Genomic DNA, 144,179 nt, shown 5'->3' with positions numbered 1-144,179 from the left:
TGCTGAAGAAAGAACGCTGCTCAGTCAGGCTGTGGATGAGTCTGGTAGGGACGCTGTCATCCCTGGAGCAATTTGTCTCGCTAGGAAGGCTACACCTCCGTCCTCTTCAATTCCATCTAGCTTTTCACTGGAAAAAGGACAAGACGCTAGAGGCGGTCTCGATCCCGATTTCCGAAAAGATAAAGTCTTGTCTGACTTGGTGGAAGGACAATATCAGCCTACGAGAGGGTCTTCCCCTGGCAGTTCAGATACCCAACCACGTTCTCTTCTCGGACGCATCGAACTTGGGCTGGGGCGCGACGCTGGACGGTCGGGAATGCTCAGGTCTGTGGAACTCGAGTCAGAGGAGCATGCATTTCAACAGCAAGGAGCTTTTGGCGGTTCATCTGGCCTTGATAAGCTTCGAGAATCTCCTTCGAGGCAAGGTGGTGGAGGTAAACTCGGACAACACCACGGCCTTGGCGTACATTTCCAAACAGGGAGGTACTCACTCACTGACTTTGTACGAGATCGCAAGGGACCTGCTCATCTGATCAAAAGATCGAGGCATCTCCCTAGTAAAGAGGTTCATCCAGGGCGACTTGAACGTCCTAGCAGATTGTCTCAGTCGGAAAGGTCAAGTAATTCCAATCGAATGGACCCTCCACAAGGATGTGTGCAAGAGACTTTGGGCGACTTGGGGTCAACCCACCATAGATCTCTTTGCAACCTCGCTGACCAAGAGGCTTCCAATCTATTGCTCTCCAGTCCCGGACCCAGCAGCAATACATATAGATGCCTTCCTCCTAGATTGGTCACATCTAGATCTTTGCGCATTCCCACTATTGAAGATTGTCAACAAGGTACTGCAGAAATTCGCCTCTCACGAAGGGACAAGGTTGACGTTAGTTGCTCCGCTCTGGCCCGCGAGAGAATGGTTCACCGAGGTACTTCGATGGCTAGTAGACGTTCCCAGAAGTCTTCCTCTAAGAGTAGACCTTCTACGTCAACCACACGTAAAGAAGGTACACCAAAGCCTCCACGCTCTTCGTCTGACTGCCTTCAGACTATCGAAAGACTCTCGAGAGCTAGAGGCTTTTCGAAGGAGGCAGCCAGTGCGATTGCTAGAGCAAGGAGAGCGTCTACCATTAGAGTCTACCAATCGAAGTGGGAAGTCTTCTGAGACTGGTGCAAGTCAGTTTCCGTATCCTCGACCAGTACCTCTGTAGCCCAAATAGCTGATTTTCTCTTATACCTGAGAAAAGTACGATCCCTTTCAGCTCCTACTATCAAGGGCTACAGAAGCATGTTGGCCTCGGTCTTCCGGCATAGAGGCTTAGATCTTTCCAACAATAAAGATCTGCAAGACCTCCTTAAGTCTTTCGAGACCTCTAAGGAGCGTCGTTTGGCTACTCCTGGGTGGAATTTAGACTTGGTCCTAAGATTCCTCATGTCAGACAGGTTTGAGCCTTTGCAGTCAGCCTCTCTGAAAGATCTCACTCTTAAGACTCTTTTCCTGGTATGCTTAGCCTCGGCTAAAAGAGTCAGTGAGCTTCATGCCTTCAGCAAGAACATCGGGTTTTCGTCAGAAAAAGCTACTTGTTCTCTGCAACTTTGTTTCCTAGCCAAAAATGAGCTACCTTCTCGTCCTTGGCCTAAATCTTTCGATATTCCTAGATTATCGGAGATCGTAGGCAATGAACTAGAAAGAGTCTTATGCCCTGTTAGAGCTCTTAAGTTCTACTTAGCTCGTACTAAACCTTTACGAGGCCAATCTGAAGCGTTATGGTGTTCGGTTAAGAAACCATCCTTGCCTATGTCAAAGAATGCTTTGTCATGTTTTATCAGATTGTTAATACGAGAAGCTCATTCACACTTGAGTGAGGAAGACCGATCTTTGCTTAAGGTTAAGACGCACGAGGTTAGAGCTGTAGCAACTTCCGTGGCCTTTAAGCAAAATAGATCTCTGCAAAGTATCATGGACGCAACCTATTGGAGAAGCAAGTCAGTGTTCGCGTCATTTTACTTGAAAGATGTCCAGTCTCTTTACGAGAACTGCTACACACTGGGACCATTCGTAGCAGCGAGTGCAGTAGTGGGTGAGGGCTCAACCACTACAATTCCCTAATTCCATATCCTTTTAATCTGTCTCTTGAAATGTTTTAATGTTTTTATGGGTTGTCCGGAAGGCTAAGAAGCCTTTCGCATCCTGGTTGATTTGGCGGGTGGTCAAAGTCATTTCTTGAGAGCCCCCAGATTAGGGGTTTGATGAGGTCCTGTTGTATGGGTTGCAGCCATTGATACTTCAGCTCCTGGGGGTCTGTCAGCATCCTAAGAGGATATCTGGGCTCCGTAAGGAAGACGTACTCACAAGGCAGAGTAATCGTCTAAGTCGACTTCCTTACCAGGTACCTATTTATTTTGGTTTTGTTATATTGATAACTGCCAAAATGAAATAAAAAACTCTTAGCTTATACGATGTAAACATATTTAACTCTGGTCTCTACCCACCTCCTTGGGTGTGAATCAGCTATTATATATTCACCGGCTAAGTTAAATATTTAAAAATGATATTTTAATTATAAAATAAATTTTTGAATATACTTACCCGGTGAATATATAAATTAAACGACCCTCCCTTCCTCCCCAATAGAGACGCAGTGGGATGAGAAGAATTTGAATCTTTGTTTACATCGAGAGTGGTATCTGGCCGACAGTTGGCGCTGGTGGGCACACCCGCAACCTGTATAGCGATCGCTGGCGAGTTTTTTACTGTATGTGTCTGTCGAGCAACAGAGTTGCAGCTATTATATATTCACCGGGTAAGTATATTCAAAAATTTATTTTATATTTAAAATATATTTACCACTCCTAAAGATTTTGCTTATTTAGCCAATTGATCCTATCTGGAATTGTTGGCTATCATTAAATATAATTAAGTTTGGTATAATATAATAAAAAGCATGGGATATCTTTAGTCTCTCAGTTGATTAGAGCCTGTACTCTCCCTTCTTGCAAGTTCACCCTCTCCTTAGAATAAGATATCATCTTTTTGTGGGTGAAGAAGGTAAAATTAGACTAGGAGTTGAATAGCTATGGAGTTAGGACAAAACGGAGTATGTGAAAAGTAAAAGAAGTGAGATCAGTGAAAGTAATGGTCAAAGGATGATGATGAAGTTCAATGTAATTCACAAAGGACTGTGGGTATGAGCCCCATACAAGTCCTTCCTTTTGTGAACTTAAAGCCAGTAACAAAGTTTTAATATCTTGCAGATAATTTGTTGACCAGATTTTGTTTAATGCATAATTAAGATCCCTTTCCACAATGTCTCCTTGGTGATTGTGCTTAGCCAGGGGTTCTGAATTCTGTACAAGAGTTTACCTATCCATTCCTTGTTCTTCTTCCCCAAAGTATAAATCAGGGGTTTTCCATTGACTCCGTAAGAGGTCAAACATGTAACCCCATTGTGTTGGATGGAATGCTGAAGACAGTTTACATCCAAAATTGATCTATAAGCTATGTAAAGTAATAGTCATCCTCCCTTTTAAAAATGAGGTGTTTACCTTTTAATTTTTTTTTTTTTAGAAATGTCAGATTCTGTTATTAAAGGTTGTGAAGATAGAAGTACATTAGAATCATCTTTTGAGTTTGCAGAGCACAAGGAGATCAAAAACTGTTTATATTACAATTTATGCCTTTTCTTGGCTCTCAAAATGTAGACCACTTCGCCTGCTATAATTTTTTTTTATATAAAAATGTCACTTGGTTAGTTAGAATCCTAAGTTTTCTTGACCTGTTATTTACGTACTTTGCCTTTTCTAACCCTTCGGTTGGGTTTTATTCACAGGTTTCAATTAGTAACCTAACTCTTAGTCCATCATTTGGCCACTTTCAGTTTTATTTTATCTTTTCTCAAATTTGAAGGACTTCATTTTTATTTGTTTATAATTTTTTCAACCAGAAATTGGTGTAGTTATTAAAAAATACCAGATTTTTTTCCCTTTGGACTTCAGAAAGAAATAAAGAATTTAATGTTGAGGAGTCAGAACTTAAAAGTACATTTTTTACATGAGGAAATTAATGTGGTATACATTGTCTGGAATTTTTACATTTTTAAACCTGTGTACTTGCCAAAAATAAAGCTATGATGCTATCTATAAAGAAATTTAGCTCTGAATTAGGGTAAAAAAGGCAAAAACAGCTGAAGCTCCAAAAGCCCACCTTGAAGGATAATGCTATCAGATTATTATACATATGAGCGTTAGGTGAGTATAGAAATGGATTTATTAAAATTCTGTTCTTTTTTTAAATCTCTTCTGTAATTTCTTTTCTATGTTTTTATACTTTCAGATTGTGTCTAGCTGGATTTGTCTCTTCTTGTATAGTTGGACACTGGTAGCACCCCTTATTCTGTCCAACAGGGACTTCAGTTAAACAAGGATGAGAGCTGATTTTTTTTTTTCCATTTAGCCAAGCAGTGTTGTGATTCCATCGATGAAAACATATGGGGACTGCATGTTTAACAAAGTTTTGTCATCTGTGATGTCAACAATAAGGGTTGTTTAGTATTTTCTTTGGACGTTACTGTACCATACTATGAAGGCTGATACCAAACTCATAAGTTTAGGTAGTTGAATTGCAAAGAACCATCGGGGTGTACTGTATATAAAGAGCATAATGAGAGCAAGAAGTCTTGGTTCCAAAAGTTAAGGAAGAAAGATTTATTACTGATTAATATGAACAAGAAAAAATACATAGCTTAATATGGAGATCTAAAAAGACTTTTTACACTACATGAGATCTGATTGATATAATGTTACTGGAAAGTGGGTAAATTTTAGGAGCATTGACAATGTAATTTGGAAGTTATACGGACTGAGAATATTTAAATGTGTAAAAGTGAGATATTGTAGGGTATTGTTTATGTGAAAATAAATAATTTCAGCTGGTGGGTTTAATGCTTAGATATTTTAGGTTATCATAGTCTCCATCTTATTAAGGTAACTTTTGAAGTAACAATTGCCTTGTTTAGTGTCTTTTAGCCTTTTTCCTCCTTCTGTATGGCACTAAACTATATTTGTGTTGCTAGTGTAAAGGGTTGGCTAAATACTGTATTGTAATGATGGAAGATATACTATCAATTACTGTACTGTTCAGTTATGTAGAATTTGTTTGTTTTATTATGCATATGTTTGAAATGGAATAGATAATTACCAAAGTATAGGTTACATTTTTACATTTGTGTGTTCGTGTAACAGCTTTTGTTTTAACAAATAAGTCATCCTATCCTTTAATTTCCTTTTATTACAACCTTCTGTGGTTATACTGTTGTCTATTAAATTCTAGAAAGTAAATGTAATTAGAGTGTAATAGTAATTTTTAGAAATTGTGTGGCTACTGTATCACTATGCCATGCTGTACATGAATCATAAGTGTGGACACTGAAATAATTTTCATTTCGTGTTTTATTTTTGAATTGTGGTTCTCCTTCAAATCAAGATTATAATTAAATTTTTGTCTGTAGTTTTGTGGCACTATTTAATTATATTTAATACAGAGATATTTCTCTGAGAAAGCTAATGGATATTGGATGCACATTCTTATGAGACAGGATCTTTACATAATTTTAAAGAGAAACTTTCCTCATCAATATGTGCCATTAGAAAAATTAATAACCTTGATCAAGGAAAGTACAATACTAGTAGAAACTGATACTGCAATCATTCTTGTAAGGAAGTACTAGAATGTGTTAGTACTTAACAATTGGATGAAAAATTTACCCTGTGATAACTTTTGACAAGTTCTGTAACTCTTATTTCATATTTTACTCAATTGTATTATTCTACTGAATATATCTATGAATAATAAATGTGATAATATTACTGAATGCATTTTTTTTTAAATCCCAGGGATAATTTTTATTGACTAATGCAATTATTTAGTGTACTATTGTTTGTTCTTTTGTAAATACAAACTATCATCCTTTATGTAGGGGAGTATGTTTCAAGTGCGAAAGCTGGGCGGCCGTTAAAACTTTTAACGAGCAGTTAAGTGACAGGTGGGAGTGAAGGCGAGAAGTCCCACTCTCTTACCTGTCAAAATCACTAGAAGTGATGTTTTCGGCTGCATTGAGGACAGATGTACAAATGCAACCTTAAGAGAAATTTTCTTTTTATTTCAGGAATACTGGCTGCTGATTGTTATGGTGAAGCAAAACACTTGTGGGAGGATGGGCTTGCATCTAGCATTTTTTTGTAAAACAGTCTGTAAATCCACACTGCTCTTGCTAGGGTCACGTTTGTCTATCATCCCCGTGTGCCAAGTGTAAGCGGTGGCAGATGTATGCTTTGATGGAGAAGAGGAGGGCTGCTTTCATCCGCACATCGGGTGCTCCTGCGCTTATTATCTTGGCTCTTTTCCCAGGGAGCGAGCAGCAGGGTCATGAAGCCCTCTGACCTACTTCAGCGAATTTAATGTTCTGGCGAGTGGGGAGTTCCTTCTGTGTCCGCCCCACTCCATCGTTGGTTGGGACTCTTCTGTCTGTGCTACTAATGATGACAAGTGTGACATAAGGGGGTTTTGGCCTTCTTAGGTCTTTCAGGTAAGGTTTCCAGTGCCAGTGTTTCCTTGGTGATACCAGTGGGAAAGTCAGTGGGTTTGTGCCTTCCAGCCCTAATATATCGCATCAAGCTTATCCTTTATAACCATTAGCTGATCTACATTGGAATTATGGTAAATTAATTCCACTCAATCCTGCCTCCTAACTCATGGTAATCTTCCATATGCCCAGTTTCCTAATGCATTATTGATATTTGAATGTCCTATGTTACCAATACAAGACACATGTTAAATGAGTTTTCTCTCAACCCTGTCCACCTGAATTTCCATCTAGTGCAGGTCATCTACCTTCTATCCTCTGTTTCCAGGTTACTTCTTAATGGCCTTCATCCTGGTACTTTAAAGTAAGTATCTACTGTATTACTCCTCATACTACCTATACTTAATTGATTATGAAAATGGCACAAGTAATTAAGGCAACCTTTGCTATTTTGCTCGCTCATTTGATTCCAGTAAATGCAAACTCTCCTGTCTAGAAAATATCAGTAGGCCTACATACTTTGTGAATCCTCTTTAAAAGAACCTTTATCATGAAAAGTGGGATTTGCTACATTCATCTTTATATAGTGGATTTTTTGGGCTCAAGCCATGTCGTCCTGATGGAAGGTTCCTTTAGTAGCTTCCTTAGGGTATATATGACATATATACCTTAAGGAAGCTACTGAAGGAACCTTCCATCAGGGCGACATGGCTATCTCACCCAAAAATAGATTTTTCTTTTTGCTCAAAATCCGTTTTATGCCACATGATTTAGTAGAGGACCTGGGGAGGAAGATTAGCACTAATGTATGAGGGTGGGTAGAGAAATTATGTTGTCACATTATGAAGTTAATTTCAAGTCAAACAGCAAGATGGAAAATAAGAAGTCTACAAAAAGTCTAAGGTTACCAAGTGGGTGCCTACATAGGCCAAAGAGTTGCTCCAAAGACCCTTTGGTAATGATAAGAGTACCCTGCATTCTGAGCATTAAAAGTTCTATCCTACATCAAAGAAGTTCCCCACATATGATTTAAAGAAAAATTGCTATTTCATTGATGTTTTGTAATACCAAAATTAAACTTTCTGAGCAAAAAACCTTCCATAATGGTATAGCCTGCCGATCTGTGAGGCTTACTGGCAATATCCGTACCAGTGATATAAGCTATTTGGTTGTAAAGGCAAAAGTAAGTATACAGGAATTTTGGTGAAGTATATTTACTAGCTCTGTAATAACTTTGAACAATGGTAAAAGTAAACAATCTAAACTTAGCAACGGCTATAAGGTTATGACCAGTATGAGACTGAGATTAGTTAGTCAAGATTGCATGCCAATTGCAGTAGTTGGTAAGCCATTTAAGGATTCAAATGGCATAAGGAAACTGGTGTGGCCTTTTGGACTCTTAATTGTCCAAGATCTAGCTTGTAAATAGGGTGGATAACTAATTGTGTTTTTAGAGTAGAAATCTATGGGCCCAATAGAAATGGCTCTGTTTAGCACCAGAGAACAATTTTGGATAAATATTAGTATTCATAATTGCATAATACCATAAGTGACCAGAAACGTCAAAATTAATCGAACTTCAATCAGAATTTGGGAAGAAGAAGAAGAGTCTTGAGTGGTTTGTTTACATTTGAAGTAACCTGTGGTCATCTTACAATCAAGGACTGCTCTTTATCTCAGATTATAAACGCTTTGAGTAAAAACAATGTTATCAAACCGACGCTTTCCATGTCAGCGTCACCAATGTATTCCCGTGAAGCACGATGGGCCACCTTTATAGCAGATTATAATAATATAGTAGCGAATTTAAGACATGGATGGCTTTGAGTCAAATACATTACGTAATGTTTACTTGTTATTCGAAGTTAACAGGAAAGAAGATCTGTGATGAAGATGATATCAAGAAACAATATAGAATTGACCAAAATGAGAAAAAAATTGTGAAAGTAAGTGATTTTGTGATGATACATAGAGCAAGAATGTTATTGAGTTTATTCGGTTAAAGTTTAGTTTGCTCGGAAATACAATGAGATATTGTATACACATACTGTAGGCCTACCCTCTCTCTCTCTCTCTCTCTCTCTCTCTCTCTCTCTCTCTCTCTCTCTCTCTCTCTCTCTCTCTCTCTCTCTCTCTCTCTCTCTCTCTCTCTCTCATTTTGCATTGAATTTAGCCTAATTAAGTTTCACACTTGAATGATATCCCATACATCTCTCTCTCTCTCTCTCTCTCTCTCTCTCTCTCTCTCTCTCTCTCTCTCTCTCTCTCTCTCTCTCTCTCTCTCTCTCTCTCTCTCTCTCACACACACACACACACACACACACACACATATATATATATATATATATATATATATATATATATATATATATATATATATATATATATATATATATATATATATATATATATATATATATATATATATATATATATATATATATTTATATATACATACATACATATATGCCCCCTGTGGCCACGGGGGCATATAAAAATTAGAATAGCGCCAACGTTATCCCTGCGTGTCGTAAGAGGCGACTAAAAGGGACGGGACGAGGGGGCTGGGAACCCCCTCTCCTGTAAAAAATTCCTGCGAGACATCGACAAGGAGATGGAGCTGGGGGGAGAGTGACTGCTCCCCGCACTCTAGTTTTGGGGTGTTTAAATGTGCGTGGATGTAGTACGATAGAGAGTAAAAGATGTGAGATTGGAAGTATGTTTAGAAGTAGAAGGATGGATGTATTGGCCTTGTGTGAGACAAAGATGAAAGGAAAGGGTGAAGTTATGTTTGGTGAAATGTCTGGTAGAGTGTCTGGGATTGAAAGGGGAAGAGCGAGAGAGGGTGTGGCGTTATTGCTGAGTGAATGGATGACAGGTAAAGTAGTGGAATGGAAGGAGATATCATCTAGGTTAATGTGGGTAAGGGTTAGGTTGGGTAGGGAATGTTGGGCGTTTGTCAGTGCGTATGGGCCAGGTAGTGAGAAAAGTGAAGAAGATCGGAATGAGTTCTGGAATGATTTAGCTAGGTGTGTAGAAGGACTGGGTAGAAGGAATTATGTAGTTGTTATGGGTGACTTGAATGCTAGAGTGGGCGCTGGAGAGGTAGAAGGTGTCATTGGTAAGTATGGCGTACCAGGTGAAAATGAGAGTGGTGAGAGACTGGTAGACATGTGTGTTGAACAAGAGATGGTAATAGGTGCTAGCTTCTTTAAAAAGAAAGATAAGAATAAGTATACATGGGTAAGAGTGGCAAATGGAAGAGTAGTAGAAAGGGCATTAATGGATTATGTGTTGGTAACTAAAAGAATGTTTGGAAGATTGAAAGACGTGCACGTGTTTAGGGGTATGGCTAACGGTATGTCTGATCATTTTTTGGTGGAAGGAAAATTAGTTGTAGCAAAAGAGTGGGGGAATAGAGTAGGTGGATGTAAAAGGGAGGTAGTGAGGATTGAAGAGCTAATAAAACCGGGGGTAAAAAGTAAATATCAGGAAAGGTTGAAAATGGCATATGATGAGGTGAGAGTAAGAGAAACTGGTAATTTAGAGGAGGAGTGGAAGTTAGCAAAAGAAAATTTTGTTGGGATTGCAAGTGATGTATGTGGCAAGAAGGTTGTTGGAGGCAGCATGAGGAAGGGCAGTGAATGGTGGAATGAAGGAGTGAAGGTGAAAGTGGAAGAGAAAAAGAGGGCTTTTGAAGAATGGCTGCAGAGTAATAGTATAGAGAAGTATGAAAAATATAGAGAGAAAAAGGTGGAAGTAAAGCGCAAGGTACGTGAGGCAAAGAGGGCAGCTGACCTGAGGTGGGGTCAGGGATTGGGTCAGTCATATGAAGAGAATAAGAAGAAGTTTTGGAAAGAAGTGAAGAGAGTAAGGAAGGCTGGCGCAAGAATTGAAGAGACAGTGAAAGATGGAAATGGAAGGTTGTTAAAAGGAGAGGAGGCAAGGAAAAGGTGGGCGGAATATTTTGAAAGTTTGCTGAATGTTGAGGATAATAGGGAGGCAGATATAATTGCTGTTCCAGGTGTTGAGGTGCCAGTGATGGGAGATGAGAATGAGAGAGAGATAACAATAGAGGAAGTGAGGAGAGCACTAGATGAAACGAGAGTAGGAAAAGCATCTGGTATGGACGGTGTGAAAGCTGAGATGTTGAAGGAAGGGGGTGTGACTGTACTTGAATGGTTGGTGAGATTGTTTAATATGTGTTTTGTGTTGTCAATGGTACCAGTAGATTGGGTTTGTGCATGTATTGTACCACTATATAAGGGTAAGGGAGATGTGCATGAGTGTTGTAATTCAAGAGGTATTAGTTTGTTGAGTGTAGTTGGAAAAGTGTATGGTAGAGTACTGATTAATAGGATTAAGGATAAAACAGAGAATGCAATCTTGGAAGTACAGGGTGGTTTTAGAAGAGGTAGGGGTTGTATGAATCAGATTTTTACAGTTAGGCAGATATGCGAGAAATATTTAGCAAAAGGTAAGGAGGTGTATGTTGCGTTTATGGATCTGGAGAAAGCATATGATAGAGTTGATAGGGAAGCAATGTGGGATGTGATGAGGTTATATGGAGTTGGTGGAAGGTTGTTGCAAGCAGTGAAAAGTTTATACAAAGGTAGTAAAGCATGTGTTAGAATAGGAAATGAAGTGAGTGATTGGTTTCCGGTGAGAGTGGGGCTGAGACAGGGATGTGTGATGTCGCCGTGGTTGTTTAACTTGTATGTTGATGGAGTGGTGAGAGGTGAATGCTCGAGTGCTTGGACGAGGATTAAAACTGGTAGGCGAGAATGACCATGAATGGGAGGTAAATCAGTTGTTGTTTGCAGATGATACTGTACTGGTAGCAGACACAGAAGAGAAGCTTGACCGACTAGTGACAGAATTTGGAAGGGTGTGTGAGAGAAGGAAGTTGAGAGTTAATGTGGGTAAGAGTAAGGTTATGAGATGTACGAGAAGGGAAGGTGGTGCAAGGTTGAATGTCATGTTGAATGGAGAGTTACTTGAGGAGGTGGATCAGTTTAAGTACTTGGGGTCTATTGTTGCAGCAAATGGTGGAGTGGAAGCAGATGTACGTCAGAGAGTGAATGAAGGTTGCAAAGTGTTGGGGGCAGTTAAGGGAGTAGTAAAAAATAGAGGGTTGGGCATGAATGTAAAGAGAGTTCTATATGAGAAAGTGATTGTACCAACTGTGATGTATGGATCGGAGTCGTGGGGAATGAAAGTGATGGAGAGACAGAAATTGAATGTGTTTGAGATGAAGTGTCTGAGGAGTATGGCTGGTGTATCTCGAGTAGATAGGGTTAGGAACGAAGTGGTGAGGGAGAGAACGGGTGTTAGAAATGAGTTAGCGGCTAGAGTGGATATGAATGTGTTGAGGTGGTTTGGCCATGTTGAGAGAATGGAAAATGGTTGTCTGCTAAAGAAGGTGATGAATGCAAGAGTTGATGGGAGAAGTACAAGAGGAAGGCCAAGGTTTGGGTGGATGGATGGTGTGAAGAAAGCTCTGGGTGATAGGAGGATAGATGTGAGAGAGGCAAGAGAGCGTGCTAGAAATAGGAATGAATGGCGAGCGATTGTGACGCAGTTCCAGTAGGCCCTGCTGCTTCCTCCGGGGCCTTAGATGACCGCGGAGGTAGCAGCAGTAGGGGAGTCAGCATTATGAAGCTTCATCTGTGGTGGAAATGTGGGAGGTTGGGCTGTGGCACCCTAGCAGTACCAGCTGAACTCGGTTGAGTCCCTGATTAGGCTGAAGGAACATAGAGAGTAGAGGTCCCCTTTTTGTTTTGTTTCATTGTTGGTGTCGGCTACCCCCCAAAATTGGGGGAAGTGCCTTGGTATATAGATAGATAGACATATATCATACACTTACAAACACACACAACACTAACTCCTGGACAAGCCTCCTGTGCATAGAATCCACATCAGTCACTTCATACGCCTACTCATCAGCAGCACATCAAGTCCATATAGACACTGTCTCACTCACATGTATCTTGTAGTTGCTGTTGAACTTTCTGTACATCTATTGTCAGACCCTCCTTTCCGTTGCGTCTTTCTGTGTCATCTTTTTAATCCTTGAAAGGATCTCCTCAGCTCCTCTTCCCTCCCAGAATACCTTGGTAATAAATTTGATGGCACAATCCGTTCTTTCTACATGATCAAACCACTTCAAAATGCTCTGATCAATCATTCACATTCATATAACACTATTATTTTTTTTTCGTGCGGTTCTCGAACCCTTTTACGAACTTATCATATTGATTTTTCTTACAGATGGCATGTATTTTGCAAACTTCACGTCAATAGCTTCAGCCTTTTCCTTTCGTCCCATTTAACATTCACAGTTTATATTTTGCATTCCCTTTATACATTTCCACCCGGCTTCCGCGTTCAAATCAAGCACTCTACCAATCTCTAGCACATGTCCTGCTACCCTCTTTACTTCAACTATTCTTTGACTTATCCTCTTTCACCTTACTGTGCATTCTCCCAATTACTTACATAGATCAACCAATTCTATTCCTCCACCATCTATTTTGCCAGTCATTACACTATCTCTCTAGAGATGAATTATTCTAATTACCCCAACCTTGTTCAAACTTACTCAAAAACATCACATTTGGAAATATTTTCAGTCTTCTTCACCAATTTCCCTTGTGGCTTTTTACGATCCCCCAGCAACAACATCATTTGCGAACATCAGCCTACGTTCCCGCACTTCATTCAAAATCTATTTTCTTCTCCCACAACTCTGCTCCTACGCTGCCCTCTCTCAGATATCTTGTATCACTTCATTCATAAAGATGGTGGACAACCATAAAGATATAACACACTTTTTCTCATCTCCAATTTCATACCAACCCGGCCATTTTTCCTGTCAGCAAAATTCAAGTGCAATCTTTGTTTCTATCATAAACATTTTAATTATTTTCAACAACCCATTTTCTATTTCATATATTCCTAACTCTACCCGTATTAGCCCTCTATAGATTATGTAATAAACCTTTTTTTCTATGTCAATATATTCCACATACTTTATCACTTGTTATACTGCACTTTCCTAATCACAGTTTTCTTTACGCGAATCCTGTAGGGCCTATAGGCCTACTGAGTCACGCAAGTGACTAGAATTCTTGCAGTCACCAGCATTCCCTTTACTTATTCACTCATTCCTCTCTCCCATTCCTAGATTACGTGTCCGGGTAATACATATTTCAGAATTATCCTCTATCAAGGTTAATTCAGATATCTTGCTGGGGATATATATCTCAGATCAGAAGCTGTAAAGATATTTCATATGAGAAATGCAGTGCATTTTTACACCATTATTTAGGTATAAGTTAATTTCAAAACGATTTAATTGCAGTAATTATTAGTTATAGGTATTTCATCAGCAATTAATAGTAATATTAGTAACGCTATTAATAAAAGTCTTGCTTTACTTAACGTTAGTTGGAAGGTGAACTTATGATTGACCTGACGTTTTCCTGGTAATTACAATGGAAATGAATCTGCAAAATACCACTAATTTATTCATAATTCATACTTAAATTTGCTTATTTAAATGACAATTTTGTTTGCACACCTTTTCTCCAGAAAGAGGAAGAGACGCTATTATTCAATGTTTAGTTTTTGAAGATACAATATTGCAAACTCTAGCTACAAAACCCTTACTATTACTTCAAGTACAATTACTATTGGTCAAATTTGCAAAAACTAGCTGAAATATGGATATAATATTTTGCTTATTTGTTACTGCTAATTTTAGTATATAGGAGTCTGTATATCTGATTTGTTTTAATTCAACAATTAACTAGATTTTATTAGCATATGAGATATTTCTTAAAGTTATTTAAAGCAAAACAGAACTTTTTGTCATGCATATAAAATCTAAAAATCGATGCTATTTCATGGATATTGTGGCTTATATATTTAAAAATTAATAAAAACAATCATACAGTAATAATATGATTAACGTATATTACATAACTGTTAAGGTTAAATATACCAAAATGGCTAAACTCATACTTTGAAAATCAAATCCAGATTTATTAAAGTTTATCCTTATTCATGACCCCTAATTTGCCCTAAATCATAACCCGTTTTCTATAATGATTGTGGCTGAAAAACTAAACCTGGAGTTTCCAGTCTACCAAAATGACAATTTTCAGGATAAATGACGTCGTTAGTTCAATGTGATATTATCTAAAGTAAGTTATATTGCTTTGGGTGTATGTAGTTTGGTAGAACAAATGTAAAGTTGGTATTATTGTACTGTATTACAGGGCAATGTAACATTGAGAATTTTTTTTCCTTATTTAAACATTGTTTGGAAATATGAGGATAATTTTACGATTTACGTAATATTACGAGGTAATGTTATCTTGCTAAGTGTGAAGGAAGGCTGGTCTTAGGGTAGGCCAAGGATACTTTTGTTTAAGGAGTTGTTGCAGACGAGTAGTATCCAACCCCCAAAGCAAGTTACGGTACGGCCTAAGTTAGGTTAGTTTGGGGACCGTTATGTGGTGTTTTCAGAATTTTTCCAATGGCCTCATCTAACCCACTTCAAAGTCTCCAATTGCTTCCTTAATGTTGCTTTAGCCTGGAGGTACTATAGTTAAGGCATTATTATCACCATATTTTAAGTTTTGTGCTTGCTTGGGGCCATTATAACTTGCTGCATAACTCATATCCTATGGGCCAGAGGTAATCAACTTACAGTTAGACAGGTTAGGACCTTAATAACCTGAGGTTACAGGATCAGCATGACAGGATTGTCCCATATTTAAGACATTTGTTCCGTGTCCCATATTGACACTCCCTGGGATGCCTTCTGTCCCATGTTAACACTCCCTGGGATGCTTTCTGTCCCTTGTTAACACTCCCTGGGATGCTTTCTGTCCCATGTTGACACTCATTTGGATGCCTTCTATCCCATGTTTTCAATATTTGAAATATAAAACAATGTACTAGTCTTCAGTTTGTCATATATGCTCAGACTAAACACCATCTCTTTAGCGCAGTTGGATCCATTCTATAATATTACAAATGAAAAGTAACTTACTAACGACAATGAGGAAAATAATTTTATAAGGATTCTTAAAAAAATCTTCATGTGTATTTTATTGTCAGCAAGAGAACTCTAATCCAAGACATTAAAAGACCATGGTACAGAGGCTATGGTACTGCCTAAGACTAGAGAACAATAGTTTGATTTTGGAGTGTCCTTCTCATAGAAGAGCTGCTTGCCATAGATAGAGTCTTCTGCCCTTACCTAGATGAAAGTAGCCACTGAACAAATACAATGCAGTAGTTAATCCTTGAGCTAAGAAGAAATGTTTGATAAGATAATCTCAAGTGTGGTCAAGTGTATGAGGACAGAGGAGAATGTGGAAGGAATAGGCCAGACTAGTCGGTGTATGTGTAGGTAAAAACAAAATGAACTGTAACCAGAGAGAGGTATCCAATGTAGTACTGTCTGGCTAGTCATAGGACCCAATAACTCTCTAGCGGTAGTATCTCAACGGGTGGCTGGTGCCCTGGTCAACCTACTACCTACCTTGACTGTTCATTTTCTTTATTCTCAAGACTCTGCCCTGTAATTGGAAACAAGTTTGGCTTGAAGGTTTCTTTAAAAGAACTATGCAGTACTCTATTATACTTTACCTATAATCATTATCAGCTTCTTGCCGAAGCTTTAGAAATGGACTCCTCACTCGTGATATGAAATAAGACCACTGTATTCCATTTTATAATACTGTACACAAATACACTGTACTTTAATGTCTACAGCTAATTAGATATTTAATTATACTGTATTGACTGACCAGTTTGTGACTATTTTGCCTGGTGAATAGATATTTTAGTCTTTACTAGCATAGGGTTAGTTACAGACTTTAAGTACAATGTAGGCTACAATACTGCAGTATTTAAAGCTAAGTCAGGAATTTCTCATTATTCTTCATAATCTTAGTTTTAATTCCTTAATATTTTAAGCATTTTTCTTCATAGGATTGTAAATCACATGTTTATGTCAATATATTATATTTCAGCATTATTAAACTTTGATTTATTTGTTATATTCATAAAGTTATATTTTTTTCAGGGAGGCACAAAAGTCCTCATCACATAAGTTGTCTATCCCAACCAAATCAAAGCAAGATTTCAGTGACCATATCTCAAAAAGTACACTGAGTTTCTTCACGAGTGCCACATCGTTGGAATCTAGCCCAGTCATCTACATTGGAGCCAAATCCCAGCTTTTCCTTCTTTGATGGCAGAACCATACATCTCACTGGAGTGGAGTAGCACTTTTGATCCCTAATGCTAACATCACAATATCTTTCTCACATCTTCATCCACCATCAGCATATAATAAGTTTGTTCCTACATGAATATAAATCTTTATCCTATGATAGAATTATGCTTTCAGCAAAGCTGGATACTTCGGTTAAAACCTGACGAGGTAGCAGTATTGAGAGAGAGAGAGGTAAACGCTGTCCACCCAATATAAGCCACTGAGCTACCACTTTGTCTTCAGCCGTTGGAAATTACAGATGTACTTTCAGCACCCTCAACTGGCTGTTTTGATTTTTTTTTTTTTTAGATAAATATGTTAGTAGATCGTTTTATGCGAAGGATATCAAGGACGAATTTACAGTTAATTCCAGATAACTGTTGGCAGTTTTCTGTACAAACCTGCCAATATCCACATTCTTGTTCCAGTTAGACATCATTCCTGTTTGCTTTTCATTCCCTCGGTTGTGTGGCCTTGTGATGACGATAACAGTATAATCTTAAAGTGTTTGGGAATCCTTAGACATCAATGTCCTCCATAGGAGGATGACGGTTGTGTGTCCTCCTGATCCTACAAAGGTACTGAGGATGAATAACCTGATTGTACAGTCTGTTCTTAGAGTTCCTGTGGTCTCTTCTCCCATAAGTACTGTATTGTTATTGGCCTGTATACCAGCTACAGGGGGACTTTTCATGTTCTTTGGTGCTTACTTTTACAGGCGAACAAATTAAAGACATCATCAAAGATGTCTAGGTAGACTGATTGGTGGCCGTCGTATATGTGTGACCTATTATTTCTCTCCCCGTGAGAGAGACAGCATGGTATGAGGAACATCCCTTCCTGAGTAAGAGCAGAAACTTGTCTCATAGCACCAAGGCTTGTGAGCAGACTCAACTCTGGGGAGGTGTTTGTGTACTCAGTATGGATATTCACACACCTTTTACCTGTGCTTGGTTTCATTGTGGAAGAGCAAGCGCAGAGAGTTTTTCCTTAGTGGGAAGAAACTTTACACTTCTTACTCTTGTACGGAGCTGAGCTCGCACACTGCCTGTAAGAATGAAGGGCATTGCTTTCTTCCCCCTGCCGAATGATTCTCTCTCTCTCTCTCTCTCTCTCTCTCTCTCTCTCTCTCTCTCTCTCTCTCTCTCTCTCTCTCTTATTTTGGGGGTAGAGGAAAGTGGTGTACAAAGAGTTGTTCAATCTTGTACCAAATGCAGTGCCCTTGACTGAGGGCTGCTACTTCTTCCAAAGATGTTGTCCAAGATGACCTTTCAATCTAGCTGTTCATCTCCGATAAAGCCTCTCCAAGTTAGTGAGAACAGTACCTCAGTACTGTACCAGGAGGCGCAATACATACCCAGATCATACCCAGCACCGAGAGGTTCAAATATCTATTACCAATATTCAGTCTTGTACGAGACCAGGCTCTCATACCCTCGTTTGGGATAAAGAGGGCCACCCTCTGTCCTGTCCTACTTTTGGCAGTTCCTGAGAGACAAGAAGACATGAGCCCAGCAGTAGGATCATGGTGAATGAACTCCCCCTCATACAGGCAGCTTGAGGACATGACCAGACCGTCTTGGCACTGTTGACGAGATAGCTCTCCACTCTCAAGGGTTCCATGCTCAACAGGATTCTATGCACAATGTTTCCACGTGCACAGTCTTCACACCCGTACAGCCTCTACATATATACACTCCACACTCAAGGTCTTTACAAGAGCATTTTGAAGCAATATGGGAAAACATGTTTCTAGTGAAGTGAGATGCCTTACTGGTAAGTTTGGAAAAATTTTAAGTTGAGTGAGACTAAAGAAGAGAGATTATCTTATTTCCTCGCTTTGGTCTTCATATAATTTTATAATGCTTTAACTTTTGTACCTTAATTTATCATAATTTCTCTTCATATGTATATTTTGTGTTTTAATTGTAGGGAGTTTTGTCAGAGAAGAGTGGTGTAGAGAGCTAGATAAAATCTTTTCCATATTTTCAAGTCTTTTGTCTAGATTTTTACAGGTAGTTTATATATTTGGAGATCCACACCAACTCATCAGTGTACTGTTACACCTCTTGTTAAGATGGTTTAAACTTTGCATCTGGTTTTGTTGAGGAATTATAGGAAAATAGATTAAAGGGGATAAATTTATTAAAAGAATGAAAAAGTTAAAATATTGAACAACTTATTGTACTGAATAATATACACTATCAAGGGTTTATAGGTTGTTTTATTTCAAAGGTTGATTCTTGTTATGCATTAACTAACACACAAGATATTTTGATGAAAAATTTAGTGGGGGTAGTATACTCAATATTACAGTACAGTACTTTAAATGTGCTCTATTGCATAAAAACTAAAGCAGGAGAAACGGCCGTCACAGATCGACCCAGAAATTGAAAAATTAGACATTCAGTTGGAAAAAGCAGATAGGGAACTGATGAATAGTTGAGGTTTGGGCAAAAGAATTGAAAGTTAATCTTTAGAACTGCTTATTTATGGGACATTTTCTGAAATGACTTGAGATTTCTTAGTGTCTTATCAAAACTCTACTACTGTTTCTTTGAAGGGGGACATTCCCTCGAAGTGCAGTGCTTTACATCCTGATCCATTCATTCATTTCCTTTGCAGTCTCCATGCTTCACCTGACTGTCCATTCTTTGGGGTCTAACCTTTGAGTGTAGTCTTGTGTAAGTCATGGACTATCTCCAAAAAGTAACTCATTCAGATTAAAGAAGCTCTTTCTTATTTATTTAGGCTTTGGAGATTAAGTAGTTTATCCATGAAACGTAGTTATAAAACTTAGTTCCCTTATGGCCAAACATTAAAGCCTCGTGCAATTCATATTTTGTGATATAAGTACTGTACAGTACAACTAAATGGTTTTCATTTTACTTTAAAACAGATTTTTCAATATTAATCTTACCCGATGATCATGTAGCTGTCAACTCTGTTGCCCGACAGAAATCTACGGTCGGGATACGCCAGCGATCGCTATACAGGTGGGGGTGTACACAACAGCGCCATCTGTGAGCAGGTACTCAAGTACTTCTTGTCAACAAGAACTCAATTTTTCCTCTGTCGTGCCACTGGCTAGACCTACTTGGATACGCTGTTGATTCTGGAGTTATTGTTCACGATTTGGTGATGTATTTGCTCTAGAGTTTAGCCTTCGCTATTCAGGAAGCTTTATCATTAGCTTAGCAAGCTTTTGGAATTAATTTGATTTAATTATGGTGACGAAGAGAGTATGAACTCTCTTTCACTTTTAAATGGCCGACCCTTCCCTTAGACGGAAGTGTTGGTGTCGAAGAGAGTATAGACTCTCTTTCTTAATTTTGCTTACAAAGTTATAGATTTATTTTATTTCTCTCCGCCTTTTATAGGCCTCTTCGATTAACTTCCTTTTATTATAAACTTATAAAAATTAATTTTTATGTTTGTTTATATGCGACCTTTCCTAATAGTAGGCGGTCATTACTTGGAACCGAAGTTAATTCCCATTGAGCCCGTCATATCGTTTTTCCTGTTAAGATTTTATGCTATTTTAATTTTAATGTTTTTGAAAGAATTTCTTTGATAGTCTCGTACTGTTTTCAAAGTTGAACTAACGTTTTGTTTTGTCTCCGCAGTTGTTGACGTTCAGAACGTTCAACTTGCGCTCTATCGTTACGATAGAGAGAGAGTATTCACGGTTTCACGTTGCAGTAAGAGTAAACCGATTCTAGCGTTTTGTTCATTCTTTCTTAGCTTAAATGGTTTTAATTCTAATAAAGGAACTTTTTATTTGGGAAATCTTTCAGTTTTTTTCCTTTAACAAATAATATGTTTTAACGATATATATAATTGGGCTCATCTCTCAGGTTCTAAGTCAAGAGAGAGAGAGAGAGAGATAGAGACGGAGGGAGAGAGAGGATAAACGTTTCGTTCAAGCGGGTAACGTTGTTATTGTTTTTTGCTCTTCTCCCTAGTCTCTTTAGGGGAAGAAGTCTAGAGTTTTATTCTTGTTCCCAGGCTTTATGCGGTGAGAGATTTTAAACGTAGTTTATTTGATCTAGTGTTTAGTCTCTTTTCCAGCCACTGAATTCTTTATCTTTCATTATGTTTTTCTGTTACATTGTAATACTGTTTTCGCAATTACTAACTTTTAATGAAGGATAGGATTGCGTGTTTCAGGTACAAACCACTTAAAGTTTCGAGTTCAGTGAAATAAGTGCAAACAGAAAATCAAAAGTGATAAAGTGATAAGCGCAAAGTGTTACAGTGTTGCGTTCGAGGGTTCATCTGTTCGTGCCAGTTGTTCGCCTAGTCTGGGACCTCTTACAAGCTCCCAAGCCCGGGGGAGAAGTAATGTCGAAGGACTTATGGGTTCATCAGGCCTTGATCGACGAACAGACGTTTCCCTCCGTGGTTTCGGGTGTATCTACACACGTTGCCGACGTGATCACCCCACCCACACAAAGACGAGAGAGCCCATTTATTCCTCGTCTGCGGAAGAGGTTTCTCGCAGAAACCATGGACCAAATCTTGCAGCTTTTAAGTGCAAGTCGGTCCCTTCCGCGCAAGTCCAACGGCCTAGGTGTAGCCACTGGGTCAGTTCGGACTTGCTGCAGTACGACAACTGCACACCTCCCAGAGAGGCAAGGTGGTACCGCAACAGGCAGTAACTCCGTCTGTTGCCGCACCAGCGGTTTTAGACCCTCAGTCACAACGGACAGTAGCTCCGTTTGTTGTTGTCTTTCATAGACCCTAGTGGTCCTTGCTGCAGACTATACAGTCTCAGCTTGCTCCTTCATACAGGAGTATCATGCAGGAAGGTTGACAATGTAGCCTGTTAACCTACAACCCGCCGAGGTTGTGCGCTCAGCAGATACTGCGGCTGCCTGCTCCCACCCTCCACCTGTGAGAGCTCCACCTCAGATGCGCAGTCCACCCTGCCAGACGCATGTTCTTGCTGCGCCTCCTGCTTTCATGCGTGAGCTGCCGCATCGGGAGTTGCCGGGTTCCAGCACTATGCGGCAACCTCCTCAACCCATGAGGCAGGAGCCTCATGCTATGCGGCATCCTCCTCAACCCATGAGGCAGGAGCCTCATGCTATGCGGCAACCTCCTCAACCCATGAGGCAGGAGCCTCATGCTATGCGGCATCCTCCTCAACCCATGAGGCAGGAGCCTCATGCTATGCGGCATCCTCCTCAACCCATGAGGCAGGAGCCTCATGCTATGAGGAGCCTCATGCTATGCGGCATCCTCCTCAACCCATGAGGCAGGAGCCTCATGCTATGCGGCAACCTCCTCAACCCATGAGGCAGGAGCCTCATGCTATGCGGCATCCTCCTCAACCCATGCGGCATGAGCCTCATCCCATGCAGCATGAGCCTCATCCCATGCAGCATGAGCCTCATACCATGCAGCATGAGCCTCATCCCATGCAGCATGAGCCTCATCCCATGCAGCATAAGCCGCATGCCATGCAACATGCTCTGCATACCTTACAGCATGCTCTACATACAGCATGCTCTGCATACCTTACAGCATGCTCTGCATTCAGCATGCTCTGCATACCTTACAGCATGCTCTGCATACAGCATGCTCTGCATTCCTTACAGCATGCTCTGCATACAGCATGCTCTGCATTCCTTACAGCATGCTCTGCATACCTTACAACATGCTCTGCATTCCTTACAGCATGCTCTGCATACAGCATGCTCTGCATACCTTACAGCATGCTCTGCATACCTTACCGCATGCTCCTCAATCACACATCTTTGGTTGTTGCCAACTCACAAGACTGTCAAGCAGTTTCATAACGTTGCCTTCTGGTCTGCTGCTTTTGCACCAGTGAAACCCTCACTGAGAGAACTTAGCTTTTCTCGGATATGGTTCCTGTAGATGAGAAAGTGCTATTCTCCCTCCTTCTGATATTCCCTTGAGGACTCTGTCATTTGGAGAGGAGCCTTAAGCTGCTTAGCCTCCTATGGACTTTTATTTAAGCATAACATGCTTCCAGGGAGGGTAATGGTTCCGCTTCAGTCGCTAACCCCATCTGTTGCCACACCTGCTCCCATAGACCTTGAGCTTTGTTGCAAGACATGCAGTCCAAGCTTAGTCCTTGTTAGAGGATTTTTGTTTACGGAGTCAGTGTGTCACTGGGAAGACGTTCAACAACCAGCAGAGGTGACTTGTTGTGACGCAGTGCGGCAACCTCAGCAACCCGATAAGGAGTTGTCTGTACTACCCAGACAGTCTAGACAGTTTCGGGTTGTCGCTGTACTTCCTCGCTTCCCCATGGTTGACAGTTCACAGACTGTGCAGCAGTACCATGATCTTGTGTCCGGCTCCGTCAGACGACTGGCTTTTAAGAGCTCCCACAAGTCGTCGCTGTCTGGAGAATCTCAGATGGACTATGGATCTGACCAAGGAACTGGGCCTCCTGGTCAATTTAGAGGAGTCCCAGCTCGTCCCATCCCAGACCATTGTCTACCTGGGTATGGAGCTTCAGAGTCGAGCTTTTCGGGCTTTTCCATCGGCCCCAAGGATCTACCAAGCCCTAGAATGCATCCAGAGCATGCTGAGAAGGAACCGATGCTCAGTCAGGTAGTGGATGAGTCTAACAGGGACACTTTCATCGCTGGCCCTGTTCATCAAGTTAGGGAGACTCCACCTCCCCCCCCTTCAGTATCATCTAGCTGCTTACTGGATAAAGGACATGACGCTAGAGACGGTCTCAGTTCCTGTTTCCGAAGAGATGAGGTCTACTCTAACGTGGTGAAAGAACAGCTTTCTTCTCAAGGAAGGTCTACCTTTGGCTGTTCAGAAACCCGACCGCCGTCTCTTCTCGGACGCATCAGACACGGGCTGGGGTGCGACTTTGGACGGACAGGAATGCTCGGGAACATGGAATCAGGAGCAAAGGACACTTCACATCAATTGCAAGGAGCTGTTGGCGGTTCATCTGGCCTTGATAAACTTCAAGTCCCTCCAGCTTAACAAGGTGGTGGAGGTGGACTCCGACAACACCACAGCCTTGGCTTACATCTCCAAGCAGGGAGGGACTCATTCGAGGAAGTTGTTCTAGATCGCAAGGGACCTCCTCATCTGGTCAAAAGATCGAAAGCTCACGCTGGTAACGAGGTTCATTCAGGGCGATATGAATGTCATGGCAGATCGCCTCAGCCGGAAGGGTCAGGTCATCCCCACAGAGTGGACCCTTCACAAGAATGTTTGCAGCAGACTTTGGGCCCTGTGGGGTCAGCCAACCATAGATCTGTTCGCTACCTCGATAACCTAGAGGCTCCCGTTGTATTGTTCTCCGATTCCAGACCCAGCAGCAGTTCACGTGGATGCTTTTCTGCTGGATTGGTCCCATCTTGACCTGTATGCATTCCCGCCGTTCAAGATTGTCAACAGGGTACTTCAGAAGTTCGCCTCTCGCAAAGGGACACGGCTGACGTTGGTTGCTCCCCTCTGGCCCGCGAGAGAATGGTTCATAGAGGTACTGCAATGGTTGGTCGACATTCCCAGGACTCTTCCTCTAGGAGTGGACCTTCTACGTCAACCTCACGTAAAGAAGGTACACCCAAACCTCCACGCTCTTCGTCTGACTGCCTTCAGACTATCGAAAGACTCTCAAGAGCTAGAGGCTTTTCGAAGGAGGCAGCCAGAGCGATTGCCAGAGCAAGGAGGACATCCACTCTCAGAGTCTATCAGTCTAAATGGGAAGTCTTCCGAAGCTGGTACAAGGCCAATGCAGTTTCCTCAACCAGTACCACTGTAACCCAGATTGCTGACTTCCTGTTACATCTAAGGAACGTAAGATCCCTTTCAGCTCCTACGATCAAGGCTTACAGAAGTATGTTGGCAGCGGTTTTCCGCCACAGAGGCTTGGATCTTTCCACCAACAAAGATCTACAGGACCTCCTTAGGTCTTTTGAGACCTCAAAGAAACGTCGGTTGTCCACTCCAGGCTGGAATCTAGACGTGGTCCTAAGGTTCCTTATGTCATCAAGATTTGAACCTCTCCAATCAGCCTCTTTTAAGGACCTCACATTAAAAACTCTTTTCCTCGTGTGCTTGGCAACAGCTAAAAGAGTAAGTGAGATCCACGCCTTCAGCAGGAACATAGTTTTCACATCTGAAACGGCTACATGTTCCTTGCAGCTCAGTTTTTTGCTAAAACGAGCTTCCTTCACGTCCTTGGCCTAAGTCGTTCGAGATCCCAAGCCTGTCCAACTTGGTGGGGAACGAACTGGAGAGAGTACTTTGCCCAGTTAGAGCTCTTAGGTACTATCTAAAAAGGTCATAACCTTTACGAGGACAATCAGAAGCCTTATGGTGTGCTATCAAGAAGCCTTCTCTTCCAATGTCTAAGAACTCAGTTTCTTACTAAATCAGGCTTCTGATTAGGGAAGCACATTCTCATCTGAAGGAAGAAGACCTTGCTTTGCTGAAGGTAAGGACACATAAAGTGAGAGCTGTGGCTACTTCAGTGGCCTTCAAACAGAACCGTTCTCTGCAGAGTGTTATGGATGCAACCTATTGGAGAAGCAAGTCAGTGTTCGCATCATTCTATCTCAAAGATGTCCAGTCTCTTTACGAGAACTGCTACACCCTGGGACCATTCGCAGCAACGAATGCAGTAGTAGGTGGGGGCTCAGCCACTACATTCCCATAATCCCATAACCTTTTTAACCTTTCTCTTGAATACTTTTTATGGGTTGTACGGTCGGCTAAGAAGCCTTCCACATCCTTGTTGATTTGGCGGGTGGTCAATTCTTTCTTGAGAAGCGCCGAGGTTAAAGGTTGTGATGAGGTCCTTTAGTATGGGTTGCAGCCCTTTATACTTCAGCACCTAAGAGTCGTTCAGCATCCTAAGAGGACCGCTACGCTCAGTAAGGAAGACGTACTTAATAAAGGCAGAGTAATGGTTCAAGTCGTCTTCCTTACCAGGTACTTATTTATTTTATGTTATTTTTGAATAACTAATAAAATGAAATACGGGATACTTAGCTTCTTTGTTAACATGTATGCTGGTCTCCACCCACCACCCTGGGTGTGAATCAGCTACATGATCATCGGGTAAGATTAATATTGAAAAATGTTATTTTCATTAGTAAAATAAATTTTTGAATATACTTACCCGATGATCATGAATTTAAGGACCCACCCTTCCTCCCCATAGAGAACCAGTGGACCGAGGAGAAAATTGAGTTCTTGTTGACAAGAAGTACTTGAGTACCTGCTCACAGATGGCGCTGTTGTGTACACCCCCACCTGTATAGCGATCGCTGGCGTATCCCGGCCGTAGATTTCTGTCGGGCAACAGAGTTGACAGCTACATGATCATCGGGTAAGTATATTCAAAAATTTATTTTACTAATGAAAATAACATTTTGTGAAATGTAGAAGCCCTTTAATGTGTCGTCTGCATATTTCATCCTGTGGCATGTGCTTTAATAAGAAGAAAGACTGCTCAAAGTGCATTAGGAACTCGTAGCAAATTCTACAAGGACCAGGTGATTTTTCCAATTCTAAGCCTCTGGTAATCTGCAAGAGATTTTCATCCAAAATATTTTTTGATATAAGTAATAGCACTATTGTAAATGGTTTTCTGTTGAACAGATTGACACTAATCACATTTCATAGTTTATATGTGATTGATCTGCTTAGTGTTGTTACTGATCTTGAATATTTTACAATAGTTTATTCCTACATTGATGCAAACTTCTGAGTCATTTAAATGGTTTACTAATAATGTCAATTTTATACAACCAGACAAGAAAGAAAAAACAGGATCAGGTTGTAATTGTAATAGGTTACTTGAAAACTCCACTGCTGGGCAGCATTAAATGCTGCTGTGATGCAAGCTCCACTTCTCTCCTGGTTGTCATTCCGTTAAAAAGGTATTCCCTCTTGGCTCTATGATCACGACTTCACTTATCCACAATAGATTACCCTTATAGTGCTTAGTACTTTGTGTTCTACTGTATCATTACTATTTGTGCTTATCAATGTCTAGTTTCACTAGTGTTATCCGGACCTACTCCGCCCGTGATTGTCGCCCTTGTGACACTTTCATGAGTTGAGTTGAGGTTGATCCACATCCTCTCTGCCCCTCATGGTGTGGCAAACAATTTCTGTGGAATCTCTATGTCAGTATTGTAGGGCGTGGTCATCCTTCCAGTGGGAGAGATATTGTTCCTCACAAGAAAGGAGTTAAGAGGGATCTTCCCCTTCCTTGTCTTCTCCTGGTGACAGTAAGAAGTGTAGGCTTTATTTTTCAGCAACCGATATCCCCCACCCTGCTCCTTTGTTTCTTGTGCCCTCTGAAGCTCCAGTTACAGAGGGCAATGGCCATGAATTAATTACAAATGATTCTTATTTTGTAAATGTATTATCACCTAACCATGTATCGAGTGATCCTAATGCACCTCTAGAGACGGATCCCTTGGCTACGGTCGCTCTTGAGCTCAATGGCGGCGTTTCTGTAGGATAACGTTTTGCTTTTGGAGGTATTTCCTGTTAAATCATTGAAAGTCTCATCTCATTCCCGTACACATATGGCACATCCTAGTGTTGAGACTGCCATCTCTTGTGTGGGGACATCCCACTTGTACCTACGAGCCAGCCTTGCCTCATTCCCCCAGGGGCCCTCAGCACAGCTCTCCTCTTATGAGTTCTCAGGACTTGTCCCAGAACTCCCCATCACCTTACGTTGACATTGGTTAGATTGCTTTGACAATGTCCACAATCACAACTTTGGCCAGACCAAGTTCAAGTACTGTTGTTTCTTCCCCTTCCAAGAAAACTGCTCGGAAGTTGATGGTAACAACTACACATTCTTTAATTCCATGCGTGTTAGTTACATGTCCTTCAGCCCTGCCGCATCTTCAGGCTAATAAGACTAGAGGTGGCAGCTATGTCCGCTGTTCTGCTGTTCCTGACTTGATCACTAGTAAGGAGCAGTTTCTCGCTTTGCAGTCACGGAGGACTTGCATAAGGAGGACGTCTTGAAGCAGTTTGAGGATCTGACGAGGTGTGGAGCCAAGGTGCTGGAGTTCCTGCTCAATCAGATAGTCTCCTTATGGGGCAACTGCATTCTTAAAAGATGCATTGCAGTGTTGGCATGATGCATTAAACCATTGTCTCCTAGGAACGCTCTCAGTTTGAGGAACTCCAACCTGGTGGACTCCCCCTTTGTATCTTCCTTCAGACATGGCTGCTGCTATCGAGAAGGCCAAGAAGATAAATTATACTACTCTTATGAGGAGAGCTGGGGTACCAAGGATGCCCGCCCCTCAGCAGCACTGAAGGAACTTGCCTTTTAAACAGACTAGCGCTTACTTCCTCCTACAAACTTTCAATAGGCAATGAGACCAGGTCCTCAGTCGACCTTTCACCATAAAGGATACTCCTCCAGCCTAAGAAGTCTGACTATAGGGACTCCTGTTAGGGAGGGCGAATCCCCCGGTTACCTCTAGTAGGGGGATACCTACAAAGCCATTGGTGCAGGTGGTAGTTCTTTCAGGGCTAATCCCTAGACCATGGAAGTTTTGTGTTCAGGGTTTGTTCCGTAACTGGAATACAAACCACTCTATTTATTAGGGGTAATACTTTCGGCGGACCTGAAATGACGAGCCATTATAATTTAGCGAGGGTTAACTACCCACACCGCTCGTTAGCGGGGGTAGGGGGGGGGGTTAGCTTGCTACCACTCCCGTTCACATACCTGTGATTTAGTCACTTTACTTTTGGCTCGGATCGAGAGCGGTTGTTTCCTCTCTCCCTCCTCGCCTATTCTGGACTGCCATTATTTTTTGTCTTTTAACTTACTTTTTCTTATGCTGTACTTATATATATATGAAAACATTCTTTATGTTTATGTATATACCTGTATATGTGTATAGAAATGTGGTAAGTTTCCTTTTCAGTGTTTGTGCTGTGTGTGTGATACATATACGACAATGACACTTGCGTAGTAGCAAGGCCAGCACAGTTCCATTTCGTGGGGAACAGCCTCTCCCTCTCTGGTCCATCGGTCTTCCCGTCGGCATATAACCGTTAACTCGGCCGCCACAGGGGAATCGTCATCGCCTGAACCCTCTTCATTCAACCAATGTCTTCGCCTTTTCCTTTTTTCATACGGGAAACATGGATTCTGAGCGAAGGGAATGTGGCCTTTCAAAGATTAACTATGGCCTTTCTCTTCTCGAGGTCGTTCACCTTTACAACAACAGTGTACTATTGGGGAAGTTCCTTTTCCGTGTGTGGGTTAGGTTGCTCTTCCGATTGTCTCAATTATTTTTAGTGAAAATATAATTGTATTTCAACTTCTCAGCTTTCTCCGTGGGGAACACTTCCCTTCGGAGGGTCAGTGGTTCTCACTATTAGTGAATATTCTTAGCTGATTTTAATAATTGTAATTCTGTTTTTATTACAGTTACTCCGCTACCCCCTCCTCCCGTGGATGTCGTCTGGGGAAGGAAGGGCGCAATACTTAATTTTATGCTGTTCCCCTCTTCGGAGTTCCTCCCTGGGGAGTTTGTTAAATAATTAATTTTTTGTTGGCGCAATACTTAATTTATGTTGTTCCCTCGGCGTTCCTCTTCGGAGTTCCTCCCTAGGGAATTTCAGTGAAATAAGTAATTAATTTTATTTTTTTCCCAGTTAACTATGCAGTTTTTCTTCGTTCGACTAAGAGTGCCAACGAAGTAGAGCTGTTCTGTTCATGCGTGGGGAATCTGCTGTCACTGCCGTCCCTCAGAGGATATCATCATGGGCGTCATCCCTTCTCTTAGAAGTACTCCTGTGACAACATGACCAGCAATTCAGATCATCTTAGAACGCTAAAGGAGGTTCACCTCCAGGGGTTGGACAACTTCCCTTCCGAGGGAAGTTTCCTTCCCAGGTGTGAGGTTGTTTCTCCCTTCAGAGGGAGAACTTCCCACATCTTGATAAATTCATTGTCTCCGACTGCTGTTGCCGCCTTCGCCCAGACTTCTCTCCCCCCTTGCTAAGTTTCTCTTCCTTCTGGGGCGGAGCACGGTCTTGGTAAGTCTCTTCTACGAAGTGTTCACCTCTTGTTCGCGAGAGAGGCCACTCATAGAGACTCCTCTTCGGAGGATCGCTACTGTTAAGGTCAGCTTGCTGATCCACCGGCCCTCAAGGGGTGTCATCATGGGCGTCTTTTAGTCTCTTCTACGAAGTGTTCACCTCTCGTTTTTGAGAGAGTCTACATATAGAGATTTCTCTTCGGAGGATCGCTACTGTTAAAGGTCAGCTTGCTTATCCACTTGTACGAAGTATTCACCTCTCTCGTTCGCGAGAGATGCCACTCATAGAGATAGCTCTTTGGAGGATCAAGCAGACCTACCAGAGCAACAGACCTACCAGGACCTCATTGGTGGATGCTCGCCCTTCCAAAGGGCACATCTCAGTTCCTGATCGTCCTGCCAGCTAACCTACCGATCTACCAGCGCAACCTTGTGCTGCAACGTAGTCCTTTGGACTTCAGTCCTGGACTCTAACACGGACCTTTTTTACGGTCCCCATCGGTGGATGCTCGCCCTTCCAAAGGGCACATCCCGGTTCCTGATCGTCCTGCCACTGGTTGTCCTACCAACTGACCTGCCAACCTACTAGCGCTACCTTCGCGCACGAGTCTTCCGCTCGCGCGTGGGAGCGCCGAGGATCTTCCGCGGGTGCCGATGGTCTCCCGCGCGCACGCCAATAGTCTTGCGCTCTTCCGCGTGTGCGTGTGCCGACGATCTTCTGCACGCGGGCGGCAATGGTCTCCCGCGCGTGCCCCGATGATTTTCCGCGCCCAAGCCAATAGTCTTGCGCGTGCGCGCACTGACGATCTATGGCCTCTCACGCGCGTGCGCGCGCCGACGATCTATGGCCTCCCACGCGCGTGCCGATGATTTTCCGCGCGCACCAATAGTCTTGCACGCGCGCGTGGCAACAGTGTTCTGTGCGCGCCCCAACAGTCTTCTGGGGCGACGATCTTCCGCACGCGCGCGCCGACGATTTTCTGTGCGTGCGAGGGCCAATGCTCTTGCGCGTGCGCGCCAACAGTCTTCTTCTTGCGCACGCTGACGATTTTCAGCGCGCACCGATGATTTTCCGCGTGCGCCGATGACTTTCCAAGCGCGCAAGCACCAATACTCTTGCGCGCCAAAAGTCTTGCCCGCACATGTGGCAACAGTTCTGCTGGCGCGGGCCGGCTTTCTTCCGCGCGCGGGCGCCTAGGGTCTCCCACGCGTCCACCAACAGTATTACGCGCGTGAGCGCCGACTTTCTTCCGCGCGCGAGCGCCGATGGTCTCTTGCACGCGCGCCAACAGTTTTGCGCGCATGAGCTCACCAACAGTCTACCGCGCACGTGCGCCGACGGCCATACGCGCGTGCGTGCCGACGGCCTTCACGCGTGCGGGCTCCAATAATATTGAGTGCGCGCGCGCCGATGGTCTTCTGCGCGGGTGCCGATGGTCTTCCGCACGCGCACACCAACAGTATCCACGCAGTACTCTCACGCACGCGCCAAATCACCCACCCTTGCGCAACCAGTCACACGCTTCGGCGCATTGTAGGGAGAATGCACAAAACTACACAGTGCTTTACTACGCCCCAGTGTGCTTCCTCACTTTCCTGCGCCCTCCTGCGCAGTTACGGTCCTGGATCCAATGTGCCAGCTCTTGCCAAAGAGTCAAGGCTCGCAGATCCAATGCACCAGCTCTTGCCTAAGAGCCAGCGCTTGCCTGCTCTCCAGGCAGATATTAAGCACCAGCGTCATCCTGTAAGCCATCGCTCCAGTACTCTTACACACTCGTGCAATTGTCAGTAAAAAGGAATAAAACTTTTTTGACAGGTCACCATTGCCCCATTCCTCCCCGCAAACACATAAACATTGCCACCGGGAAGAGAGGAAAAAGGCTTCACAGAAGGATTCAAGATACTGAAGATACCATCCTACAAGGGGAATCGAAACGGGGAATCCTTGGTCCCTGTCTCTTCGGAAGTTTCTTTTTCATTGACAGACCACCGTCAGCAAACAGGAAATCATCAACAGACTGATCTCTAGATCACTGTTTGCTGATGGCTAGTTCACAGTTTACCGATCGCTAGGTCGCCGATCACCAGATCGCCAATTGCTAGCTCAATGCTGATCTTTGACCTCTATTCCCTCAAATGACTAACGATCTCCAATTGCTAGTGTTTCTAATCACCAATTGCTAGTCAATAACCAGTCATCAGCTTGCTGATCACTAGATCACCGATGGGCAGCTCATCCTTCTTCGATCATTGAACTCAGCTCGCTGACCTCTGACCAGCCCATCTTCAGCTTGCTCATCTCTGACCAACCAGGGGGGGACCATAATCAGCTTGCTGATCTCGAACTCGCCATCGGCTCACAGACCACCGATTCATCAGTCATCGGCAATTTGCCAGCAGTTCGTGACTCGAACTTACTAGTCAACCGCTTCCTGTAGTTCCTAGATCAGTAGGTATACAACATACTTCTCGCTACTGGCCATTCGCCATCACACTAATGTGATCGGCAAACGTTCGACAACCCTCATCAACGGCTTGCCGACAGGGAACTACTTGCGAGCACTCTCCAACTGCACAGTAACCATGATACCCAACGGTTAACCATTGATTAACATTTGCCAGATTGATTCTATTCTAAGGAATAGCATCAATCCCATCAGGGCGCATGGTAAGGCTAAGCGTTGCCTTCCTTCTGTTAGTTAAAGAAATTCTCTCAGAGAAGAATTCTTACACTGGGTATCGCGCCTGATCCTTTACGACACAAGTCAAGACTCCAGGTCGACAATCTTCCATGCAAAAGGATCAGCAAGGAGCTGTCCCTTTGGGTAGATGACCACACCATGTTGGAGTTTGAACAAGGGCTAAGACCTCAGGTCTTCATTTGCACACTGGACCTAAAGGACACTTACTCCCTGGTTCAAACCATCTATCTAGGAAGGTTGGAAGATTCAGTCTAGACAAACAAGAAACACCGGTTCAAGGCACTGTGCTTCGGTCTTTCCACTACACCCATCCTGGTCTCACAGGATCGGCTTCTGTCTCTTCCGTTTCGTGACGACTGACTGACCTTAGCAGACTCAGTGGCAACCTTGCATTAACATTGGAACTTCTGAAGTCTTTTTACCAAGATCCAGTGATCAGGGTAAACCTACGGAAGTCTTCCCTACTTCCCTCCCAGGAGACTGGTGTATCTGGGAATGATTCTAGACACCAATCTCCACAAAACCTTCTCGAAACGAGAACGAGTTTCATTTCAAAAGACTTGAGTCGGAAAAAGAAGAAAGGAGGGACCATAGTGCTGCACCACACAACCTCAGCCCTCTGGACAGAGCCCGAAGGTACCTTCACTTAAATCTCTTAAGAGATGAAGGCCAACTTTCCGGTCCTTCAGCAGCCTCATCGATTCCTAACAGACCACTCAGTGATGTGATGGATGACACACCACACACCACATAGAGACTCACATCAACAAGCAAGAAGGAACTTGCTTGTAGACTCTTCTCATCTAATAGTATAAACACTAAGATGGGCCAAAGTCCGTTCGGTACCACGATCACCCCGCTTCATTCCAGACTGGAAGAGCGTGCTCGCCGACAATCTCTGCACAGCATCTCAGATAAGGTATACTGTATGGACTTTGGATCGCCATGTAGCCAACAAAGTCCCAACTTTACTAGGTCCTCCAACCAGGGGGTCTGTTCGCAACGCTCCTGAATCTCAGGCTACTGTTGCTCACCAGCCCTAGACCCTAAGGCTCTCTGGCAACAACGGTGGGTACAACAATGACGTTTACGTCTCGTCCCTGTTTTACCTGGAGAAAGGCACTCAACAAGGCTAGAACATCGGTCAACCTCTCAAGGACTCTCCTAGCTTCGCTATGGCATTATGCAGAACGGTCTCCAAACCTTTTGCAGCCCCTGAGGGAGTCTCCAAGAGAACCCTCCCCACATAACAGACAACCCACTTCGACACCTACCACAAGCTATAGCTTTGCTATGATTGTACGCCTGAAGACTACCCAATACCTCTTTGCGAAAAGGTTGTCTAGATATCTGAGGAATTTCTCAGCATTGGTCTACCAGGCAGTATCACGTCTTGTGCGGTTGGCGTCATGTGAAAGTGTCTCTCCACTCGATACCTCGATTCCAGCAATAGCGGAATCCTCGAGTATATACAAGAGGAAAAGACCCCCTATTCAGTTTCGACAGGTAAAGTTGATCACACAACCTTGATCCTTCACCTTCAAACTGAAAGAAAGGGACACCCTCTCATCGATAGCCTTCCTAACTCACATGGACTTACAACTTGCCTTTCCCCAGTCGGAATTGAGACCTTCCTCTCAGAACATGGTTCAAATCTCCAATCCCTAAAGGGACCTTATGTTCCACTTCACCAGGCAACAAATTTTCTCCTGATTTAAGAACACAATGTTCCTACAGACTCAGACAGCAACCATATGAGTCAAGGAACTTTATGGTCTCTCTTTCAACATCACCCATTATTGAGAAGGGCGAAAGACAATGTTCAGTTTCGTCCCTGAGTATGTCGCCAGACACAGTCTCCAGAGGTGACGGATCTTACACAAGTCTCAACTAGGTAACGGACGATCCAGATCATCTGTTACTGTACCCAGGGTAAGGTATGAGACTTTACCTAAAGAAAACGGCAACAGCCTGCCCGGGTCCCTCTTGTCAGTACTGGGAGAGACTAGAGGAGGATCACCGAAATATCATCTCGACATGACGACTCACAGTGTCAGGGGCATAACTATGCCCCTAGTCCTTCTTAGCAGAGTACTCTGTGACGCCGGTTTTACAAGAAAGGATGTGAATGCTCCAGGTGACTTTCACAACCTTTCTCCTGCAAGACGTGACCCACAGGAACTCGATACGATCTCTATCGGTCTGGTGGTGGCTGCACAACAGCTGGTTGTATACCTCAAGCTCCTTATTGGACAAGTAGCAGAAGGTTGAGGGCACTGTTACCCGGTTTTAGTCTGCGTGAATGAAAAGATTTGACTGGCTCTTATTCTTTTCTTCATCCTACCCTCTTGTGGGAAAAGCAGCATCCTGGGTTCTCTGCATAGCTGACCTCAAACCACTGCAGGTAAACCATGCTTCCTTGTGTTCCTAGTATTAAGCTAATACTGTTGCGTTCCCATACCCTGACGAGGTGGTATTGGGAAGTCCTGGTTACATCAGGTTTTTCCTACATAGACTTGGAATAACTTTACCTAGACAGACACACTTCTGCACGTCTCAACACACAGCTTGCGTAGGCCGCGGACCTTGCGTAGCAAGGTTTAGCAAGGGCAGGGACTCCTTATTTTTTAGTACTAACATACTCAGATAAGGAGTCCCCGGGCAAAGCCAAAAGCCAGATTGGCAGGGACGTCCACCCTTCCTAATGGGTGAGTCACCCCTAATAAATAGCGTGGTTTGTATTCCAGTTACGGAACAAATGACAAATTCGTAGATAATTTGTATTTTTCCTAACTATACAAACCTTAGCTATTTATACAAACTTGCCCGCCATCCCTATCCCCCTTGAAGTCCTACCTCCAAGCAAAGTGACTAAATCACAGGTGTGTGAATGGGAGTGGTAGCAAGCTACCCCCTCCTACCCCCACTACCTAGCGGTGTGGGTAGTTCACCCTCGCCAAATAATGGCTCGTCATTTCAGCTCCGCCGAAAGTATAACCCCTAATAAAAGCTAAGGTTTGTATAGTTATGAAAAATACAAATTATCTATGAATTTGTCATATTGGGTCCCATTCGTAGACTGCCCACCCCCTCTGACTCGTACTTTGACAGTCCTGCCGTTCTATTTGAGAGGATCTGTGAAGGACCTCCTCTTACAAGAGTACATGCCCAAGATGTTGGCCAAAGGAGCTGTAGAGGGAGTCTTATACTCTTCCTCAGGCTTCCTTAACAATTTCTTCTTGGTAGAGAAGGTGACGGGAGGATGGAGACCCGTCATAGACGTGTCTCATTGGAACATGTTTGTCTCACAAATACGTTTCAAAACGAAGACTCCGGCCACTGTTCTTCAGGCCATCAGAAGGAACGACTTCTTGTTGACCATAGACCTGAAAGACATGTACTTTCAGGTTCCTGTCAACCCAGGCTCAAGGAAGTACCTGAGTTTCCCCTTCAGAGACAGGATCTTCCACTTCGGGGTGTTGTGCTTTGGTCTTTCCACAGCACCTCAGGTCTTTATCAGGATCTTTGCCCTTGTTTCAGTTTGGGCTCATGCCATGAGCATTAGGCCTCTAAGATATCTGGTTGACTGGATTCTCCCAGCTGAGTCTCAAGCTTTGCTTATAAAGCACCGAGATCTTATCGACTTCTGCAAGGAGCTGGGAATTCAGCTGTACAGTACATAGAAAAGTCTACCCTCATCCCTCAACAGAACATCAGATATCTAGGGATGGAAATTGACTTGGCCCAGGCCAGAGCATTTCCATCTGCCGACAGGGTATTAAGATTCAGTAGAGTGCCAGAAGCTTTCTTGGAAGGGGAACAGCTCCCTGTTCACTGTAGGCAGAAGCTTCTGGGACATCTCGCCTGGTTGGAGAAGCTGGTCCCCTTTGGAAGGCTGCATCTAAGCTCAGTGCAGTGGGCTCTGAGAAGCCAATAGTCTCAAACATCCCCTCTTGTAACCTTGCTGTCGGTGCCCCTGGAGGTAGTGACAGATCTCCAATGGTAGTTGAGACAGGAAAATCTGTCGGCAGAAACACCCATGGTAGTTGAGACAGGAAAATCTGTCGGCAGAAACACCCTTTTAGGTGTCTCCCCTTGAATTCTGTTTATTCTCAGATGTTTCATGCCAAGGGTGTGGAGCTCATCTCCAAAGGGAGCAGATTTCAGGTCTGTGGTCTCACGAGGACAGAGCCTTTCACATCAATTACCCGGAAATAAAAGCAGCATATCTAGTGCTACTCCACTTTTCAGATACTGTACTCACAAAGGTCACTCTGCAGTGCTGATGAGCAATAACTCCACAGTAATGACCTATATTTCCAAGCAGGGAGGCTCGGCTATTCCAACTTGCATTAGAGATGCATCGGGCACAGACCAATGCAGTGTCCCTCTCTGCAACATTTATTCCCCAGGAAGAGGAACGTCATTGCGCACCATTTAAGTTGACCAGGGACGACAGTTGGTTCTTGATGGTCTTTGCTCCTGCTAGTGGCGAAACCTTGTGACTTTTTGGTGTTCCCCATCATTAGACATTTTTGCACCTCACATGAATGCCAAGCTTCCAGTGTATGGCTCTCCAGTTCTGAACTTAACATCAGCAATGGAAGAAGCCTTCCAACACCCGTTGGGTGGACTTGACTTTTACGTCTTTCCACCATTCTGTCTGATTTGTTAGATCCTGAACAGAAGTCAAGCGTCCCAAGAGGTCAGACTAATGCTAGTAGCCCTAAAAATGCACCTTCTCTCGGAAAGTCCGAGAGAACTTCCAGAATGGCCAACCCTGGTAAGCCAACCACATATAAGGAAGTTCCACAATGTGATTCACTGCCTATCTTGTCATGGTTGGAGGTTCTTCAGCATCTCTTCCGAAAAAGAGTTCGAAACTGACTGCGAAAAAATTTTCTGGATATCTCCGAAAGTTGTCCACAGTGGTTTACCAAGCTAAGTGGTCAACCTTCTGTGGTTGGTGTCGCAGGGGGAATATTGCTCCACTCAAAGCCATTGTTTCCCTGATTGCTGACATTTTATCGATCCTGAGGAATGAGAAATTTCTTTCAGTGAGTGCAGTGAAGGGTTACCTCTTGGCCTTGAGCCAGGTTTTCAAACTAAAAGGGCTTGATCTTTCCTCGTCATGGGAACTCTCAATTCTCATTAATAGTTTTGAGTACTCCTCAGAAACTCAAGCCTCCCTCTGGGAATGTGATGAAGGTTCTTAGTTCCTTCAAAATGGCCTCCTGTGAACTCATACACAAAGCTCTGGCAGAGATCTTACCCTGAAGAGTGTCTTTCTCCTTGCCTTAGCATCGGCCAAGAGAGTTAGTGAATTACACGGTCTGTCTTACCTTACGTTGCATTCCAAAGGGTGGAAAGAACTAGTTTTTCCATCATTCCCGAGTTTATGGCTAAGACACAAAATCCGGCTATTATTTATCATAGATTTGTCTCTCATGAAATCATCTCTCCAATAAGTAACTGATGATCCAGGTAATCTGTTACTGTACTCTGTTCTATGACTACCTGTCTGTCTAACAACTTTGATTGGTTTCCCATTATTACTTTTCTGGTTTGGCTTGATCATGAACCAACTCTGTCAAAAAGATCTTGCTTAAAACTGTGGTTTATTTAACTGCTAAATTCTGACATGAGAAACAAATTGTCAAACTACGATTGAATGAAAGCAATGGAGTCATTTGTAAATGGTTGTCTTGATTACGTCATCAATGTTCTAGACATTTTGGTTTCTTTTAAAGCATACAGCAGCTTGCCTTATTTCTTATTCTTCAGCCTTGAGAAGCAAGAAGTTTCAGCCATCTGTTTCTGTGTTCTTAAAAACTGTATCAGTTTTTTCATTGGTAACTCATCTTCATATTTTAAAATCTAGATAGTCTTTTGAGTAGGTCATTACTCCAAGAAAGTCAGTCATATTTTTCCTGGTTGATAATGGATTGTTGTAAGGTTTGCATTTCTGTGTGTATCCAATATCTTATTTAGCAGGATTTTACTTTAAATGATTCAAGGAAATAGTTATGCATTGAATCATTCAGTTTTATTATAAAGTAAATTAAGAAATAGGTTGTTTATTGTGGCTATTTCTTCACAAATTTTGAATAAGTAAGGTCACGATGTTTGTTAGTTCATTTCTTTGTTTTCTTGTTGCTTTGGTTTTGCAAGGAACAGATAGAAGATAATACTGCCCCTCAATTTTTAATGATGAATTGTTTAAGAATTCATGATAGACATAGATAATGTGCTTAACTGTTCCCCATATAGGTACAAGTATTCCCTTGGTCCTATGAATCAGAAATGTTGCTTTTGAGGTTATTTATGCAAGGATTAGTAACATGCAGGTTTTCTTATATATAGTCTACAGTTAAAGATCCTTTTGGCTTCCCAGCAGATTTTTATTGTCAAAGAAATTACGCTCTGTATAATATTAATTATTTTTCTTAATTTTTTAAATTGCTGCCTCAGTGAGAGACAGAATCATTTAAAGGGAAACATCAGTCACAATTAGTTTTGAGTGTCAATAAACTGTACATTATTATATCGCTATTCTTCGTAGGTCCAAATTGGACTTGCAAGCAAATAAATACCATAGTATAAACTAATAAAAATTAATGATAACACAAAAAGGCCATAAAACGTAAGTGATATAACCTAGATGACAGAGTACCAGATGGGCAAAAATAACTAGAATATTACCGAAGCGAACATAACCCAAAATGGCTGCCGATACCTCGGCAGGACAATCGCTTCCAAAACTAAAAACCACCATATTGGAAACAGAACAAATGCCCGGTACTGTCAAAAGCTGCCAAAACAAACTATGGTACTTAACATTGGTAAGGGTGAAGTAGCAACGTCAGTCATGTTGAATTAACGACAATCACTTCGAAAAACACTGGGCAAAACACTTATCAACTTTGCGGTCAAGTCCAAAACAGAAGGATGACCTGGTGAGCGCGAGTGGTAGGTGTCGGTAGGGTAACCCAACTGTATTCTCTAGGGCCTGTCACGGCCCTCCCCCTTTGATGAAGGGATTATCTAAATGGAAGACAGCCTGTGAATAGTGTTTTCAAACGCCCTTGTTAGATATACGACACCAACAAGGTGCTCGCGCGAGGGTTGTAACCTCTGCATTCCATGCTTTTAATTTTCTCTGGTATATTTGGAAGATTTATATCAGAAAAAGTACAAAGAAGGACTTTTTCGCCGGGCGTCACAGGTCTCTCCCCAGAAATAGATTTTTCCTTCGTCAAAATCCCTTTATTATATCATATCTTTAAAGATACTGTTACAAATTCATAATCACTTTGGGTCAGTTTTGGTGTAGTTACCAAAAGTGCATGTTTACAATTCTTATTGTGTCTCTAACTTCTTACTTAGCTGGATTACTGGATAGCGAGTTCCAATAGACTCTTGAGTAGCATTAGACTACATAAGATTCACAAATATGTATCTTCTTGGTTTCATCTCCAACTGTTTTAGTAAATCACTTCATATCTGTTTTACAACTAATATTTTCTGGGTTTTTTTCACACTGATTTTTGACATTGCTAGTTTTAATTACTGCTCTCACACACTTTCAGTATCCTTCCTATATAGATATTTTTTTTTCTTAAGAAAAGTATTTTGCATTTTATATAAGAAAATTCTCCATTTATTTAAGCAGATATCAAAAATATATATGGGCAACATTAAACATATTTTAATAAAAAAAAAAACTTAGTAAATATTTTCTTTATATGTTTATGGTGAATTTTATAGTATTCAGGATACAGTTTTGCTATTTATTATTGGAAGACAAGATGAAGTTAGTGATAGATTTCTTTTGCTAATCTTTGACCAAAAAATACTGTACCATAATTAATAATGAAAAAAAAAAATAGTTGAACATTTCAAGGTACAATGTCATTTTGATATCCCCTTTAAGAAGTCTTAATTGTTCCGTAACTGAAATACAAACCACGCTATTTAATATGGGTATTACTTTCGGCGTAGCTGAAATGACGAGCCATTAGAATTTTAACGAGGGCTTACTACCCCCATCGCTAGTTAGCGGGGGTTAGGGAGGCTACCCCCCCCCCCCCTCACACACACTTGTGATGAACTCACTTTGCTTTTGGCTCGGGTGATAATCGGACGTGTCCGTTCCCACCCTCGCCTACATTGTCAGTCATTGATCTTTCTTTGCTTTTTATTTTTGACAGAGTGTTTGGAAGTTGGCCTCTACAATGCGGAAGTGTCCCGGTTTACCTGACCGCCCTTGTGGAACTTATATGTCGGCGGTCGACACGGACCCTCACACCTTGTGTCCTTTTTGTAGGGGTCAACGGTGTGACAGAGATAAAGTATGCGGTGAGTGTAGGAGTGGTCTACCTCCCAGTGGGAAAGGTTTTCCCGGTGCCGGAAGAAGAAGTCCAAATGGGATATTTCTCCTTCAAGGGTTTCCTTGAAGAGAGAAAATCACAAGGACTCTTCATCCGTAGCTCAAACCTCTTCTGAAGCTCCCACTCGATCGGTCTCTTCCGAGAGGCCGTCGAGTGGTAGCGTAGGCCGCATTTCTGTTAACCAATCTCTGGATTTGGGAGAGGGAGTTGCCTCCCATAGCGAGGCAGCTCCTCCTCCTCCCCCGGGGGAGGATTTTATTTCTAATGATAACGTGTCTAACAATGATTTGTTACAGCTTTGGGCTTCCTTGGGGCTTCAGGGCTCGCCCTCCAAGGAAGTTCTGTTTGACATAATCAGGTTGGGAGCAGCTGTCAAACAGTCGCCGGCGGCAGCAGAGGTTGATCCTCTGTCTATCGTCGACGTTGTTGTTGTGGCAGAGGCTTCTGACGAGTTAGGTCAAACCTCTGCTTCGGTTGCTGATGTAGCTGAAGGCTTAGTTCCCCCCTCCGAACATCCTTTGAGGGAGGAGCTAAGTCCAACGGTTTCTCCTGCAGGTGTTTCTCCCCCCCGGGGGGGTTCAATATCAGAGACTCCTCTTCGGAGGACTGCCGATGGTCTGCCTGCTGCACCCAGAGGACGTATCAGACACAAAGCTCGCCCTCCTCTTCGCCGTAGAGGCCTTCCTTCACCCCACAAGGGTGTTAGGAGGCGCCTCTTCGGTTCTTCACCTTTGCAGTCCCCCGCAGAGGATCCTCCACACCGTGCACCGACCGTTACAGCTGCATCCCTGGACACCTCTGCAGATCGTTCACAATCTCCTTCGCCTGCCAGACCTGCTGACCTGCCGTCTCTGTTCTTGGCCGCTGATGCGCTGTGGGCGCCCACACACCCCGTTATCAAACAGGCATCGGTCCCTTTGGGGCAAAAGGGACTTTCTCACAATGTGACTAAGTCCCTTAAGCGCCAGGTATTCCCTGCGCGCCCGCTTGCAATTGCGCGCAAGCGCTCTCCTGCTGTTCCTGAGACATCACTCCAGCGATCACCTGTTCCAGGGACAACGCGCCAGCGATCTCCTGCTTCAGAGACTATGAGACAGCGCTCTCCAGCTCGCCAGCGCTCGCTTGCGGGCTAGCGATCTCCTCTTCGCCAACAATCTCCTCTTCGCCAGCGATCTCCTCTTCGCCAGCGATCTCCTCTTCGCCAGCGATCTCCTCTTCGCCAGCGCACATCTGCACGTCACGCACCCACAATCTCCTGCTCGCCTGCGTTCTTCTCCTATGCGCCACACAATCTTCGGATCTGGGCGCAGGAGGGAAGATTCCTTCTTCACCTTCTCGCCAGCGATCTCCCACGCGCCACCTTACACCAACGCGCCAACGGACCCCGCTTGCTCCTACGCGCCATCGCGCTTAGTCTCCATCGTGTGCACCTGCGCGTTCTTCAGCTCTGGATGTACGCCCTTATGCGCGCCCACGCGCTAGGGGCATTTCCCCTGTGCCTGCGCGCCCAACGCTTGCGCCCTCACAGGCTCAACGGGATCCTGCGCGTCCACGTGCGCGCGCAAGCAATCACCTCCACGAACGCTTGTACTACCTTCTGCGCAGCCTCTTCAATCGCCAGAACGTGCCCCTGCGCGCCACCGATCGCCTGTGCGCCCACGCGCTCCATCGCCTGCGCGCCATCGCTTGCCCGTGGGCCCACTCGCCAGCGCGCCCCCTCCCCTGCGTGCCATCACTCGCCCTCGCCTCCACGCGCCCGCGTGCGCGAACCAGTCAAAATCCCATCGCGCGAACCCCAGCGGGATTCACAGCGCGAGCTCACGCATGAAGCGACAGGAACACGAGCTACCAGGTCATCGTCTTCGCGTCCCCCCCCCCCGCAAGCGCAGACCAGCGAGCTTGCCGGAGGAGGGGAAATCTCCAGATAGGTCTAGGAACCAACCTTCATCTTCTTCTTCTTCCTTTCGGGCAGACCCAGTTGTGGTTTCTACTCCTAAGGATTGCCCAATCCCCTTCCTTCCAGAGGAAGTCTCTGACAGCGCCGCTGTCAGTAAGCAGCCATGGTTCGGGTCCATCGTCAGAGCTGTCATGCAGGCCTTCAAACCTGCCCTCTCTGAGTTGGGCCTCAAATCAATGGCAGTTCCGACCCCCCCCCGAAGAGGAAAAGAGGAGTAGACGACGTGGTGACTTCTCCTAGGGCCAAGCTGGCTCCTCGGAAGTCCTTGAGGAAGGTTCCCTCCCCCCCCCCCGGACTTTTTCCACCTCCCCTGTGGGCGAGGATTTCCCGTCCTTAGGGGATTCTATCGAGGTGAGGTGTTCTTCCATCGCACCAATGGGAGAAACCCCATCCCGTGCAGAGGAGTCGTCCCGGGTAGGGGCGGAGAAGAGCCCCCGCCATCTCTGCTGGAGTCCTGTATTCCTCCCAGGAGGGAACCTAAGGACTCTAAGACCATCCTGAAGTCATCCTCAAAGATTCGTCCGGAGTCAACAAGACCCACAGAGAATGTCCACGAGTCTCCCCCAAGAAGAGCCTTTTGGGACGGGAGACTTTGCTGCCAGTCCTTCAGGAGGGGAGCCACAGGAGTCAGAGCATGCCTTCTGGCAGGTTCTGACCCTGATGAGGAATCTCAACAGGTTCCCGGATCCTGAGATTCCCCCTCGAGAGGGCAAGGACACGGTCCCGGACTGAGTCTTTGGCACTCAGAAACCCTCTAAGGTCAGTGCGGCTTTGCCTTGGTCCCAAGGGGTGAAGAGTGCCAGGGATAAGGTTGAGGGCCAGCTCTCCGAGCTCGCCTCCTCCAGCCGTTCCAGTGCCGGCAATAAACTCCTCCCTCCTCCTCGAGTCCATTAGAGGAGGTACTTTGAGATCATGGAGGAGTCTTGTTTAGCTCTTCCCTTACACCACTCTGTGGAAGAGCTTACCAGGGGAGTCCCTCTAGAGAGGCTCTCCAGCCGGCAAGTGTCTTTCTCGGCGACAGAGATCCTCAGTCAGGAGAAGGTTGCGAAGTGTGCCATGCAGGCTACTTAGTGGCTGGACGTCTGGCTAGGGTCTCTCGGCATCCTGTTACGATCCGAGGATCTGTCTAAGGAGAGTACCAGGAAGGCCTTGGAGACCTTCCTACTTTCGGGCACACGCACCATCGAGTTTCTGGCCCACCAAGTCTCGAACTTGGGGGCCAATTCCATTCTGAAATGACGTGATGCCGTGGCCGAGAGGTTCCACACGAAGGTCCCCAGCGTCAAGGTCAGTAGGCTCAGACATTCTTCCATCTTAGGAAAGAATCTGTTTGAGCCTAAAGACGTGGAACAGGCAGCTGAGAGGTGGAGGAAGTCCAACCAGGACTCTCTCCTACATAGGGCTCTTACATCTAAGCCCTATAAACCTCCAGCACCTCAACAACCTCACCCGTCTAAGCCTACGAAACCGGCAGTGGCAGCGAAGGCAACGGTGTCGAAGACAAGAAAGGCAAGAAGTCCTCCAGGGGAGGGAAAATCCTAGAGGGAGTGGCCGAGGCCGCAAATGCTAGGATTGGCAATCCCCCTGCATGTCCACTATTGGGGGGATGCCTACAAAGTTGCGCAATCAGGTGGCAGCAACTCGGTGCCGATTCCTGGACGATTTCCGTAATTAGTCAGGGATATCACGTCCCATTCACAACATCTCTACCTCCCCTGACAGCGGATCCAGTGTCGTTGAGCTCCTTTGCCATGGGATCGGCAAGGGGGCAAGCCGTAAGGGCAGAAGTCGAGACCATGTTAAAGAAGGGTGCTCTTCAGGAGGTCGTCGACGGCTCCCCAGGCTTCTTTAGTCGACTCTTTCTTGTAAAGAAGGCGTCTGGAGGCTGGAGACCAGTCATCGACCTCTCAGCTCTTAACAGGTTTGTCAAACAAACCCCGTTCAGCATGGAGACGGCAGACACGGTCAGACTTGCAGTGAGACCACAAGACTTTATGTGTACACTGGATCTGAAGGACGCGTACTTCCAGATCCCAGTCCATCCGTCTTTGAGGAAGTACTTGAGATTTAGCCTAGACAACAAGATCTACCAGTTCAAGGTGCTGTGTTTCGGTCTCTCCACAGCACCTCAGGTTTTCATAAGAGTGTTCACCCTGATTTCATCATGGGCACACAGGATCGGCATCCATCTCCTCCGTTATCTGGATGACTGGCTGATCCTGGCAGACTCGGAGTCGACCCTTCTTCGACACCGAGACAAGCTTCTGGGACTTTGCCAAGATCTAGGGATCATGGTAAATCTCGAGAAGTCTTCTCTGCTTCCAACTCAACGACTGGTATATCTAGGCATGATCTTGGACACCAATCTCTACATAGCCTTCCCATCAGACGACAGGATAGCAAGGCTGAGGAGGGTCACAGATCCTTTCCTCAGACGAGAAGAACTCCCAGCCCAATCGTGGTTACGTCTCCTTGGTCACCTTTCATCTCTAGCCCGTCTGGTTCCAAATGGTCGCCTTAGGATGAGATCCCTGCAATGGCGACTCAAGTCTCGGTGGAATCAGGGACACGATTCCCCAGACGTCATGGGCCCTTTGGAACGGACAGACCTTCAGTGGTGGGTGACAGACAAGAACCTGCGAAAGGGAGTGGAACTTCTCGTCCTTCCCCCGGATTTGATGCTGTTCTCGGACGCCTCAAAGAAAGGGTGGGGGGCCTACGTTCTGAACCACAGGACCTCAGGCCTGTGGGCAGAATCCAAAAAGTGCCTCCACATAAATCTGCTAGAAATGAAGGCCGTATTCCTGGCCCTTCAACAGTTCCAACAATACCTGGCGGGTCACTCCGTGGTGGTGATGAGCGACAACACCACGGTAGTGGCTTACATGAACAAGCAGGGAGGTACCTTTTCAGAGCAGCTATCCCATCTTGGAGTAGAGATACTGAGATGGACCGAAGTCCGCTCGATTCCACTATCAGCTCGCTTCATTCCAGGCAACAGGAATGTGCTCACCGACAGTCTGAGCAGAGCATCCCAGATAGTGAGTACCGAGTGGTCTTTGGATCGTCTAGTAGCCAACAAAGTCCTGACTTTGTGGGGTTCCCCGACGGTGGATCTGTTCGCGACAGCTTTGAACTTCAAGCTTCCGCTGTACTACTCCCCAGTCCCGGACCCCAAGGCACTCTGGCAAGATGCCTTCCAACAACTGTGGGACAACATCGACGTTTACGCCTTTCCCCCGTTCTGTCTGATGAGGAGGGTACTCAACAAGACCAGAATATCGGTCAATCTTTCAATGACCTTGATAGCTCCGCTATGGCATCACGCAGAGTGGTTTCCGGACCTTCTGCCGCTCCTAACGGAACTTCCGAGAGAACTCCCTCCACGATGCAATATATAAGGGTTTTTGTCTAAGAAAACTTTAATGGTTTGTGTGGTATGAAACATATTTGATGTTAATATATCCCTCAAGCCTCTCATTAGAAAAATGTCTTAATCTGTTATTATTCCTCTCCAGGTATTAATAGCTATATAATCAAGGTATTGACAGCAGCCCCCTACACTCAGTAGGGAGTGTAAGGGAAGATTATCTAGCTCACTACTGTAGGTATATAGAAAAGAGTGAGTACATCCGTCCCTGGAATCCAGTGTATCGCATAACAGTTATGATTGTAGAATATTTCCTGTTACCAGTCTGTACAAGTCTGTGATCCTGTTCTATATTCATATAACTTTCCTGGAACTAGAAGTAAGCTACTGTGTTGCTATTTGAGTGTCATAAACATTAATAGTTAACAGGAGCTATTGAAATGGCATATCTGGTCAGAGGCCCAAGGAGTGAATTCATGTTAGGCGGGGAATGACTGTGTTCGAGTATTGTTATAGTGGGCCCGCAGAGACCTGTAAGACATAGTATGCGGCTGTACTGATCAGAAATTAGGACTGTTTAAGTGACTTTGCATCCCAATGGTGGACGGGAGATTGATGAGGACAGTATTGATTTAGGGAAAATTGTGGTACTGTATTTTTCACCGTTATATGTTCTTTATAGATGGCTCATTAGATAGTAAGTGTTCAAGTTTATTACTGGTCGTTACCGATGTTATAAAACTATAGTATTGCGGGGTTCTCCTTTAAGCTTAGTTCTGAAGAAATGCTTTTTTTTTTTTGTTTTTAGAGGCTATGTTGAGAATCCTAATATATCTAAGTCTTTCAAATCCACAGGTTCTGCAGTCATAGTTTTGTAAGGATTTTGAAGTTCTGTTTTGTAACTGTGTGGTGATATATCTTGCATGCAGCTTAGTATTTTTTTCTCTTGCTGGTATAATATGCAAAAGGGATGTTAATTTTGCCTTTGACTATCTTAACTGAAACTGATATATTAATGTATTCTTAATAGTTTAATTTTCAAATAAATATTTTTTTTTGCCGGTTTTATGTATACAGCATTTCATTTCAGAACCTCTCACCACGGTTTCTTTTCCCCAGCCACTGTTTTTTTAAGATCTCTTAAGTACAGTAATTTATCATGATTCTTTCCTCCCACAGTGTGTTCCTTTATTAATTATAATATTCCCTTTCACCTAATGTTCTTATACCTTTATTTATAAGCCAGCTAGCCCAATGAAAGGTATGATAAAAAGCAAGATTCTAGCTGGGTGCCCTTGCCCAGTATAAATCAAGGGGTGGTGCCCAGAGCTCCTTTCTCTTGACCTGTTACTTAGGGTTTTTTTTGGGTATTCCACCGTTGTATATTTGTTGTGTAGTGAATGTCGGGTTGTGGTCGGCATTCAGACAATAGGTAGTTCCGGTGCTACCTCTGGCCACAGTCCGCAAACCACTACAACGACACGAGCTACTCAAACAACCACACGCCAACAACTTTCACAAGGCCGTAGCTTCGCTGCGGCTTCACGCCTGGAGACTATCCATCACCACCTCACAGAGAGAGGCTTTTCGCAGCAGGTTGCGGAAAGGATGTCTGGACACCTGCGAAAGTCATCCGCAGGAGTCTACAAGGCAAAGTGGAGAGTTTTCTTTGGTTGGTGTCGTGGAAGGGGTATCTCTCCACTCGATGCCACTATTCCAGCAATAGCGGAGTTCCTCGTTCATTTGCGGGAAGAAATGCGTCTTTCAGTCTCGGCAGTGAAAGGCTATCGCTCAGCCTTAAGTCTTGCCTTCAGACTCAAAGGAATGGACATTTCCTCTTCGCTGGAACTTTCCCTACTCATACGAAGTTATGAACTTACCTGCCCTCAGTCGGAAGTGAGACCTCCTCCATGGAACATGGTCCGAGTTCTCAGGTCTCTTAAGAGACCTCCGTTCGAACCATTACGCCAGGCTTCCGATCGCCACCTGACTTGGAAGACGGTGTTCCTACTTGCTTTGGCTTCGGCCAAGTGAGTCGGCGAACTTCATGGTCTCTCATATGACATCGCCCATTCAAGGGGATGGGGGAAGGTAACGTTCAGATTTGTCCCTGAGTTTGTTGCTAAGACTCGGAATCCACGGTGTCGGACCCTCGATTCGACTCTTTCCGGATTTCGAGTCTTTGTTCTGTAATAGATGACCCAGACCATCTCCTACTGTGCCCAGTAAGGAGTCTGAGGCTCTTTCTTAAGAGAACAGCTGCAGTTCGTCCTCAGATGCAGGCACTGTTTGTAAGCACCGGGAGGACAAAGAGGAGGGTTACTAAGAATACCATCTCAACCTGGATTCGCAGGGTTATCCATCATTCCCTGAATCCCGGCCCTCCTCTGTCACGTCGCCCTAGAGCACATGATGTCAGGGGCATAGCTACGTCCCTGGCCTTCAAGAAGAACTACTCAGTGACGCTGGTTTTACAAGCAGGGGTATGGAAGCGTCAGCCGACCTTCACAGCCCACTACCTGTAAGACGTGACCCACAGGAGGCTCGATACGTTCTCTATCGGCCCTGTGGTGGCTGCACAACAGCTGGTTTATACCTCAGGCTCCTTAATGGACAAGTAGCAGAGGGTTGAGGGCATTGTTACCCAGTTTTAGTGTGCATGAATGAAAAGGTATGCCTGGCCCTTATTCTTTTCTTCATCCTCCCCTCTCTTGGGGAAAGCAGCATCCTGGGTTCTTTGCACAGCTGATCTCAAACCACTGCAGGTAAACCATGTTCCCTTGTGTACCTAGTATTAAGCTAATAGGTGGTATTGGGAGAGTCCTAGCCTAAAGTTCCATCTAAAGGACTTCAGATCAAACTCCTAGGATGAGTCACACTTCATTTCTTCACACACAAGCTTATGTAGGCCGCGGCCTTTGCAGAGCAAGGGGCAGGGACTCCTTATCATTGAGTGCTGACACACTCAGATACTGAGTCCCCGGGCAAAAAATCAAAAGCCAGTAATGGCGGGGACTTACCACCCTACCTAAGGGTTGAGTCACCCATATTAAATAGCGTGGTTTGTATTTCAGTTACGGAACAAATGACAAATTCGTTAAGTAATTTGTATTTTTCCTAACTATACAAACCTTAGCTATTTAATCAAACTTGCCCGCCAGCCCTGTCCCCCTGGAAGTCCTACCTCTAAGCAAAGTGAGCTCATCACAGGTGTGTGTGAGGGGGGGGGATAGCAAGCTACCCCTCCCTACCCCCCGCTAACTAGCGATTGGGGTAGTAAACCCTCGTTAAAATTTTAATGGCTCGTCATTTCAGCTACGCCGAAAGTAATACCCATATTAAATAGCTAAAGTTTGTATAGTTTGGAAAAATACAAATTACCTAACGAATTTGTCATATTTTCTTAATAATGTTAAGTTTCTTAACAAGTGTTATAAACATCTTTAATTTAGAACCTGCAGGTTTTAATCTAGGATCTCATCCACCCATTAGGAATATATTAGCTACGTTGTAATACCTTTATTATGTCATCTTTTGTGAATGATTCTGGCTTATTAACTGTAAATTTTTTTCCCAACAGCATTGGAAAGATTTCAAACTTACTTGCCTTGTAGCACCTCTTGGGTTGCTTTGGGCAGGGAGTGCAGTGTGGCCACCCACCTGAAATGGAGGAAAAAGGAAGTAGGGAGAAGAGTTGGTGGGTAGGAGGTATGGGATCCCAGATACTTCTTTTCCATTCCCCCTCCTCTCTCTCTTATTCTCCCCTCCCCCTTTCCTTAGTGACGTTGTGAGTTTCTTAAATTCTTTCCCCCTCAGTCTCTTTCTCTCTTGCCCAAGTCTCTGTTACAACCATTTTCCTTCTGATATTTAATTTTGTAACTTTGGTCTGAAATATAACGACTGCTTAGTATTGCCTATTGCCTCATTATTTGAATTGAATATTTTGCTTAAGAATCACCCTTAAATAGTTCTTGTCAGTAAATTTGATTTTTTGTGAAAGGACTTGTTATGTCCTTGATAAAAAAGTGGGTAACTTAAGTTAGTATTACATTTGTTAAAATCATTTGCTTGTTGCTTTTCATTATTTTGATCCCAGTTATTCTAGTACACAACTTTTTCAATGAATATATATAAGTTTTTTGTGCTATTTTTTCTGTTCTTTAAGCAAATGTAGGAATGATTATGTACATGATTTGTTATATATTGTATGAGAAGTTATGACTTGACTTTCAAGATCTTATTTCAAATTGAAAATTGTATACTGTCTCCTATAACTTGGAAGCAAGATTGTAATTACTACTCACAATCTAACCATTGAAATCTGGTTGACAACATTTGTATTCCTTAAGTGATTAAATTAAAAAAAGATAATGATACAGGTATTATTGTTTTAAATTGTGCTATGAAATTCTTAAATTTCTTTAGCTGTTATAGATTTCACTTATTTTCGGTTGAACTGAGATGCATAATGAAATGTAAAGTATCATTTAAGTAAGAGTCATATGAAATGTAAAAGCCATTTTTATATGATAGTTTTAAAAGACTGTAAAAAGCATTCTTTTGGGGCATTAATTGAATTGAAGCTCTGTTAAATTGTCATTAGGAATACACGTAAAATGTATTCACCATTTGTGCAGACAAACACATTGGTATTGCGGGTGCGTTTAGATCTCTTGGTTCAAAGGGGATCGTACATAGCGGACCACTTTCAGTAATGCCGTTTAGACCTTTGTGGCCCTGTAGGAAATTCTGAATAGGGGTGTCATGTTGTCTTCATGTTCTTGTCTTTGCTATGTCACTGGAAGGTGGATTTTCAGATGTCTGGAAGTCTTGGTGGCATTGTCGTATGAATATGAGCCTTGAGAGGAATTATAGGGGTTGCTGTTTCCTTTTTTATATCCTGATAAAGGCTTTTGTTCCCTGTTTTTTCCCAGGAACATTTAAAGCTCTGATTGTTTTAGCTTATTTCTAAGTGTGTTGAAAACCTTGTTTTACATATTCTTATTCCAGTGTTTATAGTGCTATTTGTTGCATCTGAGAAATGTTTGGTATTGTGTTGCCTTAGTTTTTGAAGGTAATTGTCAGTATTATTCGTAAAGAAATGAGCCCCAAATCCTTTATCTTTCCACCACATATGTCGTAAGACAATTAAAAGACAAAAGATTAGAATTGAACAACAGATGGAAATGATAAATAAACATACTTATTTTGTAAATAAACAGCACAGTTTGACTGTTCTTAGACAAATTTAATACAGTACATTGTGAAAGCTCCTTCAATTTACTCCTCCATGTTTTAAATGATGACCAAGAAAAGTGTGGAGAGAGATAATGGGCAAAATGAAAGGCAGATTTTATTGCTGTCATCCCTCGGAATGACAAATGGCATAAGAGATGCCATGCTGCTCGTCCACTCTCTTTGCCGAGGCTAGAGCCAATAAGAACACTGTTCAGTGTCAGACACCGGTTCAATTTTACTGAGATTTTGTTCAGATATCAGAAAGGTGACTTTCTTAAATGTATAGTAGGTTTTAGAGATATTTATGGTGTAATAACAGCTGATTGACATAGAAATATATCTCAGAAAATAAAAAGCAGTTTATACAGTAGGAATCTTAGCTCTTGGTAACTGGCTCTGTTTGAGTTTGACTGTAGAAGTGGGTCTTTATCTCCAGATACAGTACTGCGTAAAAGATATTTTCACAAGAACTTTTCTTTTAATAAATTCCTGATGGCAGTGAAAGAGACTTTCACAAGAACCATTCTTTTACTGAATGACTTCACCAGTCCTATTGCCTGGCCTTTGGCAGGAATGTTAGAATGAAGCACTTTGGTGGTTTTTTGGGCTCAAGCCATGGCGTCCTGATGGAAGGTTCCTTTTTGGTAGCTTCCTTGGGTAATCACTACTAGGATTTTCCCAGAGAATTAAACCACAGGTTATCACAGAATTCTAACTTCTGGAGCGAGTATCCTAAAGGTTTCCCCTTAAGACATCGTGTAACAACAGGGGACACGCATGTATAGACGTGCCACATAGCTATCTACACCCCATATAGAGTTAACGCTTCAATATGGCGGACAGGGAGTGGCTGGGAGCTGAGCCGCAGCCAATCTAGATGTGGCGATATCGGTACTCGCGATGTAAACAGACGGACGCCATTGCTTTCGATGACGTCACGTCCATCCTCATTCCTTTGCTAGTAGCTCGCTCGCTTGGACGTATTTTTCCCTTTGTGCGACTTTATCTACTTGCATCCTCGCTATGTCTCAACCTTCAGCTTCACCTTCTTCTGGAAAGTTGAGTACAAAGGTTTAGGTATTGTTTAAATAAGCTCTGGCCTTAAAGTAAATCTTACTTTTCGAGATATTTGCATAATTGTGGCAGAGCTTTGCCAGACCGGTCAGCGCCATTTTATGACGCTGCTGTTGCTTGCATGCCTTATTTAGTTAGCCGCAACAGCCTTACCGGTATATAAATTACTAATCAGCGCTATTAGTTATTTAGTCTTCATAGCTAGGAACTTTATATCGTGTTTTTGACGCATTAGTTAGGGTCTTCGCTGACCCCATACCTGTAGGCTTTGATTAGCCCCTAGGCCAGTGAGCCTCTTCCAGTGTTAATGCATGATATTTCAGTGATCCTAGTGTTAGTTATGAAGATATTGGCATTATTTTACAATACCATTGACAGTGATGCAAGTGTTTTTCGCCTTCAGGGACCATATAGGGGGTAGGTTATCTTGAGTGCCTTGCTAACCTAACCTTATGATAGGACCCCTATATGCTCTCTTCATCCCTAGCCCTAGGGCTTCCCTCTGGTAATCTTGTATCCTATTACATGTGATAGGACAAGACTCCTCAGAGTACTGTATCGCCTCCCCACCTAAGGGAATGACCCCTCCCTTAGTGTTGCGGACCTTAAAGGTAGGATCCCCTCCTTTAAGCTGAATCGGTCCTTGACCTTTTCCTTGCGATACGTCTTCTCCCTTCCTTGATTAGGGTCTAACAACCCTAATCCAGGTTAGGTTGAAAGGGCTGGTTTATGTACCTTGCTGAAATATACGCGTGCACCGTTTTTCAGTTGGTCCACCTACTATAGGTTAGGGTGTGCATCTCCCTTCCTAGGTGGCCGCTCTGGTGCATAACCCATCCTTTCTTATAGAAGACCCTTTTCCCCCCCCCAACCTATCTCTTGCCTAGCCTAACCTACCAGTAGGTTAGGCTTCATATGTCCCCTGTCCTACACTCCACCCTAGGCTGGAGTGCTGGACCCCGTGGTGCTCCCAGTGTTGTCCGCTCTGATACTTAGACCCTCCATAGTGCTATGGAGTCAGTTATCATTTGGTCGACATGAAGAGTCTCCACCCCTTCTTTGGGTACACCCTGTCCTCTCTTGGACTGCCTTAGCCCCGGTCATTGCGGCCCCTGCTTAGGATGATAGATTCACCTCTATCATGGTGGTACCTTTTCCAGAGGTGTCTTGACTAGGCTAGTACAGCCTTGCCATCCCACCTCCATCTTTGGTGCTTGTCCCCTGCCGCCTCTACCCCGGCATTACCGCCGCTACGGGTGACTTCCTTATCCTTGCCGCCTTCCCCCGAGTGCCGGGGGATCGCCGCCGGCCGCCGGCTTACCGCCGTGGTCTCTCCATTCCCTCATAGCCTCGGCACACTGCCGACCCCTCCCGGAGTGCCGGCACTAGCAGCCGGACCCCGGCCCCGGCTATGCTCCTTTATCCTTACCCCTGTCACCCTCCGACTGCCTCCGGCTGCCGGAACCGCCGCTCCTTGCCGGCGGCCGCCGCTACCGGCTGCCGCCACCCTGGCTTCTTTTGACCATAGAATGATCATTCTTGAATGCCAGAAACTCTGCTCGAGCGGCTTCCGGCGTGCCGGGGGTATGCCGGACCTGTCCGGAGGCGGCAAGATGCCTTGCACCCCTTCTCTCAGCTATCTTTACTAGCGATAGCTCCTAAAAACCGCACCTAGACGGCTTGTTAACGCAGACAAACTGGTACAGAATCGTACATTTTGTTCAGTTTTCACTCTGTCTTCTTGCGTGTTTCATCTTTCCAGCACGCTACGTGTAATTGGCACGTCTGGTTGCCGGAACCTTACTAGGATCTCATGATCCCCAGACTTTCTTGATAAGATTTCAAGCCTAGTCTATAATATGGTAATTCTAAATGGAATTCCCATTATCAAGACACCTTCCATGGAGGCCTACGGCCACCTGGGACTATCTGATGCTACGGCAACCAGCCGGGCGGGTTACACGAGGCATGCGTCTGTCTCCTTTCACCCACCCTTCTGTGCATCACAATTAACTTATGTTAATATTAACTTGTTAATAATTAACTTTATATACGAGCCATATTATGACTCTACAATACTCATCGTCTCTTTCCTTTACAGGAGGAGTACGTCAAGTGTGACCACGACTTCTGTGCGGTCCGTCGGCCACACTTCTATGGACACACGGCGTGTAGGACACACGCCCCTTGTGCTCACAAGAGAGGGGATCTCAAGTACTGGGGCCCCACCACCTGTTCGGTCTGCCAAGAATGCCTACAGAAAGCATTCTATGATCCTCCCTCAGCGGAGATTCGGGACACTGCTCGGGACAACCTACGCAAGAGGGTACGTGGCTTTCAAAAGAACGCCATTGGACCATACCTAGCCACAGAAGAAATGAGATCTTTGCTGTTCCCAAAGGCCTCACCAGACTCAGTGGTCCCAGTCGAACAGATCCCCGTCGTCCAGATCACAGTGGAACCTGATACTGTCATGGCTCAGTCCATGAATGATTGTCACCTGGATTCAGAACATGATGAACACATGTCAGAGATCTCGGAGGACACCGAGAAAACCCTTATGGCCCAGGGTGAAGGGGAGGATGATGAAGAAGAGGACCGGGTAGTATATACCGAGTCCGATAAGGAGGATGCCCCTCCCTCCATCCCCCCTCCTACTCCTACACCGTCGGAAGTGTCTCTCCCATCTACGTCCTCCACCACGACTCCTCTACCTACGGCACAGGATATGATTCGGCTCATTGAATCCGTGATGGAGCAGAAGCTCCAAGAAACTCACAAGATCATTCGGTCGATGGGAGGTTCCGAGGAATCTCGCAAAATCTCCATCAAGGACCTCCCCGCATGCTCGAGCGACAATCCGTGGCGGTTCGCCGAGCATATGGGCATCGCTGATGACAAGATCTTCGTCAGCGATAAGATCGGTTCCATACCCCTGGAAGAAGTGGAGTTCTTCCCCCGCTTTGAGGCGTATCCGGACCCAAGCTAAACGAACACCTCCTTCGTAGGGAACAGGAAACGAAGGAGAGGCTGGCAGCATCTCTCACTCTCCAGGTCCAGATGGACGTAATGGCTGGTGACACCAGAGTCCCTGACCATTACATGGTCCTTGCCAAATCTCATATGGCAACCTTAGTCAAGGATCTGTACCATTTCATGCGAGCTCGTAGAGCCTGCAGAGAATTCGTGTTCTCCAGTGCCACTGTCAGACACGAACCCCGGAAACTAATTGCCTCCAACATCTGGGGCAAGTACCTCTTCCCGTCTGATCTAGTGAAAGAGATCACAGACAAGGCCGCATCTGAGAACAGGAACCTTCTCAACAAATGGGGCATGTCTAGGAAGAGAAAGCCCTCTCAGGATGACGGTCCTCAGCCTAAGAGGAAGCAGTCGAAGCATAGACCCCAGCAACGTCAGCACAGACGTTAGTTTCCGGTACCCGCTACTCCCCAAGTGGCCGCTCAGCCGCCACAGACCTTTCATTTGGTCCCACAGCCGGTTTTGTCCTCATCACCGGCCTTCAATCCCGCCTTCGAGCAGCACTCCACTACCTTACGTCCCAAGGGTAGAAGCTCAGGCAGGGGTTCCGGCAGAGATTCCTCTCGCCGGCCCTCCAGAGGCAGAGGAGGACAGGGAGCTAGCGGCCGAGGCAGCAAGTCCTCGGGACCCCAGAAGCAATGAAGTGCTTCCGGTGGGAGGAAGATTCCGCCACTTCCAGGATCGCTGGACCTTCGACTCCTGGGCACACAGCATCATCAAGAAAGGTCTGGGCTGGAGCTGGGCGCAACCACCCCCAACCTTCCGGCAATCCTTCCAACGTTCAACCCCCCTCCTGGAAGAATATGTGCTAGACCTCTTGAACAAGAAGGTGATAAGAAGGGTGAAGTCCACAAGGTTCCAAGGGAGACGGTTTTGTGTTCCCAAGAAAGACTCAGACAGACTCAGAGTCATTCTGGACTTATCCCCCCCTCAACGTATTCATATCGAACAACAAGTTCAAGATGCTGACTCTTCAACAGATCAGAACCCTCCTGCCTCGAGGGTCTTTCACGGTCTCGATAGACCTGGCGGACGCATACTGGCACATACCAATGAACCATCACGCTTCCTCCTACCTAGGATTCCGACTCCAACGGAAAAGCTATGCCTTCCGGGCCATGCCCTTCGGACTCAACGTGGCCCCTCGGATATTCACAAAGCTAGCGGACGCAGTAGTACAACAGCTCCGCATCCGAAACGTCCAGGTGATGGCCTACCTCGACGACTGGCTAGTGTGGGCGCCCTCGCCCGAGGATTGTATAGAATCCTGCAGAAAAGTTACCCAGTTTCTCGAACACCTGGGATTCCAGATAAACGCGAAAAAGTCTCGTCTATCTCCAGCTCAGAAGTTCCAATGGTTAGGCATCCACTGGAATCTTCAGTCACACCGCCTTTCCATTCCAGCAAAGAAAAGGAAGGAAATAGCAGGGTCTGTCAAGCGACTGTAAAAATCCAAACGGATCTCGAGACGCCAGCAGGAACAAGTTCTAGGCTCTCTACAGTTCGCCTCGATCACAAACCCAGTGCTCCGTGCACAGCTAAAGGATGCAGCGGGAGTCTGGAGACGTTCCGCATCCATCGCTCGAAGAGACCTCAAGAGACGGCTCCCAAGCAGACTTCGACTTCTTCTAAAGCCGTGGTCAGAAGCGAGGGCCCTAAAAAGGTCCCTTCCTCTCCAACACCCACCTCCATCTCTCAACATCCATACGGATGCTTCGTTGGAGGGTTGGGGAGGTCACTCCCACCAAAAACAGGCTCAAGGCACTTGGTCTCCCCTATTCAAGACGTTTCACATCAACATCTTGGAGGCCATGGCGGTTCTTCTGATGCTGAAGAAACTCTCCCCGCCCCCGTCGATACACATTCGCCTGACCCTGGACAGCTCTGTGGTAGTGCGTTGTCTCAATCGTCAGGGCTCAAGATCGCCCAAGATAAATCAGGTGCTCCTGACAATCTTCCGTCTGGCAGAAAGGAAGAATTGGCACCTGTCTGCAGTTCACCTACAAGGATTCCGCAATGTGACAGCGGATGCTCTATCTCGGACAAACCCGATAGAGTCGGAATGGTCTCTAGACGCAAGATCATTCTCCTTCATCTCTCACAGAGTCCCAGAACTCCAGATCGACCTCTTCGCAACGAGCGACAACCATCAACTTCCTCGATATGTAGCCCCGTACGAGGACCCCGAAGCGGAAGCGGTGGACGCCATGACCTTGGATTGGAACAGATGGGCCAAGATTTACCTGTTCCCTCCCACCAATCTTCTGCTGAAAGTCCTCTCCAAATTGAGAACCTTCAAAGGGACAGCAGCTCTAGTGGCTCCCAAGCGGCCCCACAGCAACTGGTACCCCTTGATCCTGGAGATGCAGCCAACGCTGATCCCCCTCCCGGACCCAGTTCTCTCCCAGCAAATACAGAAGTCGACTGTCTTCGCTTCTTCATCGAAAATCAAGGACCCTCATCTCATGATTTTCTCACCCTAGCCGCTAAGAAAAGGTTTGGGATTTCGAAGAAGAGTCTAGACTTCCTCGAGGAATACAAGACCGAATCCACGAGAAGGCAATACGAATCGTCTTGGAGGAAACGGGTCTCCTTTGTCAAGGCAAAGAACCCCTCGAAAATCACCATAAAATTTTGCATGTCCTTCTTCATTCACCTTCATGGACAAGGCTTGGCAGCCAACACGATTTCTACTTGCAAATCGGCCTTGACTAGACCTTTGTCATACGCCTTCCAAATAGATCTGTCTAGCGACATCTTCAACAAACTACCGAAGGCCTGTGCCCGTTTACGACCGGCACCTCCTCCGAGACCAATCACTTGGTCTCTAGACAAAGTTCTCCACTTCGCCTCCAACTTGGACAATGATTCATGCCCTCTCAAGGACCTGACTCAGAAAGTTATATTTCTCTTCGCTCTAGCTTCGGGAGCCCGAGTCAGCGAAATAGTGGCACTATCTAGAGAAGAGGGACATATCGTTTTCAACGATTCAGGAGACCTCTCCCTCTTCCCTGATCCGACGTTTCTCGCAAGAACGAATTACCTACCAAACGATGGGGCCCGTGGAGGATATGCCCCTTGAAGGAAGATGCCTCTCTATGTCCAGTAGAGAGCCTTAAGGTCTATCTTCATAGAACTTCAAACTTTGGTGGAGGCCAACTCTTCAAAGGAGAAACATCGGGCAGCGACCTGTCACTGAAACAATTGAGAGCAAAAATCACCTACTTCATTCGCAGAGCGGATCCAGACAGTACACCCGCTGGTCATGATCCTAGGAAAGTCGCTTCGTCTCTGAATTTCTTTCAGAGTATGGATTTCGAAAGCCTCAAGAACTATACAGGCTGGAAATCCTCGCGTGTTTTCTTTAAACATTATGCGAAACAAGTGCACGAAGTGAAACATTTTGTGGTAGCCGCAGGTAGTGTTATGAAACCTGCTCTGAACTCTGCTTAGAACAGTGAGTTATTAGGGACTCTAACTCGTCGGGTGCCTATGTTGACCCTCAAGTGATACGTAGTGAAGCAGAAACCACCTTGTGTTTTCTTTAACTGTTCTTACCTCAGGTGAAATGTCATAGTAGATTACCACATGAGTGCTACATGCCACGTGCATGACGTGTGTTACATAAAGACTAACGTTCCGTAGAACGAGTGCCTACTAATACTTGATTCTTCCCTTTCAGATTCAAGAGCACGCCTTTATGACTATGTACATTTTTATCAATGTAAATGTTTTTTACTATTTATTGCATGACATGTATTGATTTACCTGCAATTATATAATAAAATGTCTATTTTATTACTTGTGCGTCGCCCTTGCTCCTTTCTTACTATGAAATATACTAATTGTCATAGTTTTATTACCCTTTATTCCTGGTTAAGGAAAATGCCAGGATTTACTCCGGGCATTTATTTATATAGAGCAAGTAAGTTTCCTTAGCGAATACTTACTCAATTATGAAGATGAGTCAACTCCATACACGAAGTGTTCAACCACCACTTCTTCAAGTTTGTTTCGACGCGAATACCAAATCGCTCTGACTTATCTTATGGATCTCATTGTTCCTTCAGCCTATATGAATAGCCTTCCTATGACCACTTTGATCTTAGCATAGCCCGTGGGGACTTCCATGCCAGGGGGGCAGGAAGGCAACTGCCTCACGGTAGCTCTAGTATAGACCACTATGCTTTCGGCTCAATGTTTTAGCACTCACTTATAAAGGGAAAAAGTCTACCACGATACACTAATTCTCTGGTACTCTTCCATCAGGACGCCATGGCTTGAGCCCAAAAAACGGATTTTGAGCGAAGCGAAAAATCTATTTTTGGGTGAGATAGCCATGGCGTCCTGATGGACCCACCCTGTCTGTTATCAGGTCCCGCCCTGCGCCGCTGTATCATGGTGATGAGCGAGCTCCAGACTTTCAGAATGAGGATGGACGTGACGTCATCGAAAGCAATGGCGTCCGTCTGTTTACATCGCGAGTACCGATATCGCCACATCTAGATTGGCTGCGGCTCAGCTCCCAGCCACTCCCTGTCCGCCATATTGAAGCGTTAACTCTATATGGGGTGTAGATAGCTATGTGGCACGTCTATACATGCGTGTCCCCTGTTGTTACACGATGTCTTAAGGGGAAACCTTTAGGATACTCGCTCCAGAAGTTAGAATTCTGTGATAACCTGTGGTTTAATTCTCTGGGAAAATCCTAGTAGTGATTACCCAAGGAAGCTACCAAAAAGGAACCTTCCATCAGGACGCCATGGCTATCTCACCCAAAAATAGATTTTTCGCTTCGCTCAAAATCCGTTTTATAGGATTCTGTTGGCTTTGTCCTTAGAAATGAGAAGTGAATGCTGGATGCAGCTTTGTGTTATTCAATGAAAGGTTTAAAAATTTCTTAAGTTTTTTAAAGAAATGTGGACATGCACAAATAATATTTTATCTCTGAGTGGACAAATTTTTCTCGTATTTCCGGAGACCGGCCACCTTTTGAGATACAAGTCCATGATGAGGTATTTCTGTTTTGCTTTTCCAAACTTACAACCTTCCTCCCTTCGAGAGGTAGAAAGGCCTGTTTCGTCCTTCTTGATAAGGTTCCCTTAACCCTTCTTTCTTTTTCTCTTTCTTGTTTTTTCTGGTGCTGAGCTGGAGAAGATTACGACCTCCATTAGTATCAGAGTTTGGAAAAGCAAGTTATTTATGGTAAACCTTATTATTTTCCTCATATTTTTGTTTCTGATAATTCCAGATTAGGTGAAAGTCTAGAATTTCCCCTTCCAGCAATTTTACAATTAATTTAATTTTGAATCTGTTTGAATGTTAGAATTATGAAGAAGCATTATTCATCTTCAGAAAGGAGACAAATAGTTTGATCTGTTGTGATTTCATCTTATAATTGTTTGAGGAAACTCAATTGAAAAGTTCTTCTCTTTTGATTTTAAAATAATTTTGACTATGCTCACCTGTCATCTCGGAGAAAGAAAAAAAATATGTGAGCATCTCTCTCTTCTCTCTTTTGGTCTCCTCACCAAAGAAATAAGCCCCCAGACTATACTGTATTCCATTTTCCAGCATAACACTGGTATGTTGCAAGTAATAATGCAGGCTTTGGTGTTTAAACAAGTTAGCATCTGAATGAAGTTCATAAGCCAGAATCAAATAATAGAATGTGAATTGTTACCTGGATAATGACTTCAAGAATCTTAGAATCAAATAAGATGACGACCTTCCCATTTCCATCTACATTTCAGATTCAAATATCTGTATAATATACCTCTGAAAGTGAAGAAAATTGCTGATTCTTACAAGATGTTTCGTTATTGGAACAAACGAAGATGTCTCTTAGTTAGTACACAAACTTCCTATGGATTAGATACCTTTCTTTTTGGAAAAAATGTAGAAATGGCAGAAAGGAAGAACTAACCAATGAACCAATATTTATAGAAATTAACTGCCAAATTTGAACATGGAAGCAAAAGTTTTTTGTGCTTTATATAAAGGCCATACAATATGTAATTCTTTTGGTAGGTTATTGAGCTAAATGACTGAGGAAAATAATTATGTGTTGAGTCCTTCAGTTTACGTACAAAGCTAATTAAGAAATAGATGTATACAGTATTGTGGAATATTCTCAAATTTTTGTTTAAGTAGGGTCATGATGCTTGTTAGGTGATGTCTGTGTGTTTTCTTTTGTGGTTTTTGCAGGGAAAAAGATAGAAAACAATACTGTCTATCAATTTTTTTTTCATGGCAAATTGAATTGTTTAAGAATTCATGATAAATATATAAGATGCATTCAACTATAATAGTTTTCCTGTGGTTGAAGGTATTCCTTTGGCCCTGTAACTCAGAAATGTTGCTTTTGTGGTTATCCATGTAAGGAATAGCAACATGCAGGTTTTCTTATTTATACTGTATAGTTAAAGATCCTTTTGGTTTCCTAGCAGATTTTATATTCAAATAAATTATGCTTTTTATAATATTATTGGCTACACTGCATGCATTTAGTCTATGATACAAAAGGACTTTAAAAGGTATCTTTTAGAATACAGTAGTGTACTCAGTACTCAAGTTCGTGTATTAATCTTTACAGTGCCTTTCTTTGGCAATTATTTCTTATGCTGCCTTTTCTGGCCTCCGTAGTTCTCTTAAAATCTTTTGAGGATTGATTGTTATGATAAGGCTGCTCTGCCTATGCTGTATGTATTCAAAGAACTCCTCCCTGGATTTATGAAATGTTGCATAGTCCTTTGAGCCTGGTTTCTGTTAGGCAATCTTACGAGAGCTTACTTAGTTAAAGTCATGTCTTTAATGATGGGAGGAAAACTTATTCTTGTCCAAGATAATAATTGTATCACCTAAACTGGAGTTACAAACTGTATAAATTTTATTTTTCTAATTAGTCCTGGTCTTCTGCCTTTCTCGATGCTAATTTGAAAAGGAATCAGGCGATGGTTATAAGCCGCCTTTATTAACTGTAATTTGGGGATTGATGGGGATCTTTTGCCTTTTGTCATTTAACTGAATTGGATAAAAAAGGTCATCTGGTTAAATATTATTTTTATACGCATGTTGTAAAGTAGTTTTTCCACCTGACTGCCAAGTCAAATTCCTACTTTCTCCAGGCTCTAGTGGAACTTACATTCTTTTGTGAGAGATGAAAAATCTAGCTATAAAAAGTTGGTCATTGGATGTCTAGGTGTAGAAGACAAGAAGGAAATAATTATATTCATTTTGAATCTGAATATTGGGAACATTATCTTTGAATGCTGTTCATCTCACTCTATTTTTTTTAATAGGAATTGCTTTTCTTGGTCCTTTTTCAAAATGGATTATAATGGCAGATAGCTTTTTATATCGAGTTCATTACAACATATTTATTGCCATCTTCCTTTTTTCATGTATCTTCAGAAATGAATTTAAAGTGTTGGTTTTGTGCTGTGTTGAATAGTTGATAAACCAGGATCCATGAAAAAGAAGCTTTCAATGTAGATGTGTTTTGTTGAATTGTCATCTGCTTCCATTCATCAGATGAAATGACATTGAAAGTGTCACTGAGAAATGAGATTTTGTATGTTGACACCTGTATTTAAATCTCAAATATTGATGATGTCATACACATCTAGTCTTTTTTAATGGTCATGTGTTTCTTTGTTATGCATCTGGAATGTTAAAAACACTAAATGCAATATTGTTGCAGTCTTGGAAAAGGAGGTGATACACGTGATATTTATGCTTTTATTGTTAGTAGAGTCGTTTTAGCTAGTGGAAAGCTTTTTCAAGTTGAAAGTACTTAAGGACTTATAGTTTATTTCAGACTTTAAAGTAACTTGAGCCATAGAGATACAATTTTTTCAGGGTATTTATCAGTGTAGGCCACGTTTGCCAGGTATAGTGTTATGAGTTTTGAAGTTTTATGTAGTTCAGTTCACTGTTGGTTTTTGCTTGTCAGTGGTGTAGAAGTGTAGAGTTCCTGTACTTAGGCCTACCTGTTCCTCTTATCTTGCTCTTCTAATAGAGGATTAGGAAGTTGAATTAAGTTGTTTGCAGCACTAAGAAATTATTGTTCTATGATTTCCTAGTATGGATACCCTGTATAGTCCTCATGCAATCTTAGTCTCATATTTGGGTGGAACTAGCTTGGAAAACCTCACTTTTATCTCTACATTTTTCATGACAAACTTTATTGACATTTTCTTTTACTGCATTGAGAAGTCCCAAACTTTTTTCAATATGGGATGCTATTGTCTCCTTTGAGATATCAATTAAAAATATATATCTAGTCCAGGTGCAAGTTCACATCTTAGAAGAGTTTGAAATTTAGCCTCTTCTTTGCTGGACAGATACTCTAATGAAAAGGCATGAAGTGATTCTCTATTGTTCTTGTAGATATTCTTTGAATGTCATTCATAAGGGATTTTTGGCTGGTCAATCTGCTCCACTTTTGTTGCTCAGATTAGGGTTGTTGTTGCCTGATATGTGATGTATCTGCTTGGTTTTTGCCAGACGGGGGTTCGAGTCCCGCTCAAACTCGTCAACTCCTTTAGTGTCTGCAACCTTACTATCCTTGTGAGCTAAGAATGGGGTTTGGGGAAGCCTATAGGTCTATCTGCTGAATCTTTAGCAGCCATTGCCTGGCCCTCCTTGGTCCTAGCTTGGGTGGAGGGGCCTTGGGCACAGATCATATGGTATATGGTCAATCTAGGGCATTATCCTGCCTGCTAGGGCAATGTCACTGTCCCTTGCCTCTCATTCATGAGTGGCCTTTAAACCTTTACGTGTATATTGGTAACTCTGTGACTATGTTTTGTTGTCAGTTCTTGTGTACATTTCGCTCCTATATTTTGGACTCATTCACTGATAAACAGTAGATTGTTCGCTCAAATGTCAGTAGAGAAGTAACTGAAAAGGCATTGACATTGGTACTTTCAAATAAAACTACTTCCAATGAATTGGTTGAAGCAGAAATTCAATTTTGTGATCAAACATTTGACTGGTGGAATACCTCAGTGTCAGAAGGTACTGTAATTGTCTGGACCTGGATATACTCAATATGTTTCTGTGAATTGCATCACTCTACTATACTTTACATTTCTTCCTTTAAACATACTGTGTTGACATTCCAAAAGCATTGATTTTAATGAAGATCCAAAACAAATTTATCATGATTTCCTTTGTGCTTTTATACTCCATTGCCTTTCTAAGGTAGGTTAGAAACATGTCTTTGTCTGTACAGAGGCGACTCAAATTTTCTATACATACAGCATTCTACTGCACATGACTGAAAGCCATTTATGATGCTAATTTAACCGTTCCAAGCCTACTGTGTTTCATATTCAGTCGATCGTGTTTTCCAAGCATAGCTCTGACAAGTGCTCGGGGATACCATGGTTCTTCTATTCAGGATTTGTTACAAGTCTAGCGTAAGAGGTTCACATAGGATTCGGTCGATTGCAGACTGTGGTTTTCTTTGGAAAATTGTCTTTGCCCAAGTGATGGAAGCGTGTGACCCATGAGGTATTCTTTGTCTTTGTCTGCACATTGTGGTGTTTATGGTTTTTGTGAGATTTTTAATAGAATTTATACAGAAATATTTTTGCAATTATTGCAAATGCAAGAAATGCCTTCAAATCTTTTGATACCGTTTTATTAAAGTGTCTTTTACTTGCTTTTGGCTGGGAATGATATTTTTAAATAGAAATTTATGTATCTTATCTCTTCTGGACATATTGTGGCATTTTGGCAACCACAGAAATTTGGAGACTAGAAAGAAACTTTATAAGTGTAATTTATTTTATCAAAAAGTTTATTATAAGGTTGTTCAACCAGAGATTTAAGGTTAGAATGTAAGCAGTAAAATTATCAGTTTAAACTTATGCAATCATGCAAATTTGTGTATGTAAATAAATTGATAAAAAAAAAAAGATAAAGAGAAAATGAAAATATTCAAGGACCTAGTGACACCTTTTTTTTTTTTTAAAGAATAGAAACTGCTTTAATCACTCGTTACTAGGTGGGACTTGGGGAAGGCCTTGGTTGGGTTTTCATTTTCTCTTTTTATCCAAAAAAAAATCTTGCCTAGTTTTGGAGATGGTGCTTTCATGTTCCATTGGGTAAAAAGAACAATTTAGAATATTTCCTTATCAATTTAAAGTTAAGTGTTACGTTCTCATACAAATATACCTCAAATCATGTGCTTGTGTTTCTCTCGTCATCATTTCTAGATAAAACTACAGAAAGAATACCACAGGTTAAAGCTGATGAATATTCATCAAGAATTTTCTGTACCAAAATAAGTGGCTCAAATTAACCTAATTATGAGTAACTGGTTTAAGGTTCTTACAAATGCAAATCTTATTTCACCCACTTTAACTTGTTAAGAACAAGACTAAGCCCTTTTAAGTATACATTTCAAACTTACTGACAAGAATAATTATAGGGTTACTCTTAAACATCATATTCCAACTAGTCCATTCAACTGCCTAATGAGGCAATACTAAGGCTTATTACAGTCCAGAAAAAAGTTACAAAAACAGAATATCTGGATGAAATTGATTGTAACAGTAGCTTGGGTGAGAGAGGGGGGGGGGGAAGAATTTTGGGGACTTGTTTAATCACCAAGGAAATGAGGAAGGGGAGAGAGAGAGGGGGGGGGATGGCAAAGAATTGTCTGGGGTCCCATACCTCCTTCCCCTCGTCTCTTCTTTCTCTTTTCCTCCTTTTCAGGTAGGTGGCCAGACTGCACTCCCTCTCCCATACAGCCAAAGGGGTGCTATTAGATATTCTAATTTCTGTAAAATACTTAGGTTGTAATTAAAATTACTGTATACTTCTATAGATTTTTATTGAATCCTCTTATAATTTAACTGGTTTATTACAATGAGTCCTTGAAAACGCAATGCCTTTAGTGCAACTTCAGTTTATTAAGCCCTGTCCACACGATCGAGCATGCCCAACGGGCAAACAGTGATACCAGGCCGAAATAGTTAGTGAAAATGAGGGTTGATGACGTCAGAAGAGGGAAAACTAAAGGCAGGGATCTGGCAACACTATGATGCCAGATCCCTGTCTGTGGTTTTCCCGCTTCTGACGTCATTAACCATCATTCTAACTATTGTGGTCTGGTATCACTGTTTGCCTGTTGGGCATTCTCAATCGTGTGGACAGGGCTTTACAAAGCTTCAGTCTTTGTTAAATCTACCCAGTTTATGCACAGTAATCATGAGGAATTTTTAGTGAGCATGAATTCAGCAACAAAATGAAATTATACTAAAGGAAATACCATTGTGCTTTTGCATTGCTCAACTTTTTTTTCAATAATACCTTTATTATACTATATCAAATATAGTAAGAAGTCCACTTTGAAAATAGACAAATTTTTCTTCCATTATTTAGACTACACCAAATTTTCAATGTAGAATGGATGTGACAACATTACCCAAATGTATCAGGACAGTTAATCTGAGAGCTCTGTAAGAACTATTGGCAATAAAATAACTTATAAATTACTAAAACCCAAATAGTAGGGGCGAACAAACTAGTGCTAAATATTAACCTACAGATGTGACAAAATTCATCATGAAGAAAAGCTCCATTACTTCTAAATTTGGTCCATAAGGCAATGTTACAGTCTAGGAGATGAATGTCTATTTAGGAACCAAGGAAGTGGCAATAACAGAGGTGTAGGCCTAGCAACTGACTAAAAAGTAGTGACCATTTTCAGTTCTCTGGAACTAAATATGACTGACAATACAAAAGCAGACCAGATACCACCCACAAATAAAGAATAAACTATAAAAGATATGCTATACCATAGCCTACTTAAGGTGAAACCAATAGGCTATCTAAAAAGCAGATATTGTAATTAGTTTTTGTTTTTTAGCTAGAAACTAAAACAATACTGTTTGTAGGCATCAGAATGAATTTGTTCCTTGATATGGAAAAGTTGCACAAATCACGTCAGAAGGATAATGGCGAAGAACATTATTTCTTACTTAGCAAAAGCAATGTAGGCAACAACATACTACATACTGGAGAGCTCAAATAATAATTGTCTTTAAAAGGAGCAGGCATTTCTTTGAAGAAACCAGGAGAGCAACTCCTGAACTACAAATTAGAAACAAAATTAATTCAATGACATAGGGTATAAACATTGATCAGAGCTGTCTTTCTTGCCAGAAATGGACTGACATTACAAAAAATGGTTGTGACCTAGAAATCACAATAGAAAAACATTCAAGGTTCCTTAAACCCTTAATGAACAGACAAGTTTTCCTAGTTAACAATGTGCATAGTAAAGCCATCTAATATGTGGAAAATCTTTTTAGAACTTGAGAAGCTAGAATCAATCATCACATGGGTGCCACATAAGCACCTCATCCCTCACTAACAGACAATTATGATACAACAGACAATTATGATACAAGTTAAATTCTAAATTTCCCTATATCATTTAAAGATATCTTGTAAAATTTATAGATACCAATTAGAATCCAAAGGAGAAATTCTGGGACTAGAACATGGGAAAAAGTGCCCATAAAGGTAGAGTAACTACATCTCGAAGACTATACAGGAATCTTTCAAAATGCATTACTAAAGGCAATAAATGAATATTGTGTCAGTATAACAAAAGAGAATGACCTTGCAATCTATATACGGGGTCGCCGTCCCCCATCAAAACAATAAGCTATGCACAAATGCCAAACAATGAAGGACAAAGACCCTGAAACCTTCACTACTCTCGTCAAATCACCCGTTGACATTGAACAGTTTAAACAAACCCTTTTTTGTTTTAGGAGATATTGCAATGAAGCAGGGAAGCACTCATCATAGATGTATCCTGGAATGCTAATGTTAAGTAGATAAGGCATTAAAAGCAATAGAATCCACTGATAAAAATTTTGATCAAAGTAAAATTTACTATAATTAATGAAAACAACAATAGAAAACCTGGAAGACACCACCATATTGGACCTTAAAGGGCTTGTACCCATTCAAAGGAATGCTTCAAACCGCAAGTCTACCATAGGTTTGCGGGATCCATTGCTGCTAAAAGATAGGGTCACCTATATGGGCGACTTCCAAATATTATCAGTTTATAGAAAATTGGCAAGGAAAACTGGATCAGAAGAACCCTTGTTAAAAAAATAGAGGAAAGACAAGTTTTCAAGGAACAAAAACACAACTGCTTACAGTATTCAACCATTCATCCACCCTTGAGCATCAAATAAACTACAGGATAAAACACCTATGGCACTTCCCTCAATTTTGGGAGGTAGCTGGCTTCCAAAAAGAAACAAAAGAGGATAGAATAGCGCAATCGTATACATACGCATCATCTGAAGAGACTAAAGAACAGGACAAGGAGATTGGAAATACACTCTTATCTTTATTCCTGAGATATTAATTAAATAAAATAAATAAAATAATGGATTTAGCCATACTGTATGCTGTGACTTATTCAATTTTAACCAAACCATGCTAAGCATATGCAGTATCCCTTATAGTCCTGCAAATGTCTCAGAAAAATAGTTGACTGCAATATGTCAAGGGAAAATAAAGTAATTTTGTTAGATCAAGAGGGTTTTCATCACCTTACAAAATCAACATTCAGGGTAAATATGAATGATAACCCAACACTTCATGTTTTAGATTCAACATATAATCTCATGACCAACTGGCCCCCGGGAACAATTTTTCTACAAAATCTTTCCATAATTAGGAAGTGCAAAAATGGGGTTTATCTAAAACCCGTTCTACCATTTGACTTTACCAATCGTAAACTCGTGAAGCTAATGAAAAGCAACACTTGAAGCCAATGGGAAAAATAATCCCTGACACTATTCACAAACACAAAATTCTAGATTGGCTTCAACTCTTGAAGTCTATATAAGTAGAATAAACTGATCTGCCTCAGAACAATTTTCCAACACAAAAAGAAATTCTTACTATAAAAAATATCAATGATTCTACGCACGCTTTTGGTACTACATGACCTATTAACTGGGCACATATAGATATAACGCTTATAATTAATTGTACTGTTCTAACCAAAGTTCTGTCAAGCTAAGAAAACCATGTTAGTGATGCATCAAAATTTTACTGCATTGTTTGATATAAGATGAAATCAAAACTCTACTCTAAGAAAATGTCTGGGAATTTTTATGAAACCAGCAATGTGAAATTAACAGAATGCAAACCTGTAAAAATGCCCAAGTAATAACTGAAAAAGAGGATAGATATACTTAGAAATCAGACACAAATTATAGGACAGAGATGACAGACAGCAATCGTTTGAAGTCTAACGACATTAGAAGTATAGAAAATGTATAAGTTTCAAGTCAAACCAATAACGAAGCTTCGTCTAATGACAAAGTTTGAAAGTGTAACTAATCAAAAGGTTCATGTCTAGAGTGTCATTGGAAGACCAGATTACCGATAAATGTGTTGACCCAAGATATATATTAATTTCATCAACAAAATAGATTTAAAAATACAGTATAAAACCAGAAGTCTGATATCAATCAGAGGGAAAAAGGCCCATATAGTACAGTGTATTGCAACAAAGGACAGAGGTGATCCAAATAGTATAGTGCATTAAGGTAGGAAAACACATTATTGGTGAAGAAAGTTTAACAGAATTTTTGTCTATAAGAAATTGATGATAAATATAAATTTTCTAGTGATCATCAGGAGAAAGAAATTTAGGAAAATAGTTTTATGGTTCAGAGAAGGAAACGGATAGCACAAAATGACTAATAATTTCTTTCATTCAAAAGCACAGACAAAACGGTTCCCTCCTACATCTACTACATTCCTAATTAGTAACTCCTTTCAGGAACTTTTTAATTCCCTTCAAAGATTTAGTCAACTCCTACTACACCTGTTTAAACTAACTTAACCAAGGGGTTTTAGAATCTAGTCTATATTTCACAATACTTACATATAATAAACCATAATAATTTTGAAATTAAATTGTAATTGAAATATTCTATAGAAAATGCTTGAAAACTCATTTTACTCCTCCTACAGATGAAATTCCATGATACACTTTCATTTGATATCCTATTCATGAATGTAGCTAGAATGGTTCTCATACCAAATCACCAAGATATCAGACTCTTCTGGCTGACTCAAAAGATAAAGTTAAACAATGTTTAAACTTAAAAAGTCTAGATATCTATTATTAAACCTGAAAATCGGAACCTCTTCAGATAAACGCAAACAAATTACTGAACCAAATCTTGTTTCCTAAGTTAAAACCTAAAGTATAAACCACACTTCTCTATCTGCAATACAAACCAGTTTCAAAGTCATGGCAGAGTAGAAACAAATTTTCTTCACTAGAAAGGTAAATAAATATAAAAACAAGCTTTTATTTACATCACATCCCTAAAATCAATGGTATTAATGTTCATTTACTAACACATTTTCCAAACAGTACAGTATAGGATTCAGCATGTCATACAGTACCTTTCGGAAATACACTACAGTACATATTGATGCTAATTCTCAGAATATTTGTTACAAACAATCTTGGATGTTGCTATTGAAAATATTAACTTTCAAGCTAACCTGAAGTCTTAAAATGTGTGATTGAAGAGTCGTAAATTTCTAAGTTTACTTTATAAAAATATTTGAATACATGACAAAAAAAGTTCATAATGGTTGGTGACTTGTAATTGATCATCAGCAAGCAAAAACTAAAGACCAGTAATACGGATTGACATTTCTAAAAGGAAGGGCCTCGTGCATAAAAACAAATTACTAGCAAGGGTGATAAACAGTATGCAAAGAGGAAGGCTCTCATCAAATAGGGCCTCTAGTGAACTCTTATCAAATATATAGTGAATTTACATATATTCAATGAGCTCTGATTTTCAACTACAATTAAGTTAAACGTTTGTAATACCACAGGGAAGCATGAAAGTTCTGTATCAGTATACCTAAAATATTCAGTAATAGAATTCCATGTAGCCTAGTGTATTATTTTTTTATGAATATCTAATTGATATTCACTGCAGAGATTAGCTAAAACTGTACAAGCTCCTCCCAGTATTAAGACACTAATACAAGCTAGGTAACATAACACAAACCCCGATTAATGTAATCCAGTGGAACAACAGTCTGAACGTGGATGTATAAAGAGATCTGGAAGTAAACAAAGTGAACAAGATATTTCCAAACGAACATCAACAATTTTGATGGACAATTCAGTAATGTCCTTGCTGTTGAGGAAAACAGTCTAATGTTCCAAGTGTCCTACATAAGAAATGTTCTTTACAAAAACAAAGATTCTAAATTCATAAGGTGGAGTTGTTTTTTTCATCACTTCTAAAAGGGCTATTGTCAGTACCTGTGTAATTCAATCACAATATATCTTTGAATATTCTTTAACCTCCTGGCTAGTACAGTGGTAACGTGTTTGTCTCGCATTCGCGTGGCAAGAGATCGATCCCCGCCCAGGGCCGTGAGTTTAAGCTGTTTACTGGGGAGGCTACTGCTGTGGTAGGGCACCACAGTGGGGGGTTGGGCTTGCCCGGCTGACGTTCTGATGAGCTTATATTCTGATGGAACTGGAACTGAAACCAGACAGCTTTAACCTTTAAGTGAGGGAAAATTAAAAACAGCTTATAGAGAACATCTAAGAGGGAAGATGAGGCCTGAGGAAATTTAACTCGTATGCACTTAATGGATGGCTTTCCTCCTCCCAACTTCTTATATGTACTCTTTAGTCAATGTTCAACTAGCTGTCTGACTTCTTTGACAAAGACAAGCTTAAAATTTTAACAATGATCAACACTGGGAGACAATTGGCCAAGCAATTCATGTGGTACTAGAAAACGAAGTCATGATGATTCAATTTCAAAAGGGATCTACAATAATAGAAAAGTAGCCTACAAGAGTATTTCAAACAAAATTACAATGTATACCTTAGTATTTACAATTTTTAATTTACTGTTCTTCAGACATACCTTAGCATTTACTATCTTTAATTTACTGCATTATGCATTGGTTAATACTTGACATTACAAAACCCCAAGCATACTATAATGATTGTCTGGGTGCAGTGAGTAATAGCATTAAATAGCAGATTAACAACACAAGAAATGCGACAAATCTTCATTGAGACATTATGCTTGATAAAGTACTGTATAGTACTTGTGGCAGTAATATTAGTAAATCATCATCATCTCGCCGCCTCCTACACCTATTGACGCAAAGGGCCTCGGTTAGATTTCATCAGTCATCACTATCTTGAGCTTTTAATTCAATACTTCTCCATTCTTCATCTCCTACTTTGCACTTCATAGTTTCCAGCCATGTAGGCCTGGGTCTTTCAATTCTTCTAGTGCCTTGTGGAGCCCAGCTGAATGTTTGGTGAACTAATGTATCTCTCATATATTACTGTGGTATACTATTCTCCTTTTCATATATTACTGTGGTATACTATTCTTTTCTCCCATGGAAACTATGATATTTATCAACACCGTTTGTATTAGGAAAGGGAAACTAAGATATACACTAGACTTGCTCATACAGTACATCCTTTTCAGAGTGAAGCTCCTCCAACTAACTCTGTCCTCTGCACTATACATACTAGAAAATATCTTTAAAGATTTAATCCCATATGGACATAAGGTTTAATATAGGTAGCTTCTACCGATTCATGTGATTATTATCTACAAGTGCTTGACTCTAATATCAGCTATCATCTCTGTACACTCCTAAGGCTGAGCAAAAGGATTGTTTTTAAATGCAGAAGATAACTTGAACATGGCAAAATGAAGCATGAAAGCTGTGATTGTGGAACATAAAATAAAAGAGGGAAAGGCCAGCAGCAGTTTGGGGCATAGGAACTAATACTACAACCAACATTTAGATAAGATTCATTATCTTGGCAAAAAAAAAAAAAAAAAAAAATTAAAATATTATTCCAGTAGATTAAACATTAAACAATATACATTTCTCGAGGTCAACTGTTTGAAACTGATCTAATACATTTGTTGTTTTAATTGTGATTTGAAGATAGAACAGTCATTTATTCCATCTTGGCCATTTCTATCACTTAGTGGTATCTCTCTCTCCCAGGAACAGCAGAGTTAGTCCAAACGGCAGAACGGCGGGGGCTCAAATGTAGGGGGCAGTAGCTCCGAAGTGGATTTTCTTCCTATATAACGGATTTACTTTCTAATAATTCTCTGGTAAGCTTCCATCAATACGACATGGCTTGAGCCCAAAAAGTAACTTAAAATCCTTCCACTTGTGACATAGGAAAAATGTGGCGCCTTCAATTCATACCGTAAGATGAGCAAGCATACCTGAAAGATACAAGAACACAATTATACTCCACTAATATACAATTAACGACCATAGAAAATTTACGATGTAAAGGTTCCTGCAAGTTTGAAGAGTTTAAACACTAAATGATTTCCTTGAGTAAACGATCATATTTCTAGGCTGACAAGATTTATTTTGAATGAAAAGGGGTTAACATAGCAATATAAATTCAAAGAAAGTGAAAATCTTGAAGAGAAGACAGCAAATGATAAGGTTCAAAGACAAAATAAGAGTGCACTACTAACTGCATATTATAGCCTATACAAATCACCAGACTGGATAATTTCTAGTAGTTTCCTTTGAAAGAATAAACACATAGACTCTTAATACTAATCTGACAATAATCAATATACTCCATAAATATAACTGACACAAAGTAAGCAGACGATTTCCTGCATGGAAAGCTTTGATGCATATAATAGTTATAAAATATGTACACAGTCTAGACTTGATAACATCTTGTAGAATGACATTTGTTGGACATTTTTCATCATGAAAAAAAAAAACTTGTTGACAAATAGAGCTATTGAATGTTAGATAACCATTTGTTAATCAAAAGAATTTAAATGAATATATATATATATATATATGTATATATATATATATATATATATATATATATATATATATATATATATATATATATATATATATATATATATATATACATCCATATATATATACATATATATTTTATATATACTGTATATGTATATACTGTATACATACATACATATATACTGTATACAGATAGACATTATATATATATATATATATATATATATATATATATATATATATATATATATATATATATATATATATATATATATATATATATATATATATAACGGATTTTGAGCGAAGCGAAAAATCTATTTTTGGGTAAGATGGCCATGTCGTCCTGATGGAAGTTCCTTAAAGGCATCTTCCTAGGGTATATTACAACTACGGCGATATTCCCAGAGAATTTACCTTAAGGTACCCAGAATTCTAACTCCTGGAGCGAGTACAGTGGTCCCTCGCTAGTTCGCGGTTCAACTTTTGCGGGTTCAGAGCTTCGCGGGTCTAAAAAATATTAAAAAATTAAAAATATCAAAAAATATTAAAAAATTAATAATAATGAAAAATATTAAATTAAAATTAGAAATTACATTATTTTACAAATTTTGAAAAAATATTCAATTAGAATTAGTAATTGCATCATTTTACAAAATTTTAAAACTAAAAGAAATGCACGTCTGTATACGCTAAGCATCACGGGCATAAACGCAAGCTGATTGGCCAGCACTTGCTGAGAACTCGACTCCCCATTGGCCCATTCACTAGCCCAAGCTTCTCCCGATGCCCATCGCTCCACGCTTTTCTCGTATACGCTTCTCGCCATAGATCGCGGTTAGTTAGTCTTTGTCTCGCGGTGATTTTTTAAGTGTAAAAGTTTTGTGAAGCCCTTCGTGATGCCTCCCAAACGCTCTTTATCCCTTGGTGCATCTAGTGAACCGAAGAAAAAGCGAAAGATGTTAACAATTAACGAAAAAGTGAGTTTATTGGACAAGTTGAAAGCGGGAAATAGCTATGCAAGCGTAGCCCGACAATATGGCCTTAATGAATCCACGGTACGGTACATAAAGAAGGAAGAGAAGAACATCCGCAAAACTGCTGCAATATCTTTCACGAAAGATGCCAAAAGGGTTGTAAACACCCAGAATAAGACCATGGTGCGAATGGAAAATGCACTGGCTATTTGGATCCATGATTGTAGGGAGAAGAAAATCACCTTGGATACAAACATGATCCGAAGTAAGGCTAAAACTTTGTTTGATGCTATGGTGCCTGAGGGTGGTGACGACGACAACGTTCAAGATGAGGAAGAAAACGACGGCGACGAAGATGATCCTCTGCCTGGTACCTCAAGCCAGACTATCCCACGACGACCACGTACGACTTTTGTTGCCAGCAAGGGCTGGTTTGATAAGTTTAAGAGGCGATTCGGACTTCAGAGTGTGTCGTTGTATGGAGAGGCAGCCTCTGCAGACGAAGCAGCAGCGAGGCATTATGTTGAGGATGTGTTTCCGGAAATAATAGAAGAAAATGGCTATGTCCCGGAGCAAGTCTTTAATATGGATGAAACAGGCCTCTTCTGGAAGAGGATGCCGTCCCGAACATTTCTTTTCAAGGACGAACTTAAAAAGACAGGTTTCAAAGCTCACAAGGATCGAGTGACTCTGCTCATGTGTGGCAATGCTGCAGGATTCATGCTGAAGCCCGGCCTTATCTACAAGTCACAAAATCCTCGAGCATTGAAAAACAAGAACAAAGCCTTACTGCCAGTGTACTGGATGGCCAATAAAAAGGCATGGATCACCAAGGCCCTCACACTTGATTGGTTCCTTAACTCTTTCATACCACAGGTAAAGCTTTACCTGGCTGAAAAGGGCCTGCCCTTTAAAGTGGTTCTCTTCATGGACTGTGCAGGAGGTCATGCAACTAATTTGCATTATGAAGGGGTACAGGTGGAGTTCCTTCCCCCCAACACCACTTCCCTTATACAGCCCATGGATCAGGGGGTTATTAGGGCCTTCAAAGCCCTCTACACTAAGTCAACAATGGAGGGTCTCATCTCCTCCATTGAAGAGACCGACGAGACCTTCAGCATCAAAGCTTATTGGAAGGACTACAACATAGCTACGTGTCTGGCTAATATTCAGAATGCCCTAAAGGACATGAAAGAACAGACACTCATCTCCAGCTGGAAGAAATTGTGGCCAAACAAAATCACTCATGACTATGAGGGTTTCACGCCTAACGAAATACATCACTCTGCCGTTGATAAGGCTGTCAGGCTGGCTCGGTTGGTGCAGACTGAAGGCTTCTCGGATATGACGGCTGATGAAATTAACAATCTCATCGACTGCCACTCAAACCCACTGACAGAGGAGGACCTACAGGAAATGACCAAATCAGCGAGTGAGGAGGAAGACGAGTCTGCTAGTGACGAAGGTGACGAAGCTGAAGAAGGTGGCCTTACATTGCATAATTTACAGGACCTCTTCAATGTTGCCAAAGACCTCCAAAAAAGGGCCAAAGAAATGGATGACAACATGGTAAGAGCCGTCGAATTCAGCAATCGTATTGATGACGTCATGGCTGTGTATAGGCGTATCTTCATCGACAAAAAAAAACAACGTTCACAACTCCCAATAACGATGTTTCTTACGCGCAAAAAACCAGAAGAAGATCCTCCTGCAGCCGCTACACCGCCTCCTGCATCCCTTACGCCACCTCCTATAACCACTACGCCACCTCCTATAGCCACTACGCCTCCTCCTGCATCCATTACGACACCTCCTGCAGCCACTACGCCGCCTCCTGCAGCTTCTCCTGCATCGTCTGCGGCGTCATCCGAGGAGCAGTAAAGCTCTTCATGCCCCTGTGCAGTCATTCATCATTATCACCTCATCGTACTGCACAGGTCTTTTCATCAACTACGCTTAGAAGAACTTATTGTAAGAGGTAAGTTAAATGTTTTATTGTTTGATTGTTTAACATGAATCTCTCTCTCTCTCTCTCTCTCTCTCTCTCTCTCTCTCTCTCTCTCTCTCCACCCATTTTCTATATGGTATGGTACAATTTTATTTATGTATTAACTGTAATCTTAAACCCCCAGAAATAGAAATTATAAATGTTAATTTGTTGCGCAAAACGACGGACTAATTATGTTAGCTAGTTTTTGAAAGCTGATAACGATAATTGGTTGTTCGCAAGTAAATTGTTCGGTAGAACAGTGTTCTAGACCCTCAATTGTTATTGTAAACAGACAACATATTTTACAGTTTTTTTTTTTTTTTGTTATAACATGAATTTCACTCTCTCTCTCTCTCTCTCTCTCTCTCTCTCTCTCTCTCTCTCTCTCTCTCTCTCTCTCTACACCCATTTTCTATATGGTATGGTACAATTTTATTTATGTATTAACTGTAATCTTAAACCCCCAGAAATAGAAATTATAAATGTTAATTTGTTGCGCAAAACGACGGACTAATTATGTTAGCTAGTTTTTGAAAGCTGATAACGATAATTGGTTGTTCGCAAGTAAATTGTTCGGTAGAACAGTGTTCTAGACCCTCAATTGTTATTGTAAACAGACAACATATTTTACAGTTTTTTTTTTTTTGTTATAACATGAATTTCACTCTCTCTCTCTCTCTCTCTCTCTCTCTCTCTCTACCCGTATTCTATATGGTGTACTGTATACAGGGGGGGTATATATACGTTTTTTTAAGCATTTTTGAAGAGGCGCCGCTACTTCGCGGATTTTCAGTTTTCGCGGGTGGTCTCGGTCCCCATTAACCGCGATAACCGAGGGACCACTGTATCCCTAAAAAGACCTTAGGGATATCGTAAATATCAGCAGACGTATTCTTGACACGCCACATAGCAATCTATACCCCGAATAGAGTTAACACTTCGTAGGGGTCAAATGGCAAGAAAACGAAAACGATAAGAAAAAGGGGGGAGCCGTTCGTAAGGCATCTCTCCTCCCCGTTTCGTAAGCGTGCCCTGCGCCGCCATCTGTATTCCTTGTAGCGATACACGAGGTGCTACAGATACTGTATGTAGGGAGGGGTCCTACAGCCCTTTTCTTTTTTTTTTTGAAAAGGGACAGGGCGGGTCCATCAGGACGACATGGCCATCTTACCCAAAAATAGATTTTTCGCTTCGCTCAAAATCCGTTTTTTGGGCTCAAGCCATGTCGTCCTGATGGAAGTATACCAGAGCATTACTGTATCTGTGGATTCTCAATACGTGCCGTACTCCTCAGGAATGTTTCTTAGTCTACTCGACTGAGAGACCTAAGATGTTACCGTTATACATCTTTTCACTAATCATAAGCCATGAAAGCGCTTCCTGCCCCCTACAGGGAGGAGTCCTACTAGACTCTAGAAACAAACGAAGAGTACATATACCTATGTATGAATCACTCACAAGCCAATACAATATAGTGGTCTCACTCTATATGAAGTAAAGCATAGTCCTTACGGAACTACAGCATCCAAGGGAAAAACCCCGACCAGCACCCTGGTCGAAGTAGAAATAGACAAAAAGGTTATATCTGCGTAGGATTAAACTTGCTGCCGCCACCGTCCTCAGAGAAGGGTGGAGCCCTTCATGCTAAGGAAAGTATAAACCAGTGCAACAAGGCTTGCATTAAGGAACAGGCTATTATAGATATCCCCGATTAATATACATAGGCTGAATGCTCAATAAATAAAATGAAATCAATATAGGTGAAGGAGACGCAAGGTTCCCGAGAACAAGTTTATTGATTAACAATAAATAGACATGGTTACCACAATTATATGCATACGATAGGTGGATGACCAACAATTTACACAAGTACTGTAGTGCATGGATGTATGGTTATCTGAAAGAAAACAATCAGGTCACTTGTCACATACCAAGGTATCAAAGTTAAACGTCCATGTTACTATCCACTGACATTAGCGTCAAAAACGCTCGGCACACCTGTCTGTACTTGTGCTACAATCACCATAACGCTGGAACAGTCATTGTGGGCTCCCAGAGCCTTCACTACTAGTTATAGCAACGCATATAACTATAAACTCACCCAAGAATCAAAGTCCCAATTAAATCCACTGTTCCTCGCAGAGTTAAACAACAGGGTTAACGACGCAACCAACTGCTACCACAGACCTCTTTAGCTGCTCCACTTGCTTAGCATAGTGGCGAAAGAATACCCTGGAAGACTTCCAGCCAGTGTATGAACGAAGGTGTTCAAAATCCATAAAGTTAAAGAAGTTTAAGGATGAAGCAACTTTCCTCGGATCATGACCTGCGGGTGAACTGTCAGGATCCGCTCTGCGAATAAAATATGTAATTTTCGCCCTAAGTTGATTTAAAGATAAATTCGAGCCCGATGTTTCTCCTCTGAATAGTTGGCCCCCATGGAAGTCTGAAGTTCTACGAAGATAGACCTTTAGGCATTCTACGGGACATAGAGATGCATCTTCTTTCAGAGGGCAGATTCTCCAGGGACCCCACCTGTTGGTGGGCAACTCGTTCTTAGCGAGAAACGTAGGGTCCGGAAACAGGTTCAGTTCTCCCCCATCCAGGAACTGAACCCGGCCCTCCTCTCTCGAGAGGGCTACAATCTCACTAACTCTGGCCCCAGAAGCTAGGGCAAAAAGGAAGATCACTTTTTGAGTCAGGTCCTTCAGTGCACACTCCTCATTATCCAGTAATGAGGCAAAATGAAGGACTTTGTCTAAAAACCACGAAATAGGCTTTGGAGGAGCTGAAGGTCTAAGCCTAGCACAGGCCTTCGGGATCTTGTTAAAAATCTCGTTAGCGAGGTCTACCTGGAAGGCATACAGAATGGGTCTTGTCAGAGCTGACTTACATGTAGAAATCGTGTTAGCCGCCAGCCCCTGTCCGTGGAGGTGGATGAAGAAGGATAGGCAGAACTCCGTAGAGATCTCGTGCGGATTCTTGTCTTTGACAAAGGCTACCCATTTCTTCCATGCTGATTCGAACTGCCTTCTAGTAGACTTGCACTTATATTCTTCCAGGAAGTCGATGCTATCTTTCGAGATTCCGAACCGTTTCTTCACCGCTAGGGAGAGAAAATCATGAGCTGCAGGGTCCGGGTTTTCTGTAATGAAGCGTAGACAGTCGACTTCTGGACTTGCTGGGACAGAACTGGGTCCGGGAGTGGTAGAAACTCTAGTCGTAGTTCCAGAGCTAGAGGGAACCATACACTGTTCGGCCACTTGTGGGCCACTATCGCTGCTACTCCCTTGAAGGATCTCAGTTTGTTGAGGACCCTCAACATCAGATTGTGAGGGGGAAACAGGTAGATCCTGGACCATCTGTTCCAATCGAGGGACATCGCATCTACTGCTTCCGCCAAGGGGTCCTCGTACGGGGACACATATCTCGGCAGCTTCTTGTTGTCCTTCGTCGCGAAGAGGTCTATCTGCAGTTCTGGGACTTGACTCGAGATGAAGGAGAATGATCCTGCGTCTAGGGACCATTCCGACTCTATCGGTGTAACCCTGGATAGAGCGTCCGCGGTCACATTCCGGACTCCTTGAAGGTGAACTGCTGACAGGTGCCACTTCTTCTTCTGCGCCAGTCGGAATATAGCTAACATTACCTGGTTGAGAGGTGGAGATCTCGATCCCCGCCGATTCAAACATTTCCCTACCACCTCGCTGTCCAGTACCAACCTTACATGGATCGAGTGACGTGGGGATACTTTCTTCAGGGTAAGAAGCACTGCCATAGCTTCTAGAAAGTTTATGTGAAAAGTCCCAAATAGCTTGGACCAGGTCCCTTGCACTTTTTTCCGATGGGAGTGACCTCCCCACCCTACCTTTGAGGCGTCTGTGTGGATTGTCCCTGACGGGGGGGGGGGGGGGGGGGGTGGCTGAAGAGGTACTGACCTCTTTAGACGACTGGCTTGAGACCACGGTCTGAGAAGAGAACGTAGCCGAAGTGGGACCGGTCTCTTCAAGTCCCTTCGCTCTCTTGATGCAAAGGTTCTCCAAACTCCCGCTGCATCTTTTAGCTGTGCTCTTAGCACTGGGTCTGTTACTGATGCGAACTGAAGCGAGCCCAAAACCCTCTCTTGTTCGCGTCTTGATATCCTCTCGGAACCTAGAAGTCTCTTGACAGACCCCGCTATTTCCTTCCTTTTCGACATTGGAATGGAAAACGGTGTGACACTAGATCCCAGTGAATTCCCAACCACTGGAACCTCTGAGCTGGAGAAAGACGAGACTTCTTTCTGTTGATAATGAAACCTAGATATTCCAGGAACTGAATCACCTGTAGGGAAGCTTGCAAGCATTCCGCTCTGGATGCTGCCCACACCAACCAATCTTCCAGGTAGGCTACTACCTGGAACCCTTTTAGGCGTAACTGTTTGAGCGCTGCGCTCGCAAGCTTCGTATAGATCCTTGGAGCTATGTTTAGCCCGAAAGGCATCGCTCTGAAAGCATAAAGTTTTTGTTGTAGCTTGAATCCTAGGTAGGGGGAGAGACGTCGACTTATTGGAACGTGCCAATAGGCGTCTGACAAATTGATGGAGACGGTATATGCCCTCTTGGGCAGTAAGGCCCTTATGTGTTGTAATGTTAACATCTTGAACTTGTGGTTCATTATGAACTTGTTGAGTGGTGACAAGTCCAGAATGACTCTGAGTTTCCCCGAGTCTTTCTTGGGAACACAAAACAGTCTCCCTTGGAACCTGATGGACTTTACCCTCCGGATCACCTTTTTCTCCAACAGTTCTTGAATGTACTCCTCCAAAACGGGGGTGGAGTGTTGGAAAAATTGAGGGCACAGGGGCGGAGTACTGTACCAACTCCAACCCAGTCCATTTTTGAGCAGGCTGTGGGCCCAGGGATCGAAGGTCCAGCGATCCCGGAAATACTGTAGTCTCCCTCCTACCGGCGAAACTTCACTTTGACTGCCCTGCAGTCTTGCCTCCCTGGCCGCGACCACCTCTGAATCCTCTTCCCCTAGAGGGGCGTCTCGCCGAACCTCTGGCTGCACCTCTGGGCTTTGCTCGAAACGTGGTCGATTGCCCTTCGAACACTGGATTGAATGCCGGGGATGCTGATGACACGGCTTGGGGTACCCATTGGAAGGTGGTCGGGGTCTGGGCTACCAGTTGTGGTACCGGAGGCAAAGCTGGCTGCTGCTGCTGCTGTCGTTGTGGTCTGAAAGGCTTGGCTGGACGGGTAGAAAACCTCGATTTCTTCGCCTTTCCTTTCGGCTGAGGGCCCTCATCAGGGGAAGACTTCCTCTTAAGGGACAGGCCCCACTTAAGGAGAAGATTTCGGTTCTCAGTGGCTGCCTTGTTCACCACCTCCTTGACCACCTCATTGGGAAAGAGATCTTTACCCCAGATGCTAGATGAGATGAGTCTCTTGGGTTCATGCCTCACTGTGGCCGAGGCGAACACAAACTCCCTGCAGGCCCTCCTCGCTTTGACAAAGCAATAGAGGTCCTTAGTCACCGTGGCCAGATGGATCTTGGCCATTACCATGAACATCTCAGGCATCTTGGGGTCGCTAGCCATTGTCTCCATGTTTGTCTGGAGAGACATCGAGGCTGCAAGACGCTCCTTTGTATCCAATTCCCTCCGTAGGAGGAATTCCGACAACTTGGGAAGGTTTTCGCCGAACTGTTGACCTGCGATATCGGCGTCCAACTTCCCAACCGAGAAGGTGAGGTGTACCTCCTTCCAGTCCTTGTTATCCAACGGCAAGGCCAAAGACAATGGCTTGCATTCCTCCAGAGATGGACATGGTTTGCCAGCTTCAACCGCCTTCAAAACGGCCGTGAACCCTTTCTGCATAAAGGGGAAGGCCCTAGTCGGGGAGGATACGAAGGAGGGGTGCTTCTTACTCAAAGCAGCAACTTTAGAGTTTGAGAACCCCCTCTCCTTCAATGCAGATGTTAAGGCAACTTGAGCCTTGGAGTGATCCAGGATGATCACCTCCTTCGGTTCCGTCTCCTCCTTCGAGGCCGGCTCCTTCTTCAGACGGACATAACAGTCCGGGTAGGCCCCTCTGCTGGGCCAGAATTCCACCTCCTCAAGGGGAACTGAACCCAGTTTCTCCGACATGACGATCTTCCCGACCATCATCGGCATGTGCTCGGCATATCTCCACGGGTTGGCATCCGAGCACAGAGGAAGGTCCTTCACGTTGAGCTTCTTTGGAGGTCCACGTGATCCTGTGATCTTCTGCATCTGGAGCTCCATTGCAGCGGCCTTCTGATTATTCTCCCTCTGCATTTGTTGTATCATACCAACGATGGAAGAGAGAGCCTGTCCCAGCTCTGCTGGAAGAGCGGACGAAGTAGAGGGGATAGGTTCAGGGGCCTGAACCGGAACGTCTGAAGGTACGGAAACCTCTTCCTCCACGGCAATCGGATCTTGATCCTCCTCCTCACCCTCTGCGAGGAGGTCCTGTTCCGCACGGTCGGACAAGTCAGACATCTTGTCATCCAGCTGGATGTCCTGCATGGCATCCGCAACATCCTCCTCCACTGGGATCTGGACGAGAGGGATCTCCGGCCGAGGCTGGGGAACAACAGCGTCAGTAGAAGCCTTGGGAAAAAGGTATGCCCTCATCTTCTCATTAGGAAGATAAGGTCCAGTGGTGTTCTTCTGGAAACCCCTTACCCATAAACGGAGCTTCTCCCTCGCTGCATCCCTTGACTCCGCCGACCTGGGGGATTCAAAAGCCTCTGATAGCAGGTTAGTACACACTGCACATACCTGCGGATCCCAGTAGCGATGATCATCCTTGGAGGCTGCGCAAGCCGCGTGCCTCCTACACGAGACATGTCCGCAAAAGTTCTTGCTGCGGACATTGCAGAAAACGCTATCACATTTCGGATGCTCCTCCTGTAAAAGAAGAAAATTTCCATGAATATCAAGTGAATTTCAATTCACATGTATATATGAGCATTCACAAAGAATAAGGGAAAGACACCTACTTGTGAAACCCACACAATCACCTGTAGAAGCCCACCAGCCATAAAATCACGTAGTTAGTCTTTGCTAGAATAACCAGAGATCATTTTTCCCGAGGGAAATTAGGTGTACCTCACACCTAAAGTAAGATTTTACCATTCTGGCTAGAGATGAAAAGAATTCTCTTTTCATCCTTGTAAGGCGACACCAAGTGATTGCACAAGGCAACACAAGTAAGTTAGAAAAAACAGTATTGTAACCTACTATATCATGGTCTCCCTTGGTAGAATACACCACCCAGGAAAGAACTGATACAGTACATGAGGGTGGTGTGCCGGCCGGCTCTTGCCGGTCAGTACCCCCCCCCCTTTTTTCCAAAGGTAGGTCTCAAGTATACAACTTCAGATCACCCCTATTGGGGAGAACTCCAGTTCCCATGCCTGAACCGGCCGGCAGTGGTTGCCGGTCCGTAGCCACCCGGGTAGCACCGTGTTGCCGGCCATCACTCTTAGTGGCCGGCTAACCGAGCAATGTAGCAGGCCGGCCGGCAGCGGTAAGCAAACCCTGCCGGCTGGCATCCCCACCAGGTAGCGCGCGGCTGCCGGCCGCCACTCATAGCGGCCGGCAGATGAGCAAAGAGACCGGCCGGCAAAGGCATATAACCACCGCCGACCGACAGCAAGAGAACTAGAGAACACCCCCTACCGACGGCCGGCCCTTAGGCCGGCAGACGGCAAGGACAACACATAAGAAGACAACAGAATGAGTGCCGGGCTAAGAGGCTATGAACCTCTGCGCCCGGCACCCGAAAGAGTGCCGAGAGGAAGGGGAGACACTAAGTCAGGCTTCCTAACCACTGCTTACTGAATCTACAGACGGCAGCGGTTGAGGGACCAAGAAGGACCGGGCAGCACTCAAGAGATAGGGTCTCTGCCGGTCGGCACACTCTGCCGGCCGACAGGGGACCACGTCAGTTCCCCATCCTAACCTAGGCTAGGTACGGATGTGAGACGACTGAAACAAAGGAAACGGAAAAATAGAAGGGAAGGACAGAGGGTCCTGTACAACCTTGCCTTGGTTAAGGATCATTCCCAACTAAGAAAGCTCATCTCAGCCAGAGAAATCCAGGGAGGGAGGCCGGCACTACTGGCTGCCTCCCTAAAACCAAGGCAAGGAAGGAATTGCTATTCCGGAAAGGGAACATATCCCGAACCCGGAACAGCAAAGAGGACAAGTCTGAGGGGTCACCGAGCGAAGGGATCAACTATAGAAACCCTCCAAGGTGATCCAAGGAGGATAAACCTCCTATGCCCGTGTCAGGCAGCAAGGGAGACTCTGCACCATGCTAGACCAACACGGACTCAGACTAATACACTGCTGTACTGTCCCCCTCTGAACCAATTCAGTTGGAGCAGGAAGGTACAGTACTACTCCAGCATAGTTATATTTGAAAATTAATTCAAGCAAACCACTAGAGTTAAGCCTAAGGCTTAAACAGAGGGAAAGGGTTTGCCCCTTCCCCGAAGAGAAGGGAGCAAACGGGGAAACAGATAATATTATAATGACCTAAGACATCCTAGCCTAGGCACTAAGAGAATCGATTACCTAAATCACCGAAACTCACTCCAATACTATCTTGGAAAATACTCGAAAAAGGGCTTATATGTATAACGTTGCCTAACGCTTTAAGCAATATAAAATCACACTTGGAAGACTAATTATCATGCAGGAAGTACAAGGGCCAACAACTAGGCTACGAAGACTAGTGTTGGTCAGCCTAGGCAAATTTTTCGCCAGGCGCACTACTATCGCATCATAACAGAATTCCTAATTAAGCTAAGCAGCTAATTATTAAAGCGCAGGGGGCTGGGAACGTCGCTCTTGCTAACAAATAAATCCTATTCTAGCAAGCGACAGCGTCCATGACGCCTCCAGCTGGCAACAGCTCTTGTATCAAAGATAACTCTTTTAATTACTTTAATTTTAAACAAGAGCCTACATTTATACATAAAAGAAATAGTACTCAACTTATCCGAAGCAGAAGTTGGAGAAAGCATAATACGAGAGTAAATCCAAGATTTTGGTAGAAACACAGAGAAAAACACCGAGTTGTATAGCTACGCAAAAAGGAATACAGATGGCGCCGCGAGCGGCGCAGGGCACGCTTACGAAACGGGGAGGAGAGATGCCTTACGAACGGCTCCCCCCTTTTTCTTATCGTTTTCGTTTTCTTGCCATTTGACCCCTATGAAGTGTTAACTCTATTCGGGGTATAGATTGCTATGTGGCGTGTCAAGAATACGTCCGCTGATATTTACGATATCCCTAAGGTCTTTTTAGGGATACTCGCTCCAGGAGTTAGAATTCTGGGTACCTTAAGGTAAATTCTCTGGGAATATCGCCGTAGTTGTAATATACCCTAGGAAGCTGCCTTTAAGGAACTTCCATCAGGACGACATGGCTTGAGCCCAAAAATATATATATACAGTGAGCCCTCGCTACTTCGCGGTATGACCATCGCGGATTCACCACTTCGCGGATTTTTTTCATAACCCATATATATAAACATATCGCTGATTTTCCGTAAAATTTGAAAATACCGCGATATATGAAGACCCCAAATACGATATTTCGTTACCTGTAATTCCATTAATACAGTAATTAGTAATATCTGCTAACTGATTGTTCATTGCATTACATATGACATATAATTCAGTACAGAAAGAAATAAAACACGAAAAGAGAATGTGATCATACGATAATTCAGTATACAGTACGTAGTAAAATTAAATCGAACATGAAACGCAAATCAGATGCAGTCATACCATATTAGAATGGTGTAAGGCTGCTGATGGCTACTACTATACTACAAATGTAATGGATGTGCATCTTTTCCATGAATCTTTTGTATGTATATGTATGTAGTACTGCATCCAATAATATTCTTTGTTGCAAAAATCACATCTCAAATAAGCGTACGAGAGAGAGAGAGAGAGAGAGAGAGAGAGAGAGAGATTGACACACAGAATGAGAAATGAAACAAAAACAGTGATGAGAGAGAGAGAGAGAGAGAGAGAGAGAGAGAGAGAGAGAGAGAGAGAGAGAGAGAGAGAGAGAGAGAGATCCAATAAAACACACAATAGGACAAGAAACAAAAACAGTGGAGGGAGAGAGAGAGAGAGAGAGAGAGAGAGAGAGATCCAATAAAACACACAATAGGACAAGTAACAAAAACAGTGGAGAGAGAGAGAGAGAGAGAGAGAGAGAGAGAGAGAGAGAGAGAGAGAGAGAGAGAGAGAGAGAGAGAGAGAGAGAGAGAGAGATATCCTACAACAAAACAAGCGTAAAATAGCGTACGTAAAGCTGTACTGTATATGTAGGGTACCTTGTACTTTGAATTGGTAACTACTACGTAGCATATAAGACGGATTGTGATTAGTTCAAGCGCTGATAGATGCCGAATCAGAACCCAAGTTTTGTAATCTAGCCTGTGATTGGTGTTTTGACCGCTTCTCCAACCTCCAGCATCTTTTCGCGGCCACTTTTTCTCCCGCTGTATCGCTGTGTAGATGTTGCTACGTTATTGTGAACTTTAATCTGTGCTGTGCGTGACTGTTGTAAGTTGAACTTTTTGTTAAACCCTACTGTACAATGGCTCCCAAGCGTTCTGCTTCTACTAAGGCTGGTAGTGAGCCTAAACGCCACCGAAAGATGGTGACGATTGCTGAGAAGGTGACGCTTCTCGATATGTTAAAAGAAGGGAGAAGTTACGCGGCCGCAGCCCGCCATTTTGGAGTGAACGAATCCACCGTTCGCTATATCAAGAAGGACGAGGCGAACATTAGAAAGACGGCTGCCATCACCTTTAGCAGATCAGCGAAGCGAGTTGTTACCACGCATAATAAAACGATCGTACGCATGGAAGGTGCTTTAGCAGTGTGGATTGCCGACTGCCGGAAGAAGAACATAGCCTTGGATACGAACACCATCCGAACCAAGGCTTTGAGCTTGTATGAGAATTTTGCGGCAAAGGAACCTCAAGACGACGATGGCGACCATGCTGAAGAAGATGATGATGTAGATGAACCTCAACCAGGGACATCCACCGATTCCCAGCCTCAGAAACAACGTTTTTCCGCCAGCAAAGGATTGTTAGCAAAGTTTCAGAAACGCTTCGCTCTGAAAAGCGTTTCCCTGCAAGGCGAGGCTGCTTCCGCTGACACTGCCGCTGCTGAAACTTACGCGAACGAGACGTTCAAGAATATTATCGCTGAAGGTGGATACAAGCCGGAACAAGTGTTTAATATAGATGAGACCGGCTTGTTTTGGAAGAGAATGCCGTCGTACTTTCCTGTTCAAAGAAGAAGCCAAAGCCTCTGGCTTTAAAGCATTCAAGGATCGCGTTACCCTCGTGATGTATGGCAATGCTGCTGGATTTTTGCTAAAGCCGGGGCTTATTTACAAGTCGAAAAATCCTCGCGCTTTGAAAAATAAAAATAAGAATCTCCTTCCCGTGTACTGGATGCATAATCAAAAAGCATGGATTACGAAGATGCTGACCTCCAACTGGTTCTACCCGTGTTTTATCCCGCAAGTCAGTAAATATCTCTTAGAGAAGGGCTTGCCATTCAAGATCTTTCTCCTTATGGATAACGCTGGTGGACACGCAACTGACCTGTCGCATGAGGGCATTCAGGTTGAGTTCCTGCCACCCAACACCACGTCATTAATTCAACCGATGGACCAGGGGGTTATCAGGGCGTTCAAGGCCCTCTAGACGAAGAATACCTTGGCGGACCTCGTTGCGTGTGTGGATGGTGCCCAAGAAGGTGAAGATGAAGATTTTAATTTGAAGGCGTAGTGGCGGAAGTACACCATAGCCACGTGCCTGCAGAACATTCAGAAGGCACTGCAAGAAATGAAACCTGCAACCGTTAATGCGAGCTGGAAGAAGTTGTGGCCCCTGATTGTTTACGACGACGAGGGATTTACTCCGCCTGAAATTCAACACTCTGCAATCCGCAAATCTGTGCAGTTGGCTGCGATAATTGGAAGGTGACGGGTTTGGCGACATGACGACTGAAGACGTCGACGAGTTGTTGGACTGCCATTCCCAGCCGCTAACTGACGCAGACCTAGAAGACCTGACGAAATCGGCCAGTGAAGAAGACAGTGAAACACAGGAAGAGACCCAAGAAAATGTCGAAGAAACGGGCTTAACATTAGAACGGCTTGCCAAGTTCTGCAACCATGTGAAGGAGGTGAAAGAAATGTCGCAAGCGTGGGATGAGGATATGGTTCGGTCTATGCAATTCTGCAACAAGATCGATGACATCATGACTCCCTACAGGATGCTCTTCAAGCGAAAAAAGAAGCAGTGGCAGCAACTTCCGATCACAATGTTCTTCCAGCCTCGCAAAAAAGAGCCAGTTCCTCCTGCTAGTACGCCTTCGGAAGAAATTGAAGAAGTTTCCCAGGAAGAAGTTGAAGAGGTGTCCCAGGAAAAGACACCTCCGTCTGAAGAGACGTAAAATACTATCATTGGCTGCACAGTAGAAGACATCATCAGCTTCATCATCATTTCTACTGTGCAGCAAATTCATCGCCATCATCATTCAAGTTTTTCTTCAACTTCTTTCGTGGTGAGTACAGTAACAATCTTTATTTTTTTACTTTAATATTCTAACATTTTAATATTTGTGCCTGTTTTAGTTTAGTATGCATTAAGTTAAAGGGAAGGTTTTAAAATTCTGAAGAGTATACATGTTGTAACCTATCATATTTTTTTTGTTTAAAAGTTACATTTATGTACGTAAAACAATCTCTCTCTCTCTCTCTCTCTCTCTCTCTCTCTCTCTCTCTCTCTCTCTCTCTCTCTCTCTCGTAAATTGTTTTCCTGCTTTGCTACGTACAGTATGTACTGTACGATTTTATATAGATACGGTAAATAATATTTGTAATAACATATTTTCTAAAAGCTTTTACTGTAATATCATTATTTATCACTTTCATCATGCGCGTTAAATGCCTTCTTTGTTTACTGAGCGTGGTTGTTTACCGAGCGTACTTTATGACGCCGTCGTTTCAGGCGGCGTCATAAAGAAAAACATTTCATTTGGAAGTCCTAAGAAAAATTTAGTAAAACATTGGTAATAACAAATCAACATACTGTACTGAATAATCAATATAATCGATGCAAAAACTACCCTATACACAGATGTGTAAATGCGTTTGTTTCTTCATTATGATCAGAGATAAACGTAAACAAAACATTTGTTGCCATTTTTTATCGTGCTTTTTGGCGTGTTTAGGAAACGCATGATATAAAACCGCTTTTAATATTTGTGCCTGTTTTAGTTTAGGGCACTGTAGTACATGCATTAAGTGTTCTGTACTTTAAAGGGTAGTTTGTAAACAGTACTACGTACAAGGGAAGGTTTTAAAAGTCTGAATATACATGTTAAATAAATAGGTAAATATGGTGTCACTACTTCGCGGATTTTCACTTATTGCGGTCGGGTCTGGAACCTATCTACTGCGATAAACGAGGGTTCACTGTATGTATGTATGTATATATATATATATATATATATATATAAATATATATATATATATATATATATCTCTATCTCTATCTCTATCTCTATCTCTATCTCTATCTCTATCTCTATCTCTATCTCTATCTCTATCTCTCTATCTCTCTATCTCTCTATCTCTCTATCTCTCTATCTCTCTATCTCTCTATCTCTCTATCTCTCTATATATCTATATATCTATATATCTATATATCTATATATCTATATATCTATATATCTATATATCTATATATCTATATATCTATATATCTATATATCTATATATCTATATATCTATATCTATATATATATATATATATATATATACACGCAGTGATACCTGTGGATAAGAAAGTTTCTGCTTACGAAAAATTCAGGGTACGAAAAGCGAAACGAAGATTTTTATGCCCCAGTATATGAAAAAATTTTCAGGATACGAAAAGCTTACGAGATCCCAACTCGTCGCTGAGAGTAATTTTAAAAAGCGCGCGCCGACAGACTTTGAACTTGGGTAAACTCACTTACAGCCTCCCGCTCACCCATTGGTTATCTCCCTACTCAGATGCTAGCTAACGCCATAAGATATTGCTTTCCTATTGGTCGGCAACTATCCCACCTTGCTTACGCACGGGCATTCATCTCTCACTCTCTCTCTCTTTTCGTTCCAACTGCGGTGTCGTTAACATTGACTTCGTGTGCTTTCGCTTGTTTGACGTAGTGTTAAATACATTCGTCCGCCACGTGTTATCGTTATTAAACATTCTTTACTGTGTACTATACTGTATTAGTGTTTACTACATAGTATATAACGTACGTAGTGTATTATTGAGCTTAATACTTTAGCCATGGGTCCCAAGAATGTTGCCGAAGGAAAGACGACGACGATGCTCTCGATGGAGACGAAACTCGATATCGTGAAAAAGTACGAGTCTGGCATGCGTTTAAGTGTGATCCAAGGAGCATGGCCGGAATCCGTCTACGATAGGCACCATCCTGAAGCAGAGAGCTGCCATCAAAGCAGCGTCACCTTCTAAGGGCGTCACTATTTTTTTCCAACAAGCGAACCCACGTGCATGACGAGATGGATAGGCTGCTTCTTGTGTGGATCAAAGACAAAGAGATCTCAGGAGACATCATCACTGAGACTACAATTTGCCAGAAGGCCTCCGCCATTTTCGGTGATCTTGTGCGTTCTCAGGCCGAAGAAGGGGCAGGAGAAGGAACATCCCAGCAGGAACCCCCAGAGTTCAAGGCTTCTCAGGGGTGGTTCGAGAAATTCAAGACAAGGACTGGTATTCATTCAGTGGTACGGCATGGGGAGGCAGCCAGCTCGGACACGAAGGCCACCGAAGCCCTTGTTAAAACGTTTGACAAGTTAACTCTGCAAGAAGGCTACAGTTCGCAGCAAGTTTTCAATTGCGACGAAACTGGGCTTTTCTGGAAGAAAATGCCTCGTCAGACGTTCATCACGGCGGAGGAGAAGAGGCTACCCGGACATAAGCCTATGAAGGACAGGCTTACCCTTGCTCTTTGCGCAAATGCCAGTGGGGACTGCAAGATAAAGCCCCTGCTGGTGTACCATTCTGAATATCCCCGTGCCTTCAAAGCCCACAAAGTCATCAAGGAGAACCTTCCCATGATGTGGAGGGCGAATGCTAAAGCCTGGGTAATGAGGCAACTTTTTATTGATTGGGTGTATGTCTGCTTCGGTCCGACTGTCCGAAAATATTTGGAAGAAAAGCGCCTCCCTATGAAATGTCTGCTGGTGTTGGACAATGCTCCAGCTCACCCTCCTGGCCTCAGGAATATATTTTGGCCGCGTATTCCTTCATAAAGGTCCTGTATCTACCGCCTAACACCACCCCTCTCCTCTCCTCCAGCCCATGGACCAGCAATTTATTTCTAATTTCAAAAAATTGTACAAGAAGCATCTCTTCCAGAGATGTTTCCAAGTGACAGAAAGTACAAACCTCACTTTGCGTGAATTCTGGAAAGATCATTTTCATATTGTGATACGCCTCAGACTCATCGACCTCGCTTGGCAGGAAGTTTCGAGGCGTACCCTGAACTCATCTTGGAGGAAGCTGTGGCCTGATGTTGTCTCTGCACGAGACTTCGAGGGGTTCGGGAAGCCTGGAGGCGAAGCCGAGATCGTTGACGATCCTGAACCCATTCAGCAGTCTGAGGTGGCTGACATCGTTCATCTTGGTACGTCAATGGGGCTGGAAGTTAGTGCCGAGGATATAGATGAACTTATCGAGGAGCACCACGAGGAGTTGACGACGGACGACCTGAAGGAGTTGGAGACGATGCAAATGAGTGTTGTTCAAGAGCAATTCTCTAGCGGTGATGAGGAGGATGTTACACCTTTGAAAACGTCAGACATTAAGGAAATTCTCGCCTGTTTCCATAAAATGGCAGACTACGTCGAAAAGGAACATCCAGAAAAAGTTTATACCAACCGTGCGCTTCAACACTGCAATGACGTTTGCCTAACGCATTTTAGAAATGTGTTGAAAAGTAGGCAGAAACAAGCTTCCATAGATAGTTTCTTATTAAAGAGGCCAGCAGTATCAGTAGGCCAAGACAAAGGTAAAAGTGAAGAAAAGAAACAGAAAAGAGGAAGTGATGAAGTAGAAGGTCAAAGTAAAGAAAAGAAAGTGATGAAGAAGTAGAAGAAATTTAGAAAATGTGAAAAACAGTTATAAAAAAGCAAAAAAAAAAAAAAAAAAATTCAATTTAAACTTTTATGTTACCGTTAAGTGTTGAAGTGATTTTTTCTTTCATTTTATAGTTTTCCATACTTGATGTCAAGTGTAAATTATTTCTGCTATTTTTTTATTTCGTATAGTTTAAGTGTTATTGTGTTAAGTATGACAAATTCGGAGATAATTTGTATTTTTCCTAACCATACAAACCTTAGCTATTTACATTGGGTTTACTTTCGGCGTAGCTGAAATTGACGAGCAAATAGATTTTAACGAGGGTTAACTACCCCCGGGCTAGTTAGCAGGGGTAGGGGAAGGGGTAGCTTGCTACACCTCCCCCCACACACCGGTGATCTGACTCTCTTCACTTAGAGGTAGGACTTGACTTGGGGGACAGGGCTGGCGGACAAATATGTGTAAAATAACTAAGGTTTGTATGGTTAGGAAAAATACAAATTATCTCCGATTTTGTCATTTGTTCCGTAACCGAAATACAAACCACGCTATTTACATTGGGTGACTTACCCCATAGGAAGGGTGGAAAGCCCCCAGCCTTACTGGCTTTGGCTTTACCCGGGGACTCCGACTCCAAGTGAGCAGCACTCGAGAAAAGGAGTCCCTGCACCTCACAAGTTCCTTCCACCGCAAGGAACGTGTGGCCTACGTAAGTTGTGTGTGGAGGAAAGAGCGTGACTCGTCCTAGGAAGTTGACCTTGAGTCCTTAGATAGGAATCTAGGCTAGAACGTTCCCAATACCAGCTCGTCAGGGTATGGGGGACGCGACAGTATTAAGCTTAATACTAGGAACACAAGGGAGCATGGTTTACCTGCAGAGGTTGAGGTCAACTATGCAGAGACCAGGATGCTGCTTCCCCAAGAGAGGGGAGGATGAAGAAAGAAGTAAGGGCCAGACATACTCTTTCATTCACGCAGACTAAAACCGAGTAACAACACCCTCAACCAACTGCTACTTGTCCATCAAGGAGCCTGAGGCTAGACCAGCTGTTGTGCAGCCACCACAGGGCCTATAGAAAATGTATCGAGGCTCCTGTGGGTCACGTCCTGCAGGTAGTGGGCTGTGCAGGTCATTTGATGCTTCCAGACCCCAGCTTGAAGCACCTGAGTCACAGAGAAGTTTCTCTTGAAGGCCAAGGACGTAGCGATGCCCCTGACGTCGTGTGCCCTAGGGCGACGTGACGGAGGATGATCCTTCGAATCCAAGCCGAGATAGTGTTCTTGGTGATCCTCCTCTTCGTCCTGCCTGTGCTAACAAACAATGCTTGCACACGAGGACGAACTGCAGCTGTCCTCTTCAAGTAACGCCTCAGACTCCCCACTGGGCATAATAGCAGATGGTCTGGGTCGCTTGTTACAGAACGGAGACTCGTAACCCTGAAAGAGTCGAACCGTGGGTCCGGCACTCCAGGGTTCTGAGTCTTGGCAACAAACTCAGGGACGAACCTGAACGTTACCTCCCCCATCCCCTTGAATGGGCGATGTCGTACGAGAGACCATGAGGTTCACTAACTCGTTTGGCAGAGGCCAACGCGAGCAGGAAAGCCGTCTTCCAAGTCAGGTGGCGATCAGAGGCCTGGCGTAATGGTTCGAAGGGAGGTCTCTTAAGAGCCCTGAGAACCCAAACCACGTTCCATGGAGGAGGTCTCACTTCCGACTGAGGGCAGGTAAGCTCATAGCTACCTATGAGTAGAGAGAGTTCCAGCGAGGAAGAAATGTCCACTCCTTTCAGCCTAAAAGCCAGGCTTAAGGCTGAGCGATAGCCTTTCACCGCTGAGACCGAAAGGCGCATTTCCTACCGCAAATAAACGAGAAACTCCGCTATTGCTGGAATAGTGGCATCAGGTGGAGAGATGCCCCTCCCACGACACCAACCACAGAAGACTCTCCACTTCGCCTGGTAGACTCCCGCAGAGGACTTTCGCTGGTGCTGAGACATTCTCTCCACAACCTGTTGCGAAAAGACACTCTCGCTGGATAGTCTCCAGGCGTGAAGCCGAAGCGAGGCTACGGCTTTGTGGAAGATGTTGCAATGTGGCTGTCTGAATAGCTCGTGTCGTGGGGGAAGCTCTTTTGGGAGCTCCCTCAGGAGCTGCAGAAGGTCCGGGAACCATTCCGCGTGATGCCACAGCGGAGCTATCAGAGTCATCGAACAGTTGACCGATAGTCTGGTCCTGTTGAGCACCCTTCTCATCAGACAGAACGGTGGGAATGCGTACATGTCGATGTTGTCCCACCGTTGTTGGAAAGCATCTTGCCAGAGAGCCTTGGGGTCCGGGACTGGGGAGCAGTACAGGGGCAGCTTGAAATTCAAAGCTGTCGCGAACAGATCCACCGTTGGGGAACCCCACAAAGTCAGGACTTTGTTGGCTATCTGAGGATCTAAAGACCACTTGGTACTCACTATCTGCGAAGCCCTGCTCAGACTGTCGGCGAGCACATTCCTCTTGCCAGGAATGAAGCGAGCTGATAGTGTTATCGAGTGGACTTCGGTCCACCTCAGAATCTCTACTACAAGATGGGATAGCTAATGTGAAAAAGTACATCCCTGCTTGTTGATATAAGCCACTATCGTGGTGTTGTCGCTCATCACCACCACGGAGTGATCCGCCAGGGTTCGTTGGAACTGTTGAAGAGCCAGGAATACAGCCTTCATTTCTAGCAGGTTGATGTGCAGGTACTTTTCTGATTCTGACCAAAGACCTGAGGTCCTCTTGTTCAGAATGTGAGCTCCCCACCCTTCTTTTGACGCGTCCGAAAACAGCGTCAATTCCGGGGGGAAGACGAGAAGATCCACTCCCTTTCGCAGGTTCTCGTCAACCACCCACCACCGCAGGTCCGCCTGTTCCGAGGGTCCTATCGAGACCAGAAAGTCCGGGGAATCGGATCCTTGACTCCACTGGGACTTGAGCCGCCATTGCAGGGATCTCATCCTGAGACGGCCGTTTGGAACCAGATGAGCCAGTGAGGCTAGGTGACCTAAGAGACGCAACCACGATTGGGCTGGAAGCTCTTCCCGCCTGAGGAAGGGTTCCGCCACCCTCCTCAGCCTTGCTATCCTATCGCCTGATGGAAAGGCTTTGTGGAGACTGGTGTCTAACAACATGCCTAGATAAACCAGTCACTGGGACGGCTGCAGAGAGGACTTCTCGAGATTTACCAAGATCCCCAGATCTTGGCAAAGTCCCAGGAGCCTGTCTCGGTGTCGAAGAAGGGTCGACTCCGAGTCTGCCAGGATCAGCCAGTCGTCCAGATATCGGAGGAGACGGATGCCGTTCCTGTGCGCCCAAGACGAAATCAGGGTAAACACTCTGGTGAACACCTGAGGTGCTGTGGAGAGACCGAAGCACAGCACCTTGAACTGGTAGGTCTTGCTGTCTAGGCTGAATCTCAAGTACTTCCTGGAAGACGGATGGATTGGGATCTGGAAGTACGCGGCCTTCAGATCCAGTGTGCACATGAAGTCTTGTGGTCTCACCGCAAGTCTGACCGTGTCCGCTGTCTCCATGCTGAATGGAGTTTGCTTGACAAACTTGTTAAGAGCTGAGAGGTCGATGACAGGTCTCCAGCCTCCAGACGCCTTCTTTACTGGAAAGAGTCGACTGAAGAAGCCTGGGGAGCCGTCGATGACCTCCTGGAGAGCATCCTTCTTAAGCATGGTCTCGACTTCTGCCCGAAGGGCTAGCCCCTTTGCCGATCCCATGGCATAGGAGCTCAACGACACTGGATTCGCTGTCAGGGGAGGTTGAGATGTCGTGAATGGGACGCGATAACCTTGGCTGATCACGGAGACCGTCCAAGAATCGGCCCCATGTTGCTGCCACCTGTGCACGCAACTTTGAAGGCATCCCCCCACAGGTGGACATGCGGGGGGACTGCCACTCCTAGCGTTTGCGGCCGCGGCCGCTCCCTCTAGGAGTCTTGCCTCCCCTGGAGGACTTACCGCCCCTCTTGTCCTTGGCAGGAAAGGGCTGGGGCTTAGACACCACTTTCTTAGCTGCCGGCGCTTGCTTCGGTGTCCTGCGAGGCTGCTGCTGATGATGCTGCGGAGCTGGAGGCTTGTAGGGCCGAGATGCAAGGGCCCTTTGGAGGAGGGAGTCCTGGCTAGACTTCCTCCACCTCTAGGCTGTGCGTTCCATATCTTGGGGCTCAAACAAACTTCCCCCAAGGATGGTGGAGTGTCGGAGCCTGCAGACATCCACGGCGGGGACCTTCGGGTGGATCTTCTTGGTCACCGCATCACGACACTTCAGCACCGAGTTGGGCCACAGGTTGGTAACCTGGTGTACCAGGAACTCGATGGAGCGAGTGCCCGACAGGAGGAAGGTCTCCAGGGCCTTCCTATTGCTCTCCTTAGACAGATCCTCGGAGCGCAAAAGGATGCCCAGAGAACCCAGCCAGACATCCAGCCACGAAGTGGCCTGCATGGCACACTTCGCGACCTTCTCCTGGCTCAGGATCTCCGACGCCGAGAACGTCACCTGCCGGGCGGAGAGCTTCTCAAGTGGAACTCCCCTAGTAAGCTCTTCCACCGAATGGTGGAGGGGAAGATCGAGGCTAGACTCCCCCATGATCTCAAAATACCTCCTCTGCTAGAGACGAGGAGGTGGGAGGAGTCTGTTCCCGGCAGAGGAACGACTGGAGGAGGCGAGGTCTGCGAGCTGAGCGTTGGCCCTGTCTCTAGCACTCTTCACCCCTTGGGACCAGGGCAGAGCCGCACTGACCTTTGGGGGCTTCTGAGTTCCATAGACCTGATCCAGGACCGTGTCCTTGCCTTCACGAGGGGCGATCACCAGATCCTTGAACCTGTTGAGCTGCCTCAACAGGCCCAAGACCTGCCAGAAGGCATGCTCAGACTCGTGCTGCTCTCCTACCTGCGGACTGACAGCTAAGTCTCCTGTCCCCGGAAGCTCTTCCTGGGGAGACACGTGGACGTTCTCCCGGGGTCTGGCTGGTTCCTGACGAATTCGCGAAGAAGACTTCGGAATCGTCTTGGAGTCCTTGGGTTCCCTCCTGGGCGGGATGCAAGACTCCAGCAAAGAGGTCTGGAAGGTACCTTCCACGCGAGACGATTCCCCCTCCACGAGGAGGAGACTCCCCCCTTGGTGCCGAAGGGGAGACCGCCGCCTCGCTGGACTCTCCTGAGGACGGAAAGGCCTCGTCCACAGGGGAAGGGGAAAACGACTGCGAACGGGAAGGAACCTTCCTGGCGGACCTCTTAGGAACCAACTTCTCCCTGGGAGAAGTCACCACGAAGTCCACTCCTCTCCTTCTCTTCAGCGGTGGCGAGGCCGTCGTTGGCTTGAGTCCTAGATCGGCGAGTGCCGGCTTCATAGCCTTCACTAACGCCCGCATCAGAGGACCAAACCAGGACTGCCGAGATACGGACACAGAGTCCGTAATTCCCGCTGGAGGGAAGGGGATCGGCCGACCCTTCGGAGTGGACACAACTGGACCTGCCTGCAAAAAGGAAGGGGAAGAAAGTTGACTTGACCTCTCCAACGATCCTTCCTTGTCCTGTGAGAGAGACCTGGGCTTACGCGGATGTGATCCTGACTGCGACCTGGAAACATGCGTCCCTGCTGCCACTGCTGCGGAACCCGACGAGAACGGGGGTCGCGCTGGCGCTCGCGAGGGGGTTTCCAAAGAATCGCACGCGAGGGGCTGCTGGAGTGCGGCCGCGTAGTCGCGCGGAGATAAACGAGCGCGGGAGCGATCGCTCGCGGGCGAGTGGGCGCGTGGGCGAAGGAATGCGCGAGCGCTCAGGAGATCGCTGAGGGCCAGGAGAAAAGTACAGTGCAGGTGAACGATGGTGTCCTGGAGACCTGTGACGCGTGGCCGAGCGATGGCGAGTCGGCGAGTCGGCGAACGATGGCGAACGTTGGCGCGCAGGCGAGCGATGGCATGTTGGTGCGTGATGGCAAGCGATGGCGCGTAAAACGCGCAGGCGAACGACCGCGTGTGGGCGAGCTGATTGCAGGAGACCTATGTCTGTCAAGATCCGAGTGGCGCTGACGCGTAGGAGAGCGCTTGCGCGCAGGCGATGGATCGCGCGGGCGGTCAAGAGATTGCCGGGACTCAGGGGAGCGCTGTCGCGCTGGAGAACGTGGACGCGCAGGAGATCGCTGACGAGCAGGAGATCGCTGACGCGTTGGAGATTGTTGACGCGCTGGAGATCGCTGGCGCGCAGGAAGACGACGCGTAGATGGCTGCGCAGGAGCAAGCGGCGCGACGTGCAAAGGCGAACGCTCGCGAACGCTCGCGAACGGGCTCAGGAAGAGAAGGCGCGTGGGAACTCTGAATGTACGCGCAGGAGACCGTGCGTGTTGCTGTGTTGCTACGCAGGAGAAGGATGACGAGCAGGAATGCGTGGGGGAGGAGGAGTTAAATCCTTGCCCGTGAGGAGGGTCCTCATCGGAGGACGGAGGAGGCGAAGACTCGAAGAGGCGCCTCTTGACACCCTTATAGGGAGAAGGGAGGCCCCTGCGACGAAGAGGACGACGAGCCTTACGGCGAAAGCGGCCACGAGGGAGGTCGTCAGGATCATCAGTCCTCCGAAGAGGAGTCTCAGTCAGAGTGCTCCCCCGAGGGGGAGACTTAGCCGCAGGAGAGCCCGTAGGAACCCCTTCCCCCTCCGAAGGATGTACAGAAGGGGGAGGAGAGCTTTCAGCAACGTCATCCACACCAGGAGCCGCAGAGGTTTGACCAGACTCGTCGGAAGCCTCTGCCACCACGACGTCGACGATAGACAGAGGATCTACCTCTGGTATCACAGGCGACTGCTTGACAGCAACCCCCAACTGGATAAGTCAAACAAGGCTTCCTTGGAGGGCAGGCCCTTAAGCTCCAAGGAAGCCCAAAGCTGGAAAAGATCATGGTCAGAGAGAGTTATCAACATTATCAAAAACCTCCCCTGGAGGAGGAGGGGGAGCCGCCCCGCTATGGGAGGCGACGCCCTCTCCCGCACCCCGAGTTCAGGAAACAGAACAAGGGTCTGCGCTACCACTCGGAGGCCTCTCACGAGAGGCCGGACGAGTGGGAGCTTCGGAGAAGGTTTGGGCGGCGGAAGAAGAGTCCCTAGAGCCTTCCTCCTTCAAGGCAACCCCAGAAGGAGAACGGTCTCTCTTGGACTTCTTCTTACACCAACGGGAAAACCTCTCCCACTGGGAGGCAGACCACTCCCTACACTCACTGTACGTATTTTCCCTATCACACCGTCGGCCTCAACACTGCAGGCAAAGGGTGTGAGGATCGGTATCCACCGCCGACATGAAGGTACCGCAAGGGCGGCCGGCAATCCCAGGGCACTTGCGCATGATGAATACCAAAGGGCGAGGCCAACTTCCAAACACACAGCTGAGGAAAAGCAAAGAAAAAAGATTAAGGCTGTCAACAACGAGGACGATAGACACACGTCTGCACATCGTCCGAGCCAAAAGTGAAGTGAGTCAGATCACCGGTGTGTGGGGGGGAGGGGTAGCAAGCTACCCCTTCCCCTACCCATGCTAACTAGCGCGGGGGTAGTTAACCCTCGTTAAAATCTATTGGCTCGTCAATTTCAGCTACACCGAAAGTAAACCCAATGTAAATAGCGTGGTTTGTATTTCGGTTACGGAACAAGTGTAAATTATTGTACGTAGTCTGTCACTTGCTACGTTTTCTGCCTTATGCCATCCTCCTCTGCCGCGACTTCGCTATCGGACATCGTCTCAATCAAAAGGAAAGTTTGAACTTTTTTGTTAATTAACTGTACCTTTTTTTTCAGGGTATCAACCCTTAATTTTGGTGTACAGGTAACAATACACCTTCACTGATCCAAATGCTTTACATACAGTACCGTAACTTTTATACAGTAGTAAAGAACACGGACCGTTTTCTTAGGGCTTGGAGGGGATAACTAGGCTATAACTACATTATTGAATAATCTCATGGTGGTTTCTGGAATGGATTAGGCTGTTTTTAACGGTTGGGTTAATTATTAAATGATAGAAATGGCTGCATTGCATGTTCATTACTACAGTTTAGCATGTTTATGAAAGAAAAGGTGTCTTTTCATAAGGCTTGGAACGGATTAGGCTATTTACATGTAAAAACGCGACTCAGGATACGAAAAAATCAGCATACGAAACCGAATCACGAACGGATTACTTTCGTATGCTGAGGCATCAGTGTACTAGACCTAGAAGCTAGTCTAGCGGGAGGAAACATGAAGGCCGCTTTTCCTTGGTCTTTTTTAGGACTCCATCCAGTCTCCCATCAGTCTTAGAGCCCTCTTAGAAGACCGTGACAAGACCATCTTGGTAAACTGAGACTTCCTTGACGCCTTCCCAAGAGTGAATTCTGAAGGTGGAGAACGTGGGGCAACGGGTACAAAAAATTCTGGAAATTCCTCATTAAATACCTTCATGAGTTTTTTCAGATCTACTGACGGACGGGATTTAGAGTCTTCATCATCTGATACCTCCTCTAACAGCTCAACAGGAGAAAGAGGATCATCAATGTCCTCTTCTGGGAAAGTCTCAATGGGAGCAACAACATTGAGTTCAGGGTCCATCTCATGAAGTTCCTGACTTCTGACAGCAACAGAACGTGGAATATCACGTCTGTCGCCAAGTCGATCTATCGCTTGACACTCAGCCAAACGTTCGCGATCAAAGCGATCGGAACTAACGTGTTCCTGATCATGACCTCTGATAAAACCAGTGACATCGTGAAGTGCGTGGTTCTCATCCTCATAATCAAGTCTCACTTCTTGACTCCAAGTAACACGGGAAGAAGTTGGTCGCTCGGTGTCACGCTCTGGCAAACGCTTGACCTCGCGTCCTGACTGGCGCTCAGCGCCGCGTACCGCTTGACGCTCAACGTCCTGTCTGACTGCTTGCCGCTCGGCGTGGCGTCCTGGAGAACGTTCGACATCGCATCTTGTAGGACGGTTGACGTCCTGTTTTGTAGGACGTTCGACGTCTTGTTTAACAGGACGCTCGACGTCACGTTTTGCTGGACACTCGAGCTCACGTCCTGAATGTCGTTCACTTTTGCGCTTAGAAAGACGTTTGGCGCCTCGTTCCAAAGAATGCTCGACGTTAGGTCTGGCTGAACATTCGACATCGTTCATTGTTGATCGCTCAAGATCACGTCCTAAAGGACGTTCAACGCTGTGACTAGAAGGACGCTCGGCGCCTCGTATAGAAGGACGCTCGACATCACGAACAACTGCACACTCATCGTCACGTTTGGGAGGTCGTTCTGTAACACGTCCTAGAGGACGTTTCAAGTTGCGTGGAGAAGACCACTCGTCGTCTCGAGCTTGACATTCAGTGTAACATCTGGCTGCTTAACGCTTGTCGCCACGATGGGTTGCCCGACGTTTGAGAGCAAGATCATGTCCAGTTTCCTTATGAGGAACAGTGTCACAACATTTCAAAGGAGAGACTAAAAGAAGATCGTCATCCAGAGCCTCTTGACTGACAGTCTTACGCCGCCTGGCGTCCAGAAGAGAAACTTCCTGACGTTCAGGATCCAGGACTGCTACTCTCTTACTGTCCGGGGCTTGGTAACTCCGCATGAAAGAAGAGAGCCTTTGTTGCATCTCTTGTAGCATGGTCAAGTTTGGATCCACTCATTGCAATATCGGGGATGTCACGTCTATCGCCACATTGGTCTCCTCCCCACTCATAGAGCGTTCAGATTGTCCAGATGGTGATAGCCAGTCTGAAGGGTGCGGGGGAGCATGAACCGAGGTCATGCCTGGTTCTGACAACTGATCAGCAGGCGAAAGATCCTTGGCAGCGTCCGACGTCCTAGCAGGACATTTAGCAGGAGAGCTCTCAACTGAAGATGGAAACCACTTTGGACTGCTGCAATGGCTACAACCAGGAGCTCGTGTTGTGCTAGTAGGACGCTGGTTGGCCTTATCAAAGGTCTTCTTGAGAGGTCTGGAAGCTTGACGCCAGCCTCTGTTAGGTACTGCGTCATCAGAAGACGACGAAAACAACTTGACCTCACCTTTCCTATGGTGGACGAACATCCTGTGAAACGTCAACAGGTACGTTCGAGGGGACATCTGCTCGTGAGTTAAAGCCTCTCGTCTCCTTTTGCTGGTCAACATTCCTTCTCCCATGGGTTGGGGGGCTTGGAAGAGGTCTAAGACTAGGAGAACGACAGACTTGAGCAGGCGCACCCACCAGTACTAAATAACTTCACTGCACTTCTAGCACTTTCACCCTTTAACTGCTTAACATCGGACATAAGTTGCATCCTGTCCGCCGTAAGCGATTCAACCTTAGCGCTCAGCACTTGAATCGCCACCAACAAGTCTTTAAGCGTAGGCTCTAATATTAGCAGTTACAGTAGCGGGATCAGAATCTACCACTACAAAGGAAGGATTAGGTTTAGTGACACGGGAAGAGGAAAAGTCTTTTGAAGAACGAGAAGAACTTCGTCTCAATCTATCTCTTTGAAGTTTACGCCTATAGCGATCAAACTCAAGCCATTCATTCTCGGATAAAAGAACACACTCATTACACCGATCACTCAACTCACATTCTTTACCTCTGCATTTAACACAGAGTGAATGGGGATCAAGAGAGGCCTTTGCCATTCGGGTCTTACACCCACTCACACACATCCTAAAAGTTATAGGGGGGGAGGGGTGGCCATTTTGAAAATTTTATGAGAGAAATCAACAAGCAAGGGTAAAAAATTCTAAATCCAAACGTAATCCAAGAATATCCAAAAGCAAAATCAAACAAGCGTGATTCAAAACCAAAGTGTTGTACATCACCAAAGTAAATCACCAAAATATCATTAATTGTCGAGTAAAATATCAACGATGTTGCCATCGCTGGAATGGTTCCTAAGTACCTCGCTAGGGCGCAGGGGTGGTACACCTGGCAATCCAATCGGCGATTGGCGCGAGTTTTGAATTTTCTGCCGTGACGTCAAGGACGTAAGCTATATATATATAACTACCGGGTAAGTCTTATGTTTAAAATTGACTGTAAGCTAGTTAAATCTTTGATAAAAGATCAATGATTAACTAAAGAAAGTATACTAACAGGACAAATATTTACTAAAAAAATATATTTCACTTACATTATAAAAATTAAATACTTATGCTTAAGATGACAAATTCGTAGATAATTTGTATTTTTCCTAACTGTAGAAACCTTAGCTATTTACATTTGGTAACTACTGCGGAGTAGCTGAATGACGAGCCATAAAAGTTTTAACGAGGGTTTACTACCCCGCCGCTAGTTAGCTGGGGGTAGGGGGAGGTAGCTAGCTAACCCCGCCCCCTCTCACACACTGGTGAATGCTTAACTTTGCTTAGAGGTTGGACTTATCCCGGGGGACAGGGCTGGCGGGCACATATGTCTAAATAGCTAAGGTTTGTATAGTTAGGAAAAACACAAATTATCTACGAATTTGTCATTTGTTCTGTAACTGAAATACAAACCACGCTATTTACATGGGGTGACTCAACCCTTAGGAAGGGTGGTAAGTCCCCTGCCATACTGGCTTTGGCTTGCCCTGGGACCCCAAATTCGAGTGTGTAAGTACTCAAGAAATAAGGGGACCCTGCTCCTCGCTGGCATGCTGTTTAACTGCTGCGGCCTACATAAGTTGTGTGTGAAGGCGAGAAGTGACTCGTCCTAGGAAGTTGACCTGGAGTTCTTCAGATGGAAATCTAGGCTAGGACTCTCCCAATACCACCTCGTCAGGGTATGGGGACATGACAGTATCACATTTTAATACTAGGAACACAAGGGAGCATGGCTTACCTGCAGAGGTTAGAGGTCAGCTGTGCAGAGAACCCAGGATGCTGCTTTCTCCAAGGGAGGAGAGGATGAAGAAAAGAATAAGGGCCAGACAGATCTTTTCATTCACGCAGACTAAAACCCGGTAACAATGCCCTCAACCTTCTGCTACTTGTCCATTAAGGAGCCTGAGGTTAGACCAGCTGTTGTGCAGCCACCACAGGGCCGATACAGAACGTATCGAGCCTCCTGTGTGTCACGTCTTGCAGGTAGTGGGCTGTGAAGGTGGTCTGACGCTTCCACACCCCAGCTTGAAGGACCTGCGTCACTGAATAATTCTTCTTGAAGGCCAGGGACTTAGCTATGCCCCTGACATTATGCGCTCTAGGGTGACGTGACGGAGGAGGGTCAGGATTCAAGGCCAGATGTATCACCTTGCGAATCCAGGCCGAGATGGTATTCCTGGTGACCCTCCTCTTCGTCTTCCCGGTGCTCACGAACAGGGCTCGCACCTGGGGACGAACTGCAGCTGTTCTTCTAAGATACAACCTCAGACTCCTCACTGGGCATAGTAGGAGATGGTATGGGTCATCTGTTACAGAACGGAGACTCGAAACCTGGAAAGAGTCGAACCTAGGGTCCGGCACTCCCGGATTCTGAGTCTTGGCAACAAACTCGGGGACGAAGCCGAACGTTACCTCCCCCCATCCCCTTGAATGGGCGATGTCGTACGAGAGACCATGTAGCTCACTGACTCGCTTAGCCGAGGCCAAAGCTAGCATGAAAACTGTCTTCCAGGTAAGGTGGCGATCTGAAGCCTGGCATAATGGTTCACAGGGAGGTCTCTTCAGAGACCTGAGAGCTCGAACCACGTTCCATGGAGGAGGTCTCACTTTCGACTGAGGGCAGGTAAGTTCATAACTCCGTATGAGAAGGGAAAGTTCCAGCGAGGAAGAAATGTCCATTCCTTTAAGCCTGAAGGCAAGACTTAAGGCTGAGCGATAGCCTTTCACTGCCAAAACTGAAAGGCGCATTTCCTCCCACAAATACACGAGGAACTCCGCTATTGCTGTAATAGTGGCATCGAGGGGAGAGATACCCCTTCCACGACACCAACCATAGAAGACTCGCCACTTCGCCTGGTAGACCTCTACGGATGACTAGTGCAGGTGACCAGACATCCTGTTTGCAAAACATTGCGAAAATCCTCTCTCTGTGAGATGCTGGAAAGTCTACAGGCGTGAAGTCGAAGGGAAGCTACGGCTTTGTGGAAGATGTTGGCGTGTGGTTGTTTGAGTAGCTCATAACGTGGAGGGAGTTTTCTTGGAACCTCCGTGAGGAGTTGCAGAAGGTCCGGGAACCATTCTGCGTGATGCCATAGCGGAGCTATCAGGGTCATTGAAAGATTGACCAATATTCTGGTCTTGTTGAGCACCCTCCTTATCAGACAGAACGGGGGAAAGGCGTACACATCGACGTTGTCCCACCGTTGTTGGAAGGCATCCTGCCAGAGAGCCTTGGGGTCCGGGACTGGGGAGCAGTACAGTGGAAGCTTGAAATTCAGCGCTGTAGCGAACAGATCCTCTGTCGGGGAACCCCACAAAGTCAGGACTTTGTTGGCTACTTGAGGATCCAAAGACCACTCAGTACTCACTATCTGCGTCGCTCTGCTCAGACAGCCGGCGAGCACATTCCTTTTGCCTGGAATGAAGCGAGCCGCTAGCGAGATCGAGTGGACTTCGGACCATCTCAGGATCTCTACTGCAAGATAGGATAGCTGTTCCGAAAAGGTACCTCCCTGCTTGTTGATATAAGCCACCACTGTGGTGTTGTCGCTCATTACCACCACAGAGTGGCCCGCCAGGACTTGGTGGAACTTCTGAAGTGCCAGGAACACGGCCTTCATTTCTAGCAGGTTTATGTGAAGGTACTTTTCTGATTCTGACCACAAGCCTGAGGTCCTGTGGTTCAGAACGTGGGGCCCCCCACCCTTTCTTTGATGCGTCCGAGAACAACATCAAATTCGGGGGAAGGTCGAGAAGATCCACTCCCTTTCGTAGGTTCTCGTCCGCCACCCACCACTGGAGGTCCGTCCGTTCCGCAGGACCCATAGGGATCAGAGTCAGGGGAATCGTGACCTTGATTCCACCAGGACTTGAGTCGCCACTGGAGGGATCTCATTCTGAGACGAACGTTGGGAACGAGACGGGCCAGGGAGGAGAGGTGGCCGAGGAGACGTAGCCACGATTGGGCTGGGAGTTCTTCTTGATTGAGGAAAGGTCTTGCGACCTTCCTCAGCCTTGCTATACTGTCGTCTGATGGGAAGGCTTTGTGGAGATTGGTCTATGACCATGCCTAGATATACCAGTTTCTGAGAGGGCTGCAGAGAGGACTTCTCGAGATTTACCATGATCCCTAGATTCTGGCAAACTTCGAGGAGCTTGTCTCGGTGGCGAAGAAGGGTTGCCTCCAAGTCTGCTAGGATCAGCCAGTCGTCCAGATAACAAAGGAGACGGATGCCGATCCTGTGAACCCACGAAGAGATCAGGGTGAACACTCTGGTAAATACCTGAGGGGCTGTGGAGAGACCGAAACACAGCACTTTGAACTGGTAGATCTTGTTGTCTAGGCAAAATCTTAGGTACTTCCTTGAAGACGGATGGACTGGGATCTGGAAGTACGCGTCCTTCAGGTCCAGTGTACACATGAAGTCTTGTGGTCTCACTGCGAGTCTGACCGTGTCTGCCGTCTCCATACTGAACGGAGTCTGCTTGACAAACCCGTTCAGGGTTGAGAGCCTCCAGACGCCTTTCTCACATGAAAGAGTCGACTGTAGAAGCCTGGGGGGCCCGTCTACAACCTCCTGGAGAGCATCCTTCTTCAACATGGTCTGGACTTCTGCCCAAAGGTCTTGCCCTCTTGCCGATCCCATGGCAAGAGAGCTCAACGACACTGGATTCGCTGTCAGGGGAGGTAGAGAGGCGGTGAACGGGACGCGATAACCCAGAGCGATCATGGAAATTGTCCAGGCATCTGCCCCGAGTTGCTGCCCCCTTGTCGCGCAACTTTGTAGGCATCTCCCCACTGGTGGACATGCAGGGGGACTGCCAACCCTAGCGTTTATGGCCTCGGCTGTTACCTCTAGGGTTCTTGCCTCCCCTGGAGGACTTCTTGCTCCTTCTGCTCTTGGCAGGAAAGGGCTTAGACACCTTCGGCTTCGCTGCAGTGGTCTTCTTCGTGTCCTTAGCTGGACGGGGCTGTTGAGCCGCTGGAGGTTTGTAGGGCCTCGATGTCAGGCCCTATGGATGAAGGAATCCTGGTTGGACTTCCTCCACCTCTCAGCGCTAAGCTCCACGTCCTTAGGCTCAAACAAACTCTTACCGAACACGGAAGAGTGTCTGAGCCTGCTAACCTCCGAACCGGGAACCTTCTGGTGGAACCTCACAGCCACAGCATCCCGACGTTTGAGAATCGTATTGGCCCACAAGCTCGAGACTTGGTGGGCCAGAAACTCAATGGTCCATGTGCCTGAGAGTAAGAAAGTCTCCAGTGCCTTCCTGGTGCTTTCTTTGGAGAGGTCCTCAGACCGCACCAGGATGCCCAGAGACCCCAGCCAGATGTCAAGCCACGAAGTTGCCTGCATGGCGCACTTAGCGACCTTCTCCTGGCTTAGGATCTCAGTAGCTGAGAAGGACACCTGCCGGTTGGAGTCTCTCTCTAGGGGGACTCCCCCTGTGAGTTCTTCCACGGAGTGATGCATCGGAAGATCCAAACAAGACTCCTCAAGGATCTCAAAGTACCTCCTCTGATGGACTCGAGGAGGAGGGAGGAGCTTGTAACCGGCGCTGGATCTGCTGGAGGAGGTAAGCTCAGAGAGCTGGCCTTCGACCTTGTCCCTGGCACTCTTCATCCCCTGAGACCAGAGCAAAGCTGCACTGGCCCTAGAGGTTTTTTGGGTGCCGTAGACACGGTCCAGGACCGTGTCCTTACCTTCACGAGGAGGAATCTCAGGGTCTGGGATTCCATTGAGGTTCCTCATGAGGGTCAGGACTTGCCAGAATGCATGTTCTGACTCTTGGTGCTCTCCTCCTGAAGGACTGGCAGTGAAGTCTCCCGTCCCCAGTGGCTCTTCCTGGGGGGACACGTGGACATCCTCGGAAGGTCTAGATGGCTCCTGCCTGATCCTTGTTGACGATTTAGGGATCGTCTTAGAGTCCTTCGGTTCCCTCCTGGGTGGGATACAGGACTCGAGTAACGATGAGTGCAGGCTCTTTTCCACCCCTGGACTAGAAGACTTCTCAGGGAGAGGCGGAGCTTCCCCCATCGGTGTGATGGGGGAATGGTCCGGCTCGTCCAACTCTCCTGAGGATGAGTAATCCTAATCCACAGGGGAGGGAGAGAAAGTCTGGGGGGGGGAGGAGCCTTGCGCAAAGATCTGCGAGGAGACAAAATAGGCCTTGGAGGTGTTTCCATGGGAGAGACTCCTCTCTTCCTCTTCAGGGGGGAGGAAGCTGCCACTGATTTGCGGCCCATGTCAGAGAGGGCGGGCTTCATCGCCTGCACAAGAGCTCTGACCAGGGTACTGAACCAGGGCTGCTGGATGACAGTTGCGCTGTCAGACACTCCCTCTGGAGGGAAGGGGATCGTTCGATCCTTTGGAGGAGTCGACAAATGCGGGTTCGCCTGTGAAGCTGGAAAGAAAGAGTCCTCAGACCTGTCCGGGAACCGGCCCTCCTCCAGCGAGCGTGCTGGTCTGCGCTTGCAGGGAAGGGAACGAGACGAAGACCTGTCCGCCTGGCGACGCTCGCGCTGGAGGTCGCGTGATGGGCCCTGGTCAGGGTCTCGCGTGACAAAGGAATCTCGCGCGCGCGCATCGGCGTGGGCGAGAGAGGGTGGTGGAGCGGGCGCGAGGTCACAGGAGTGTGGGAGCGATGGCGCGAGGTCACAGGAGCGTGGGAGCGATGGCGCGAGGTCACAGGAGCGATGGCGCGAGGTCACAGGAGCGTGGGAGCGATGGCGCGAGGTCACAGGAGCGTGGGAGCGATGGCGCGCAGGAGATGGCGTGGGCGCGTGCAGGAGCTAGAGCGGGAGCGGGCGCGCGTAGGAATTGGCGATGGCGTGTGGCGCGCTGGAGCCGGAACGGCAGGCAGCCGGATGCGAGGACGCACAGCATCCTGATGCAGCCCTGGAGGGCGAGAGAGGATAGGGGCGCCTGAGTGCGTATCCGGAAGAATCGGGCGAGGGCGCGCGAGTGCCGGTTCAGGATAGCGCGAGGAAGGGATGGCGCGTTGGCGCGTAGGTAGGCGCTGGTCCGAAAGGACAGGCATACTCGCCTGTGGGCGCGCTGGGCGCACATGGCGCGCATCAGGATGTGAACGCACTGGTGTGTGCTGCTGTGGCGGGCAAGCAGGACGTGCAGTTTGATGAGGGCGCACAAGTGTGCGCTGGAGGGTTGCACGAGGCGCCTTGATGACTGGAACTGGGCGCATACGGAGCGTCGCGCGCGGCTTGAACGCGTGCAGGATCGGGCGGTCTGGAAGGAGAGCCCTGGGGTGCCTGTGAGCGCCCGTGCGCTAGCTTAGGCGCCTCCTGGGTGGCGCGCTGCGATGTGGAAGCGCGGTGGCGCGTTGGCGAGCGCGTGAGCGCTGGGGCTGGAACTGCGCGTGAGCGCTGGGGCTGGAACTGCGCGTGGGCGCGCTTCGCATGTTACTCCAGACAGCCGCCTGTGCGCTAGTATAGGAACCTCTTGAACTGCGCGCGACGAGGCAGGAACGCTGGGGCACAGGTGGGCTGTCACAGGAACTGCTGAAGGGCGCCGGGGCGCAGAAGGATGTGGGCGTGCAGGGGAACCCTGGCGCGTACCAGGAACAGGGGCGCGCACGAGCGCAGGTGAGCACTGTGGCGCTAAGACAGCAACAGCGGCAGCAGCAGGAGGGCGCACAGGAAGAACCTGGCGCTTGAGGGCAAGAGGCGTGGTTTTGCGCTCAAGGCCCTTAAGCCCCGGAGGGCCCAGTGCCTGCGCAGTGGCAGGATCAGGTGGCGCGCAACGCGCATCCGCAACATCGAAGGGTGACGGCAAGTCAGCAGGTCTGGAGGAAGACTGGTCACTGTGTCCCGAAGGACGACCATCATCCGAAGGGGATCGCGAACGATCCCCGGAGAGGTCTAAGGTGGTAACTGGCAGGGTCAGCGAACGGCGAGTCGTCTCCTCCGCAGAGGACTGTAGCGACGACGAGCCGAAAAGGAGTTAGGAGGCCTAACTCCCTTGTGAGGGGATGGAAGGCCTCTACGGCAAAGGGGAAGACGAGCCTTCCGCCTTATATGCCCACGAGGGGCCGTGGGATCAGCAGGCTGATCATCAAGGGCCCTCCGCAGAGGAGTCTCTGTAAGTGAACTCCCCCGAGGGAGAGAATCACCGGCAGGAGAGACCGTGGGACATAGATCCTCCTTCGAAAGGTGTTCGGAGGGGGAATCTAAGCCGTCAGCTACCTCAGCAACAGGAACAGGAATTTGACTAGACCCACGAGATGTCTCCGTCACAACATCAACCGCAGACAGAGGATCTATCCCTGCTGTAGTTGGCAATTGTTTGACAGCTGCACCAAGTTTGATCATGTCAAACAGGGCTTCCTTGGAGGGCAAACCCTGCAGCCCCAAGGAAGCCCAAAGCTGTAACAAATCACGATTAGACATATTCAAATCCTCCTCCGGGGGAGGAGGGGCAGCCGCCTCGCTATGGGAGGCAACTACCTCTCCCGCACCCCGGGATCGGTCAACAGCAATACAGTCTACGCTACCACTCCCTGGCCTCTCGGAAGAGACCGCTTGAGGGGGAGCTTCGGAGGAGGAAAGGACTACAGAAGAAGTAGTCCTGGAATTTTCTCTCTTCAAAGAAGCCTCTGAAGGAGAAAGATCCCTTTTAGACTTTTTCTTCCGGCACCGGGCAAACATCTCCCACTGGGAGGTAGACCACTCCCTACATTCTATACACACGTTACCACTATCACACCGCTGACCCCTACAGTGAGGACATAAGGTGTGGGGATCGGTGTCGACCGCCGACATAAAGGTCCCACAAGGGCGGCCGGAAGTCCAGGCCATGTACGCATAGTAGTAGAGGCCAACTTCAAACACACTGAAAAAGAAAAAGCAAAAACAGATTAAATATGGCAGTCAAAGCGAGGGAGAGAGCAGACAGGTCTGTTCTCTGCCCGAGCCAAAAGTAAAGTGAAGCATTCACCGGTGTGTGTGAGGGGTGGGGGGTAGCTAGCTACCCCTCCCTACCCCCCGCTAACTAGCGGCGGGGTAGTAAACCTTTCTTGAAACTTTTATGGCTCGTCATTCAGCTACGCCAAAGTAATTACCCCATGTAAATAGCGTGGTTTGTATTTCAGTTACGGAACAATTAGTATTTTCTTTACATTCCTTGTAAGAAAAAGAAATGAATTTACATATTTGCAAGTCATTCTTCGTGGAGTTTACGTCACATGATTTGTGACGTCATAGAGCTGGCGGAAAGATTTCCTTCAAGTCATTCTTCGTAGAGTTTACGTCACGTGATTTGTGACGTCATGGTGCTGGTGGAATGATTTCCTTCCACCATCATGTCTTTAAGAGTTGGTTCGTTTGTTTTTACAATAGGGGGAAAAATTCCTGATCCTATTCCTTTCAAGCTTACGAACATAGCAATCATTTTCCAAAAGAAAAAGAAAAGTACACACATGCCCTCTGCATTTCTACATACTGTGTGGGGATCAACAGCAGCTTTTGGAAGCCGGTCTTGCAACCCTTCACACAAAATCTAACAACAGAGGCAGCCATCTTGAAAATCCAGAAAACAAGTTAAAATAAACTGTCAAAGTCGGACCTACAAAATCTATCTTATTCATGTGAAAAAGAAAGGAAAATCCAATATCAGCAAAAGCCAACAACCAAAAAAAGGCAATGGGTACTACACCAATTTGTAGTTAATGCAAACCCAAACAAAGTACAGTGGAACCTCTACATCCGAACGTATCTACATCCGAATTTTCCAACATCCGAAGTAAAATTCGAGCAAATTTTTTACTCTACACCCGAACTTTATTTCGACACACGAAGTAAGCAATTTTCGTCATACCGGTTGTATCCGAATTTTTTGACACACGAAGTACAATTCGAACACGTTCCGACTCTACACCCGAATGTTTTTTTCGACACCCGAAGTAAACAATACTCGTACGCGTAGTCGGTGCTCATAGCGCCTGAAGTGTTTTTTATTTCCGCCGATAAAAGGCAGCACATCGACCTCGGAGGGACGCTCAATTAGCGGGGCTTGGGTCAGTCCTCTGTTCTCGTCGGCTTCTTGCGGTTGTGCACTGTGCGTTCTGCTATTAACTTAAGTTTTAATCGTGATTTTTTACGTGCGTCCTTTAACGGTAATTTACGTAAAGTATGGGTCCTATAAGGCTTAGTTTTGCCAGTGGTAGTGGTAGTGGTGAGAAAAGGAAGAAGGAAATGCTTTCTTTAGAAATTAAGCAGGAAATTATTGAAAAACATGAGCGTGGCGTCCGCGTAAGTGAACTTGCCAAACAGTATGGCCGTAATATGTCGACGATCTCGACAATCCTTAAACAGAAGGAAGCTGTTAAAGCAGTGAAACCTTCTAAGGGGATCACCATAATTTCCAAACGCCGTACCCCTATCATAGAAGAGATGGAACGACTTCTACTAGTGTGGATTAAGGACAGAGAGATCGTTGGCGACACCATCACCGAGACCGTCATCTGCGAGAAGGCGCACGCCATATTTACGGACTTGAAGGAGGAGAGCTCTGGGGGTGATGCTGGGGAGAGTTCAACCGAGCCTTCCTCAGATGATTTCAAGGCATCTCGTGGCTGGTTCGAGAAATTTAAGAAACGGTCCGGGATTCATTCAGTTGTTCGCCACGGAGAGGCTGCTAGTGCCGACACAAAGGCTGCAGCTGACTTTGTCAAGAACTTCGAAAAGATCGTGCAGGAAGAAGGCTACATAGAGCAGCAGGTGTTTAATTGTGATGAAACCGGGCTGTTTTGGAAGAAGATGCCGAGTCGAACCAACATCACTGCCGAAGAGAAGAAATTGCCTGGGCATAAGCCAATGAAGGATCGGTTGACTCTTGCCCTATGTGCCAACGCTAGAGGGGACTTTAAAGCCAAGTCCTTACTGGTTTACCATTCAGAGAACCCTTGGGCCTTTAAAGCACATAACGTCGATAAGGATCAGCTTCATGTTTTCTGGCGATCCAACACGCAGGCCTGGGTCACTAGGCAATTCTTTGTGCAATGGGTTAACCAAGTTTTCGGCCCTTCTGTAAGAAGTATCTTCATGAACAGAAATTGCCTTTAAAGTGCCTGCTATGCCTTGACAATGCACCCCCCCCCCCCGGACTTGAAGATGATATCTTCGATGAATTCAAGTTCATAAAGGTGCTGTATCTTCCACCGAATACCACCTCTATCCTCCAGCCCATGGACCAGCAAGTCATCTCTAATTTTAAGAAGCTGTACACCAAGCACTTATTTAAGCAGTGCTTTAATGACACGCAAAGCACCAACTTAACTTTGCGTGAATTTTGGAGGGGCCACTTCAACATCGTGCACTGCTTGAAGATCATAGATCAGGCTTGGGTGGGATGAACTCGACGGACCCTCAATTCTGCCTGGAAGAAGCTGTGGCCTGATGCAGTTTCTCCCTGAGATTTCGAGGGTTTTGACCCTGAACCTGATCCCGTGGTCAGTGCAGCGGAAGCCGTAGAGGAAATTGTCTCCCTTGGCAAGTCCATGGGTCTGGAGGTCGACGCAGATGACGTTACGGAACTCGTCGCCGAACATCACGACGAACTTACCACGGATGAGCTCAAGGAACTCCATGCTATGTCGAAGCACATGAGTGATGACGAGGAAGGGAGCGAGGAGGTAGAACACGTGTTAGGTTCGGCGCATATAAAAGAGGTGTTAGAAAAATATCAAGACGTGGTCGACTTCATCGACAAATACCATCCAAAGAAATTGCAGGTTTGTTGTGTAGTTTCTCAATTCGATGATGTTTGCCTAACTCACTTTTGAAACATTCTGAAAAGACGTACCAAGCAATTATCTATCGATAATTTCTTTAAAAAAAACTGCGAAGCGAACTCGTGACGAAGAGGAAGTAAGTGATTCGAAGAAAACGGCAAAGAGTGAAGCGGAAGAAAGTGAAACAAAGAAAACGGAAAAGAGTGAAGCGAAAGAAATTCAGTAAATTTTAAGTGTAGAGAGTGAAAGTGATTAAAATTACGTAATCATCAAAAAGAAAAAATGAAAATGTAGAAAAAAAATATAAAATATATAAAAAAAAAAAATAAGCTAAGTTATGTTAAAGTTCACTTAGTGTAAGTTAGAATAAGTTACGGTAGTGTACGTTTATCGTAGTTAACCTCTCTACCTCCTCGCCGCCCGTCCGTCTCCTCTCTGCGTAGCAAGACTAACAACACCTGCGCTGGAGTTTCTAAGGTAAAGTGACGCTAAAAACCTGTTTCTTATTTATCATTTTTTGCTAATTCTTCTTATTTACATGTCTATTCTTCTTATTTACATGTCTATTCTTCTTATTTACATGTCTATTATCTAATTTAGTGTTCATTATTCTCATGGGAAAATTATGTGTAGTAGTTTATTAAGAAGTTGTCATAGGTTTTTAGGCTCAACCACGGATTAATCCTATTTCAGTGTATTCTTATGGGAAAATTTGTTTCGACATCCGAACATTTTCTACATCCGAAGTTGGTTCTGGAATGGATTAAATTCGTATGTAGAGGTTCCACTGTAGAGAGAATTTCTAACGTGTTGATAGAACGACGGCAGGGAATTTCTGAGGACAAATGGGAATGGTTCCAGGTACCTGGATAAAGGGAGCACAGGTATGATCACCTGGCCACCTATCGGCGATTGCCGTGAATTTTGAATTTCTGCCGTGCGTGCGACGAATCGGCGGGATAAAGCTATATATATCTAACAACCAGGGAAGTTGAGATATTTAAAATTACCATCTTCTTTTATTGTTAATATTCAGTATCTATTTTCAGTAAAAAAAATACATTGTGAAAAGATTTAATATCTGTCGAGTTCATATTATATGTCTGGTGACGTCACATTACCAGCGGAGAGCGACCAGGCAATACAATGACTTCCTTCCAATAGGCTAATGAATAATATTAGTATTCCCATTATCGAAATATTAAGTAACGATACAAAGTATTTTGTGGGTCTGTATCGATTGTCATGAGTACTACGTAGCATAGATTTGACTGTACGCTAGTTTTATTTAATCTCTGATAATAGATCGATGTTTATCTAAAGAAAATATACTAATAGGACAAATATTTTCTTGAAAATAATATATTTCCTTTTACATTATAAAAATTAAATACTTTTGTAAGTTAGTATTTTCTTTTCATTCCTTGCAAGTCATTCTTCATAGAGTTTACGTCACGTGTCTTGGGACGTCATATTTCTGGCGGAAGCGTGCTAACAAACCGAATGATTTCCTTTCATTGTGTTACCGAGTAGCCTTTTGGGCTAATGCGGAAGAGACTTCTCTGACCAGATCTTGCAGGAAAAGGAGCGAAGAAAGAGGTGCATAAAGTAGCTCAGATTTCTGCATGGGCGTAACCCCATACGTCAGAAAAGCGCACATTTGGGCCCTTTTCTTAAGAACACCTGCTGAGAAAAGTGCCACTAACTCAATGGCCCCATCTCTCAATGTCTCGCCCATACATGACATAATATGGACGAGACCTTCTGTGTCAACATCTTTCGAAGAATCCATCCTTTTCCCCAAGGCTCCCAGAGTCCAATCGAGGAAAATAAAAACTTTGAAGGCTCTGAAAATGCCTATAAGTAGGTGGTCCAACTCAGAAGTTGACCAAAAGACTTAAGTCCTCCTCATGGCCGTCCGACGAGAGGCATCCACCAGACTCGAGAAGTCCCCTTGGGCAGAGGCAGGGACTCCCAGGCCCAGAGCTTCTCCAGTTTCGTACCAAATACTCGACCTGGATGCTAATCTGGCCGGAGGAAAAACGAGAAAATTGTTTTTCCCCTAGTCTTTCTTAGAATGAATCCAGTCTCCCATAACCTTTAAGGCTCTCTTGGATGAAAGAGACGAAACCGTCTTCGTAAAATGAGACTCCTTCAAAGATTTCCCGGGCGTAAATTCTGAAGGCGGGGAACGAGGAGCAGCAAGAAAAAAGTTCTCTGGGAAAACCCCAGAAAAAACTCTCATGAGCCTTTTCAGGTCTGCCGAAGAATGGTGGTTCTTTGGGTCCTCTTCTTCTGAAACATCCTCTAAAGGATAACCAGGGGAAAGATGACAGTCGTTCCCTTATTCTGATTACCCTCGTACCGAAGTAGAGACGTCCTGTTTCCTCGACGTCGAGTCTTTTTCGTGACTCCTGGAGTCGTGACATCCAAATTCTTGACACCTGGCATAATGGTGTCCAAAAACTTGATGCTCTGAGCCATGAAGTCCGCGTTTTTGACGCTCGGCTTCATGACGTCCAAGGCTCTGACGTTCGGCGTTACGACGTCAACTTCTTGACGCTCGGCGTCATGACTTCCAAGGCTCCGACGCTCCGTGTCAGGACGTCCAACTTCTTGACCCTCGGCGTTATGCCTTCCAAGGTTCTGAGACTCGGCGTCATGCCTTCCAAGGTTCTGACACTCGGCGTCATCCCTTCCAAGGTTCTGACGCTCGGCGTCACGACGTCCAACTTCTTGACGCTCGGCATCATGACTTCCAACCCCTCGACGCTTGGCGTGATGTAGTCCAACCCCTTGACACTCGGCGTCATGACCCTCTTGACGCTTGGCGTCATGGCGTTTAGAATCTTGACGCTCGGCGTCATGACGAGCAACTCTCTTCTTGTCTGCAGGCTGCCCTTTAGTCTCCTACCGAAGTAGATGGCTGCTTGGCCGGAGAACTTCCCTTTGAGCAGGAAGGGAATCACTCCGGACTGCTCCAATGGCTGCAACCTGGAACCTGAGGCGTCAACACACGATGCTGCTCAATAGCGGAAATCTTCCTCTTGAGAGGTCTTGACGTAAGACGCCAGCCCCGTCTGTGAGCTGCGTCATCCGTTGACGAAGATAACACTTTTACCTCGCCTTTCACATGGCGAGGGCAAGCGTCCTGGGAAGAGTCAACAGGTACACTCGAGGTGACGACTGCTCAGGAGCTAACGCCTCTCGCCTCCCTTTGCCTGTCGACATTCCTTCTCCCAGGGGTTGGGGAGCTTAGAAGATGTCTAGGGCTAGGAGAACGACAGGTCCGAGCAGCCGCACCCTGCACTTCACTGATTTTAGCACTGACACTTGCACTTTTTAACTCTTTCACATCAAACCATAATTTAGTCCTGCCCGCCGCGAGAGATTCTACTCTTTCGCCAAGGGCTTGAATGACCACCATCATGTCTTTAAGAGTTGGTTCGTTAGTTTTTACAGTAGGGGGATCTGGAACTACCACTACAGGGGAAGGATCAATAGGCACGTTAACAAGGGGGGAGAACTATCCCTAGAAGAGCGAGACATGCTTTTACTCCTCTTGATCCTATCCTTTTCAAGCTTGCGAACATAGCGATCATATTCCAACCACTCACTCTCAGTCAAAATTACACAACACATCGATCATCCAACTCACAAAACTTACCTTTGCATTCTACACAAATGGAGTTTGGATCTAAAGAGGCTTTAGCAGGACGGGTCTTACATTGTCTCACACACCTCCTAAAACTCGAAGAAGAGTCAGACATTATTATCTAATAAGTGCCAAGAAAATACAAAAAAACAAAACCAAAACGAGCGAAAGCCAAAGCCAAAGAGTACTTTACAAAATTAACTGCAAAAAAACACAGGCAAAAGCGAGCGAAATTCCAACAATGTCACCGGTGAGGCGACAGGGAAGATCTGAGGAATAGTTGAAATGGTTCCAGGTACCTGGGTAGAGGCTACCCAATGAACGACTGACGCGAGTTTTGAAATTCTGCCATGACGTCAGGGACTAAAGCTATATATATAACTACCAGGTAAGTCAGATGTTTAAAAAACCTTGTATACATATTATGTTTGACCCCAGTATTACTCGTTTTAATATCCGATACCTTATAAAATCATCCCATTTAATATTCCCATTAAATATTATTTATCATACATTCCATTTTATCTTTCTATATTACTTTTATACATTTTGTTATTACCTTGTCATGCCCCGATTTCACATAAATACTTGCTTTGGACAAGTTTCCCATTCTAGTTCATTCATTATTCATTTATGTTACTCTCTAGACTCCCTTGTTTTTCCATTAACCAATCAGGAACCCATACGTATGGAAAGTTTGCACAGGGGGTGGGGTTAATATTTCCCTACCCCCTTCCTTTATCTCTTGTGGTCTCTTTATACCCCTTCCAACAAATCTTTTTCTGTGGAAACCTTTGTCCTTGTCACATCTTTGTTATTTCAAGTCAAGTTTTTTTCATTTTTTGCGATGGCGGAAGTTATAGAAACTTGTAACAGCTGCAGTATTCCATACTTAAAATCATTTGCTAAATTTCATGGCGGTTTTTTTGATACATTATTCTATGTTGATAATTTCCTTAAATTACATAAAGTAATACCTCAACGTTTACAGTGTCCTAAGTCCATGTCCCAGGCATAGGAGTTATGACGTCACAGTCTCAACACGCCCTTGACCCACAAGTTTCAACGTCCGGGTCATAAAAGTAAGTCATTCATTACTTTAATATGTTATTTTCATTAGTAAAATAAATTTTTGAATATACTTACCCGATAATCATGTAGCTGTCAACTCTGTTGCCGACAGAAATCTACGGTAGGGATACGCCAGCGATCGCTATACAGGTGGGGGTGAACACCACAGCGCCATCTGTGGTCAGGTACTCCAGTACTTCTTGTCAACACCACCTCAATTTTTTCCTCGGTCCACTGGTTCTCTATGGGGAGGAAGGGTGGGTCAATTAAGTCATGATTATCGGGTAAGTATATTCAAAAATTTATTTTACTAATGAAAATAACATTTTTCAATATTAATCTTACCCGATAATCATGTAGCTGATTCACACCCAGGGTGGTGGGTGGAGACCAGCATACATGTTAACAAAGAAGCTAAGTATCCCGTATTTTATTTTATTAGTTATTCAAAAATAACATAAAATAAATAAGTACCTGGTAAGGAAGACGACTTGAACCATTACTCTGCCTTTATTAAGTACGTCTTCCTTACTGAGCGTAGCGGTCCTCTTAGGATGCTGAACGACTCTTAGGTGCTGAAGTATAAAGGGCTGCAACCCATACTAAAGGACCTCATCACAACCTTTAACCTCGGCGCTTCTCAAGAAAGAATTGACCACCCGCCAAATCAACAAGGATGTGGAAGGCTTCTTAGCCGACCGTACAACCCATAAAAAGTATTCAAGAGAAAGGTTAAAAAGGTTATGGGATTATGGGAATGTAGTGGCTGAGCCCCCGCCTACTACTGCATTCGTTGCTACGAATGGTCCCAGGGTGTAGCAGTTCTCGTAAAGAGACTGGACATCTTTGAGATAGAATGATGCGAACACTGACTTGCTTCTCCAATAGGTTGCATCCATAACACTCTGCAGAGAACGGTTCTGTTTGAGGGCCACTGAAGTAGCCACAGCTCTCACTTCATGTGTCCTTACCTTCAGCAAAGCAAGGTCTTCTTCCTTCAGATGAGAATGTGCTTCCCTAATCAGGAGCCTGAATAGGTAAGAAACTGAGTTCTTAGACCTTGGAAGAGAAGGCTTCTTGATAGCACACCATAAGGCTTCTGATTGTCCTCGTAAAGGTTATGACCTTTTAAGATAGTACCTAAGAGCTCTAACTGGGCAAAGTACTCTCTCCAGTTCGTCCCCCACCAAGTTGGACAGGCTTGGGATCTCGAACGACTTAGGCCAAGGACGTGAAGGAAGCTCGTTTTAGCAAAAAACCGAGCTGCAAGGAACATGTAGCCGTTTCAGATGTGAAAACTATGTTCCTGCTGAAGGCGTGGATCTCACTTACTCTTTTAGCTGTTGTCAAGCACACGAGGAAAAGAGTTTTTAATGTGAGGTCCTTAAAAGAGGCTGATTGGAGAGGTTCAAATCTTGATGACATAAGGAACCTTAGGACCACGTCTAGATTCCAGCCTGGAGTGGACAACCGACGTTCCTTTGAGGTCTTAAAAGACCTAAGGAGGTCCTGTAGATCTTTGTTGGTGGAAAGATCCAAGCCTCTGTGGCGGAAAACCGCTGCCAACATACTTCTGTAACCCTTAATCGTAGGAGCTGAAAGGGACCTTACGTTCCTTAGATGTAACAGGAAGTCAGCAATCTGGGTTACAGTGGTACTGGATGAGGAAACTGCATTGGCCTTGTACCAGCTTCGGAAGACTTCCCCTTTAGACTGATAGACTCTGAGAGTAGATGTCCTCCTTGCTCTGGCAATCGCTCTGGCTGCCTCCTTCGAAAAGCCCCTAGCTCTTGAGAGTCTTTCGAAAGCCTGAAGGCAGTCAGACGAAGAGCGTGAAGGTTTGGATGTACCTTCTTTACGTGAGGTAGACGTAGAAGGTCCACTCCTAGAGGAAGAGTCCTGGGAATGTCGACCAGCCATTGCAGTACCTCTAAGAACCACTCTCTCGCGGGCCAGAGCGGAGCCAACCAACGTCAGCCGTGTCCCTTTGCGAGAGGCGAACTTCTGAAGTACCCTGTTGACAATCTTGAACGGCGGGAATGCATACAGGTCGAGATGGGACCAATCCAGCAGAAAGGCATCCACGTGAACTGCTGCTGGGTCTGGAATCGGAGAACAATACAACGGGAGCCTCTAGGTTATCGAGGTAGCGAACAGATCTATGGTTGGCTGACCCCACAGGGCCCAAAGTCTGCTGCAAACATTCTTGTGAAGGGTCCACTCTGTGGGGATGACTTGACCCTTCCGGCTAAGGCGATCTGCCATGACATTCATATCGCCCTGAATGAACCTCGTTACCAGCGTGAGCTTTCGATCTTTTAACCAGATGAGGAGGTCCCTTGCGATCTAGAGCAACTTCCACGAATGAGTCCCTCCCTGCTTGGAGATGTAAGCCAAGGCTGTGGTGTTGTCAGAGTCCACCTCCACCACCTTGTTAAGCTGGAGGGACTTGAAGTTTATCAAGGCCAGATGAACCGCCAACAGCTCCTTGCAATAGATGTGAAGTGTCCTTAGCTCCTGATTCCATGTTCCCGAGCATTCCTGTCCGTCCAAAGTCGCACCCCAGCCCGTGTCTGATGCGTCAGAGAAGAGACGGCGGTCGGGTTTCTGAACAGTCAAAGGTAGACTTCCTTGAGAAGAAAGCTGTTCTTTCACCACGTGAGAGTAGACCTCCTCTCTTCGGAAACAGGAACTGAGATCGTCTCTAGCGTCATGTCCTTTATCCAGTGAGCCGCTAGATGAAACTGAAGGGGGGGGAGGTGGGGTCTCCCTAACTCAATGAACAGGGCCAGCGATGAAAGTGTCCCTGTTAGACTCATCCACTACCTGACTGAGCATCGGTTCCTTCTCAGCATGCTCTGGATGCAATCTAGGGCTTAGTAGATCTTTGGGGCCGACGGAAAAGCCCGAAAAGCTCGACTCTGAAGATCCATACCCAGGTAGACAATGGTCTGGGATGGGACGAGCTGAGACTCCTCAAAATTGACCAGGAGGCCCAGTTCCTTGGTCAGATCCATAGTCCATCTGAGAATCTCCAGACAGCGACGACTTGTGGGAGCTCTTGAAAGCTAGTCGTCTGACGGAGTCGGACACAAGATCATGGTACTGCTGCACAGTCTGTGAACTGTCAACCATGGGGAAGCGAGGAAGTACAGTGACAACCCGAAGCTGTCTAGACTGTCTGGGTCGTACAGACAACTCCTTATCGGGTTGCTGAGGTTGCCGCACTGCGTCACAACAAGTCACTTCTGCTGGTTGTTGAACGTCTTCCCAGTGACACACTGACTCCGTAAACAAAAAAATCCTCTAACAAGGACTAAGCTTGGACTGCATGTCTTGCAACACAGCTCAAGGTCTATGGGAGCAAGTGTGGTAACAGACGGGGTTAGCGACTGAAGTGGAACCATTACCCTCCCTGGAAGCATGTTATGCTTAAATAAAAGTCCATAGGAGGCTAAGCAGCTAAAGGCTCCTCTCCAAATGACAGAGTCCTCAAGGGAATATCAGAAGGAGGGAGAATAGCACTTTCTCATCTACAGGAACCAAATCCGAGAAAAGCTAAGTTCTCTCAGTGAGGGTTTCACTGGTGCAAAAGCAGCAGACTAGAAGGCAACGTTATGAAACTGCTTGACAGTCTAGTGAGTTGGCAACAACCAAAGATGTGTGACTGAGAAGCATGCGGTAAGGTATGCAGAGCATGCTGTATGTAGAGCATGCTGTAAGGTAAGCAGAGCATGTTGCATGGCGTGCGGCTTATGCTGCATGGGATGAGGCTCATGCTGCATGGTATGAGGCTCATGCTGCATGGGATGAGGCTCAAGCTGCAAGGGAAGAGGCTTATGCCGCATGCGTTGAGGAGGATGCCGCATAGTATGAGGCTCCTGCCTCATGGGTTGAGGCGGCTGCCGCATAGCATGAGGCTCCTGCCTCATGGTTGAGGATGCCGCCGCATAGCATGAGGCTCCTCATAGCATGAGACTCCTGCCTCATGGGTTGAGGAGGATGCCGCATAGCATGAGGCTCCTGCCTCATGGGTTGAGGAGGATGCCGCATAGCATGAGGCTGCCTCATGGGTAGAGGAGGATGTCGCATAGCATGAGGCTCCTGCCTCATGGGTTGAGGAGGATGCCGCATAGCATGAGGCTCCTGCCTCATGGTTTGAGGAGGATGCCGCATAGCATGAAGCTTCTGTGAGGTTCCTGCCTCAAGAGTTGCGTCTGCCTCAAGGGTTGAGGAGGTAGCTGCGCAGAGAGAGGCTCATGCTGTGAAGAATGCGGTTGCTGCATGCGTTGAGGCGGCTGCCTCATAGCATGAGGTTCCTCAAGAGTTGAGGTTCTTGCCTCAAGAGTGGAGGTGGCTGCCGCAAGAGTTGAGGTTGCTGCCTCAAGGATGGTGGAGGTTGCCGCAACGCAAGAGGTTGCTGCATAGCGCTGGTATCTGGCAACTCCCAATGCGGCAGCTCACGCGTGGAGGTAGGTTGAGGAACCTCAACATCATACGTCTGGCAAGGTGGACTGCGCAGAGGTGGAGTTGAGGTTGCTGCCTCGAGGATGGTGGAGGTTGTCACACCGCAAGAGGTTGCTGCCTCGAGGATGGAGGAGGTTGTCGCAACGCATGAGGCTCCTGCCTCAAGGGTAGAGGAGGTTGCTGCAAAGCATAAGGCTCCTGCCTCAAGTGTTGAGGAGGTTGCCGCGTGGCAAGAGGCTCCTGCCTCAAGAAAGTGGAGGTTGCTGCACAGCGCTGGTATCTGGCAACTCCCAATGCGGCAGCTCACACATGGAGGTAGCTTGAGGAACCTCAACATCATACGTCTGGCAGGCTGGACTGCGTAGAGGTGGAGGAGCGCTCGCAGGAGGAGGTGTGTTAACCTTCTCTGCCTGAAACTCCTGCATCAACACCGCAAGCTGAGACTGCATTGTCTGCAGCATAGACCACTAGAGTTTAAGAAAGACAACAACAAACGGAGCTACTGTCCGTTGAGACTGAGGGTCTAAAACAGCTGGTGCGGCAACAGACGGAGTTACTGCCTGTTGCGATACCACCTTGCCTCTCTGGGAGGTGTGCAGTTGTCGTACTGCAGCAAGTCCGAACTGACCCAGTGCTAATGGCATCACCTAGGAGTTGGACTTGCGCGGAAGGGACCGACTTGCACTTAAAAGCTGCAAGATTTGGTCCATGGTTTCTTACGAGAAACCTCTTCCGCAGACGAGGAATAAATGGGCTCTCTCGTCTTTGTGTGGGTGGGGCGATCTCACGTCGGCAAACGTGTGTAGATACGCCCGAAACCACGGAGGGAAACGTCTGTTCGTCGATCAAGGCCTGCTGAACCCATAAGTCCTTCGACATTACTTCTCCCCTGGGCTTGGGAGCTTGTAAGAGGTCCCAGACTAGGCGAACAACTGGCACGAACAGACGAACCCTCGAACGCAACACTGTAACACTTTGCGCTTATCACTTTATCACTTTTGATTTTCTGTTTGCACTTATTTCACTGAACTCGAAACTTTAAGTGGTTTGTACCTGAAACACGCAATTCTATCTTTCCTTAAAAGTTAGTAATTGCGAAAACAGAATTACAATGTAACAGAAAAAAATATAATGAAAGATAAATAATTCAGTGGCTGGAAAGAGACTAAACACTAGATCAAATAAACTACGTTTAAAATCTCTCACCGCATAAAGCTTGAGAACAAGAATAAAACTCTAGAAACGTTTACCTTCTTCCCCTAAAGAGACTAGGGAGAAGAGCAAAAACGATAACAACGTTACTCGCTTGAACGAAACGTTTATCCTCCTCTCTCTCCCTCCGTCTCTATCTCTCTCTCTCTCTCTCTTGACTTAGCACCTGAGAGAAGAGCCCAATATATATATCGTTAAAACATATTATTGTTAAAGGAAAAAAAAAAACTGAAAGATTTCCCAAATAAAAAGTTCCTTTATTAGAATTAAAACCATTTAAGCTAAGAAAGAATGAACAAAACGCTAGAATCGGTTTACTCTTACTGCAACGTGACACCGTGATAGACTCTCTCTCTATCGTAACGATAGAGCGCAAGTTGAACGTTCTGAACGTCAACAACTGCAGAGACAAAACAAAACGTTAGTTCAACTTTGAAAACAGTACAAGACTATCAAAGAAATTCTTTCAAAAACATTAAAATAGCATAATATGTTAACAGGTAAAAACGAAATGACGGGCTCAATGTTAATTAACTTCGGTTCCAAGAAAAGACCGCCTACTATTAGGAAAGGTCGAATATAAACAAATTTTAATAAGTTTATAATAATTTAAGGAAGTTAATCAAAGAGGCCTATAAAAGGCGGAGAGATATAAAATAAATCTATAACTTTTGTTAAGCAAAATTAAGAGAGTCTATACTCTCTTCGACACCAACACTTCCGTCTAAGGGAAGGGTCGGTCATTTAAAAGTGAAAGAGTTCATACTCTCTTCGTACCAAAATTAAATCAAAAATTAAATCCAATTAATTCCAAAAACTTGCTAAGCTAATGATATAGCTTCATGAATAGCGAAGGCTAAATTCTAGAGCAAATACATCACCAAATCGTGAGCAATAACTCCAGAATCAACAGCGTATCCATGTAGGTCTAGCCGGAGGCACGACAGAGAAAAAATTGAGGTGGTGTTGACAAGAAGTACTGGAGTACCTGACCACAGATGGCGCTGTGGTGTTCACCCCCACCTGTATAGCGATCGCTGGCGTATCCCTACCGTAGATTTCTGTCGGCAACAGAGTTGACAGCTACATGATTATCGGGTAAGATTAATATTGAAAATTTAATGTTTTAGAGTGCACAGCTCAACATACCTCTTGCCAATACAAGTTTGTGACCTGGGAAGGGGGTCCGGGGGCTTGCCCCCGGCTAGGGGTTGTGACCTGGGAACTTCTAGGTTAGGTTAGGTTAGGTGAGTTTGATAGGTTCTGTACCCTTTTGTACCTTATTATATATTGTGTAAAGGGTATATGGAAAAATGCTTTTAAATACACATGCTAAGATTACCGTAGCATTGCTAACGTTAGTAATGGCATCGTAACGGTAACCTTGCATAACTCTGCTAATGTTAGCGTTTGCAGTACATACGTTCTTGATGAGTGAAGTGACACGAAATTTGAACAAGTCATTATATTTAAATATTTTAACAAAATATATAACAAGAGACATTATATTTAAACATTTTAACATAAAATATATATTTTCCTGTAGAAAATAATGTGATTTAACCGGTTTTCACCTTCACTTCTATTGCAATAACAGCAACTAGTTCGGCTAAAAGTTAGTCAAACTGGTTGTTGTTTCTTTGCAGTTGAAATGATGATGAAATTTGGTCAAATCATGTGCTTTGCTACAGGAAAACATATTTTCTGTTTGGATTGCGAATCTGAAATACAGTAAAAACTTTACCCAAAACACCTACAATTACACCGTATTCTAGTTTTTGAAAGCTGTAATAGATTGTTGAAACAGAAAATTTACCCATTAACCTACAGTATATTATAGTTATTTATAACGAAAGGAGATAGGGAATTCAATGGGTCCTCTATTATGGGGGAAGGTTGACTGATCTAACTTACCCGAAAATTGGACGGTGTCCTTTAAATCGGGGTCAGCTACCCGGACATAGGCAACCTCTTTACACTGTAGCCTACTTGGTTTTACTATAGTTAAGGACGGGGAACTTTCCTCCTAAAGTCTTTTTCCTACAGAAAAACGCCCTGCATAATTCTATTTGCAATTCCCGTTTTTCATTCTCCTTCACAGCATTCATCAACTATTTCATTTCACATTCTTTCAATATGTTTGTTTGTGAAATCAGTCACTGCCCAAAAACAAATGCCATTACCAATGGCCCTGATAATTTCTTTCGATTATGAGTGACAAACCACATATATTCGGAAATATATAAGTAAAACCAAACTCGTTGGTGATATAAACTTACTTTGGTGGACAAAATTAGACTATTTAAATATTAGATGATAATTCGTAGGACACATTGATAAAATTCAGCAACCTGTCACTGCCTTAAACCAAAGACGTCTGGCCTTAAACAAGCAACACAGTGATGCCAGATGGGTTGGTCTAAAAATCCCCCAACCGACAACAAAATCCCCATTTTCACAAACATATTTTCTCCGATCCTGTAAGCTTTACTAATATAGAAAATTACTCCCTATATTTCATGTAAGTGCAAGCAAACTAATTTCAATAATATAGAGGTTTACTCATCCACGTTTCTTCATAGAAATTCGTACAGAAATTCAGAATAACACCATCAGACACCCCAAATCCCCAAATCTGGGATAAATCCAAAATTCTGGCAACACTGAAGCAACACGCACAAGGATTCTTTAGGTTTAGGCCACTTAGTCTGCATTTAGGAGAAAACAAAGATAATGAAGAAAAGACCGGATAGTTGGTAGAATTTCTGAGAGCAGTCTCACGTTAGTAGGCCAAGTTGCCAACAGATAGCGCTGATCAATTCGGGCTTTTGTCAACATTTAAGTTGAAAAACTAAAACAAACGTGTTTAACATATATTACTACTGTACTGCTTGATAATGATAAACTACATATATGGTTAAAAATGCACATTTTGTATGACAGCAATACCTAAAGTATTGTACTACTGTCAAGGGGTTAAATTAAACGAAACAAATTGGAATAATATACAAAATTACCGAAACAAAATAGTTGATATGTTTCAGGGAATTTTTGTTGGGCGTGTTAACAATAGATGACGCTGACCTGAGTTAAATGCTCACGGGTTTAGTACTGAAGTAACAGCAACTGAACAGCTTTCTGGTCTTTTCTTTATCTTTGACAAGAAGAAAAAGAAAAATTTCGAAGTCACCCTTAATAGTATTACTATAATTACTTTCTGAGTTACAATCCTAGTTGGAAAAGCAGGAAACTATAAGCCCAGAGGTCCCAACACGGAAAATAGCCCAGTGAGGAAAGGAAACAAAAACAAAAAATATGATATTTTACGAAGAGCAACAGCACTGAAATAAGCATCTCCTATATAAAGCATAAAAACTTTAACAAAAAACAAGAGGAAGAGAAATAAAATAGAGTCGTGTGCCCAAGTGTACCCTCATGCAAGAGAACTATGACCCAAGACAGTGAAGGACCATGGTACAGAGACTATGGAACTACCCAAGACTAGAGAACAATGGTTTGACTTTGGAGTGACAAGGAATTGTTTGGTAATCTCGGTGTTGTCTGGTGTATGAGGACAGGAGAATATGTAAAGAATATGCCAGAATATTTGGTGTGTGCGTGTGTGTATGTGGGGCAAAGGGAAAATGAACCGTAACCAGAGAGAAGGATCCTATGTAGTACTGTCTGGCCAGTCAAAAGACCCCAAAACTCTCTAGTGGTAGTATCTCAACGGGTGGCTGGTAGACAAATATCTGGATATAATTAATTCTAAAGTACATCTAATTCATACGAGAGGTGAACCATACCTCTCCCTCTCACACACACGCATATATATATATAAATATATATATATATATATATATATATATATATATATATATATATATATATATATATATATATATATATATATATATATATATATATATATATATATATATATATATATATATATATATATATATATATGTATATATATATATATATATATATATATATATATATATATATATATATATATATATATATATATATATATATATATATATTTTTGGGCTCAAGCCATGTCGTCCTGATGGAAGTTCCTATAGGGTAGCTTCCTAGGGTATATTACAACTACGGCGATATTCCCAGAGAATTTACCTTAAGGTACCAGAATTCTAACTCCTGGAGCGAGTATCCCTCGTGAAAGGGATATCGCGACATATCAGAGGACGTATTCTAGACACGTCACATGGCAATCTACGACCTGAACAGAGATTTCGTCTCGTAGGAGGGAGATTGACGAGATACGAATTCGGGAAAGAAAAAGGGGAGCCGCTCCCAAGGCTTCCCTATCCCCCGATTTGTATGCGTGCCTGGCGCCAATCCTGGCGCCATCTGTATTCCTTTTTGTGTAGCTTAACAACTCGGTGTTTTTTCCTGTTTTTCTCGCAAATCTTGGATTTATTCAGCTTTTCATGGCTTCTCCGTCTTCGTTGGCCTCGGATAAGTTGAGTATAGTGTCTGTTATGTATAAATGTAGGCTCTTGGTAAAATTTTGAGTGATTAATAGGATTAATCTTTGATACAAGAGCCGTAGCCTACCAGAGGTGTCCTGGACACTGTCACTCGCTAGGTATAAATTAGTTAGTCAGAGTGACATTCCTGGTTGTTTTGCTTAATAAATTTTAGCTATTTAGCTTTACATAGGATTTCCTTTCGTGCTTAGTATTATTTGGCGAAGTATTCGCCATTCTGGCCTACGCTAGGCCATGTAGCCTAGTCGTTTGGTCCTAGTACTTAATGCATGATTTTGGTTTTTCCGAGTGTAATTAAAATTTTATTGAAGCTTTAGGCTATATTTTATACATTTTAGACTGTGTGGAATTTTTCCAAGATTGTATACGTGAGAGTTTCGGTGAATTAGGTAATCGATTCTCTTGGTGCCTAGGCTAATTGCTTATGGAGCCTTAGTATACTTTATCATACTCCCCGGTTGCTTTCTTTTCTTCGGAGAAGGTATGCAATCCCTTTCCCTCTGTTTAAGCCTTGGGCTTATCCCTAAGTGGTTTTTTCCGTATTTATTTTCGATAAAACTATACTAGGGTGTTACTGTACCTTCTTGTTCCAGCAAAGTCTGGTTCAAAGAGGGACAGAACAACAGAGTTTTTAGTCTGAGTCCGTGTTGTCTGGCTTGGGGCAGAGTCCCCATCGCTGACCTAACACTTACAAAGGGAGCTTAGCTCCCTTAGGTCACTACCGAAGGTTTCTGTAAGTTATGATTCCTTCTTTGTGATCGACCAGACTAAGTCCTGTTGCTGTTCTCGGGGGAGGATAAAATCTTCCCTTGGGAGTAGCAACGCCTTCCTTGCTTTGGTGCTCTGGAAGCTGGCAAGTATTGCTGGCCCTTTCCCTTAGATCTCCCTTAGGCTAAGACAAAGTTCTTGGCTGCGGGTGATCTGTCATTAAAGCAAGGTTGGCAGGACCCTCTTGTCCCTTCCCCCTCTATCTCCGTAATGGCCTAGCCATTACTGTACTGTACCTTGCCGGCCGGCAGAGCTGGCCGGCAGGGGTATTACTGTACTGTACGTCATTCTACTTCTGGACCTAGTATAGGTTGGGATGTGGAATTGACTAAGCCCATTGCCGGCCGGCAGAGATGCTGGCCGGCAAGGGTCTTATGTTTTCGAGTGCTGCCCGGACCTCTCTTGGTCCCTCATCCATGCCTGCCGGCAGAGCCGGACGGCATTGGTCAAGGAAGCCTGAATTAAGTTTCTCCCCTTCCTTATATGCACTCTTTCGGTTGCCGGGCTTGGGGGGTTGTGTACACTCTTATCCCGGCATCCATTCTATTTTCTTCTAGTGCTGTACCTGTCCCGGCTGCCGGCCTATGAGGCCGGCAGCCGGGCAGGTGTAGTCTTCTGGTTCTTTTGCTGCCGGCTGGCATCGGTCTTGTACCTTTGCCGGCCGGCTTATGTCAGTCCTTGTCTGCCGGTCACCAAGAGTGTGGCCGGCAGCTGGGTACTACCTTGTGTAGTTGCTGGCCGGCAGTCATTGCCGGCCAACACTGGCTGTTGCTGGCCGGCAGCTGCTGCCGCCGGCACAGGCATTTGAACCAGAGTGCTGCCGCCCTATAGCTGTTAAGTAGTATACTTTAAAGCTAGTTGTGGTGTGTGCCGGCCGGCAAAGGCAGGCCGGCACACATCCTCCTATACTGTACTAGTATTCTTCTGTATAGCATATACAGTAAGAAGAAAACTATAGTAAAGGTTTAGGTACAGCACTGTATCTTCTAACACTATTGTGTTTTCTTGCACAGCCCTTTGCTGTTGCCCTCAGACAGGAAGCAGAGTTCTTCCCTGTCTATTATCCAGGATTTTAAAATCATTGCCTAGGTGTGAGCTCCACCTGTTTCCTCTGGAAACCTTGCATTGGTTACTCTAGTAGAGATAAACCATTTTGATTTTATTATCTGGAAGGCTGCAACAATGGGTTGTGAGGGAAACACAAGTGTGTGTCTTTCCTTTATGAATTGTTATGCTATACTATGCATATCCAGTGATACATAGTTCACTTGATACTCATGGAAATTTCTTCTCTTTACAGGAGGACCCTCCGAAGTGCGGAAATGTTTTCTGCAATGTCCGCAGCAAGAACCTCTGCGGACATGAGTGTTGTAGGAGACACGCAGCATGCGCTGTCTCCAAGGATGATCTCCAGTATTGGGACCCTCAGGTATGTACTGTATGCACTAACCTGATTACTGAGGCTTTTGATTCCCCTAGAATGGCGGAATCAAGGGATATAGCTAGGGAAAAGCTTCGTACTTGGGTAAGGGGCTTCAAGAAGAACACCTCTGGCCCTTATCTTCCAAGTGAGAAGATGAGGGCGTACCTTTTTCCCCAGGCATCAGCTGAGGCAGTGATTCCCCAGCCTCAAGAGGAGATCCCTCAAGATCAAGTCCAGGTGGACGAGGAAGTCGCAGATGCGATGCAAGACATCCAGTTGTGTGACAGGATGTCTGACCTGGACGAACGTTTGGAAGAAGACCTCCTGGCAGAAGGTCAGGATCAAGTTCAAACCCCGGATGTCGTAGAGGATGAGGTCGACGAGGTGTCGGCTACTCCGGTTCAGATGCCGGAGCCCATCCCCTCAACATCGGCTGGTCTCCCAGTAGAACTGGGACAGGCCCTCTCTTCGATTGTTGGAATGATCCAACAAATGCAGAAGGAGAATCAGGAGAAGGCGGCTGCAATGGAACTGCGTATGCAGTCCCTAGCAGAATCACATGGGCCCCAGAAAAGGCTCAATGTGAAAGACCTTTCCATATGCTCAGATGCTAACCCATGGAGGTAGGCTGAGCACATGCCGATGACGACTGGTAAGATCGTCATCTCGGATAAGCTGGGTTCAGTTCCCCTAGAGGAGGTAGAATTCTGGCCCAGCAAGGCATCATATCCGGACTGCTATGTCCGGCTGAGAAAAGAACCAGCTTCAAGGGAGGAGACAGAGCCGAAGGAGGTCATTATTATGGACCACGCTAAGGCTCAAGCCCTACTTTCATCCTCGATGAAAGAGAGGGGCTTCTCGAATTCGAAGGTAGCTGCATTGAGCAAGAAGCTCCCTTCTTTTGTGTCCTCTCCTGATAGAGCCTTCCCCTTTTTACAAAAAGGGTTTGCGGCTGTCCTAAAGGCAGTCGAGGCCGGCAAGCCTTGCCCCTCCCTGGAGGAGTGTAAACCGTTGTCGCTGGCTCTGCCTATGGACCACAAAGACTGGAAGGATGTCCATCTGACATTCTCAGTGGGAAAGTTGGAGGCTGATATTGCCGGACGGCAATTCGGCGAGGACCTCCCCAAGCTGCCCGAATCTCTTTTACGAAGAGAGTTCGAGACCAAAGAAAGACTGGCTGCCTCAATGTCTCATCAGACCACTCTTGAGACAATGGCAAGTGACCCTAAGGTCCATGAAATGTTCATGGTAGTGGCTAAGTCTCACCTAGCCACAGTGACGAAGGACCTTTATGGCTTCATCAAGGCAAGGAGAGCTTGCAGGGAGATCGTGTTCGCCGGGGCTTCGGTGAGACACGAACCAAGGAAATTAATCTCTTCCAACATTTGGGGAAAAGACCTTTTCCCTACCGATGTGGTCAAAGAGGTTGTTGATAAGGCCGCCGTGGAGAATAGAAACCTTCTCCAGAAGTGGGGCCTGGCTATCAAAAGAAAATCTTCCCCGGATGAGGGTCCTCAACCAAAGAGGAAGAATATGAAGACTAGGCTACCATTTCGGCCAGCCAAGCCTTATAGACAGCAACAGCAACTGCAATTGCCTTTGCCTCCAGTGCCCCAGATGGTGGCACAAACCCCGACTGCCTTTCAGTGGGTACCCCAGGCTGTGCCAGGTCAGTCAACCACATTCGCCCCAACGTTCGAAGGACAGTCTTCTTCCTTTCGTGCAAAACCTAGAGGAGCAGCCAGAGGCTCGTCTAGGCACCCCTCAAGGGGAAGGGGATTCAGAGGTGGTCGTGGTCAGGGAGGCAAGACCTCAGGACGGCAGTCCAAGTGAAATGATACCGGTAGGAGGGAGACTGATGAAATTTTGGGATCGCTGGACCTTCGATCCCTGGGCCCAAAGCCTACTCAAGAATGGACTGGGTTGGAGCTGGTACAGCACTCCACCCCCATGCCTTCGGTTTTTCCAACACTCCACCCCCATTTTGGAGGAGTACGTTCAAGAACTGTTGGAGAAAAATGTGATCCGAAAGGTGAAGTCCATCAAATTCCAAGGGAGGCTGTTTTGTGTTCCCAAGAAAGACTCGGAAAAGCTCAGAGTCATTCTGGACTTGTCACCACTCAACAAGTTCATAGTGAATTGCAAATTCAAGATGCTAACACTGCAACACATAAGGACCTTACTGCCCAAGAGGGCATACTCAGTCTCTATAGACTTGTCAGACGCCTATTGGCACATTCCAATCAGCCGTCGACTCTCCCCCTACCTAGGGTTCAGGCTACAACGAAAACTGTACGCCTTCAGAGCCATGCCATTCGGGCTAAACATAGCCCCAAGGATTTTCACGAAGCTTGCGAGCGCAGCTCTCAAACAATTACGCCTAAAGGGAATTCAGGTAGTAGCCTACCTGGACGACTGGCTGGTGTGGGCAGCATCCGAGACCGAATGCTTGCAAGCTTCCAGTCAGGTGATCCAGTTCCTAGAGTACCTAGGCTTCAAGATCAACAAGAAAAAGTCTCGACTTTCTCCATCCCAAAAGTTCCAGTGGCTGGGAATCCACTGGGACCTTTTGTCACACAGTTTCTCCATCCCAATGAAGAAAAGGAAGGAGATAGCGGGCTCTGTCAAGAGACTTCTAGATTCCGAAAGGATATCAAGACGCGAACAGGAGAGGGTACTAGGCTCTCTCCAGTTTGCTTCAGTGACAGACCCAGTGCTAAGAGCACAGCTAAAGGATGCAACCGGAGTTTGGAGAAGGTATGCATCAAACGCGCGAAGAGACCTGAGAAGACCAGTGCCGCCTCGGCTACGTACTCTTCTCAGACCTTGGTCCCAAGCCAGACATCTAAAGAAGTCGGTTCTTCTTCAGCCACCTCCCCCGTCCATGACGATTCACTCAGACGCCTCAAAGGAGGGATGGGGAGGTCACTCTCATCGGAAAAAAGTCCAGGGGACTTGGTCCAAGCTATTCAGGACCTTTCATATAAACTTTCTAGAAGCTATGGCAGTGCTCCTTACCTTAAAGAAAGTCTCCCCGCGTCACTCGATCCACATAAGATTGGTGACAGACAGCGAGGTGGTTGTGAGATGCTTGAATCGACAAGGGTCGAGGTCACCACCTCTCATCCAAGTGATGTTAGCCATTTTCCGATAGGCGGAAAAGAAGAAGTGGTACCTGTCGGCAGTTCACCTTCAAGGAGTCCGCAATGTGACAGCGGACGCTCTATCCAGGTTCACACCGATAGAGTCGGAATGGTCCTTAGACGCAGGATCATTTTCCTTCATTCTGAATCAAGTCCCAGAACTGCAAATAGACCTCTTTGCGACGAAAGACAACAAGAAGTTGCCCCTGTACGTGTCCCCGTACGAGGACCCCTTAGCGGAAGCAGTGGACGCAATGTCCCTCGACTGGAACAGATGGTCCAGGATTTATCTGTTCCCTCCTCACAACCTTCTGTTGAGGGTCCTCAACAAACTGAGATCCTTCAAGGGGGTAGCGGCAATAGTGGCCCACAAGTGGCCGAACAGTATGTGGTTCCCCTTGGCGTTGGAACTACAGATGAAGTTCGTGCCGCTACCACATCCAGTTCTGACCCAGCGAGTCCAGAAGTCGACTGTCTGCGCTTCATTACAGAAAACCCAGACCCTGCAGCTCATGATTTTCTCGCCCTAGCGGTGAGAAAGCGTTTCGGGATTTCGAAAGCCAGCATAGACTTCCTAGAGGAATACAAGTGCAAATCGACTAGAAGGCAATATGAGTCATCTTGGAGAAAATGGGTGGCCTTTGTAAAGGCAAAGAATCCGCAGGAGATCTCAACAGACTTCTGCTTATCTTTCTTCATCCACCTCCATGGCCAAGGATTGGCAGCTAACACGATTTCAGTGTGTAAATCGGCTTTGATGAGACCCATTTTATTTGCCTTCCAGATCGACCTAGGTAACGAGATCTTTAATAAAGTTCCGAAAGCCTGCGCTAGGCTCAGACCTTCAGCACCTCCAAAGCCCATCTCATGGTCTTTAGACAAAGTTCTTCATTTCGCCTCCCTGTTGAGCAATGAAGAATGTGCGTTAAAGGATTTGACGCAAAAAGTTATTTTCCTATTTGCACTCGCGTCCGGGGCCAGGGTTAGTGAGATCGTAGCCCTCTCGAGAGAGGCAGGTCGTGTTCAGTTCCTGGATGGGGGGGAGCTGAACCTGTTTCCGGATCCTACGTTTCTCGCCAAGAATGAGTTACCCACCAACAGGTGGGGTCCCTGGAGAATCTGCCCTCTGAAAGAAGATGCATCTCTATGTCCAGTAGAATGCCTAAAGGTCTATCTTCGTAGAACTTCAGACTTCAAGGGTAGTCAACTATTCAGGGGAGAAACATCAGGCTCAAATTTATCTCTGAATCAACTCAGAGCGAAAATGACATATTTTATTCGCAGAGCGGATCCTGACAGTACACCCGCAGGTCACGATCCGAGGAAAGTTGCCTCATCCCTAAATTTCTTTAATTGTATGGATTTTGAACATCTCCGTTCATACACGGGCTGGAAGTCTTCCAGGGTGTTCTTTCGCCACTATGCGAAGCAAGTAGAGGAACTTAAGAGATCTGTGGTAGCAGTGGGTTGTGTAGTTAACCCTACTGTTTAACTCTGCGAGGAACAGTGGTCTTAATTGGGACGATTAAGTCCAGGGTGAGTGTGTAGGTACATACTGTACTACAAACTAAATGAGAGCACCAAGTGCCCATATAGACTGTTCCTTCTTTCAAAGGTGAACCTTGCATAAGTTCAGACATGTGTGCCAAGCGTTTCTAACGCTAATGTGATTGATTTGTAATACAGATTTTTTATGACTTGATACCTTGGTATCTTATTAAAGTGGTGTTTAATGGTTTTTCTTTCAGATAAACAAGTTCTGTTTACTATCATACTTATGCTTAAAGTTTTGGGTTACCCTCTTTTATATAAATATATATATTTGTTGTTAACCTGTCTGTTTATTATCTGTCAATAAACTTGTTCTTGAGAACCTTGCGTCTCTTTCACCTGTGTCAATTTATTGGTATAATTGAGCATTTTAATTCTATGTATCTTATCTGGGATAATTCTGATAGAATTGTTCTGTTATGCAAGCTATGTTGCATTGGTTTATGTAAGTCCCCTAATGGGAGGACTCCGTCCCATAAAGGGACGAGGGCGGTTTTATTAGTTTCTTCCTATGCGGATATAAACCTTTGTCCAATACAAGTATTGTGCGGATTACTGGTCAATATATTGACGCAGTGGTTCTATACAAACTATGCTTTACTTAATATAGGGCGAGACCACTATATTAGCTTGCCTGGTATTCATACATAGATATATGTACTCTTCGAGACTTTCCAGAGTCTAGTAGGACTCTTCCCTGTAGGGGGCAGGAAGCTCTAACATAGTTTATAGTTAGTTGAAAAGATGTATAACGGTAACATCTTAGGTCTCTAGGTCTAGTCGACCGGGAATAAATACCTCCGGGGAGTACGGCACGTTCTGAGAATCCACAGATACAGTAATGCTCTGGTACACTTCCATCAGAACGACATGGCTTGAGCCCAAAAAACGGATTTTGAGCGAAGCGAAAAATCTATTTTTGGGTGAGATAGCCATGTCGTCCTGATGGACCCGCCCTTGCCTTTCTAAGAAAGGGCTGTAGGACCCCTCCCTACATACAGTATCTGTAGCACCTCGTGTACGCTACAAGGAATACAGATGGCGCCAGGATTGGCGCCAGGCACGCATACGAATCGGGGGATAGGGAAGCCTTGGGAGCGGCTCCCCTTTTTCTTTCCCGAATTCGTATCTCGTCAATCTCCCTCCTACGAGACGAAATCTCTGTTCAGGTCGTAGATTGCCATGTGACGTGTCTAGAATACGTCCTCTGATATGTCGCGATATCCCTTTCACGAGGGATACTCGCTCCAGGAGTTAGAATTCTGGTACCTTAAGGTAAATTCTCTGGGAATATCGCCGTAGTTGTAATATACCCTAGGAAGCTACCCTATAGGAACTTCCATCAGGACGACATGGCTATCTCACCCAAAAATAGATTTTTCGCTTCGCTCAAAATCCGTTATATATATATATATATATATATATATATATATATATGTATGTATATATATATATATATATATATATATATATATATATATATATATGTATATATATGTATATATATATATATATATATATATATATATATATATATATATATATATATACACACACACACACACATATATATATATATATATATATATATATATATACACACACACACACACATATATATATATATATATATATATATATATATATATATATATATATATATATATATATATACATATATATATATATATATATACATACATATATACATATATATATATATATATATATATATATATATATATACATACATATATATATATATATATATATATATATATATATATATATATATATATATATATATATATATATATAATGAAAACAGATGGAGTTGGAAGAGAAGGGGTAGGAATGAGGATGACACCTAGAGCAGAAAAGGCATTAACGGAGTAGAAGAGCTGTAAATAATAGATTGTTACCTGAAAAGTTTAAATCACAGCAGAGCAATATGAGTATTATAGTTTGCTATGCACCAACAAATGATTCCCCAGAAGAAAGGAAAGATGAATACTATGAAGAACTGCAGAGTATGATAGATCCCATAGAGATATATGAAAATTGTGATTGGTGACCTCAATGCTAAAGTTAGAAGGAATAATCAAGATATAAATAATGTGATGGGCGTTGAAGGTCTTGGTGAAGTTGTGCATGAAAATGGAGCCCACTTTATAAGATTATGTTCAACAAGCAATCTTGTCATTGGAAGTAGTCTTTTCCAGCACAAGGGCATTCACAAATATACATTGACTTCACCATGTGGCAATTACAAATATCAAATATATCACATTGGCATTAATAAAGACAGAAGGGGACGCTGAGAAATGTAGGTAGCTATAGAGGGGCAGATGTTTGGAGTGATCGCCAGCTTCGCATTGCCATACTGAAATTAAAACTGAAAGAACCCAAAAGAAAGGTAGATGGGATACCTACGTTTGATACAACTAAGCTTTTAGGAATAAAAGCACAGAGAAACATTTGCAACTGAATGTAGGAGTCGATTTGCATTGTTGGAAACTTCAAGAGACGAAGAGCAGACAATTAAAGAAGAATGGTGTGATATTAACATATATTAGTTAGTTGGTAGTGAAATTTTGGTACCCGCAATAACAAGAAGCCATGGGTATCCAATAATACTTGGGATACCATAAAAAGGAGACAGAGATATAAACTAATTGTTGACAGTTTTCAAGGATATAATGAAAATTACAAAGTAGAGCATGCTAAGTATTTCAGTATTGATAGTAAGGTAAAAAGAAAAGCCAGGAATGACTCGAGAGGATATTTAGACAGGAAAGCGGAGGAGGCTGTCAATATACATAGCTATGAACTCAGGGAGCAGATATGGTGTAAGAATCGCTCATAGAATTATTAACGAAATCTCTATTGGGGCAAAGAAGAAGAAGCATATTCATATCAATAAGAGAGATGGATCTGTTATAACAACAGAAGATGAAGAAAGACAACGTTAGATGGAACACTTTAGCGGGGTCACGAATAGGAGATAGGAAGGGAATAACTTGATTGATATACCTGAAGCTGATGAAGATCTTGATTTGCTCAGGAATGAATTTAGTGTGTTTGAAGTAGAGGCTATCACTTAAAAAGTCAGGAGATGGAAAGCCCCTGGTTACGATGGAATAACTGCTGAGACGATATTGGCTGAAAATGAGGTGATCCCCAGAATACTTACAAGATTATTTTATAGAATGTGGCATAAGGAGGTAAAACCTGATGAATGGAAGTTAGGAGTCTTGGTGAAAATTGAAAAAAAAAGAGACTTGACTGATTGCAAAAATTACAGAGGCATCACACGTCAGTTGTCATGAAAATATATAGTATGCTTATACTGAAGAGACTAGAGAGAAAAATTGATGGAAAGCTGAAAGACGAACAAGCAGGATTTAGAAAAAGTAGAAAATTCTGACATGTACAGCAATGCATAGAATATAGAAATCCACTTCTGAAGGCATTTGCAGGCTATGGAAAAGACTTTGATAGTGGACACCGGCCAATTTTGTAAAGAGTCCTGTGTTACTATGGAATTCCTCTTAAACATGAGAATTTGGTTAAGTCTGTTCATGACCATAGAAAGTGCAAAGTTAATGTTATTGGAGTCCTATCAAATTAATTTCCAGTGAACAGCGGAATACTCCAAGGGAATATGTTGTCACCTAAGTTGCATATCCTCCTCAAGGATTTTGTAATACGTAGAACATTTGGATATGGGGGAGAAAGATTGGACTGGATTGATAATAGGAAATAAGCAGACCTAGAATATGCTGATGACGCTGTCGTTATTAGTAAAACACCAAAGGATTTGCAATGCTTGCTTACCAGTATGCAAGAAATACCGCATGAAGTTGGGCTTAAGATAAATAGAAGATATGAAGAGAACAGAATATGCAATGGAAGATGAAATATCACTGGAAGGAAAGGATTAATGAGGTTTAATAATTTAAGTATTTAGGAACAATGATCTCCAATTCAGGGTCTTTAGAATTAGAGTTTAGTGAAAGACTAAGAAAAAAACAAATCAGATAATGGCTGGGCTAAGTAAAATTTAGAAATCAAATCGCCTGAAAATACATATAAAAATCAGACTATACATCAGTTTAGTGAGATTGGTATTACTATATGGACATGAGTCATGGAATGACAATGAAACAATCTCCAATAGATTTAGTAGATTTGAGAACAAAGCCCTCAGAATGATATTGTGAATTTAATGGCAGGATAAGATTAGAAATGAAACTATAAGAGAGATTACTCGAGTGCCATATGTGGATGAGATCATGATGAGGGGTAGATGGAGATGGTTTGGGCATGCTCTTCGCACTCCCCAAGAGAGATTAGTTCACCAAACTTTCAAATGGGGTCCACAAGGCACTAGAAGAGTTGGAAGACCCAGGCCTACATGGCTGCGGACTATTAAGCGTAAAGTAGGAGATGATGAATGGAGACGTATTGATTTAAAAGCTCAAGATAGAGATGTCTAGCGAAATCTAACCGAGGCCCTTTGCGTCAATAGCTGTAAGGGGAGATGATGATGATGATGATGATATATATATATATATATATATATATATATATATATATATATATATATATATATATATATATATATATATATATATGTATATATATATATATATATATATATATATATATATATATATATATATATATGTATACATATATATATATATATATATATATATATATATATATATATATATATATATATATATATATATATATATACAGGGTATATATATACATATACTTTAGTAGGTAGTAGGTTGGCTAGGGCAACAGCCACCCGTTGAGATACTATCGTTAGAGTTATGGGGTCCTTTGGATGGCCAGACAGTACTACAGGGTACCCTTCTCTCTGGTTACGGTTCACTTTCCCTTTGCCTACACATACACCAAATAGTCGGGCATTTTCTTCACAGATTCTCCTCTGTCCTCATACACCTGACATCACTGAGATTACCAAACAATTCTTCTTCACCCAAGAGGCTAACTACTGCACTGTATTTTTTCAGTGGCTACTTTCCTCTTGGCAAGGGTAGAAGACTCTTTAGCTATGGTAAGCAGCTCTTCTAAGAGAAGGACACCCCAAAATCGAACCATGGTTCTCTAGTCTTGGGCAGTACCATAGCCTCTGTACCATGGCCTTCCACTGTCTCTAGGGTTAGAGTTCTCTTGCTTGAGGGTACACTAGGCACACTATTCTATCTAATTTCTCTTTTTATTGCTATGTTAAAGTTTACACGGTTTACATAGAAAATATTTTTGTTCCTAAAATATCTAATTTTTCCTTGTTTCCTTTCCCCACTGGACTATTTTCCCTGTTGGTGCCCCTGGGCTAATAGCATCCTGTTTTTCCAACTAGGATTGTGGCTTAGCAAGTAATAATGATATATATATATATATATATATATATATATATATATATATATATATATATATATATATATATATATATATGTGTGTGTGTGTGTGTGTGTGTGTATGCGTGAGGTATATACATTCACTCATACTACAACTACTAATACTATCACTGATAATACTATTACTACTGCTATTACTACTACGGAATGCATAACAGATTTGTCCTAACCAAAGGGTTCATAAGGTGGGCTTCGCCTACTTCCCTTTATGCAGGCTTAGTTTTAGCGGCCTTCCTCCCCTCCCCTCCCCCCTCCTCTACTCTACACCTCCCAAGGTCAGGCCAACAGTGAAGCAAGTATTTATGGAGTGAGATAACAAATGACAAGCAATGCTCCGTAATTACCATTACTTAGATTTCGTATAGTTTTCTTTATTAAAAGATTTAAGAAATCAATTCAAGTTCATTGTTCATTTGTTATATATATATATATATATATATATATATATATATATATATATATATATATATATATATATATATATATATATATATATGTGTGTGTGTGTGTGTGTGTGTGTGTGTGTGTGTGTGTGTGTGTGTGTGTGTCATGTTCTTACATTTGGCAGTCTTCCCTTTGAGAGGTAATAGGTTGGCCAGGACACCACCCACCCGTTGAGATACTACCGCTAGGAGGAGTTCTGTGGTCTATTGACTGGTCAGACAGGACTACATTGGATCCTCCTCTCTGGTTACGGTTCATTTTCCCTTTGTCTACATACACATACCGAATAGTTTGGCCTATTCTTTACATATTCTCCTCTGTCCTCATACACCTGCCAACACTGAGATTACCGAATAATTCTTCTTCACCCAAGGGATTAACTACTGCACTGTAATTGTTCAGTGGCTACTTCCCTCTTGGTAAGCGTAGAAAAGACTCTTTAGCTATGGTCAGCAGCTCTTCTAGGAGAAGGAGACTCCAAAATCGAACCATTGTTCTCTTCTTGGGTAGTGCCATAGCCTCTGTACCTTGGTCTTCCACTGTCTTGGGTTAGAGTTCTCTTGCTTGAGGGTACACTCGGTCACACTATTCTATCTTATTTCTCTTCCATTTGTCTTGTTAAAGTTTTATAGTTCATATAGAAGATATTTGTTTTAATGTTGTTATTTTTCTTAAAATATTTCATTTTTCCTCGTTTTCTTTCTTCACTTTGCTATTTTCCCTGTTGGACCCGTTGGGCTTACAGCATCCTGCTTTTCCAACTAGGGTTATAACTAAGGAAGTAGTAATAATAATAATAATAATAATAATAATAATAATAATAATAATAATAACT

At 44.4% G+C, this 144,179-nt stretch overlaps 1 protein-coding gene and 1 long non-coding RNA gene across 5 annotated transcripts in view; one reads left to right on the top strand and one right to left on the bottom strand.

The window, feature by feature from the left end:
- LOC137652392 (serine incorporator 1-like) overlaps positions 1-5,862 on the top strand; it is a 44,756-nt gene extending 38,894 nt beyond the window's left edge. For all 4 annotated transcript variants that reach the window (XM_068385779.1, XM_068385777.1, XM_068385778.1 and 1 more), the window contains one exon: positions 4,331-5,862. In XM_068385779.1, coding sequence (XP_068241880.1) covers positions 4,331-4,414 — 84 coding nt within the window. In that variant the 3' untranslated portion in view covers positions 4,415-5,862. The remainder of the gene's footprint in view (positions 1-4,330) is intronic.
- Positions 5,863-73,054: 67,192 nt separating this feature from the next.
- LOC137652055 (uncharacterized) lies at positions 73,055-128,404 on the bottom strand. The gene is made up of 2 exons (XR_011046168.1): positions 128,316-128,404; positions 73,055-74,011 (listed from the first exon to the last, which is right to left on the bottom strand). It is a non-coding gene; the product is annotated as an uncharacterized lncRNA (long non-coding RNA).
- Between the last annotated feature and the right edge of the window lie 15,775 nt (positions 128,405-144,179).

This window comes from Palaemon carinicauda, chromosome 13 (genome assembly GCF_036898095.1).
Source record: "Palaemon carinicauda isolate YSFRI2023 chromosome 13, ASM3689809v2, whole genome shotgun sequence".
Taxonomy (NCBI): Eukaryota; Metazoa; Arthropoda; class Malacostraca; order Decapoda; family Palaemonidae; genus Palaemon; species Palaemon carinicauda.
Note: the sequence above shows the minus strand (reverse complement) of the source record. Positions and strands in the feature narration are given on the sequence as shown.